Here is a 140768-nt window from a genome sequence, read left to right as displayed (position 1 = left end):
TAGTATGATTCTCTGCCCAACCCTCCAGTTGTGACGTCGAATTGATTATGTCTAATTTTTTAGCATGGTACCCAACAAAAAAAAGTTGATTAATTACTATTGTTATACTACCGTAGAAGGATCCTAGTATAGCGTCGCCGTCGAAGATTGATTGGGCTATTGAAATTAATTCTGCATCTATGTATGTTTTTAAGACAAAGTGTCTATGTTCCTATGATTTTATTTGGTAAAATTCAAATTTTCGTTTATTGGTAAGTGTCAACCAATGTTAAAAACTAATAACATTAGAAATTAAAAATCTCTATTAAAATAAAGTACTAAACTAACATTTATAATCACGACCTAAATTGATGAATCAAGAATTTTTTTTAAGAGTAATGATTTATAATTAATATATATAATACTGTGAATGGATTTTATTAATTTTATCAATAAAATAAATTTCAAAAAAAATTTCGGGGTTCTGGAAATTTTTTTTAATTTTTTAAATATTAAAAAAATGAAGGTTTTTAAAGAAAATTTATTCTCTAATTTTTTTTTATTTATTTCGAGAACACCATTTGCATTTGTCAATGACTAAACCAAATTTGAACTCATACTAATAATATATTCCTATCTGTCTACTTATTCTGGTTATTAATGGTAAGATTCCTTGAAATAATATTTTATTTATTTATTTTTGATAATAGGATTAAAAGTATTTCAAATTTTGGTTAGATCTAATTTTCTCTCCCAGAGATCTTAACTCTTTACTTTATCTGTTAACCTATTTTTATTAAATTCTAATTAAATTAAATAATTATTTTCACATGTTATTAATCTCAGATAAAAACAAAATCTTGCTGCCACCATCGTATCCCCGTCCTACGTTCTAAACGCAACGTTTTGCATGTTTCACCGTCCACTGCCTCGACCAAGATTTAAAACATCGCTTTCGCAGCCCTGATATTGACTTGCTGCAGCCGGTTGCCAGTTTCCAACTTTCTGTAATTTCTTCTGGGTATATCTTTATAAAATCCCCGATTGGTCAAAGCCTAGGTATATCTTTTGTTTATTTGAAGCAGTTGAATTTGTCAAAGGGATTAGGGGAAGGTGGGGGGCCATCGAATCCCACTCCTACGTTCTAAACGCAACGTTTTGCATGTTTCACCGTCCACTGCCTCGACCAAGATTTAAACCATCGCTTTCGCAGCCCTGATATTGACTTGCTGCAGCCTGTTGCCAGTTTCCAACTTTCTGTAATTTCTTCTGGGTATATCTTTATAAAATCCCCAATTGGTCAAAGCCTAGGTATATCTTTTGTTTATTTGAAGTACTTGAATTTGTCAAAGGGATTAGAGGAAGGTGGGGGGACCCTTTTGTCTGTGCTTGTTCTCTTTGGGCTTTGATGGTTGGGTTTGGTCCCTCACATGATCACACTTGCCAGCTGTGTCTTCCCGGTCAATGGAAAACAGTGATGTGAGTTCTTCTTGGCTCTTTATTCTTAAACCTCCCAACGGATAGGGCACCAGGTCGGCGCCGTATAAATGGTTGCTGTCCCCAGCAATGATAGTAAACTGTCATTAACTGTATATTCTTAACACTTCGCCATTCCTTAGCATAATTGCATTACACTGTAAGACAATTTATGAAGTTGAAAAGCTTCCCAAAATAATGAAATGCATGGATTCCTCTCCCCAACCTCCCAAAAAAAAAATTCATGAAGGTTGGAAAGTTTCATTTTGTGCCAGTTACCTTCAACATTGATATAAAAAAGACTATATTTACTAAAAAAAAAAAAAGTAAGAGAACAAAGCATTTTCAAAAATATTTAAGAATACATGATATATTCTAAAAAAATTTAATTAATTCAATGTTTCAAAAATGAATTTATTTATATGATCTAAACGTTAACCTGTAGGAAAATTTTAAAAAAAGTTACAAGTAGGCTTTTTGAGAAAGATTATATATTTTAAATTTAATGCAAATGATTCATTCATTTTTTAAGAGATAAATTCTCGTAAAATTAAAATTTAATGTTCTGTACTTACAAATTTTGTTAAACCTAGACATTTTTTGAAACAAATTGCATCTACTCATTCAACATTATTGATCATAAACTAGCTGATATGCTAGAATAAAAATCAAGTTTAAATGCATCAAAGTTTTTTTTTTTTTTTTTTTTTTTGCAGAAAAAATAAGATGATTGATGACATAATATACTAAAGGCTACTTTGGATTCGTGCTGAGAAGAATCAAATCATAAAATAATAGTGAGAGTTTTTTCTATCATGCATTTAAATGAAGTACAAATGATAAGTGTAAAAAATGTTAAAATATAGCCTAAAGTTTTTAAATTTAAAAAATAAATTTTTAACTTTTGTTGAATATTTTACCTCGTCAAAAAAAAAAAAAAAAGAAATAGGAAAGTGTAGAGAAATAAAGAGAAAATTAAAAAGGGAACTACGATGAAAGAAGTAACTGACAAATATAACTGACAAAGTTACTGCTCCTTTTGTTCAATGCTAGTGCTCTATATTTCTGATCTCTAAATTGACATTGCATGAAAGGCTCTTCTCTTGTTTATAATTATTCTTTAAGAAATGATGGCTGAATTTATTATTGTTAATTTCTTTAGTAGTTGAAATGCTTTGAAACTACTCTCCTATCTTTGGATGAAGGAATGTATCTGCGCTCGAAAGGAAACAAATTGTTTCCTGTCTTACTTTCCTTTTTTTTAAATTCAGATCAACAGTTTTCCTTGTTTGGGTTTTTTTTTTTTTTTTTTTTTTTTTCATATATGAAATCTGTGCATTTTATGTCTCCAAATTATCCTTTTTTTCCTTCATTTGAAATTAATTGCAGACAAGTTTGTAGAAAAGACGGTACTCATTCATGTGCACCATTTTGTAATGGTGAATGCATACTCATACTTGGATTAATGTATTTGAAAGCAAATTTGCATCGAATATCTGATTATTGTTGTTTTCGTTGTTGCTGTTCTTGTTTGTTTTTAGCGCCCTTGTCCTCCCGTCTGATTATACTAATCTTAACCTTTTGTCTTTCACTATCAGTAGATAAGCCTGAGTTAAACTCATACATATCATCTACAAACAAGTTTGTTCACTTTTTTTATTGTGCTTTGATTTGATCTTTTACTTTTCATTGGTGTTGGTTTAAATGTTTTTGTTCCTTCGAGTGAATGCATCAGTCCTGTCACGGAAGTATCTTGCTAGTCAACATATTGACGGAAAACAATTTCTCATGGGATATTTTTTCTACGTTCAAGAATAAATCTGCATTATCAATATTTTGTTGAAATTTACGTCGCTTCCTTTGATACATACCCCAATGTGTTTTGTCCTTTTCTCTTTAAATCCCTATTTCTTTAATTACTGGGTCCTGCATGTGGGAGGTTAGGGTTTGTTATCCCTGCTGACAACCTATTTTAAATCTAACTTCTTTCATTTTTTGGTTCAGGCTTCCCTTAAGCCTTTTCTACATGTGCCAATGTGGGTTCTACATCTATAGCATTGCCGCACTCCTTACTTTGGAGACTCGAAGGAAGGATTTTGCTGTGATGATGTCTCGTCATGTAATTGTTAGGATTTATCTTAAATCTAATAATCGCACGTAAAAAATTAATGATTTTTGAGTCTGTTTTTATCTTATATCGAGAGTTTAATAAAATTATAAGAGTTTCACTCTTATAAATAAGATATTTTGATTTTTAATTTGGTAGCTCCAGTTAGTTAAACACTAATAGAATAGTTAAGTGAGTAGACTATTAAAATGATGTAATTGAATTTTGAATTAAACTTTGAGTAAAGAGTTTTGTGAAGCTTTTTTCATTTTAAAAGTCTTACAATTGTAAATATTTATTTGTTAATGGATTGGATTTAGAGTAAGTCATTTTGAGTTGAGCCGAAACGAATATATTTGAATTCTTATTTTTTATTTAAGCTTGTTATTTTGTGTATAAGTACTGCATGTGTGTGTTGAATTTCTAACAAATGATATCAGAACTATGGTAATACCTAACAATAATTACTATTATCCTGATTGGATACTCATACATTTCAAGGTAACTTACCCATTTCTGTTGAAATGCACCAAAATCCCAGTCATTACCACATAAAAGAGGCAAATATTCTTTCGGTAATCTTTATTGCTTATCTCTTGGCAACTTCAGGAATCTCATCATTGGACCATCTATCTCCAGATTGCAACGGGATTTTAGTATTCCTTGTTTGTTTTTTTTTGTTTTCATTTTTGAAAATTTTATTATTATCTTTTAGTCGTACATATGGTCTAAAATTCGTTTGCTTTCTGTATGCATATATTTTAGATCTCTAGTTCAATGTGCTACATAATTTGTCTTTCTTTGAGTTTACTTTCAGCAAGCCGCCATAAGTAAATGCCACTATTATACTCTTATGGTTTAAAAATTGTGGTATATTGCTATCCTTTGGATCATTAGCAGTTTTTGACAAAAACTGCTCATGGCAGCTTTGCTATTTGATACTGTAAGAAGAAAGTTTATGCCATCTTTTAAAAATTATGTGATATGTTCATTTTTTCATCAACTCATGGTAAAAATGCAGGCATTTTTCACTCTGCCAGTATTATGTTCCTCATTGCTGTGATAACATTCATACCCTTAGCATCTGATTTTAGTAATGGAGTTGCCATTATCTAATTGTTGACTGAGATCAATGAAATCTATGGCTTGCAAGTTTTTGGAGTAGATGTTTACATCGGAATTGAGGAGCATTTAATAGAATTCTTGTGAGGGAAGAACATAGCTTTTCTTTGTAAAAGTTGGTTTGATAAATTAAATTAACTTGTAGATATCCAAGTGAGAAGAAGATTATAATTTGCTTGTTTACAGCTTTTTCCGCATTGGTTCAATTATACTTACCCCACATGATGCAAGTGATGTGTTTATGGAAGCGGCTAAAGTTTTCAAATATTCTGAAAGGGAGCTTGCTGCTAGTGTGTGCTTTGGATTATTTGCCTTCTCTTGGCTCTTGCTACGTCTAATATTCTTTCCATTTTGGGTCATCAAAAGTTCAAAGTTTGCCCTTATGGTTAATAATTTGGTTTCACTACATTACCTGCAAACTGAATGATCACTTGTCTACTCTTGTGGTTGGCCTCTAACAGCTATGATGTTCGGGAGTTCTTAAATCTTTCAGAATCATATCCCACATCCCTGTTCTATGTTTTCAATACCATGTTGCTGATGCTACTTGTGTTCCATGTCTACTGGTGGGTTCTCATTTGCTCAATGATCATGAGACAATTGAAAAATAGAGGAAAAGTTGGAGAAGACATTAGATCTGGTAAGCCTTTTTTCAAAATAAAAGCAGAAAAATCAACTTGCCTCTTGTTTTATGATATTTGGGGATGTCTGCACCTTTATCTTTTTATTCCTTGAAAATCGTAAAAGCTTCTCTTTGCTGTTGTCTTTTATTATCCAAAATTGTTCAAACTTCTCTCCTCTAAACATAAGTCATAGACGCAATGAGCAGGGCAGATGCATGACAGTGTTGGAATTTAAAAATTTTCAGTATCAAGTCAGTTTTTAGAGCACCTGACAGAAATATTGATTATTTGTTGCTCCATAAAATAGAATAACAACATTCGAAAGTACACCTGCTATACTAAATGCATGTGGTCACATCATTAAGTTTCAATGTAGAAGAAAGTAAAAATGATCAAACTACTAGTTCTCCTCTAATTTCGTGGTAGTGGCTACATGCAGTTTTTATCTTATTGCTTCTTTAATATGATAAAAGAATCATAAGGCATGCATACAATAGTTTGACACTAAATCAATAAGAAGGAAACATGGCACTTGATTTTGCATCCTTTGTTGTCAGCTTGTCCATACTCCCAATTGTCTCCGAAGACGCAGAGTTGATATCAAGGAAAACTTGTGATATTTGTGTAAAATGATGTAGGCTTGTAAAATAAGTAAATAATATAAAAACTCTTTGAATTATAAAATTAGAATTCTCAAATTCAGTTTGTCTAATTTGCAAATTCTTTATACATACACTCCCAATGCACAATTTTAAAATCTTCTCCTCTTTGTTACCTGAGAATCATTTTTATTTCTTCTGAATGTGTTGCTGACTTGATTCTCTTTGTTGAAATTCAGATTCTGAGGATGATGATTAGACAGAAGATTTCGTAAAATTTTTTTGTTCTTGGTGGCGCCCTGAGGAGATCACTTGTTGTAGGTTTGTCTCTGCACTCAATTGGTCATTAATTTGGGTAAGAATTCTCTGTTGGTTTCAATTATTGATTGATTCTTCTGGGGCTACAGATGAGGACGTAGGATTATCAAGCATACGTCTTGATTTCGTTTTTACTGTATAAATAATAGGCAAATTACTGTATAATTGTTTTCACTGGATAAACTCGTGTTTTGGCGTTAGTCATCATAAAGGGAAACAGGAACGACTTTTTTGTTTTCATTTTGGTCCAAAAAAACAGTAACAATCCTATACTCAATCACTTTCTACATTTTTCTTCTCTACTTTAATCTTAAAAAAGCAAAAAAAAAAAAAAAAAAACTTTTGATGAAATTTCTTCAACAATGTGGCATCTTTGGGAGGGAGCATTGCCTGTATTTGATGTTAGATTGGATACAGCCTTTTTTTTTATTGTGTGTGTTTGTGTAGATTCCTTCTCGACGAGGAATGACATTTTTAAATAGACTTATGCTTAAGTAAAATAAAGAATAAATTTAAAAAACTTTTTTTTTTCAAATTTAATTGCTTGAGTAAAGTAATACCTGCACTAACACTACATCAAAATATTTTTGACGTAAGTTTGGTTTTTGGCAAATCATACCCAAAACTGAATATAAACTTTTAACTACTTTTAGTGCACCAACAGGTAATTTCTAATGGACTGTTATGTCTTTTGGTTTATGCAATGCATCATAAAATTTTCAGCGTTGGATGGATATTATTTTCAGTAAACATAAATAATTTTATTGTGTATATATTGATGATATACTTATTTTTTCTTCTACATTATATGAGCACAGAAAACACATGAATATTATTGCTCAAGAATTTATTTTATATGATATTATTTTAAGTCCTAAAAAGGTTGAACTTGAAAAAACAAAAATTAAATTTTTTAGTCTTAATCTATCTGCTAATGGATTAACATTGTAGGATCATATCATCTTGAAGATCAATGAGTTTTCAGAAGAACTGGATAATATTAAACAACTTCCACAATTTTTAGGTATATTAAATTATGGTAGAAAATTTTTTTAAAATCTTTCTAAAAAAGAAAGTCTTCTTTTGCATAAATTACGCAAAGACAATGATTTTGTCTGGACAACAACAGACTCTAATATTATTAAACAAATCAAATCAGAGCTAACTTATATTCCTAAAGTTTATTTGCCTAAATAGGGAGATCTACTAATATTAGCGATAGATGCCAATGAAGAATATTGGAGATGTGTCCTCAAAGTAAAAAATCTTCATCAAAAGGATGAATTGATATGTGGATATAATTTCGATAAATTTAAACCAAACGAAATAAACTACATTATTTATGAAAAAGAATTGTTAGCCATAAAAAATTATGTACAGCGATTTCACATCTAGTTAGCCCCTAAGATATTTGTTATCAGAACAGATAACCCAGTAGTAAGAGATTTCCTTAAAATAGAAAGCTCTCTAAAAATTTCAAGCGAATTACATGGTATAATTTTCTTTGCCAATATAATTTTCAAGTGAAATTCATCAATGGAGACAAAAACCTCATTGCAGATTATCTAAGTAGACAACATGGATCGAGGAAAACAACCTGTCCATGACCCAGGAGAATGGAGAACCATAAAATAGAAAATAGGTAAAAAATCCTCTTTTTCTTCCTCTACTCATTTTTCTCCAAGATTCCATGTTTTCGTACAAATCCTAACCCAAGATTTGGTTTTTACAATGATCCTAATCAAAGATTATTTTTTCATCAACTCGAAAATTTTATACCACCATTTATGCCATCTCTTTTGAGGATTCAACCAGAACTCTCTCAATTTACTCAAGATCCAAATGTATGGACTCCTATGAGTTACTTTGAAATAGTTTTTTCAGCAAAACAACTGCTAGAAAAAATAAAACTCTTTAATCCAGAGATTAAAGATTTTTATAACCCTGGACTTGAACCATGAGTCTATAATTTGCTAAACAATATTTGGAAATCCCATCTCTCAAAAAATAAATCTAGCTTTCGAAAAGGGACGATCAAATTAGCTGAATTCTTAGTCAAACATGTTGATGAAATTTAGAAGTTTAAAGAAACAGCTTTCCAAAGCCTTCTTTCCACTAATATGCTAAAACAGTAAGATATTGATTTCTTTGCTTTGGAAGAAAATTAGTACAGTGTTCAAGAAATAAACAATTTCTTGAATTTATGTGAATATTTTGAAAATTATAATTCTCTTTAGCTAAACAAGCTCAAGAGAATTTTTTTGTTCGAAAAAGTTGCAGTCTTCCTAACCAAGAAACTGTTCCAATAAATAAATCTTTCAATTACTCAGACAACAAAAAAACTGTTGATAAAAAAAACTTTCTGAACATTATTACTCTTTATATATTCATATTACTACCACTGGGGATCGTATTTCAAAAATTAAATTTTGTCTAAATAATGAACCTTTTGATGTAACCAACATCGACCTTGAAATAGTTGGTCTAATCCTTGTACAAAACTTATATTTTAATTTAATTAAAGATTTTCCAACTTTTATAAAATATCATTTTCATAAAGCTGTAAACAACAGCCATTATTTCTTTTACATACATTTCACCATTACTAGTTTTCTTGGTTGTTACCAGCGAGAGAGATTTTTTCAACCTTATCAAATTTGAAAAATGAAAAAAGTCCTTTCTGGCTTTATGTTAAACCCAACAACAGAAGCCTTGGAAATTCTTGAAACACTAAACAAGATTGTTTCAAAATATTCTAATCCAGCATAATACCAATTCCAAACAAGAATCAAAATAATGAAAAAAAGCCTCATATCTCCTTCAACTGGCCACCAGAGATAATTTCCTAAAAGCTATCATACAAACGAATGGACGAAGGATTTTTACAATAATTTATTATGCTACCTTTCAAGCACCATTCCAAACTTAACCAGAGGCAATCCAACTTCTGGAAAGACTTTTTAAAATGAAATATATTGATCATCCTACAGAGATGCTATATCAGTATCAAGACGGATGAAAAATGTGGAATCAATTCAGATCCACTTTTCCACATTCACACCAAACCCTGGATGAAGATGGTGTTGAACTACAAAATTTGGATAATACAATGGAAGGATAATTCTAACCCAAAATATCCTGTAAAAATTTTAAGTAGGAATTAGCTGATCCATGCTGTCGACATAAAAAGATAAAAATGTTCAGAGCTAAAAACCAGCTACTATTATAATAGTTACTGTTCCCGACAAAAGTCCTGTAGCAGTCACTGTAACATATAACAGATAGAGATCTGCTACCAAAACTACTATAGAAAGTCACTGTAATAGTACTGTAGATAAAAATTTTACTGTATACTATAAAGGCAACTGTACATAGTTACTGTTCATGTTTTCGTCTATTAAGCCTTTATTGTAATTAGCTAGATGAGGCCTTTCTTTCAGTCATCTCTTTTTACTCCTTCCTTTTCTCTTATCTCTCCCATGCTTAACTATCCTCCATTTAATGTAAAATAACATAAATTATATTTTTTTTTCCTTTTGAAAACATTTATATAGAGATCATTTCTAATTAAGAAATCTTTTTTCGTTCCACTTATCATTGTAACCTGTGACAACAATAGACATAGATTATGCCCAATCATCTATGATTTTTTTCATAGTCTTTGACAGGAACACGGGTTAGATCTAAATAAGTGACACCTTGTGCAACTAAGGGTGTAAATGATACATTAGTACTCGCAAGTTACTCGGGTTCAATTAGAATAAAACTTGAATTCGATTCGATTATTATCGAGTTGAGCTCGAGCTCGAGTAGCTTGACTTATCGATCGAATCGAGTTCGAGTATTTTTATACTCGACTCGAGTAGCTCACGAGCTTAATCGAGCTTTTATATTTAATTTTTTTATTATTTTAATTAATAAAATATATCGAATTCGAGTTCGAGCACAAATAATCGAACTTTTATCGAATATAAAAATCAAACTTATTTTAACATATTAATCAAGCTTAATCGAGCGAGTTCGAATAGCTGAATTTCGATCACGAATCGAGCTCGAGCTAAAAAAATGAAACTCGATCGAGTTCGAACTGAATATCGAGCCTCGAGTTGGGAGTCGAGCTCGAGCTCGAGATTCTCATTGTATCGGCTCGACTTGGCTCGATTATACCTTTATGTGCAATTGTTCGTTTGTTTAATGAATCAATTATAGGGATTTTTGATTTAATCTGACTGGTTTGGCTAGATTTTGAAGTTTGTTTTATCTCATCCTTTTTTAGGTGAGATTTATGTTGAGCTAATTCTTCATGAGAATGTAAATAATCAGGAAAAGAAGAAATCGTCCATATCTAAGTTAGATATTTCTTATGCTTTTCTTTTACCTTTATCCTCTTGTTGAAAAATAAGGTTTTGAGATTTTGGATCTGATTGATCGTCAGAACTAGAAAAATCATCTGATGTGGTTTCATTGGATGAAACTGGCTCATTCTTTACTACTAGGTTAGTAGCAAGAATTTTAAAATTATCTTCTATCATATCATTATCTGCTTCCTACTAACACTAGTTGTGTCATAGTTAAGCATGTAATGATAACTATATTTTTGAAAAAATCATTTATATTCTTCATAAAGGGTTTCAATAGCTTGAAGATAATCTAAACCTTTATAAAGGTTTAGATTCAGTTTTGAACACTAAAATGGTATCAGAGCTCTAGGTTTGTAAAAATGTTTGTAATATTTCAGCTTATCGATCTATCTTGTACTCTATTTTATAAACAAAGTCTTTATATCTACTCTTGTTTTTTATTATTTATTCTTTGTTTTAAAGCTCATATCGTGAATCTGTGGTAATTTGCTGGTATTCATTGGCTTTGTATGCTTTTTGTTGACTGACTTTGAGTAACCTATACAAAATCACACTAGTCTTAAGCACCATAAACATTGAATCAACTTCAAAAATAATTGTATTTGTAGATATCAAATTTATAATCATAGTTTGCATATAGATCCTAAGTCTGAATCTAATAATATTTTTATAAGTAGAGCTGTAAATGGCTTGTTTGATCTTCTTTTTTTTTTTTTCACTAAATTGTTTGTAAAAATGAATAATATAGAAGATAAAATAGACTTACTTGTAGAAAAGATGGACCAAAAACATATTCTTTCATATACATCTACAAAATTTGGACCTTTTTACTATGATAATATTATGATGGTTGACGACAATCTTTCATCTTCCTCAGCAAAAACGAAACAAGAAAAACTTGATTTTAACTTTTATAAATATTTAATTGAAAATCTTTATACATAGATCCTTTTCTTTTTTGTCGGAAATAATAACTGCTACAATACAGTTGATCTTTGGCTCCGAACAGTAAAGGCAATTGTGACGTCGAATTTATTATGTCTAATTTTTAGCATGGTACCCAACAAAAAAAAAAGTTGATTAATTACTATTGTTAAACTACCGGAGAAGGATCCTAGTATAGAGTTACCGTCGAAGATTGATTGGACTATTGAAATTAATTCTGCATCTATGTATGTTTTTAAGACAAAGTATCTATGTTCCTATGATTTTATTCGTTAAAATTCAAAATTTCGTTTATTGGTAAGTAATCAAATGTCAACCAATGTTAAAAATTAATACCACCATTAATTAGAAACTACCATTAAAATAAATTACTAAACTAAAATTTATTATCATGAATTAAATCAGTTGCAAATTTAAATTGTTTTTTAAGAGTATCTATTTATAATATATAAAAAATATTATCGATGAATTTATCAATTTTATCAATAAAAAAATATCTAAATTATTTTTTAAGGTTTCCAAAAAAAAATTTTCTTTAAAATTTCTAGTATTTTAATTTTTTGAATGTTCAAAAAATAAAATTCTAAATTATTTAAAGAAAAATTTTCCTCTAATTATTTTTTATTTTTTAATTTTTGGAACAGGTTTGCATCTGCAAGTGATCTAAGCAAATGTGAGCTCACACTATTAATATATTCCCATCTGTATACTTATTCTGGTTGTTACTAGTAAGAATAATTAATAATTAAATTCCTTGAAATCATATTTTATCTTTTTGGCATATTAATCACATTTTTTTTATTTATTTTTGATAATAGGATTAAGAGTATTTGAAATTTTGGTTAGATCTAATTTTCTCTCCAAGAGATCTTAAGACTCTTTACTTTATCAGTTGAACTTATTTTTATTAATTTTTAATTAAATTAAATAATTATTTTCACATGTTATTAGTCTCGCATAAAAACAAAATCTTGCTGCTACCTTCTTATCCCCACCTACGTTCTAAACGCAGCGTTTTGCATGTTTCACCGTCCACGGCCTGGACCAAGATTTAAACCATCGGTTCCGCAGCCCACAGATTGTCTTGTTCTTTGATACAGAGACAACCTGTTTCAACTTTCCTTAATTTCTTATGGGATGTGGCGACTTGGGCAGCCAACTTTTCATCCATTTCTTTTTTTTTTTTGACTTGGGCAACTGACTTTTCTCCCTTTTTTTGTTTTTTTTTCTTTAAATCCAATTCCTTTTCTTTAATTGAAGTACTTGAATTTGTCAAAGAGATCGAAGGGAAAGGGGGAGGGGGGGCCCCTTTGTCTGTGTTTGGTCCTTTTGAGCTCTGACGGTTGGGTTTGGTCCCTCGCATTGCCAGCTGTGTCTCCCCTGTCAATGGAAAACAGTGATGTGCGTTCTTCTTTCTCTTCTGTTTTGGCTCTTTATTCTTAAACCTTCCAACGTATAGGGCACCTGGTCGGCGCCGTGTAAATGGTTGCTGTCCTCTGCGATGATCGTAAACTGTCATGAACTGTATACTCTTAACACTTTGCCATTTCTTAGCATAATTGCATTACACTGTAAGACAATTTATGAAGTTGAAAAGCTTCCCAAAATAATGAAATGCACGGATTCCTCCCCCACAAAATTCATGAAGGCTGGAAAGTTTCATTTTGTGCCAATTGCCTTCAACATTGATATAAACAAAGACTATCTTCACTAAAAAAAATTAAGAAAACAAAACATTCTCAAAATATTTAAGAACACATGATATATTCTAAAAAAATTAAGTCAATGTTTCAAAAATGAATATATTTATATGATCTTAACGGTGATCGGTAAGAAAATTTTCAATAAAGTTACAAGTAGACTTTTTGAGAAAGTTTTAATGTTTGAGATTTAATGTAAGTAGTTCATTCATTTTCTTTAAAAGTTAAATTCTCGCAAAATTAATATTTGATTTTTAAATGTTATGATATTTTTAAATGAATTATATAATATTTAAATGAATATTTTTCTTTTTCATATAAATACTAAAATAAAAACAAAGAGATGAAAAAAAAAATTTACTTTATGATTTTTAAATTTTAGAAAAGGAATATAATTATTTTATTGAAAGATATTGAAATACTTGTGAACTTTAATTTGAAAAAATATACTATAAAAGAAAATAAGTTACAGTAAAAAATAAAGAAAATTTAACTTCTAAAAATTATTTTATCAATTAATTTTATTTTTATTAGATTAAAAATAATAAAATAACAAAAAATAAGCTAAAAATTACAAAACACATTTTATATTAATATATTGACCATCTATTAAAATTTACAAAATTAATCAAAATCAACAAAATTAATTAATATTATATTATATCAAATATGATATAAAATTTTATTTTTAAATATATTACATTTTGATATAATTAAAACATATCCATCGATACGATGGCATTGAAATGAAATTGTCAACAATGGCAACGCCAACACTACATCAAAATATTATAGACGTGTATCTCTGTTGTTTTGATTAGCATGATTCTCTGCCCAGCCCTCCTCCTATTGATATGATTAATGGTGACGTCGAATTGATTACTTCTAATTTTTAGCATGGTACCAGACAACGATCCTAATACAAGCCTTGCTGTCCAAGATTGATTGGGCTATTGAAATTAATTCTGCATCTATGTATGTTTTTAAGACAAAGTATCTATGTTCCTATGATTTTATTTGTTAAAATTCAAAATTTCCTTTATTGGTAAGCTATCAAGTGTCGACCAATGTTAAAAACTAATAACATTAGAAATTAAAAATCTCCATTAAAATAAAGTACTAAACTAACATTTATAATCACGACCTAAATTGATGAATCAAGATTTTTTTTTTAAGAGTGATGATTTATAATTAATATATATAATACTGTGAATGGATTTTATTAATTTTATCAATAAAATAAATTTCAAAAAAAAAATTTGGGGTTCTGGAAATTTTTTTTATTTTTTAAATATTAAAAAAATGAAGGTATTTAAAGAAAATTTATTCTCTAATTTTTTTTTTTATTTATTTCGAGAACACCATTTGCATTTGTCAATGACTAAACCAAATTTGAACTCATACTAATAATATATTCCTATCTGTCTACTTATTCTGGTTATTAATGGTAAGAATAATTAATAATTAAATTCGTTGAAATCATATTTTATTTATTTATTTTTGATAATAGGATTAAAAGTATTTCAAATTTGGGATAGATCTAATTTTCTCTCCCAGAGATCTTAACTCTTTACTTTATCAGTTAACCTTTTTTTATTAAATTATAATTAAATTAAATAATTATTTTCACATGTTGTTAATCTCAGATAAAAACAAAATCTTGCTGCCACCATCGAATCCCCCTCCTACGTTCTAAACGCAGCGTTTTGCATGTTTCACCGTCCACTGCCTCTACCAAGATTTGAACCATCGCTTTCGCAGCCCTGATATTGACTTGCTACAGCCTGTTGCCAGTTTCCAACTTTCTGTAATTTCTTCTGGGTATATCTTTACAAAATTCCCGATTGGGTATAATTGCATTACACTGTAAGACAATTTATGAAGTTGAAAAGCTTCCCAAATTAATGAAATGCATGGATTCATCTCCCCTTCCCAAGAAAAAAGAAAGATTCGTGAAGGTTGGAAAGTTTCATTTTGTGCCAATTACCTTCAACATTGATATTAAAAAGTCTATCTTTACTAAAAAAAAAAGTAAGAGAACAAAGCATTTTCAAAAATATTTAAGAATACATGATATATTCTAAAAAAAATTAATTAATTTAATGTTTCAAAAATAAATTTATTTATATGATCTAAACGTTAACCTGTAAGAAAATTTTCAAAGAAGTTACAAGTTGACTTTTTGAGAAAGTTTGTATATTTTAAATTTAATGCAAATGATTCATTCATTTTTTAAGAAATAAATTCTCGTAAAATTAAAATTTAATGTTCTGTACTTACAAATTTTGTTAAACCTAGACATTTTTTGAAACAAATTGCATCTACTCATTCAACATTATTGATCATAAACTAGCTTATATGCCAGAATAAAAATCAAATTTAAATGCATCAAAGATTTTTTTTTTTTTTTTTTTGCAGAAAAAATAAGATGATTGATGACATAATATACTAAAGGCTACTTTGAATTCGTGCTGAGAAGAATGAAATCATAGAATAATAGTTAGAGTTTTTTCTATCATGTATTTAAATGAAGTACAAATAGATTAATGATAAGTGTAAAAAATGTTAAAATATAGCCTAAAATTTTTTAATTTAAAAAATAAATTTTTAATTTTGGTTGAATATTTTACCTAGTCAAAAAAAAAAAAAAAGAAATAGGAAAGAAATAAAGAGAAAATTAAAAAGGGCACTATGATGAAAGAAGAAACTGACAAGTATAACCGCCAAGGCCATGTCACTAGGCCTTTGTTTCACGCAGCGGTAATATTCACATTGTCCTTCACTTTTTCAATCCTTTAATGCTGAACGACGCTCTCTGTTTTTCCTTTAATTTTCCGTCCAAAATCCCCGCGTGTATATTCTTTGTAACTGTTATTAATAACGTCATCTGCCACGAACGTGTCTCACTAAAATCTTCTCACCCCGTGTATTAACGGTGTTCCCAGCTGGCATGCCACGTTCGCATCCTGGCAAGTCTTCGTATAAAATGCTTCTTTACTCTCTTTTCTGTCCCAAAACAAACGGAAACTCAAGCGAACCAAAGACAGAGCCAAAACAAACGGAAACTCAAGCGAACCAAAGACAGAGCCAAAAGTCAGAGACTTCAAAATTTCTCAAGATTCACAGCAAGTGCCTACCACGCTTATGCAGAGGTACCTGAAAAGGCAGGGACTTAGCCCTACTCCGCCGTCAATGTCTTCGCCGCCACCACCGCTTCGTCGTCTTTCTCCTGAACAAGAAATCTCCGTCATGGTCTCCGCACTCAAAAACGTCATCACCGGTTCCATCCCCTCCTCCTCCTCCTCCACCGCCGCGGCCTTTGATTTTCCTATCGATTTTGGTGCCCCTGGGGGTTCTTCTTCTACTGTTAATGCTGGGTTAGACGCTGATTGTGGGAACATGGTATTCCAAGCGAGTGAAGTTCTAGATAAGTGCCACGTGTGCAAATTTGACGGCTGTTTGGGGTGCAATCTTTTCCCGCCAAGTCAGCAAGAACAAAAAAGTGGCACTACTTCCAAAACTAAACGAGTAAAGAGAAACTACAGGGGAGTTAGGCAAAGGCCATGGGGCAAATGGGCCGCGGAGATTCGAGATCCGAACCGCGCCACAAGGGTCTGGCTTGGAACGTTCAACACGGCGGAGGAAGCAGCTCGCGCTTACGATAAAGCAGCTATCGAATTCCGTGGACCAAGGGCTAAACTTAACTTCCCATTTCCTGATAGCAATAGCAATGCCAATGTAACACCACCACCACCACCAGCTGCAGCCGCAGCAGCAGCAGCAGCAACAGGAACAGCTACACCAACACCAACAACTGCCATTGTGTTTAATCAAGAAATTAATAATAACTCGTTAAATTTGCAACAAGAGAGTGAGAGAAATCATGTGAGCATGGAAAGGGACACGGAAATGGGATTCGGGACTGAGTTTTGGGATGGAATAAGCGAAGATGAGATTCAACAGTGGATGATATGATGACAGATTTTGGAAGGGACAACAATTCGTCAGATTCTGCTACTACTACCGGGAATGCTAATAGTTCTTAATCAGTTTGATCGGCGCAGCTGTTACGAATCTGCTGTTGTTTTTATTTCTACCCCATGGCTTCCAGCATCTAACTGGAAAGTTGATTTTCTTTCTTTTCAGAGGGTGTCTATAATTAGAATTTCTTCCATAGGCTCTTTCTCATTTTATTAGTTGCAAGAAAGAGTTCAATGAAGGTGATCGATGAAATTTTTTATGATGATAATTGATTAGCGTAAGATTGTAACGTCTCTTCATTTGATAAAATTCATGATTAATCATTACAATATGATGTGAAACTCCTCCAGATTTTAGCTTTTTTTGGGTTCTAAATTATGCTGGTTTTGGCTTTTTCACACTCATGTCCATGGGAATAACGCTGCAAATTGTAAAAGAGTATTTGGTTCGTTTTGTTTGGCTGCTAGGAAAACTCAGTAGTACTGAATTGAAAGACGACTCGGAACCCACAATCCGTGATGTGATTGGATAGGAAACTTCAGTTTCATTTCACCTAACGAAAGCAGCACAAAGGGAGTTTCGCTTCTCCCAGGTGAGAGTTGGGACCCTCAAAAGGATCTAATTTGACATGTGCAACTTTTGTCCAAACTCCAATATAAGTAAAAAAAAAAAAAATTGATAAGATTTTAATCACACATTAGACATAGGCTCAATTCGTCACGTGCTGATAAAAAGTTACTAAAAAAAAATCGGTTGCCATTAGAGAAAGAGAGAATGATGATGGACGAGTTGGAGTGGAGATTATCTCAAATATGTTAATGAGTTAACCTTAAAACGTGATAGAGAGAGAAAGCGACAGAACCCCCGAAAATAACTTAAATAAAAGGTGCTAATGCAGTGTGAGGTCAAGTATATGTTGTTGATTTTTTTATTGATTTTAAAGGGCAACAAATTCGATTGCTTCACACGCTTGTTACTATTTTTTAAATTTCTAATTTAATCCTTCATCTCCTGACTGGGGAAGCGTAATGCTTCTCCCGACTTGCTCTAATCCTGATGTTATCATGAAAACTTGAATTTTCTTTCCAAATCAAGGTTTTTTCTGGAAAAAAAAAAGAATATTCTCTTAATTCCAAAATTTTTGTCATGTATTAATTTTCATAGAGTTTAAAAAAAATTTTGATTTTAATAAATTTAATATTAAATTTTAAATTTTTTTATAAAATTAAAGTTTTATGATTTTTAACATAAAAATAAAAAAAAATTAAGATATATAAAAAAGATATAATTTTGAGATAATTAAAAAAAAAAAGGGAGAGATTGAAATTTATGACATTTTAAAGGAAAATATATAAATTTCTTAAAAGAGTCACGTTATTTGTCTTATCAAATTTGTTCCAAATTTTTTTATTCCGTGACAGACAGTATTATTATTATTCGTCAAATTCAAATGCGAAATCTATTTAGTTCATGGATAAATCAATTAATTTATAAATGAAATAATACAATGATACTAATAATTATACTCTTTTTTTTTTTTCAATTTTTTTAAGATGTCCTAAAATTATGTCCTATTTCTTTTTTTTTTAATCTAAAACTATTTTTTTATAATTTAAAATTATAATTTATGATTTTTTATTTTTACATTAAAAATCATGAAATTTTAATTTTATTAAAAAATTTAAAATTTAATATTAAATATATTAAAATAAAAAGATTTTAAATTTCTTGAATATTAATAGATAACAAATATTTTGAAACGTAGGAAGTATGTAAATACAAAAATTTTAAAAAAAAGTAAATTTTCAAAAGTTACTATAACTTACCATGATTAAATTTTACAAAAGGACCTAATGTATATAGGGGAATATTATTGACTTTTATTTAGCAAAAATTGCTATTTCAAGACTGTTGAATTACCATAAGAGCCAATTTATTTGATAAAGGTTTTTTTTTTTTTCTTTCTTTCTATTTTGTGATTGTACATATCTAAAAAGAGTAGCATGGCCCAGGCATTGGCTAAGCCGAAGGAGGAGTTGGTGGTTTCCACTTGATCAACCTGTTGTTGTTTGGAACAAAATATATAGAAATAGAAAAAAAAAATATTGTCGACCCTAAGTAAGATGAATATCATAAATGAATTGAACTTGAAGATTGAAGACAGAGAGAAGGAATCTCAAACATCTTGGTATTGGGGAATTTGGGATTGATTTGTTTAATGATCTACTGTCTCCCTCGGAAATTAGGATTACAATTTGGATGAGACCAATTTCTTGATGGACGAACCCAACCGATTTTGACTGAGATTTGATTTGACATTACAAGTAAATCGCAAATCTATAATTACTTAAGTCAGGGTGAAAAAATTTGTCCGGTATAGGCTAAAATATTTCCATGAATTTTGCATTGAAACTGCCATTCAACTATCCATGCTTAATCATAAAGTCGGGGGTTTTAGGTTAGTTTCTCACTCACGTTGTCAAATATCAATCATTGCTTTTTGTTTGTGATGATCTGGTTCAGTTAATTCTTTCCATCTTTATTGTAATAATTTCCGATTAGGAAAATATTTTCTTTATTTTTTTTTATATAAAAAAGTCACAGCTTGTTTCAAGAACGGGTTTTTAAATCCAAATTTGAATGTTACCCGTTAGAAATAATTGTACAAAATAATTGAATTAAAATTTGATTTTTTGTAGATATTATATTTTTTTAACAATTAATTTTAATATATCCAAAGGATGTGATTAAATTAATTTTTTAATTTTTTACTCATCTTTCTTATTTTTTGGATTTATTAAAATTAATAATTAAAAAAATATGTCAAACATTTTTACTTTTATACTATTTAAATTGATTCATTCTCTCTCTATAAGAATTAAATTACACAATCAAACTTTTTTAGTTTTATATTTTTTTACTCATTTTGTCCCATTTTTTTTTATCTATCTTTTTATTTTGGGGTGTCTCAAAATTATGTCTTTTTTTCTTTTTTTCTTTTTTGAACATTCAAAACTCTTACTTTTATATTTTAAAATTATATTTATATATATTTTTTACTTTTTGACTTTAAAAATTATGAAATTTTAATTTTATAAAAAAAATTAATTTTAATATTAAATATATTTAAGTCAATTTGTTTCTTAAATTCTGTGAAAATTAATACATCCCAAACATTTCGGGATAGAAGAAATAACTATTAATTTTAATAAATCTAAGAAATGATATTAAACTATTTTTTTTTTTTTGATTATTTTGATTTATTAAAATCAAAATTAAAGGAATATGTGAAACTAAAATAGATGCCCTTTTATGTATTACTAATATTTTAGTAATTTTCCTTGGTTGAAAAATTAGGTCTCATGGTCCAAAAAAAGCTCAATTAGGTCAACTTTCTTAACCTGCCGAATCCAATCTGATTAAAATTCAGTGTGTTGGACCAACCCAAGTTATATATTAAGAAAAGGTATTGATCCAACCTAACCCAAAAGGTTTGAGTCAAATCTCAGATTACTGTGGACCCGAATTGCACCTCTGGCACAAATAATTTCGCGATGGATCATAATCCCTCCTGGCTATAGTGAATCAAGCAAAACAAATTTCACTCCAAAAGAAATTCATACAAGATTTACAAGAATCGCTCTGAAATGTGCAACTATCCCAGCTTTTTCACCAAATATAAAAGCTTGTAACTATTTGCAAGCGTGCAACCAGAAAACGGTAGTAACAGATGTGGGGGTAAAAAAAGAAGAAAAGATTGGACAAATTTAACTACAGAAACAAAGCATGACAATGCAGTAGAAGCAGTACAAACAGCTGGGAGTCCAAGCATCTAAAGAAAGGTGTTAACCAAGGTCATCTTCTGCCAGAGAGACTGATTGAGCTGACTTTCATGGGAGTTGCCACAACTAGTGGAGCTTCTGGTGAGTCACTGACAGCAAACTTGTCATGCATGAAACGACTCTCTACAATAGACTCATCCTTCAATACAATCTTGTAGCAATAACAGCTCTTGAGGCCCTGCTGATTCCGGTAGCATTCATGAGCACTGTTCTTTACTTGCTGGAAATCCCATATCACACTGAACTTGCCCACAGTTGCAACTAGGTGACGCTCTTGTTTACCATTCTCAGTGACCTAAAGAGAGTGTGATACACAAGTGAGTTTCAAAAGAAATTAATGTCATGTAGTATCAAAGTTACAAGATGTAACAGCACAAATGGTCATTTAAACCATCCAATGTCAATGAATCACAGGAGGATGGAGAAATTTTGTTTTATTTAATCAAATACACTATGATATTGTACAACTTAAAGCATGCATGATGGCCTAGACCAAGCAACAGAAATTCTAAAACACATGCAGAGGCTCTTCAGGTAAAACAAATATGCCAATGACAAATGCAACGAATATGATGCATTTAGAAGAGTCATAATGAAGAAAAACATCACGCCAAACATGAATGAAATTATAATGAGATGTTTTTAAGTTTATGACAAATTTCTCAGTGCTGACTTTATCTAAGAACTTTCAGGCCATAGAGAAACCTCAATGGAATATAAAAAAGAAAGCAGATAGACCTAAACATAATACATGAAACATCAAAGGATAAGCACATTATCAAATGAAGTTAAGTTAAACAAGAATCCAAACATAAAGAAACATGAAGTAAAGTTAAGCAGACCACCAAATAAAAGTGAAAAAAGGATAGCAGATAACAATTAATAAAGGAATGCATCAGGTATAAAAGGTATTTGATCTTACCCAAGAGAAATGACCACCATGAAATTTATTATTGTTCCCAGCTAGATGTGAATCTAGAGGAGTCAACTTCAATAATCTGGGTGCTGGGATTCTATTCCCCATTCTACCACTAAATCCAGTCTTTGTCTTCCCCTCTTTATCGGTAAACAGAGTGCAAATGAGGATCAGATAAGTATCAGTTGTGCCCAACACCCACTTCCCATCATAGGTAACATCTACATGAGTAATTGGCGAGCCAAGCCCTGGAAAAGCAGTCTTGGCCTGCCTCATTGATGTCTTTGAATACAACCTGATCTTCCCGTCAAGAGACCCAACGACAATTGATCCATCACCAGTACTAGCAAAGCACTGAAAATTAGTCCCTCTTGAGAACTGATGGCCTTGTGTCCAATGCAATACAGGCGAATCACTTGTGTCAATGTTCTGCACCATCCCTTTCCTATCTCTCATATCCCACTGGCACAATCTATTATCATCCAAGCCCAAGAAGGTAGATTCAGATGGATCCAATTGTGATCCTTTGGTATCGTTGGTAATATCTCTCATTGTTATATCAGTCCCATCCTTCTCAAACTTCCATTCTGTAACAATCTTCCCAGTCTCAATATCAACCTGCTTAAGCCCAGTAGCATTAGGCTTCCCTTCATTGGCCGGACTCATAAGCATCATATTTGTCTCAGCCCTCATTAGCAGTGCCTTTTTCGGGGTTGAATTTGACATATTTCCCCCACTCCTAAAGCTCCCACCATCAAACTTAACACAAACACCCTTCCCATGAATCCCACGGTTAAAGTTCCTATAAACCTGGACACCCAAATCATTTACCAAGAAACTATTATCCAACGCACCTAACGCCAAACTCTGAACACCCCCATTTGCTGCCTCCTCAAACTCCTCCATCAATTCTTCACTCCCTTTCACCGGAGTCGAATCCAAGCTATGATCATCTGCATCTTCCCACATAGAATCATCTGCTATCTCAGGTTTCACCCACCCAATAAACTCCTTCCCATAAACCTTAACCTTATTCCCCTCAGTAGCTTCCATGCCATAAACATTCTCAAACAAACAATTTTGAAACTGGGTCACAAAATTCCTACAATCTGCATCAGTTAAAAACTTCAAGGCCCAAACAGCTTTATCAACAAAATCAACTCTTTTTTGATCCCCAAGCATTTTCAATTGCATTTCAGTTGAAACCCTAGCCCTAACTTTGGAACCCACTTTCAAAACCCACCAAGATTCTCCTTTTCCTGCAGCACCTTCCGATTCATCACCATCCTCATCATCATCGCCGTTGATTTTAGATGTCTTGATGAAATCATAAGAAGTGAGTTTATCAGAAACTACCCATTTTGATTTGGGAGTGTTTCCTCCTATGTGAAGGAAAAGCTTTACTGGGTTTTTAAGATTGAGGTTTTCCTGTTGTTGAGGAGAATTATATTTCAGTTTTAGGGATTTGAGTTTAGCATCGATATCATCGAGGCTTTTGTGAGTACCTGAAGAGGAAGTAGAAGAAGAAGATTGCGTCTTTTGGAAGTTGCCAGAAGCGTCGTCGTATTGCTCCTCCTCCTCTTCCTCTTCTTCATATTCTCCTTCGGAATCTGAGTCGGTAATGCGATCTTCCCGGCTTTGAGAAGTGCCCATTTTCAGATTCTAATGATTTGCAGAAACGATTTGGTAGAGTAAAGAGCAAATATTCAAACTCTTTCGGGAGTTTGAGCTTATGATTAACGATTGCACAGATAAAGGTGGAGGTGGTTACTCCTTTATAAACTATACTTTGCCACTTCATTCACCGGCTATTGCCAGTTAACACTTTCTTGTTTTCTTTTTTCTTTTTTTTTTTAATATTCTCTTTCATTTCCTTTTACTTTTTCTGCTGCTATCATCTTTGCTATTTGTGATTTAGATTCCTCTCTCCTTTTTTTCTTAAAAATAAGTAATCGGTGAAAAAGAGAATTTGAATATTAATATGATTCTCTTAGGACAATATGTATTATGAATATAATGAAGTATTGGATCATCTAACTTGTCAATTAATCAAGCAAGCTCATTAATTCTAACTTTATTTGGCTTAAGTAAGACTGTTGGTAAGTATTTATTTATCTTTTGTAATATACAACAAATATTAAATTTATAAAATATTATTAGAGATTAATAGTAATACCTAAAGCATAGCAGAGCTATCATCAATTTCAAAATGGCAATTGTCAACATATATAAGTTTATTTTAATTTGTTTGAGACGACATTGAGTTAGAGGTTAGCACTTATATATATCATATAACTAAAATTCAAGGGTATTAATATTAGGAAAATTAATAAAATAAATATCACCTTGCTATCGCCAAAGCCACCGGATATTACCGGTTAGCGTCGATATAACGTGGCGGGGAAGCAAAAAGCCGCGTTGGATGATAGTACAAAAACCTCGTCGCGTTAGAAAACCGCAAACGTTTGTTCGTTGGTACGTGTATGGATGGCGTTTTAAGAAACCCCAAAACAAGGAGTTAAGAATTTGGATTTTCCTTCTTTTAGGGGAAAAGAAAAAAAACTTTGGGCAACAGCTTGCAAATTTTTATATATAGAGAAGCTGTAATATAGAATGATATAAAGAACAAAATACAATAGTTTGTCTGAAATTTATACATAGAATTACATAACCTCAAGTCCAGGTATTCACAACTGCCTCTCCCATATTCTTTCGCTCCATTGACCAAGAAACAATGCTGCTTGAATCTACCTTGTAATCACAGAACAGTAATCTCCATTAGTGAGACAAGGGAAGCATAGGAAGCGAGAAAAACAATGGAGTATAAAGATAAAGAAAACAACTCACCATTCTCATAAGCATCCCGAGCAGCAATTCGGCATGTTATGGCATCTGCAAGAGTGGATGCCCCAAGCTCCAGGCCAGATATTTTGTAGAGCTGAAGAAAAACAGAAGATGATTAGTTGATCGTCAGCTGCTAGAAGGATAAAGGTGATAAGAGAAACAAAGTTGGGAGATCAAGTTCACAAACCTTTTGTATCTGAGCTCAGTCTGCTCTTCCTTCCAACTCTAAATCAATCTCTTTTCCATTCCATAGCTGTCATCTACAAGAATTCTAATAAATCATTAACATGGAATAGGAAGGATATAGTCGAAAACAAAATCAGTGAGTAGCCCGAAGCAAAACATGCATATGACGTAGTATCATCTCATCAGGAGAAGCATAACATCGACCAGCGAGTGCATAGCTTGAATTACCAGAGATACCATATCTTTTCAAGGATTCAGTAATATAGAAACAATTGTTGTTTTTTGCAGTTGTTAAATGTGAAATATATAACTGAAGATTGGATAATAAACTACAGAGTCGTTAATGTTTGAAGAAGATTACAAGCTTAGAACATGAGTAATTGTAAACAAGCTCAGAATGGAATGTACCTGCAGTCAATGACTCCCATGACTTGGCATTAAGCGTCTTATGTGCCGCAGCTAGAATAGGGAAAACATCTGGAATCTGTCCTAATCATCAATTAATGTGATATAAGAGAAATTATACACAAAAAGAAAGAATCAGGACATCAAATAGGAGCAGATCAAAGTTGGCTAAAAATAAAAACTCAGGAATCGTACAAGTGATGTATCAAGGCATTCTGTATCCAATTGACAAGTTAATAACCCAATGTCATTGAATTAAAAAGGGTTTAGGATTTTCTAAGAAATTCCATAATAAAGAGCTTCATGGGGTGTGAAAAATCTCAAATTCCCCAAATCAAAAAGCCCTAAGAATTCATGGTTGCATGATGGAATTGTCAACAAAAAATTGGAGTTTTCCCAACATTTAGAATGATACAAAAATAATAACAATTAGAAACTACTGCATAAATCTTCATTAAACAAAGAGAAGGAAAGGGAGGAGCACTTGGAGTTGGTGACGTCGGTGAAGAGGGCAAGCGAGAGAGTGTTGCAATTGATTTCAAATACCTTCATCTCTGCTCCGCAAAGATAACAATCAGACCATTGCAAATGGAAGCTAGGGTTTTAGATTCATCATCCCACCCAGCATGCTCTAAAAGGACAAAAAATGTGAAAAACAAATTTTCATTTGTCTGCGCGTCAGGTAGGGGTCGAACCTACGACTTTCTGCTTAGGAAACAGACGCTCTATCCACTGAGCTACAGACGCTTTTGTTGTAAAAGGTACTAGTAAAACATCTATCATGTTTTTCTATAAGTTTATTCAAGCCATAAATCCGATGGTTTTTCAAAGAATAAAGGGCAGAAATTTCAAATGTATCAATCAAAGAAAAGGCGTTTAGCACAAAGTTATTTAAGGAGTGCAAGAATTGGAGAGGTGGATGACGATGGGGGTGACCTGGTCAAGCACGTCCACCATAGATTCTAAATTGCATTTCTATCCGGATGCATAGCCCTCGACGTGTCAACCTCTTCTGAATTTGGAAGCAGCCCGGATCACCCAAACCTTCCTTTCTCTCTCTTTCTCTTTCTCGCCAACAAAATAAACAGAACTTGCCAAAGTTTTGTTTTTTTCCCTGGAGGTTTCCTTCCTCCCCTGACAATATGTCTCTCTCCATCTTCTTCCTCATGTGGCTGGTTTGCATTCCCTTCTTGGTCCATTCTCTCCCTGATCAGCCTACGGGTATATACAACACATTTCGCTAATAATGCACTTGTATGTTCATGATAAGAAATACATAAAGAAATTGAAATGAAAATTGATGATCAAAGTGCGTGACATAATAATATGTTTTTTGTTCTTCAAAAGATTAAAGAAGGATTGATTTTTTGTGGGGAAAATTGGAAAAAAGTTTTGAAAGGATCATTTCATTACAGTATAATCTTTTCACTCTGTTTCTCTTATGGATGTATGGTGGCCTTGATGCAGGTCTGTTATTAACCTGTGGCTCGTCGGTTAAACAAACTATGCCCGACACTAAAATCACGTATATGCCAGATGATGGCTTCACATTCGTTGGAAACAAAACAGCTCTTAAGAACAAAAATTTGCTGCCCATATTAACAACATTGCGATACTTTCCCGATAAGTCGGCAAGAAAATATTGTTAAACATTCCAAGCAATTAAAGGAGGGAAATATCTAGTGAGAACTATCTATTATTATGGAGGATTTGATGGAGGCAAAGAGCCGCCAGTGTTTGATCAGATTATTGGATGGACTAAATGAAGCGTTGTTAATACCACAGAGGATTATGCAAATGGACAAAGTTCATATTATGAGATTATTCCGGTTGCCCCTGTCAAAACCCTTAGCGTTTGCCTTGCAAGAAATAAGCAAACTTCTTCCAGCCCTTTTATATCAGCTATTGAAGTGATTTCTCTTGATGATTCTATGTATAATTCCACTGATTTTGCTAAATATGCCCTGGTTACTGTGGAAAGAAGCACCTTTGGAAATGAAGACAGCATAAGGTAAGAAAACGAAACCATTTTTCTCCCCGCAGTTTGAAATTTTGAAAGTAGTGATCAGATGAATTCCCAAATTGGGTATCTGGATTTGGATAGGGTTTAATTTGGAAATGAAACAGGAGATAAACTTAAAAGGAAAAACGGAATGTAGAATTATAAGCTTGAAAGAATTCTGGTGGTAAATGTGCAACCTTTTGTACCTAGTTTTCCAGGTGATCCACATTACAGATTGTGGCAACCATTCAAGGAAAAGAACGCTATTGTTTCAAGCCAATCCAGTGTAAGCACTTCAGAATTTTGGAACAAGCCACCAGCCAAAGCATTTGTAACAGCAATCACAACAAGCTCAGGGAAGAAACTTTAAGTCCAGCGGCCACCTCTGTCACTTCCCAGTACCAAATACCACATTTCATTGTATTTTCAGGACAATCGAAAACCACAGACAAATAAATACCTGGAGAGTCTTTAGTGTTGCAGTAAATGGGAAAACTTTCTACAGTAATCTCAATGTCAGAACTGGTGGTGTGACTGTGTATGCACCACAGTGGCCTCTGTCTGGGCGGACACAAATCAACCTGACTCCTGATGTAAAAAGTTCTGACGGTCCCTTGATCAATGCCGGTGAAGTCTATCAGATTCTGCCTCTTGGTGGAAGGACTCTTACAAGAGACGGTAGCTTATTTTCTGACACTGGTTTCAGCATCCATCATAATAATCCTTTTTTTACTGGTTTTAATAATGTGTGCTCTTTGGATTTCTCAGTGGTGGAGAACTAGCAAGAAGCTTTGACAACCCACCACCTGATTGGACAGTTGATCCATGCTTGCCCTCGGAGAACTCGTGGACAGGTGTTACTTGTTCTAAAGATATTATGGCTAGAGTTGTCTCTCTGTAAGTTGTGCTAAATTTACTAGTATCACCTGAAGCAGCCCCTTGATTGCAGTTAGTATACTAAAATGAAGTGCCAACTATAATATAACACATATTGGGTTACTTATATAAGATATTGTGTCCTCTATCTCCTTTTTCTTCCTTTTTTTTCTTAATGGTATGAAGGGATCTTACAAACTTTGGGGTATCTGGCGTTATAGCTCCAACTGTTGACAATTTAACTGCACTCCACCATCTGTAAGTAAAGTTGCTTCTTCAGTTATGCTGCCAGACTCTCCTGTTCATTGCTTGCAAGATGCAATGATTGTTATTAGTTGGAATCATCTGCTTGCAGTTGGTTAGGAGGGAATCAAATCTTAGGTTCCATCCCAGAGATGAATTCATTGGGTCGGCTTGAAACTCTGTACTGACTGTGTTCCCTGCTAAATTTTCTTCTCTGCTTTATTCAATTTATTGCATTAACATTCATCTGGTGTTGCTCATTATCCCAGGTAAGGCATTTGGAGAACAACAATTTTTCAGGGCCAATCCCCAATTCATTAGGCAAACTTGAGAATCTTCGTGAGATGTAAGAGTATGGTTGTATGCCAAAACGAACAAAAACAGAAATCCCTATGAAAGTGTCTCCTTTTTCATCTAAAAATTAACCTGATGGTTTCTGCATGTCGACAGATTCCTTCAGAACAACAATCTTGACAGTTCAATTCCGAGAGCACTACAAGAGAAAATGGGCATAAATCTTCAGTAAGAACAATTCAACATCTCTCCTTTGAGAGAGGCAGAAATTCTAATATGAGTCTGATTTGCTTCCTATAAAGCTTACGGTAAGGCTTTATTTCACTATTTGAATTGAACCAATGATTATTCTTCTGTTTCAGGGTGTCTCCTGGAAATCATCTATCAGCATAATGGTAATGAAGAACGATATAAGACACAACAACAAATATAGGATGGCATGGGCAATTATTGACCGTATCTTCAAAGCAGACTGCTGGGGACGGTGGAGAGAGATCCATCGGCTGCTTGTAACCTCACCTTGTAATTAAGCAGTGCTAGAATTTCTTGATCCTGCTTGGTAAATCAAATTGAGCTCAGGAAATGTTATAACTACACAAATCCTTTGTAGAGTAAAAAAAAAAAAAAACCATATTACATTACATCAGATTATAATACTAAAACTACTTTGATAGTTAATGATGAAGAAGAAGAAGAGTGAGTTAAGTTATTAGCTAACAGCTTAACACTGATTTTTCTAGTAGTATTTCCTTTTTCTGAACAATTTTGATTTTGCACTGCCTGCCTTGAATATGACATTCAAACTTTTGTTTTTTAAATATTTTTTTTATACTCAGAGAATGTCAAATTAAATTTATCACTGAAATTAAAAAACACATTTTTATATTCACAAATCAAACCATTATACGTTATACATTATTATAGATTATTATGTCATGAAGCACGTACTTGCTTTCATTGATCAATGTCAGAAACATAACCTCCTTTCATTGCTCTCAAAGCCTTCAATTTCTCATCGTCCTTGTAGATTTCGAATTTCACTGATTCTGCTCTTTCCATCCAGCATGCTGTTTGCAGTACGCTTCTTAGGTGGTGGTGTGGGGATTTTGTTAGCAACAACCTTCGGTTGGTCAAGATCAATCATCAACTCCTCAGCATAATCTTCAAGATTAACATCTCCATGAGTTCGAGCATAATTCCTCAATGCCTCCCAAACTTCAGCAGTTGGCTCAAAAGGCAGTTTTTTCTCAATATACTCTTTAGCTTCATAAAGATGATCAGATTTTCCAAGAACACCTATAAGGCCCATATAATGCTTAACTCCTGGAGAATTCCATACTCATCTCCATCCATTGAAAATGTGTAACCCCTTCTTCTATAGCTTCAGCAATACCAGAACCTGACAGAAGTGTAAGGAAAGTCTGTTCATTGGGTTTCAACCCCAATTTCCTCATCTGCTCAAGCAACTGCAACCCATAATCACCTGAGGCATTGTCTGCATACCCATTTATCATCAAATGCCAAGAATCCATATTCCTGTCAGGCATGTGATCAAAAACCCTACGTGCATCAGTCATGTTAGCACATTCTGCATACATTTGAATCACCTTATTGTTCAATCTGAGGTCACTCCTACAAGTCGACTGCAAGAAGTAATCATGAACTTTCTTTGCATCCTCAAGTGACTTGGGATTGCCAATTAACTCAAACAAAGACAAAAAACAATTGGCATCAGCTTTAACTCATTTATCCATCAATTCAATAGCTTCTTTAACTTTCCCGCTCATGACACAACTGCATTAAATTTGCTAATGAAGGAACTGGCTCAGGCTGCGTGTGCTCCAACATTTGCCCTTGATTCTGGCTCTTCAGGCTCAATTGACTAGGGTTTTGACTCCGTAGATCCCTTTCATTAAATTTTATACCTTGAGGGTACCCTTGATTTTGGTTATTCCACTGATTTGGGCTTCTGGGCATTTGTGCATTCATCTGATTAGCATTTGCGTATTGAGGATAGCTCCGATTCTGCTGGGGGTTCCACTGATTACGGTTCTCTCGTTGAGAATAGACTTGTCCTTGATTAGGATAACCTTAGCTGGCGTTGGGCTGGTCCGCGACCTATTGCCATGAGAGACATTTTTTTCTTGGCTTCTTTTTCAAAGTGGAAAGGGAGAGGCGTGAATAAAACCCAGATTCATTTTGGTAAAATTAAAAATAATAATAAAATTTATTATAATTATGATTCAAAATATTTATTGTAATTGAGATTCCAAACAAATTTTAATAAAAAATTTATATTTAATTAATTTCATTAAAATTGATTGTCGTAACGTTTAGATCCGGGGATCTATCGCTAGACATTGACTTTCAGGGAGTCGCCACCAATCTTTTTTGTCTAGGTGCGATTGGCCACCTATGGAATCTGTCCTTTCAGGGAACACCTAAGCTTAAGGGTCCCTAAAAGAATAGGTTCAGGTCTACTAACCAGAACAGGGTTCGGGAGTTCGGTTACGTGTGAGGAAGGTTATAGCACCCTCACAACGCCCATCAAAAGATGGTACCAGCTTAAATTTGTGTTATCCAAAAGCCTTAAAATTTTACCAAGTAATTAATTATTGAAAATTTTTCTCAATTGACTCTAATACTTTTAGCAGAAAATTGAGAAAATTCCCTCACCTCAAGAGTATGCGAGAAAAACTACTGTTTCACTTACAGAGGCTCCGTCGTCGGATTATTTAAAAGAAAAAACAAAATCAAAATTAAGATAGAAATGAAGGAAAGAATGATTTTTTTTGTAGGGAAAATTGATACTTTCAACTTTTCCCCAAAAATATTTTTTGAAAATTTCGATTTTCAAGGAAAATTGATACTTTCAACTTTTCCTCAAAAACCCTTTTTTTTGAAAATTTATTTCTAAGGAAAATTGATACTTTCAACTTTTCCCTAAAAATATTTTTTTAGAAATTTATTCTTAAGGAAAATTGATACTTTCAACTTTTCCCTAAAAATATTTTTTTTTGAAATTTATTTCTGAGGAAAATCCCCAAAAATATTTTTTGGAAATTTATTTCTAAGAAAAATTACTACTTTCAACTTTTCCCTAAAAATATATTTTTTTGAAATTTTTTATTTTTATTTAAAGAAAATAAAATAATAAAAAATAAATAAAAAGTATATTACATAAACCTAATCTAATAAATAAAAAATAAAATAAACAAATAAACAAAAAAAAATTCAACAAAAAAAAAAAAAAAAAACCTGGAGCGGCTCGGATCGCGGCTCGGCTCGGCTCGGCTCAAGGAAGAGAAAACGGCTCGGGGGAGCGGCTTGGCGGCTCGGCTCGGCTCGGAGGGGGGCTGGCACGCGCGGGTCAGAAAGCGGGTCGACGCCCGGGTCGGGTTGGGTTCGGCAAAACGCGAGGATCCTCTGGGTTACTTAAGGCCAAAACGACGTCGTTTTGAGAGGGTATAAAAGGCACCTTCCTCCATTTTTCGGCAGAACGCTCCTCTCCCTCTCTCTCTCTTCTTCCTTTTTCTCTCCCTTCTCTCTAGAAACTGAAGAACACCGGTGCCGGATTCTGGAAATTTTCGCCGGAATCTGGAAATTTCGCCGGAAGTTGGCCGAAAGATCGCCGGTTTCTGGGATTCTTCGTCGAAAACTGGACTGGTCGCCGGAAACTTCAATGTTCACCGGAATTGTTGCCGGAAAATTCAAATTTCGTCAGAATTTTCGCCGGATTCTGGAAATTTCCAGAAAATATTTTCGCCAAAAAATCTCTAAAAATTTTTTCTTACTCCCAGAACACTCCTAAACTTTTCCTAGCTTCCTATACGCCTCCTTTTCTCTCAAATCAGTAGCTTTGCTTACTGTTTTCTGTGTGTCCTGCATTCTGTTCCAGAGTCTCTTTTATAGGGATTGATCAGGAGTTCCTGATCAATCCCAATTCCTCCTTGGACGGGAATTCAATCTTTGAATCCCACTGGACTCTTCTGATTGAATTCCCATTTCCAATGGGATTCTTCAGCCTTCAATCTCAGCCCTCCAAAATTAAAATCAAAATAAATAAAAAATACTAGATAATTAGAAAAGATAAATCAAAAGATATTATAAAAAAAATATCTGATAATCAGGAAAAATCAGAACAGATAAAAAAAATAATAATAAATATATAACTATATACATATAAATCTAATCTAATAAAAAATAAATAAATAAATAAATATATACATAATAATAAAATACATAAAATACATAAAATACAAAATAATACAGGATAAATTGAATTGGGCCCTACCCATTTGGGCCAGGCCCAATTGATCTGGGCCGGACCCAATTAGGTGTCTACAGCTGCCCCTCTTTGCACATTTTTTGTGAAACAAAAATTGCGCAAAGACGTAGACACCCAATCAAGACTCAACTCAACATTTTTTGTTTTTTTTTTTTGTTTTTTTGTTTTTGTTTTTGTTTGTTTGTTTTTTTTTTTTTTTTTTTTACCAAAGCTCCTCTAAACAGAGGCACCACGACTTTTGAAAAGTAAATTGCTCCTCTAAACAGAGGTACCACGACTTTGGAAAGTAAATTGCTCCTCTAAACAGAGACAACGAACTTGGAAAAATAAATTGCTCCTCTAAACAGAGGCAATGGAACTTTGAAAAATAAATTGCTCCTCTCAACAGAGGTACCACGACTTTGAAAAAATAAATTGCTCCTCTAAACAGAGGCACCGCGACTTTGGAAAAGTAAATTGCTCCTCTAAACAGAGGCACCACGACTTTGAAAAGTAAATTGCTCCTCTAAACAGAGGTACCACGACTTTGGAAAAGTAAATTGCTCCTCTAAACAGAGGCAACGAACTTTGAAAAAGTAAATTGCTCCTCTAAACAGAGGCAACGAACTTTGAAAAATAAATTGCTCCTCTAAACAGAGGCAACGGAACTTTGAAAAATAAATTGCTCCTCTCAACAGAGGTACCACGACTTTGAAAAAATAAATTGCTCCTCTAAACAGAGGCACCACGACTTTGGAAAAGTAAATTGCTCCTCTAAACAGAGGCACCACGACTTTGAAAAGTAAATTGCTCCTAGACAATCATGTCCGAAGGAGTTGAAAGTTGTGTTTGAAGAGATTTCAGGAGATTATGCCCAAAGGTCTTATAAATCAACCCCGATACCAAGAGACATCCTATTTCAAGGATTAGGAACTTACCTGACAAGTTTCTTCTCAAACTTGCAAAGTCTTTTCATATCTGTCTTTTTCATGTGGGATGTTGGAACACCCCTGCTTTTTGAATTTGTACACTATACTTTCCTGAAAGTAGTGTATGCTATGCAAATGCATATGAATTTCAATGCATGCCATGCAAATGTTGGCCAATTAATTCCTGTTCAATGTATGGTACTCAAGTTTCTCAAGCTCTTTTTTTTTTCTTGGGTGTCAAGCCCTTTGATTCCTCAAGGATCCAATTGCACTGCTCTTCTAAGATCGAACCAGTGTGACTCTTAATTATTTCTTCCATTCATATTCTTCCTGTAACAAAAAATCTCTTCCCAAATTCAATGTCCTAATCAGGAGCTGAACATCTCGATTCTACCTTTATCACTCTCGATTTATTCAGTGTAATGTAAAAATCTTTTTATGTTGTTATTCATTCATCAATCATTATTTTCAACTCAGAAAGGGAGAATGCATTTACACATTCCTTCCATGATGGGGTATTAAGAAGAAAGGGATATGAATGGTAGGGAAACAGTCATCAGAAAAAGGAACAAAGAATAAAATGTTTCTTTATTAGCAAATGTCGGTAAACTTTGGCCAAGAAAGAATTACAAGGATAGGTATGGGGACAAAGCCCAAAATGAACAATAAGATAATCATGATAACATATCTCAAAGTTTTTTTTGAAAACTCAACCTTCTGATGTATTTAACAACTTGAAACTCTTCTGAATTTGCTAACCTTCATATCAGCAGACTTTCAGATTCGATGCTGTATTCTCCTTATCTAAGCCGCCTTTTCAGGTTTTCAACTTAGACAAACCCCCTATGACTCAAACCGCCCTTTTGGGATTTTCGCCTTGAGTCCTCCTTGTTCACTTTTCCTTTTTTTTTTCCATTTTTTCTTTTTTCATTTTTTCATTTTTCATTTTTCCATTTTTTCATTTTTTTTCAAGCATAGTATTTCTTCACAGCATCAGAATTTACAGGATGGGGTAAATCATTTCCATCCATTTCAGTCAGTATCAACGCTCCACCCGAAAAGGCCCGTTTCACCACATACGGCCCTTCCCAATTCGGAGTCCATTTTCCTCTACTATCGTGCTGGATTGGGAGAATTCTTTTCAAAACCAACTCTCCTTCTCGAAAGCAACGAGGCCGAGTTTTCTTATCATGAGCCCTCATCATTCTTCTTTGGTATAGCTGACCATGGCATAGTGCAGTCAATCTCTTTTCTTCTATGAAATTTAACTGCTCATAACGTTCTCGAATCCATTCAGCCTCTTCCAATTCGACTTCTTTTAAGACTCTCAAAGAGGGGATCTCTACTTCCACTGGTAGTACAGCCTCCATCCCATAAACCAACGAAAATGGGGTTGCCCCAGTAGAGGTACGAACTGACGTTCGATATGCATGCAATGCGAATGGCAACTTCTCATGCCAATCTTTGTAAGTCTCGGTCATTTTTTCCAAAATCCTCTTTATGTTCTTATTGGCTGCCTCAACTGCCCCATTCATTTTTGGACGGTATGGTGCCGAGTTATGATGCTTGATCTTATACTGAGCACATATTTCTTGCATCATCTTGCTATTTAGATTCTTGGCATTGTCTGAAATGATTTTCTCCGAAAGTCCATATCTACAGATGATCTCTTTTTTTATGAACTTGCAAATCACAGAGTGTGTCACATTTGCATATGAAGCTGCTTCTACCCATTTTGTGAAGTAATCTATCATCACAAAAATGAATCTGTGCCTGTTAGAAGCCTTTGGGGTGATTGGACCAATGACATCCATGCCCCACATTGAAAATGGCCATGGTGGTGCCATAACATGTAAAGCAGACGGCGGAGCATGAATCTTATCAGCATATATCTGGCATTTATGGCATTTACGAGCATAGTCAATGCAATCATTCTCCATCGTCAACCAGTAATATCCCGCTCTCATAATCTGTCTTGCCATCATATGTCCACTAGTATGTGCCTCACATATTCCATCATGCACCTCTTCAATGATTTTTTTCGCTTCAGTCTCATTTACACACCTCAATAGTACTTGATCCTTGCTTCTTTTGTAAAGGATATCCCTGTCCGAGAAAAAGCTCATAGCCAATCTTCGGATGACCCTTTTATCATTTTTTGTTGCATGAACTGGATATTGCTGATCCTTGACATACTGTAAGATGTCATAATACCAGGGTTTTCCATCTTCTTGCCCCTCTACATTAGAACAATACACTGGTATATCCTTAACATCTAACTTTATGGGCTGAATGTCAATGTCCTCATTAATTCGAATCATTGCAGCCAGAGTAGCCAATGCATCAGCAATCACATTTTCTTCTCGAGGTAAGTGATCGAACTGGACATCTTCAAATTGTTTCATCAACTCTAGAATATACTTATGATATGGAGCGAGTTTTGAGTCTCTCGTCTCCCATTCTCCTTTCAACTGGTATATAACTAGAGCTGAGTCTCCAAACACTTTCAGTGCTTTCACTCTTCTTTCTATAGCAGCTTGCAGGCCCATAACACATGCTTCATACTCAGCGATGTTATTTGTGCAATTAAAATTTAACCTCGCTGTTACAGGGTAGTACTGTTCTTCTGGAGAAATCAAAATTGCCCCAATTCCATGCCCCAAGGCATTGACAGCACCATCAAAATACATTCTCCAACATTTTTCTCCATGCTCCCTTTCTTCCAGTTGAGAAATAGCCATCAAGTCTTCATCAGGAAATTCTAGCTTCATCGGCTCATACTCTTCAGTAGCACGATCTGCAAGAAATTCTGCTATAGCACCCCCTTTTATTGCTTTTTGGCTCACGTATATAATGTCGTATTCCGAGAGCATTACTTGCCATCTAGCGATTCTCCCAGACAAAGAAGGCTTCTCGAAGATGTACTTAATGGGATCCAATTTCGCTATGAGCCATGTAGTGTGATAGAGCATGTACTGTCTAAGTCTTTTGGTAGTCCACGCTAATGCACAACACATTTTCTCCAATGAAGAATACTTGGATTCGTATTCAGTGAACTTTTTACTCAGATAATAAATAGCTCTCTCCTTTCGGCTAGCCTCATCTTGCTGCCCCAGCACACATCCCATTGAATTTTCACATACAGTTAGGTACAAAATTAAAGGTTTTCCTGAAACAGGTGGCACCAATACTGGAGGGTTCGATAAATATTGCTTGATTTTATCGAACGCCTTTTGACATTCTTCATTCCACTTTCCAGGATTATCTTTACGGAGAAGCTTAAAGATGGGATCACATTTGTAGGTAAGCTGAGAGATGAACCGAGAAATGTAGTTCAATCTACCCAAAAAACCTCGAACTTCTTTTAGTGTGCTAGGAGGTGACAAATTTTGGATGGCTCGTATCTTGTCGGGATCGACTTCAATTCCTCTTTCATTGACTACGAAGCCTAGCAACTTCCCTGACTTTACCCCAAAGGTGCACTTGGTTGGGTTTAATTTTAGCTGAAATTTTTTCAACCTCTCAAATAATTTTCTGAGGCTGGTGACATGATCTTCATCCCCACAAAACTTTGCAATCATATCATCTACATACACTTCGATCTCTTTGTGCATCATGTCATGAAAGAGTGTTACCATGGCCCTTTGATATGTTGCCCCAGCATTCTTTAACCCAAAAGGCATGACTTTGTAGCAGAAAGTTCCCCACATGGTCACAAAAGTAGTCTTTTCCATATCATCTGCAGCCATCTTTATCTGATTATACCCCGAGAAACCATCCATAAAGGAGAAAATTGAATGCTTAGCCGTGTTATCTACTAGTGTGTCAATATGAGGCAAAGGAAAGTTATCCTTTGGGCTAGCCTTATTCAAGTCCCGATAGTCCACACACATTCGTACTTTTCCATCTTTTTTAGGAACTGGAACTATATTGGCTACCCATTCTGGGTACTTAGCCACTTGTAGAAAACCTGCATCAAATTGTTTCTTCACCTCCTCTTTAATCTTTAGTAGCATTTCGGGCTTCATTCGTCTCAGTTTCTGTTGAACTGGCTTACATTCTGGCCTTAGAGGCAATCTGTGCTCCACTATCTCTGTGCTTAGCCCTGGCATATCCTGATAAGACCAAGCGAATATATCTACAAATTCTTGGAGTAGGTCTGTCAGTCGTTGCCTATCTTCAGATGAAAGTGAAGTGCCCATTCTGACCTCTTTCCTATTTTTTACATCTCCCAGATTCACTAAGTCTACTAACTCTTGATGGGGCTCAATCGACTTATTTTCTTGTTCAATCATCCTCATTAGGTCCGGAGGCATAACATATTCTTCAGAATTCTCTTCATTATCAAATTCATCAGTGTTAATTGAATTCTCAAAGCTAACCTCTTGATTGTTATCATGATTATCCTCATGTTCATTTAAAGACCTGCAATTGAATGAAATGGGATATGTTGGCAAGATGTGTTTGGGAAGATGGAAATAATGAAAACACAAGAAGAAATGAATGAAAATGCATACTTCCTAACTTTATTAAAAATAATAAATGATGAATGGCCCGAACAAAAAGATCACCCCAATGCCTTGGGCAATAGCTATTGGGATGCTACAATTACATTGCATCTAAATCAAAAGTCGAAGGCATCTCGATAACACTCCAATTGTTCAGTTCATAATCTGGTGGACAGAGACGAACCCACACTTCTTGATTTACCCTCACCTCATCTTCAACAGCATTAATGGCTAACTGGGCAAAATCATCTTCCACACTTTTTCTAGCATCTGGGTTCATGAATCCTCCAGGTCTGAAGGTTTCATACAAGTGTAGGATGAACATCAGTCTTGGTGTCTTTCTTGATGGCCTCCTTTTGACTTCCCACTCTGCCATCTCATAGCCTAAGCCTGCCCTATCGCTATTGTCTGCTATTGTTGGAGGTTTTTTAATTCCCTGTAAATTTTTGCCTAGCCCTAGTCCTGGACACCAGCCTTTATTGATGACTTGGCTCACCACTATATTTGAAAAAGACTGATTTTGGAATCCTTCACCTACAGTATTGACCAATTCAAAAGATCGATAGGAGCATTCCAATGCTTCTTCAGCAGCCTCTACATATGGAGTGTTCAATGGTTGAGTCACCAGCATGTCTTCCTCCCCAACTACTACTACCAATTGACCTTCTACATTGAACTTGATCTTTTGATGTAAAGTAGAGGGCACAGCTTCTGCCATGTGAATCCATGGTCTTCCTAATAAACAGCTGTAGGAAGGAGAGATGTCCATCACTTGAAATTTTACATTGAAGGTGCATGGCCCAATTTTTAATGGCATTTCAATATCTCCCAGGACTTTTTTTTTGGTCCCATCAAAGGCTCTCACAATCATCTGACTATCTCGCATATGAGAATAGTCGATGGGTAGCCTTGCCAAAGTTGACATAGGTATGACATTGATGGCTGAACCATTATCGATAAGGACTTTAGCTATGATATGGCTCTGGCACTTTACTGTGATATGCAAGGCCTTAGCATTTCTCTTTCCCTCCAAAGAAATCTCATCATCACTGAATGAAATGTGATTTGGCATGACTAAGTTTTCGGCCAAGTGATTCACATATTCAATAGACACGTTATGTGCCACGTATGCCTGATTCAACACTTTCAGCAAGGCATTCCGATGTGGCTCTGAGTTCAGCAACAGTGATAACAATGAGATTCGAGCTGGCATTTTATTCAACTGTTCCACAACTGAATATTCGCTATGTTTTACCAGCTTCAAGAATTCATAAACCTCCCTTTCTGATACTGGCTTTGGCTGATCTTCTTCAGGCTCTATCTCTGGATTATTTCATCTTTCTCCTTCTTTAGCCTTCTCCCTTCTAGCCTTCTCTAGCATTTCTGGGGTGTAACATCTCCCACTTCGAGTAATGCCTCCTACACCAGTAATATTGGAAGTATCAACTTTGGAGACCTCTTCTTTTTGCCCCTGCACTACAGTGTCACATCCATATCTCCAGGGCACAGCTTTATCATCTTTGTATGGAAAAGGAGTCGGGACTTTAAAAGTTACCGACCTAGGTAGGAGCTTGTCTATGACTGATTTTGGTTTGTTTCCACACCGAATTGTCACTGGTTTGGGAAACAGCTTTTCAGGCCTATCAGTCATGCACACCTCAGCATTCTTCAAGCTTTCTTTTTCTTCGTAAACCTCCATCTGATGTGAATTCAAAAGTTTTTGTACCTCTCGGTGAAACTGTTTACAGGTCTCAATGGAGTGGCCTCTTGCCCCACTATGATACTTACAACTAGTACCAGCTATATATGCTCCATGATAGCTGTGTGGACTTACCAATTGTATCATGTCTGCTTTTCGTAAGACATCAAACAATTGATCGAGAGGTGTCTTAATATCTACCACTTCTTTCTTCACATGGCGCTCATGCTCTTCACCTATAACATTCACATTATGATTTGGCAAAGGATTGCCACTAACATTTGGTGCAGTCATCCCTCCAGTGTCAAAGCAGATCATCCCATCCTTGATCAACCGTTGCACTTTATATTTCAGAGTAGTGCAATTTTCGGTGGAGTGACCAGCAATCCCATAATGGTAGTCACAGTGGGCAGTGGGATCATACCACTTGGGGTAAGGTGGCTTGAGGGGTTCCAATTTACTTGGAGCAATCAAATGATTGTTGTAGAGCTCCTTGTATAATTTCGTATAGGTCATGAGAATAGGGTCAAAAATAGGTCTTTCGCGAGTGGTTCGTTGCTCCCGCGAGCCACCAGCAGGGTTAGTTGGGCGAATTTGTGGTTTTGGGGTAGGTTGAATGTTAGAACTGTACATGGTGTTTTGGGGTCTATGAGAGGTTTGATAGGTTTGGGGGTATGGTGGTTGGTATGGGTGAAAAGAAGTGTTATTTACAGTGGGGTGATAGGGCAGATATTCTGGTGGGGGGTAGGGCGAATAACCCCTAAGTTGCTGTCTATCAAAGCTCACAGCCTGAGCTTCAGTTTCTTTTTTCTTTGGGATTCTTTTGCTAGATGCTTCATTCCCTTCTAGCTTGCCATTCTTGATGGCACTCTCAATGATTTCTCCCGAAATTACCATATCGGCAAAATTTTTTGTTGCATTCCTTATCATCTTTTCATAATATGGAGGTTTTAAAGTGCTAACAAATAGCACTGTAGTTTCTTTCTCGGTCAGAGGAGGTTGTACCTGAGAAGCAATATCTCTCCACCTCTGGGCATACTCTTTAAAAGATTCGTTTGCCTTTTTCTCCAGATTCTGCAAAGACAAACGATCTGGGGCCAAATCGATGATATGTCGGTATTAACTGATAAAGTCATGTGCCATATCGCTCCACGAGCGAATGTGGGTTCTATCCAACTAAACATACCACCTGACAGCAGAACCAGTAAGACTATCCTGGAAGACATGCATCAAGAGTTTTTCATCATGTGCATGAGCTGCCATCTTTCTGCAATACATGGTGATGTGGGTTTTAGGGCACTTTGTACCGTCATATTTTTCAAATTTCGGTACTTTGAATTTATAGGGGATAACCACATCAGGAACTAGGCAGAGCCTAGCAGCATCAACTGACCCATAAAAACTAAATCCTTCTACAGCCCGTAGCCTCTGCTCTAACATGCTAATCTTGGAACTTTCCTCAGCCTCTACTCTCATCTTTTCCTTCTCCTTCTCTTTTAAATCATCTAGATCAGGAATTGGTTCTGCTGCCTTTTCAGTGAAGACAGGATTTATATAGCTGTTATACTGCCCTGGGTTGAAAGCTGATGGCATTCCAGGATAGGCGAAATGTTGTGGCGGGACCTCTTGGGCAGACTGGGCTTGAGGTGGGCCAAAACCTGGAGGATACAAAGGGTCAGCCACTTCTTGCTGGCTTGTACTTCTTTCAACTCCTTTTCCTTTATTCATATTATTGAGAGCCTCCAGAATTTTGCTAAGTTCATTTTCAATCTTCTCCTGAGCTTTTTCTAGCTTTTCAAATCTATGAGAACTTTCTTTCTCCATTTTCCTTGCTCTGGATCTTGTGTTGTATGGATGAGCAGGGTTTTTGCTAGATGGAGCTATTCTGGGACCTTGAGTACCATACTTATGATTAGAAATGTCATGCTGTGCCTTATGTATGATGCTTTGATACACAAATGAAATGTACATTTTTCTGAATGAAATCTAGTATGAAATGAATGCAAATGATTGTGTTAAAACATGGTCATGAAAGTAATGCGGATGCATACAATCAGACAAACAACATAGTTAGTTTCATGAATGAAATGAAAGTAATGCTGATGCATAACATTACAAAAAATAATACACAAAGTTAAGCAATCAAAATGATTAGATAAACACCTTTTTTGTGTCCTAATTTCAGGGTATATCTATCATTGGGTAGAAAGGGCTCTATCCTAGGGTTAGGCACTCTTAAGGTTCACTACATGTGGTTTTAAAGTCAGAGTCTAAAGGTCCTCAAATTGTTCCTTACATCTTTGTCCATCACAGACTAGTAAGGCACCCTAATCCTCACCCATTACAGGCTACAAGCGAAAAAGGTTCAATTTGAGTGGGAGTATTTCGCTAGCCACTACGGAGGCATTAGACCTCACGAAAGCAATAGGTACTTTACTCCCTCCTAGAGGGACGGAGCTCGGGTATAGAGCTCATGTTATGCACATGCACATGAATGACATAATTAACAAGATAAATAAACAGGAATGAATAATAACACATATATACAAAAATGGTTCAATTTTATCAGGCTTTTAGATAACACAAATTATTTGTTGGCCTGACTCTCAAAGTCCCCAGTGGAGTCGCCAAGCTGTCGTAACGTTTAGATCCGGGGATCTATCGCTAGACATTGACTTTCAGGGAGTCGCCACCAATCTTTTTTGTCTAGGTGCGATTGGCCACCTATGGAATCTGTCCTTTCAGGGAACACCTAAGCTTAAGGGTCCCTAAAAGAATAGGTTCAGGTCTACTAACCAGAACAGGGTTCGGGAGTTCGGTTACGTGTGAGGAAGGTTATAGCACCCTCACAACGCCCATCAAAAGATGGTACCAGCTTAAATTTGTGTTATCCAAAAGCCTTAAAATTTTACCAAGTAATTAATTATTAGAAATTTTTCTCAATTGACTCTAATACTTTTAGCAGAAAATTGAGAAAATTCCCTCACCTCAAGAGTATGCGAGAAAAACTACTGTTTCACTTACAGAGGCTCCGTCGTCGGATTATTTAAAAGAAAAAACAAAATCAAAATTAAGATAGAAAGGAAGGAAAGAATGATTTTTTTTTTAGGGAAAATTGATACTTTCAACTTTTCCCCAAAAATATTTTTTGAAAATTTCGATTTTCAAGAAAAATTGATACTTTCAACTTTTCCTCAAAAACCCCTTTTTTTGAAAATTTATTTCTAAGGAAAATTGATACTTTCAACTTTTCCCCGAAAATATTTTTTTTTGGAAATTTATTTCTGAGGAAAATTGATACTTTCAACTTTTCCTCGAAAATATTTTTTTGGAAATTTATTTCTAAGAAAAATTGATACTTTCAACTTTTTCCTAAAAATATTTTTTTGGAAATTTATTCTTAAGAAAAATTGATACTTTCAACTTTTCCCTAAAAATATTTTTTTTTTGAAATTTATTTCTGAGGAAAATCCCCAAAAATATTTTTTGGAAATTTATTTCTAAGGAAAATTACTACTTTCAACTTTTCCCTAAAAATATATTTTTTTAGAATTTTTTATTTTTATTTAAAGAAAATAAAATAATAAAAAATAAATAAAAAGTATATTACATAAACCTAATCTAATAAATAAAAAATAAAATAAACAAATAAACAAAGAAATAAAAAAATTCAACAAAAAAAAAAAACCTGGAGCGGCTCGGATCGCGGCTCGGCTCGGCTCGGCTCAAGGAAGAGAAAACGGCTCGGGGGAGCGGCTTGGCGGCTCGGCTCGGCTCGGCTCGGCTCGGAGGGGGGCTGGCACGCGCGGGTCAGAAAGCGGGTCGACGCCCGGGTCGGGTCGGGTTCGGCAAAACGCGCGGATCCTCTAGGTTACTTAAGGCCAAAACGACGTCGTTTTGGGAGGGTATAAAAGGCACCTTCCTCCGTTTTTCGGCAGAACGCTCCTCTCCCTCTCTCTCTCTTCTTCTTTTTTCTCTCCCTTCTCTCTAGAAACTGAAGAACACCGGTGCCGGATTCTGGAAATTTTCGTCGGAATCTGGAAATTTCGCCGGAAGTTGGCCGAAAGATTGCCGGTTTCTGGGATTCTTCGTCGGAAACTGGACTGGTCGCCGGAAACTTCAATGTTCACCGGAATTGTTGCCGGAAAATTCAAATTTCGCCGGATTCTGGAAATTTCCAGAAAATATTTTCGCCAAAAAATCTCTAAAAATTTTTTCTCACTCCCAGAACACTCCTAAACTTTTCCTAGCTTCCTATACGCCTCCTTTTCTCTCAAATCAGTAGCTTTGCTTACTGTTTTCTGTGTGTCCTGCATTCTGTTCCAGAGTCCCTTTTATAGGGATTGATCAGGAGTTCCTGATCAATCCCAATTCCTCCTTGGACGGGAATTCAATCTTTGAATCCCACTGGACTCTTCTGATTGAATTCCCATTTCCAATGGGATTCTTCAGCCTTCAATCTCAGCCCTCCAAAATTAAAATCAAAATAAATAAAAAATACTAGATAATTAGAAAAGATAAATCAAAAGATATTATAAAAAAAATATCTGATAATCAGGAAAAATCAGAACAGATAAAAAAAAAATAATAAATATATAACTATATACATATAAATCTAATCTAATAAAAAATAAATAAATAAATAAATATATACATAATAATAAAATACATAAAATACAAAATAATACAGGATAAATTGAATTGGGCCCTACCCATTTGGGCCAGGCCCAATTGATCTGGGCCGGACCCAATTAGGTGTCTACATTGATATTTAAATTATATTTAATATATAAAATTATAATAAAATAGAATAAGATAATATTATAAATAATATTAAATTAAATTATTTTATTTTATTTTATATTTTATATATAAAAATATTATGATAAAATAATTTATTTATTTATCAAATTTATCATTTTTCATAATTTATATAATTTAAATTATTAATATAATTTTTAAAATATAATTAAATATGTAAGTTTAATTTTATAAATAAAAAATAATTTTTTTATTTAAAAAAATTGAATAATTTTATAAAAAAAAATATTAATCGTTATTATAATCTTTATCTTTATCTTTAAATATAAATTAAATATGATATAAAATAATTAATATCATATCCCATTAATAATTTTATACCTAAAACATCATCTTAAATTCAATTAATAGTGATTAAAATTTAAATACATCTTTAATTAATTTAAATGTATTTCACCGGAGATGCAATTGCATCCAAACATATGCTAATAAGCCTAATAAACCCTCGATGAGAGGAGCAATGTGGTGAAGGGACCAGGTGGTTTGTGGCCTATTTTATTTTTTGGGTGGTTAATATGGTCCTGGGACAGTCTGGGTGTCGGATTCGACAGCTCACTATCCATTTGGCTCCATTTCCGTGCAAAAACTAACGCAACGATGGACCTTTAATTTAAGGCGTAAGGCATACATAACCAAGGATTATTATTTGTTGAACCCGTGATTATGAGCCCGTTGCTTGGGTGGTGGAGAGACTTACATCATGATGTGAGTCTTATTTTATGATTAAATTTTTAAAAGTTTAATCATAAAATATAAAAATAGTTTCGACAAAATATTTTTTTTCAGCATTTGATGAAAGTTATGTTATAGAATAAGCAAAAAAAAAAAGCTGGTTTTTTTAACTTGGAAAATTTTAAAACTTGTACTTCGACTTTACAATTTGTAACTTGTAAAAAACTATTGTTTTTTTTGGCCAAATGTAAGAAATTATAGTTTATTTATAAGCATCTTAGTGGGTTAAAGTCAAGTCAACAACCTGAGCTTGTTGTTTAGGCTTAATTAAGTGGGATAAAACTTACATAAAGTTTAATAAATAAAGTTTGTAAAGTTTTTTATTAGATATATATAAATAAAAATTTTAATAAAAACTTCGAACCGAATAAAGTTTAATGAAAAAATTAATAATATATAAAAGAAAATTTTAAAAATATTATTTATAATTCAAATTTGATTGTTATTTATTTAATAATAAAAATTTTATCGATATTTTTATTAAAAATATCTACTTAATAAATATATTAAAATTTGTTAAATTTTTTTTAAAATTTTACATGTTTTATCTATGTAATGAGATTTTTTAATTTTATTTATATTTACTTATTTATAATAAAAAACTTTACCAACTCTACCTATATAATTTTATATAACTTTTTCTCTAATTACAGTTCGAGCTTGGTTCCAATTTAAAAATCTTCATCCAAATACAATTGTAAGCAAGTCATGCTTACAGCTTAAATGTCACAATATTGACAAATAAATTAAAAGAAATTTGATAGAGCAAGTCATGATTTAGTTTTGCAAGACTTGGAGAAGCGTTTCAGAAAGTAATTTTGAGGTAACCATTTTGTATCAATGCGTATTTCTTTCTCTTTTTGATTTTTCTGCTGCAAATATCATTTGGATAATTTAAGAATACACAGCAAACATGAAGCAAATACCGGTAGCATATGCACAACAGCGCATGACATCACAAGCACAAGCACAAGCACACAGACAGAGGCAGAAGAAGCAGCAGAGTAGAACAGAGCCAGTGCCAGCGATCAGACTATGAAAGATATCATGTTGCCATTCCCGGGATCACTATCGGAGCCACAGTAACACCACGCTTTTGTCTGTCCATGTTAGCTTCCCAACCTTCATTTTCAAACAACCAAAAAAAAACATATTAAAAAAACTACCAAGTTTGAAGTCGACAACATGGGTGGTTTTCTGTTTCACTCTGGTCCAGACAAATCCAAATATAATTATTAACTAAGGTATATAATAATATGGGTTGATTTTATGATTAGATGATAAGACGTCGGAGAAGGATTTCTGCTCTAACTGGAATAAGGATTTATTTGATGCATCGGAAAATTTCAGTTTTGACAGCAAAGGGAGGGGAGACAACGCACTAGTCACTACCAATAAGCTAGAAAGAGAAATTGTTGTACACATGATCATGACTGAAAATATTGTTTACCTATCCCCATGTCAAATCCACGATTCTTGAGCTCTCTGTATTCTTGACAGAGAGCACATGCGGCGCAGCAGAAGTGAACCAAGCAGTCGGTACAAGGTTCCTCCGGTAAATCGTACTGGCCCCTTAGTTTTGAGCGATAGAAGCATGAATAAAAACATGCAAAACCAGTTAAAGACAGCAGGCCATACAGAAAACCCCTCGAAACACAAGCTGCAAAACACCCGATAGCCAACAAAAATATAATTTTAAACTAATTGAAAAGATATCATCAAGTTAAAAATCTTTCAATACGTAAACTAATTACATTTCGATCCTCTGTTCACGATCTCAGTAATCTGTCCAAAAGTGATGCAAGGACAGACGCAAGTAATCGCACCTGATAAATTTAAAAAAGACAAAACAATTCAAGGGTTCAGCTGAAATACATAATGATCAAGCAAGCTAATAAGTATTCATCTGCTTACAGTTTACAGGGTCATCGAAACAATGGCAAAGACCAGAAGTCCACTGTCCAGGTACAGGAGCAGTGGGTGCCCGATGAAAGCTGTTGGAAATATATGGATGGTGAACAGGATAAGGCTGTGTAGGGCTAGGGTTCGGAACTCCTGAAGCTGGGATAGGAACCATATGGCTGTCAGCTGAATAGCTCGGAGGATCTTGCACCGTAGGATACATGTTGTAGGATTCAATTTGGGTTTACCCTTAATGTCAGCTACAAGTTCTAATATATATAATACCGGCGGAAATTTGTCTTGTGTGGAAACAGTCAAGTGGTTAAAGATCAGATGAAGCTGGCTGCTGTGAATATCATGGTTCTGCAATGGCTTTTAAATTCTAGGAAGTAGGAAGTTGCATGGTATCTCTCTCCTTTCCACAACTCTTTACATTAAAATTAGGTGATGACTTGAGCATGTGTTTTTGTCCGCGTTCGATGCAACTTCGATGGAAGTTGGTTGGAAGAAGACCATCAACATTATTTAAAACTGACCAAGACTTGTGGAATTTAATATCGACTGGGGCTTTTCTTAATCGCAAACAAATGGCCAAGATGTAGCACTGAAAATGACAACTTTTCTCTTTCTTCTAAAGCCCATCTTGTTTCTTTGACTTTGTAATTGGTTGAAAAAACTATGATTCGAACGCGTGGTTGAAATTGACAAACAAAATCGCAAATTTGGGTTTTGGACAAAAGATAAAGAGCAAAAAATTTGTCAGAAAAAAAAAAGGATTTGGGTTTCGCAAGTCTAAGTCGTTAAAAAGAGTTTTTTATGCCTCGGTTCACTTAAATAGATTTTTAAAATAGTGAAAGATAGATACAGCCTAATAAATTTAAAGGATTTAAGTGTTAAAGTTTGTTTGGTTAGTAAGAAAATCTGGATTCATGAAAGAGCACGGAGTCATTGTGCTCTTATGCAACATTAAACAAAGTTTATCTGATAAATACAACAGCAAAGCAGTCCTAATCATCATTTATTTTGGGTCAATGCCTACTAACAATTTGCGTCAAAAAAAAAAAAAAAAAAAGAAAGCCAAATGGGAAATATACAGTTGTTGGATGATAAAAATATCAGACTTACTAGTTGTTATCAGAAGAAGGATTCAACTAAAACCCCAACTTGCAAATTTCAGCATTTTTAGTTTGGCTGGTTTTGCTTAACCCAAGTCAAATTAAAGTCAACAAAGAAACAGAAAATCCGGGGGTTGCACATTGTTATCTAGATTGATTTTTTACAAGTAGACTGAGTCTCTTGTCCACAATCACGTTTCACTCATGGCCCCCTTACCAACAACTAGATTATTGGATTATATATGAACTTATTTTAATCCTTTTAACTAATCTTTGTACCATTTTTATTTTTTTTTTGCAAAAAATAGGTTTAATTGATGATTTAAGATGAAGGCGATACTTATGAATTTTGATAGTATTATCATCCTCAACAAATCAAGGTTTTTAAGTGTTAATTTAACATTAATGCAATTATTTAGTCATTTGTAATTTTAAAATTATAATATTGTAATTAGAGCTTGACATAGTTACAGTGTGATTATCTTTTTAATTAGTGAGAATCTTCACTTGACATTTTAATAAACTTTTTCATTAAATTGATGAATGAAAAAAAATTACTTTTCTTCTATATATCAAAACCGAAATTCTGTTATATAATACATACTTTATACATTTTCAAAATTTTATTTTATTTTCTTTTATCAATTATCTTCTTTTATACTGATGTAAATTGTCGAAAAAATTACTAGTAACAAATCGATAATTTTAGTCAATTTTTTTTTATTTTTAATATATTTATTATTTTAACGTAAAAATAATAAAAAAATTTAATGCACATGAAATATATAAGATATTAATAATTTAAATATAATATTAATATGTTAGGATTATTGTTTTTATTATTAAATTTTGGTGCTATATTAAGAGTATTGTGATTTTTTAATTATTTGACCAATTGTATGATATTTTCAATTTATCTTATATTATATTTTTTTGGTGAAAATGAAGAAAAATAAGAATAATACAAAATTTTTAATTTTAATAAAATAATTATGATTTTTTATATTTTTATATTTCTATTTTTATATATAACTTTTATATTATATTTTTATATTTCTATTTATTATTAAATATTTTTATTATAATTCAAAACTAATATTTTGATCTTTTATTTCTTTAACAATCAATTGAACACTTTAATTGAAATTGTCACGAGAACAAATTTAATTATTATTATTATTATTATTATTGATGATAACTCAATCGTGATTATTTATTCTTGATTAATGATATTTTATATTTTATTTATTTTTATATATTTCCATTAAAATTATTTATTTACACAAAATTAAAGGAAAGTTAAAACGAGAAAATGAAAAAAATCTCAGTTATTTTTATTTTTTCTTTTTTTCTTTCTTTTTTTGTAATTTTTTATGAAAAATAATTTTAAAAAATTAAGAAAAATTAATAAGAAAAATAGAAAAATCAAGATTTTCATTAATTTTTTTTGTATTTTTTATTTTATTTTTAAAAAGTAAAAAAATCAAAATAAATAAATAAAAAGCCATCTGTGGCCGGTACTAGATCTCATCTTATATAAATCTTATATAAATACATAAAAGCCAAAAATTTTGGTAAAAAGGATAATTGTCATATGTGGGTAGTTTAAGTTTTTGACATGTGGATAGCCTTAAATAATTACCATGTATCCATTTCTTAATGTTTTCAATTTGATTTAATTTAATTTTGATTTTAACCAAATTAATTGTATTTATTTTTAATAACTTAAATTTCTCTCTAAATTAATTTTAACTATTAATTGATTTAATTTTTAAACTAATTAATTACATTTGAAAATAATAATACCCTTAAATTAAGGAAGATTTGTTTTTTTTTCTTAAAAAGATATTAGATTAACTAAGAATTCAGATTTTGTAATTTTGAGGAAAAACTGCATTAATTCAATATCTTTTATTACTTATTATATTATACATTTAATAATAATAAATTTTAATACATTTATGATAATGTTGTTTGATAGCAATATAACTACAAATGTTCTTTCAAAAAGAATATTAAACGAATCAAATTTGATTATTTTTCAACTTTGTTTTATTATAATTTTGTCTCATTATCTTATAAGAAATTTACTTTGTAGCCTTACTTGCTATTTTTTTTTTGTAAGTTTATTAAAGTTTTACTCATATTTTTTGTTTGTGCAATTGTTATGTTTTATTTTTAGAATAGTAATTTTATCAACTATATATTTTAGCATTTTTTATTTTCTAATTTATAATTTAAAAGTGAATCTTTGATATTTTTATATATATATGTTGAATGTAATATTACTAGAAAATTCTTTTCTTCAACGATGTATTAATTAATAGAGACTTAATGATTTTGTTTTATTTTTAGAGGTTATTCGATAAGATTATATTAATTTGTAAGGTTTTTTAATCAGATGTCAATGATGATTGATTAACCTGAATACTATCATGCTAGGCAGCTATGCATTGGTCGAGAGCTAAATTATAAGTATTCTCAAATATTGTATTGTAAACTAAGTCGACCTAAAATGATGTAGTTGATTATGATCTGACTAAATGTGTCTTGATTTCAATTGAAAATGGAAAAACTTATTTTCTAAGTTTATAGTGTATGAAGCTTTAGATGATAAAAGGGGTTTTAGTTTATAAGTTTTACTAATCTTATAAAAAATAACAAATTTCTCAAATTTGTGAAATTTATCACTTGTTTCATTTACAAGTCCTAAAATTTTGAAAAAACTAAAAAATATATATTATTAAAACTCTTATATCCAATTTGCTATAGTCTTTTTATTTTATTTTTTTAAATAAACATTCTTGATTCAATTTCTTTTTTAGATAGATAAACATTTTAAGATGTCATAAAAACACTCATAATGTGAAAATAAAAATGCTAATGGTTTGGTTTTAATGTAAGTTCAACTCCTTCAAAATATTATATATATATTAATATAAGTCATTCATCAATTCGAAGAAAATATATGTACAATTAAGTTTTAATTTTAATATATTAATATTACAAAAAAGTCTTACAATTAATATCAAATTTTATTTCCATATTGATTTTTTTAAACATGTAATTTTATTTAATTAATTACTTTTATGTCTTCTTAAAATTAGGTAAATATATATGATATTCAATTTAAAGTGACAATTATATTCTATATATTCAACATAGATTCATGACTTTGAAAGAAGTAAGGAGGTTTTAATTGTTATAAGCAAAATTGGAATTATTAATTTTGCCTATGCCTTCGGATAAGTAAAGTAACAAATTATATTGCTGATTCTTTAATAAAAATGGAAGTGCAAAAAATAAAATTATTTTATGTCTGATGACAATAGACTCCAAAGCGATTAGATTTTTTTTTTTTTGAGAAATTAAATTGTGTGTATTATTAGGTGTTGTTATAGTTTTTTTTTTTTTTTTTTAATTTATATATTGGAGTTTTCTTTGGTGAAATTCTTAAGTTCTGTAATATTCTGATTTATGAATGAAATTATTTTTTTAATCAAGAAAAAAATCTATATCACACTTTTTTGTTTTGCACTTTTATAGTTTTTTTTTTAATAATTAAATCAAAGTTATCTATTACATTGTAAATAAAATAATGATAAAAATTATTTAAGGTGACTTAAGCTTTTTATCAACCAGTGTCAATATATTTTATAATAATGAAAATAAAATTTAAATTGTTTTCTAAAATTGTATTTATATTAAAATTTGAAATAATATTATATTACAAAATAAAAATAAATTTTAAATTATTATAGATACATTTGCCCTATGCATAGTAGAAATATAAAAATTTAAATTTTTAAATAAGTAATATTTGACAATTAATTTTTTGAATTGAAAAAATAACAATTTTCTTGACCCTAATGTATTGAAATTACATAATATTTTAAAATATTTGATAGAAATCAAAATTTTGCTTCCATAATGTATTGAAAATTATATTATTTTGCTTCCATAGCATGAGTTTAAAACTAATAAATATATAAAAATCAAAGTCTTTGGCAAACAAGATAATTACCCTATGTGATAGTATAATTTTTTCATATGTAGATAGCCTTGAATAATTATCATGTATCCATTAAAATTTGAGATAATAAGATTTGATTCACCAAATTAATTGTATTAATATTTAATAGCTCACATTTCTTTATCAATTAATTTTAATTCTTAATTAATTTGATTCTAATGAAAGTAATTACATTTACTTTTAATAGATTAAACCTCTTAATTGATTTTAATTTTTAATTTAATTTAATTTTACTTAAATTAATCATATTTATTTTTAATAGCTTATATCTCTTTTAAATTTATTGTATTCACGACGTTTTGTTTGCTTTTTTAACATTAAATATTATTGAATACGGGTTTAATTAAAAAAAAAAAAAACTTAATAATGTTCGACTTGAAAAATTATCCACGTTGTTTCTCGCATATAAGTTGAGATTAGTTCTCCCAAATTCTCAATTTTAGAAAAAAAAAATCTCAAATAGTAAAATTATTCTAAAATTTAATCTTTTTTTTTTTTTTCATATTTTCTATACTTATGACATAATTTATGTTTTTAGGCCTATCCTTCTTTATATATATATTAATTTTTTTGTGCAACTTGACTATAAGGTATTAAATGTCAATTTGAATATTTTAATTTTAATTTCATTTTATATGTTAAAACACTTAAGGTTTATGTTATGTTTAAAGCAGATATTTTATTTTATTATATATTTACATTAAATAACTCTAAATATATAAATTTTAAGTTATTTTTATATATAAAATCTTATCTTATAATTTTAAAAAAATTATATTATATATAAACTTATTGATATAAAAAGATACTTCCGTGTATCACACCATCACCCAACTCGGCAGCTCGGGTTTATGAACCAGACCCAACCCTAATTAACCAAGACCCTAGTATCTCTTTTCGGAAAACCTCTCTTCTTTTCGGTCTTCCTTTTTCTTTCATCCACAGAAATCGGAAGAAAAACACAGTTGACAGTCCAACGGGAAGGAAGAATTGTATAAAAATTTTATTTACTTTTAGGCATGCCCATTTAGTTTTTAGCTTAGTTGATTGCTTTGACTTATGACCGTTGGAGGAAAGAGAATTGTATTGCTGATTCGATATTATCGGATATAGTTGGGCGAGCAAAAAAGCAGCCTGTAAATAAAATGCATTTCCTGTTGAGATTTTCAATCACATTGTCTCTCTCTTCAACTTTTTTTGTCTTCTTCTTCTTATTAATGAAAAGTTGTCTTATTATACATGATCTGGCATTTTGACTTGGATCAAGTACACTTCGTGTTTTATTATTGTATAATAATAAACAGAAGGAGTAATTACCGTAATCTGCTTAACATTCAAAGCACCTAAATAAGAAAGCGACACGCTGCCAATGAGACGAAGTTGGCAGTTGGTTGCACATTGTCTCTAGCTAATACGGCGTTTCTCACTCTCAAGTATCCCTCACTATCCAAATGAGAATTGAACATTTGTCGAATTTTTGTTTGGGGATTCAATGCAAAAATTCCATTTCGATGAAAATGAATGAAATGAACCATGTGAATGTCAATTGGGGGGAATTATTGATAGTCAAACAGAAGGCTAAATTAAAATACCGATCAAATGTGCCATTCATTTATGCATTTCCTTCCATTTCCAAGCATGAAAATTAAAACAAAAATCTTGGCAGGTAGATCAAGAAAACAGAGGGCACATTCATTGCATAATTAGCTTTTTATATTATCTGATTGTGATATCCTTTATTTTTAAAAAAATAAAAAGCCAAAACCCAAACTAATGAGAAACACACTACTACACTAGGGTCTATATATGAGCTTTTCCAGCTTATCCATTGCTTAATAAGCCTTTAAATAAATGAAAAGTTATTTTTAGGAGGAAAAAGAGTTTACCCACATTATTATTAATTGCTAGGTAACAATTCCAAGTAGCATGAGATGTCCAAAGAGCAAAATATATCTGCAGATGAGATCTTCTTTAAGGGAATTTTATTGCCTGTGAAAGGTAATAATTGGACTGAGCAAGGGAGAAAGCTGACTTTGCGAAATACACTGCTTGTAGATGATGACGACTTTGACTACTCACTCCCATGGTTGCAAAAGGGTTCAGGCTGGTGGAAAGAGCGGTTGGGGCTCGAAGAAGGGGACAGGATTGAACCATTTCTTGAGAAAGTAATTGAAAAGAGTCTTATGTTTATCCATGATGAAGATCTTATCAGCAAAAAAAATATAGGTGAGATTGCCGATTAGAATTCCTGTTCTTTTTATTTTCCCCAAGTGACAGCAGCAAAAAAATACATTTTCCCTTCTGTTTTAATTTGTACATGCCGTTGCACCAGGTAAAAGTCTCAAAGATGTGTTTTCTCTATTTTACTTAAACCAAAAATATAAAATAAAGCTTTAAGCCATCTTAACTTTATTTTGTACATAATGAATAATGAAATTTATTTTGAATAAAAAATTTAATTTAATTAATTCATGTAATCAAAATAATATTATGATAAAAAATTCATAACATCAAAAGAAAAAAATAATTAAATTTATTTTAAAATGAAATTTTGCCTTGAATTGTTTCATACTCCATGAAGGCAAACTTTTACGATATTAACAATGATACCTTCTTCTCGTCTCTCTATCTTGACGTGTTGCATCATTTCAACTTAATTGGATGGATGATATTGATATGCATAGTTATTAAGTTATTGAAATGAAAATGTTAAGATTTGGTTTGAATTTCATAATTTTATATTGAAAGTTAAGTGAAGTTATAAGAGTTTGAATTTATCTTGTATCCACATCAAGAGTTTAGTAAAATTATAATAGTTTCATCCTTATAAATAAAATATTTTGATTTTAGTTTGGTAATTCTAAATAATTATACACCAAAAAAATAGCTAAGTGAGTAGGTTATTAAAATGGTGCTATTGGGTTTTGGGTTAGTTTTGAGTAAAGAGTTTATAATGATTTTTTTCATTCCAAAAGTCTCACAATTGTAAAAATTTATTTGTTAGTGGATTGGGTTTGGAGTAGATTATTTTGAATTATACTAAAACAAATATATTTGTATATTTTTATTCTTAATTTGAGCTTATTAGTTTTTGTGTGAGTGCTGTGTGTGTGTTAATTTACCAACATTGTGCGTGTTGATTTTTCAATAAGTGATATCAGAACGAGGTTCGAAAAGAGTCAAAGCAGGCCCAAAAGATCCAAAGTATAATTCAAGATTTGTTAGTACAATAAGTGTTGGATCAGGTATTATAGAGTAATAAGCCTGAGAAAATATATGACAGTAATTGGAATAAACTTTAAAAGAAAACTGTTAGTACTATTAGGTTAGCACTAGCCCTAGAGGTAAAGTATAATGTATTGACTGATAGTACTTAAAAGAGTTTGTGGAATAAGTTTGATTGTATTTATGCATCGAAGTCATTAACTAATAGATTATGTTTGAAGATGGATTTGTATTCTCTGAAGATAAAAAAATGTATGAGTCTTTATAATAATATGAATAAGTTTAATAGATTGGTTTCTCAATTGCTGATGATTTCTATTAATAAGTTAGAAGATGAAGAGAATGCTTTAATTTTGTTATCATCTTTACACAAGTTCTATAGACCTTTAGTGTAGACTTTGTTAGTGAGTAGATCTACTTTGAATTTGAATGATGTAACCGCCTTGTTGTGTGAGAATAAAATGTTTATAGAAACACAGAACTCATCACCTGAAGGGAGTACACTAGCTGTAGATGGTTTTTATCAATAGAAGACTCAAAAAGGGGTTGATCGATAAAGAAAAAGATCTAAGTTAAAGACGGAGATTACAGTGATATAAAATGTTATTACTGTAGTGAAAACGAACATATCCAAATACGTTACAAGAAGCTAAGAAAGGATATAACTACTTTCAAAATGATAAATAATGAGAAAAAATCGGATGAAAAAAAGAGTGATACTGCTACTGTTGTGTCTAATGATAGTTATGTTGTTTTAAAGACCTTTGTGTATAGGATTCAGACTTTGAAAAAGTGATAAAAGTTGAGTTTTAGATTTAACTACTACAGTTCATATCTGTAATGATAGGAGTTACTTTATAGAGTTGAAAGAGAAAAAAAAGTATAGGGATATTGTGGTTGCCAACAATAAAAATGTGCATATTCAAGGCATTGGGAGTGTTTACCTTAAATCTCACGATGATGTTATTAGGACATTTCATCATGTAAGGTATGTACCAAGTTGTAGCTACAATTTGATTACTTTTGGTGAGTTAATTTCTTGAAAGTACACATATTATGGTAATAATGATTGGTTGAAAGTGTATAAAAATGGTAATGTGATTCTTCAAGAGAATATGATAAAAAATTACTTATACATGCTTGATGGATCCAAATGCTGAAATTTCTGTGATAAAAGAAAATAAAAAGGTAAGCATGTTAGCTTTGCAGATACCATTGAAGTGTTTGAAAATTCAAGTTAAAAGAAGATTTGTTGGGATTTGTTTTGAATCTCATAATCCTATATCAAAAGTTAAGTAAAGTTTTAAGAGTTTAAGTTTATATTGTATCATATATCAAGAATTTAGTAAAGTTATAATGGTTTCAACTTATAAATAAGATGTTTTAATTTTAATTTAATAATTCTATATGGTTAGACATTAAAAGAATAGCTAAATGAGTAGTTATTAAAATGGTGTTATTGGATTTTGGGTTAAGTTTTGAGTAAAGAGTTTTTTATGATTTTTTTCATTCTAAAAGTTTCACAATTGTAAAGATTTATTTGTTAATGGATTGGGTTTAGAGTAAGTCATTTTGAGTTAGATCGAAATAAATATATTTATGTGTTCTTATTCTTAATTTGAGCTTACTATTTTATGTGTAGGTGCTATGTGTGCATATTGATTTCTTAATAGAAAAGACCATCTATTCTTTTTATATTGGTAGAAATTTGAAAGTGTACTTTTTGCTACATCAAAGCTTGGATGGATATTCTACTCATTCTTTAAACAAAGACAACCATACAACGACGATAAAAAAACGTCCTTTAAAGATAAATATAGGCATCTTTTACTGTTTTTATGTTTTATTTCTAAAGAAAGGATTATTCCTTCAACGATAAAAGAGAGATCCCTTAAAATAAGATATTATACCGTGACACGACAACGACCAGCAATGAAGATATCAATATTAATCAATACAATTAATTTTGTAGAGAATATTAAGAAAAGTTGGAAATGTTCATGTGCCATCTTTTTTTGTGTTTTTTTTACTTTTTATTTATTTTATTTATTTTTATTAGATAAAATTTATAAAAAAATTTAATGGAAGTAATGATGAAACAATTTGTATTTAATTGTTTATAATTAGCATCGATCCAGCATAAGTATTTTTTTTTTTATAATTGAAATTAGATTAATGCATTTTTTAAATGGGGTTGGATTGAAAACGAATTTAATATGTTTTGTCCCGTTTTACGTGTGCACATGGGACTTTTTTTTTTCATTTTCTTTAGGTTAAATTATATAACAAATATATGTACTTTAGTTAAATTGTAAAATTTATCTCACTATCTTAATGTGTTCAAATTGAATTCATACACTTCATTTAATTGTCGAATTTAGTTAAATTGTTAACTGTTCAAACTTTTTTTGTTAAAATTGATGATGTTGTATTTTTTTTTACGTGGCATTTTTACTTACGTAGCCATTGACTTTATTAATGTATAAAGTTCACATGGTCAGAGATGATAATGTGGCAAAATTTTTTGAAATGTCATCATTTTTTCATGCAAACTTTTCTTGAATTGTGCAGCTCATCTTTATACTTTAGTTAAATGATAGAATTAGTTCTTCTACCTTAATATGTGTTCAAATTTAATCCATATTCATTAATTAATTATCAAATTTAAGATTTGACATTAAATAACATATAAAAATATAAATTATTAATTCGACTGTGACACTTTTTTATATTTGAATTATTAATTGGATTTAATTTAAAAAATTGAGTTTATCTCAAATTAGATTATAAGCCCAACACAAACTAAATTTTATTTATTTGTTTTTTTCATTTTTTGTTAATTTTTATTTTTAATATTTTTGAAATATAAAAAATAAAAAATAAAAAATAGATAAAAAAATTGTAAAATGATAGAAGCATAAAAGTTAGATAAAAAAAACCATATCAACAAACTGAGATATACAATCAACAATAAAAAACAATTGTGGACATTCTATTTTTTCCACAAAAAAAATTTCAATATTAAATGGGTTTTGTCTTTCATCTCAAATTGGGTTTTAAAATCGTTTTTGGATCAATTGGATTTAATTGTGAAATTGGATTAAGCTCAAATTTAAAACCCAAAAGTATTTTATTTATTTATTTATTTTTATTGTTTAGTTAATGATAGTTAAGAAGTTAAAGTAAAAAAAAGCAAAAAAAAATCAAAAATTGAAAAAAAAGTAAAATATAAAAATTTTTTAGAAAGATTGATTTAAAAAATTTTTGAGAATTCAATAGTAATGGACAAGATAACACAACAAAAAAAAAAAAAGGTAACTGACAAAAACAAATAGAAAATTTTTTTTTTTAAGGTTTCAGGTTTAGAATTTTTAAGGCATTATGCATAGTTTTACTTTAGATACTGATACAAAATGATGGTGTCGATGATCGATTTTTGGATCAATAGTAATGGACAAGATAACACAACAAAAAAAAAAAAAAAGGCAACTGACAAAAACAAATAGAAATTTTTTTTTTGAGGTTTCAGGTTTAGAATTTTTAAGGCATTATGCATAGTTTTACTTTAGATAATGATACAAAATGATGGTGTCGATGATCGATTTTTGGATAAATTTTTTCTACAATCATTGAATTTTTCAATCACTAGTTTCTAGAAATCTCATTAAAATATAAGTTTATTGAATAAAACTTATAAAAAGAAGTAAGAGAAAAACGAGGATGAGAGATGAGAAAAAAAAAAGAAAATTAAAAAAAAATGTATTTTTTTGTTTTTATAACAGGTTGAAATAACATCGTTTTATAAGACCGGTTTGTAGTAACTGTTGTGTTGACCTATACATTAACTCTGTTTACAACTCAGCCTATTTGTATTGAAAAGTTTTTTTTGTCTTTTATTTTAGTTTTATTTTACTTATTTTAGATCAAATTTTAAATTCGATAATTAATTGACATATAAGGATAAAAAATGAATACATATTAAGATAAAATGACTAATTCCACCATTTAACCAAAGTATAGGAAAAATTTGTATAATTTAAGAAAAAAATGGCGTGAAAAAAATAATGACATGTCAAAAAATTTTGCTACATCATCATCTTTGATCACATGAAATATAAACGTTAGCAAAGTCAACGATCACATAAGTAAAAATACCATGTTAGAAAAATTAAAATGTTATGTCATCAATTTTAATGAAAAAAGTTTGAACCGTTAACAATTTGATTAAATTCAATAATTAAATAAAGTATAGGTATCAAATTTAAATACATTAAAATAGAGGAACTAATTTCACAATTTAACTAAAGTACATATATATGTTACATAATTTGAACATTTCTTTACTTTTTAAAGCTTTTACTTTTTTTGTTTTCCTTTTTTTTTTTTGAACTTTTTACTTTTACTTTTTATTAGATAAATTTTGTAATAAAAAATTCAATTAAGATAAAGATGACAAAATAATTCATATTCGATGGATTTCGATTCATCTCAATACAATTAGTGTACTTTTTTTTAATTTAGGATAATTGGGTTGAATTTATTTTAAATTGAGCTTAGATCACAATAAAGTTTTGAACATTTTGCCTTGGTTTTTGTATATATGAAAATATATTTTTTATTATTTATTTATTTTTATATATATTATAAAAAATTATTTAATACATTAATTTCATAAATTTACATGCCATCCCATTTAGCTTTTTTTGTTTTTTTTATTTTATTTATTAGATAAAATTTATAAAGAAAAACAATCAATGGATGTAGAGATGACAAACAACTTATATCTGATGGATTTTCGTTTCGTCATGATCTTACCAATGTGATTTTTTTATATAAAGATTGGGTTATTTTTTATTTTTTTGAACAAATTGTGTCAAGTCAGGATTGGTTTTTAGGTGTTGTGCCTCGACTTTCCTTGAAATATATAAAATAATATATTTAATTATTTATTTAATTTATATTTATATATATGTATTATATTAATAAATATATTATTTGTACTTTAATTTAACAAAAATTGCATTTATATATAATTAAGGTATAATTTATATTAAAAAATACGTGCACTTATATTTGTATATACGTTGTCATCAATTAGAACTGGCATAAAAATTTTACTTATTTATATTTAAAACATAATTTTAAAAAATAAAAAATTATCCCCTAATAAAATGTGGGTCTAATTCTATTAAACTTAAATATAGTTGTTTAGCTCATGTTGTAAATTCTACATTCTAAATCTAATACTAATTTAAAATTTTCAATATTTAAACTCTAATAACTAAAATTAATAGTACAATATTTTAATAATAAATCTCATGATTGTTGGTTAAATTAATACTAACTCATGATTCCATATATTAAATTTATGTATTATTTTTTCTAATATTAAAGTATTTGAGTTGTCATGATTTACTTAAACAAAAACTGAATTAAAAAAATAAAAAATAATAACATAAAAAATAAGGGTATTAAGATTTTTATTTTTATATTAATATTTTTTAAAAATTTATCCATTTCCTTAAGAAAAACAATCCATATCTAACTTTTTTTCTCTTACAAAATATTTTTCCCATAATTTCTTTTTCTTCTACCCATAAAATGGATGTGTATATTTCTATATTATATACTGGTTAGCTACCCGTGCAATGCACGGATTATTTTTATTTTATTTAAATTTAAATAAAAATATAAATTAATATTATTGAATTATTTACATATTCAAAATATATGTAACATATAAATAATGTAATTAAAATATCAAACATAATAAAAATAAGGTTTTCATTTTAAAATTCTGTTGAAGGTTATAATGAATTTTTTGTTTCATAATTGTAGAGTTATAATAAGATTCATAAATGATTTTTTAAGAATCTTGATGAAATCTTTTATAATTCTGAGATTTTTTTAAGTTAAGATATAAATAAACTTGAAATTAATACTACTGTTGAGATTATCCTTAAATTATTTCTTTTCAATTTTATTTTTTTATGAAAAATAATCTCCTGATTTAAAATTATGTTATATGTTTCATAATTGGGATATGAGTTAAAAAATTATTCACTCTTTGAATGTGTAACTAGTATATAAATTTTTGTTTATGGCACATAACTCTATTATATTAATTAGTCATAGCATCATTTTTTTATACAAATGAAGAATATTGAATAAATAATCAATTAAAAGATAAAATATATTACCTGATTGAGTGAAGAATTCATGAAAAAATAAAAGATCTGTAGACCATACCGTTAAAAATATAAGACTATGTGTGTTTTTGTAGTTTATAAAAAAAATATTACAGTTGATTTGAAAAAAAAAATCTTACCTAATTGAGTAAATATTATGTTTAGTGAAATACTACCTCTTACCTGATGGAGTGAATATTATGTTTATTGAAACAATATCTATCATTAAAAAAAGCATGTTAATTCCTGTAGTAAGTATAGACTAATAAAAAGAGAAACTAAATTAATAGTAGGAAAAAATATGTTTAGTTTAGTGAGATATTGGGAAAGCTATATAACTAAGAACTACCAACAATGAGGGCTTTATTGAAGTTGTTCTGGTATTTTTATATATATATATATTTCACATTTTCTGTGTGAAATATATTTAAAATTTGAAGATAATATAATGATTATTTTATAAAAAATTAAAGATATTAAATAATCTTTTTAAAAGTTGTGATAAATTTAAATATTTATGTTAATTACAGATAAATTAAAAAAAATAAATTAATTTAAAATTGATTTTAAATTGAGATAGAGTGATATACAAGAGAAACTTGATATAGAAGAGAAACTTTTCTGAAGTTGATTTGGTATTTATATATATTTTTTCACATTTCCTTTGTGAATAACATTTAAAAGCTAAAGATAATATAATGATTATTTATAAAAATATTAAAGATATTAAATAATACTTTTAAAAGTTGTGATAAATTTAAGTATTTATGTTAATTGCAGATAAATTGAAAAAGATAAATTACTTTAAATTTAGTTTTAAATTAATATAAGGTGATGTATAAAAGAAACTTTCTTGAAGTTGTTTTGGTATTTTATTAAAATTTAAAATAATTGTTTATTAAATTTTAAAATTTTAGATAATTTAATAATTTTTAAAATATATATTTTTTATAAATAATCTTAAATTAATAAATATCTTATGTGTCATCATAATAAAAAATTCTAAGAATTATTTTACTTATTGAAAAAAAATTGTCCACATCGCATCAGGAGTTACTAGTAATTATGTATATTGTAATAAATATATATATATATATGATTTGACTCAATAATTAATTATTTACCTTGTTTAATGAGTTGAATTCGAAAATTTATGTCAAAAATAAAAAGTAAAACCATGTACTCAAATTCAGTTCGGATGCAAAGGGTGTTGATATTTAAGTATGAGTTTCATTAACTAATGTCATTAGAGTACTCTTTAAAATTTTGATATTCAAACACATATTCTAGCATAAAATTTTATTGGCTTTTTCATGTTAAAAATTTTTTTATTAGTTTTTCTTTTCTCAAAATTTGGGAAGATTATTCGAACTTCAAAGTTAAGCTCTATTTGTTTCATAAAAAATATTTTAAAATAAATAATAATATATTTTCTGTGTTTCTTTGATAACAATTTAATTGATCAACAAAAACAATTTTTTAAAAAATTTTCTTCCCTTTTCAAAAAGTTTTAAAAAATTATTAAAAACAAAATTACTTGCAAAGATCAACCCTTAAATATAAAATTTGATCAAATTCAAGTATGATAAAACTTGAATTTATTCAAATTTCAATGCCCTCCTTCCTACTAATGTAACGCTTCATTGGCATGATTTTGAATTTTCATATTAGCATTGATAATGGCATTTAGGATTTTGTAATTTTTTTTGTTTTTGATGGATTTATTTAGTAATTTTAAAATCATTTAAAACCATGATTGTTTTTAGAAGGTTTTCAAGGGTTAAGTAGCTAATCCAAAATACGTAATTTTGTTTTCATTATTTAAAAACTCGTAATGTTTGGTATATAAGATATAATAAGATAAGATAAAAAATATTATAAATAAGATTAAATTAATAATGTTATCATATTTTATGTTTAATATATATAAGGATTATGATGTGTTAATTTATTTATTTGTCCAAATTATATTTTTTTAAAATTTATATAATTTAAATTATTAATGTAATTTTTAAAAATATAATTAGATATATAAATTTAATCTTATTGATTAAAAATTATGATCTTTTCTTGAAAAGGATTAAATAATTTTATGTTAAAAAGATATTAATTATTTTTATAATTTTTATTTTTTCTTTAAATACAAATAAATATAATATAATATAATTATTATTTAATCTTATCAATAATTTTATACATTAAACATGACCAAAATCTAATACTTTATTTAGCATCATTATTATAAGATTAAAAAAAAGGAAATGTAAAATTTCACCAAAAAAATTGGGACAAAGTGTCGATCAATTAAGCCGGCTTGAGAATTGCCCAATTAAGAAAACGACAAACACGTGGGACAATATGATCTTTGTTATAAACGACAACAGTGAGACCAGGTAAAATAAATAGCACTATTCCCAAAGTATAGTCATAAACTTTGGGAATTTGTTTTCTATTTATTTAGAAAAACAGAGAAAAAGAAAAAAAAAAAGAAAAAGAAAAATGGAGCTCAAACCTGGCTTATCAGCTCTGATCACTGGCGGTGCTTCCGGGATTGGTAAAACTTTCCAAAGCTTTTCTTTCCTTTACTATTCAATTTATTTGGAGTTTTGATTTCGCATCTTCAATGGAAATAAAATTCCAAGAATCCTTAAACCGACCGATGTGATTTATTGTATTAATTTTGTGAGTTGCATAAAATTAAGAATGTGAAGCGGATGATGTAATTAATTCGAATTGTTGTTGAATTATGTGCAGGTAAAGCTTTGAGCTTAGCACTGGCAGGGAAAGGTATATTTGTGACAATTGTGGATTTCTCTGAAGAGAAAGGGAAGGAAGTTGCATCTCTGGTTGAGAAAGAGAATTCCAAATTCCATGAAAATTTAGGGTTTCCATCTGCTATTTTTGTGAAATGCGACGTTACTAATTCAAGTAAGTTCCATTTGATCTCTGTTTGTGAACTCTTCAGAGATGTGGTTGTTTTAGATAATTACAATACGTTTTTTTTTTTTTTTTAAATGAAAGACTCTTTCCTTCTTATTTGAATATAGGAGATATAACTTTAGCATTTGAGAAGCATGTGGCAACGTATGGAGGATTGGATATCTGTATTAACAGCGCCGGAATTGGTAGTCCAGTACCATTCCAGAGGGATCAAACTGATGGCACTAAGACATGGAGACATACTGTTAATGTCAATCTCGTTGCAGTTATTGATTGTAGTCGCCTTGCTGTAATGCTTCAACTTGGACTAGTTTCTGCAATTTTGCTTAATGACAGTCCCTAGGTGCAGCAATGAATAATTGTCTTGAGTTTTTGAACAGATTAAAACTATGCAAGCTCTGCAAAAGCCAGGGGTGATAATTAATATTGGATCCTCTGCAGGTCTTTACCCAATGTACATGGACCCTATCTACTCTGGCACAAAAGGTTTGCAGGTTTATTTTGGCTCAGTATGACTGCTTTAATGATCTTTTAAGTTTGCTTATAATCGTTCTTTTGGGTGAATATACTCACATCAATCATATCTTTTAAAGAATAGATAACTGGTTATGGATTTTCACCAATTCATATTTTCTCAGATTATTTATTAAGATTAGTGCCAGAAAAGGGCAAATGGATAAATTAAGAATGCATAGGTCTGAATAAAGATCTAAGAAGGGATCTATCTATATAATTCTTTCATGTAACACAAATATGTAATTTGACCATTTGCTTAAAATATTTGTTTTCCAGGTGGTGTTGTCATGTTTACTAGATCACTAGTCCCCTACAAACGGCAAGGAATACGTGTCAATGTTCTTTGCCCTGAGGTAAATCTCTGGTTTGAAGAATTTTGGATGTTCTGAAATCAGCATAGCCTCCTTGAAATGTCATCTCTGATTTGTTTTGGTAGTAATATTTAGTATTTACTGTGCTTTTTTGGTTGGGGGGTGGGAGATGGGGTGGTTTCTTTGGAATTGGAGGCTGTTTATTCTGTCTACAAACTATTTCTTTTATATAACTTGCCTTTAAATTTGAATGTAGTTTGTTCAAACAGAGATGGGAGAAAAAGTGGGCTCCAGATTTATTTCTCTGATGGGAGGCTTTGTGCCAATGGAAATGGTGGTGAAAGGTATATATCTTTTATGGAATAGTCTCTTTGCAGTGAAATCTTAGAGCAATGAGGGTAAGGCAATTCTTATATTGTCATCCAGATTGAGAATTCCTATGCTTGACAATTGTCCTAAGTCCTTTCTACTTCCTTACTGTCGTGCCATGATAAGTATAAAAGCACAATGCTTTAATTAATTGAACAAGAGAAACTTCATAATGCATTCCCTGTTGGGTTTATCAGTACATTTATTTGAGACCCAATTAAAGATGAGCTCTATCTGATGGAAAGAAAGACTATCGGTTAGGTCTCCACTAGCTTGTCATTTTCTTTTTCAGAGGTTTGTCAATTTTGTCATTGACAAACTTTCAGTTAGATAAACAATGAAATTAAAATTTAAGTTTTTGCGTGTCAGATTACTTCTTGTTCAGCCTCAAGTTTTTTTTTTTCTTCTTCTTCATCTTTTGAAAAACTTTCAATGCCTTTGTGCATTCTTAGGTGTTTTTGAGCTTATCATGGATGAGAGCAGAGCTGGTTCTTGCCTATGGATTACTAACCGCAGAGGCATGGAGTACTGGCCCAGTCCAATAGAAGAAGAAAAATACTTGTTGCGTTCTTCCTCAAGCTCCAGGAAAAAAATCTCATTCCAAGCTTCTTTAAGCTCCCAACTTCCTCAGAGATTTGAGAAAGTGTAAGTAAAATGTCAAAATATTGCTTCAGTTTTTAGAAATTTTAAGTACAACGATTGGGGGGGGGGGGGGGGGAGGGTACAATTCTTGGGTTGGCCAGCAAGCATTAACCTCTAGACCAGGTTCTTGAATGGTTGCAGAAAGCTACAATTTTGGGATAACTTATAAGAATCTAGAAGTTTTTATTCGGTAGACATTTTTTAAACTTGACTATTTTGTTGGCATGGGTTGAATATCTAGATCTGCTTCAATCAATACAGCTACCAACACCTTTCATTTTTAAGTAACCCTGTTGTTTTCAAAACTTGTAAACTCCTCATGGTCATTAATGAATAGGATGTTTATTCTGAAACTTTCCTATAAAGTTACTTTTCCTTCTGTAGCCCTCAAATGTCAACGGGAGGAAGAACTGCCTCCTGCGCATCCTTATATCTCATACGCCCTCATTCCTGAAGTATACACTAATCTAATAGCAAGGTCTAGAAAAAGAAAAAAAAAAGGATCAAAATCAGATTCAGGAAGAAAAGGATAGTTGGATGGGTGAAGTGTAATAAATCTTGAATAAAAATTGATGGGTAGGTGAAATGTAATAAATCTTGAAAGATAGGTCTGCGTAATTCAGAAAATGTAGATAGGGTGAACTGCTAAATTTGCCTTGGCAGCAGGGGTGGCACAAAGGCCACAGCCCCTCCCCCAAAATGTTTTACTTCTCTTGTTATACAATGATCAGTCCGACATAATTACTATTTTGGTCCCTTCGTTCCCTTTAAAATTATTGTTTGCCCCTAGTTTATTAATTTCCTGCCTTCGCCTTTGCTTGGCAGGCTGAATATTGAGGGGCACCTATGACTTAGGCTATGTACTTTAAATTGCTTTTGCAGCATTTATGGCCTTGACCTAATTAACTAATACAATACTTTTTTAGCTTCCTTTTTCTTATTTGTTTAAAATTTCCACATCTGCTCATTAATCTCAAACTCTCAACTCATAGAAGCTAGCATACATAAAAGTTTTCCTGTCCACTTTCTTTTGTATGTTTAATTGGTTTTTTATGGTTACTGACCAATGCCTTTTTGCTCTTCCTCTTCAGAGTTGTGCATACCTTGAGTCACCATTTTCGTGAAGCTACCCATATTGTACGCATACCATTGAAACTACCTATTCAATCAAACCACGTTCTTATGAAAATCATTTATGCTGGTGTAAATGCAAGTGATGTAAGTTTTTTACTATCCTTTTAAATGATTAATTTGATTTTGCCTTCCTTTTTTTTCCCTTTTTTAATTAAATATTTGTGTGCACTCAACTTTTTCACTTTTATGTGAAGATGTGTAAGACTCTTATATAATAAATGAAGCTATATATAAGAAGGTAGAGATGACATGCACAACAAAAGACGGGGACTGGGGAGTCGCCTTTAAGTGAGTGATTCAAGAGATGTAGAATGATTGAGGAGGCATCTTAACATGTTCTTGAGAGTATAGCATTGAATTGTGTGGAATAAAGAAAAGGGTTAATTGAGTTTAAGAATGGAGGATATATCTTGAAAGAGAGAACGATGGGCTGTAGATATTTGGAAAGAAAATGAAAGAGAATAGATGGATGAAAGAAAGGAAATCCTTCTTTAAGTTTTAATTTTAGGAATTTCAAGTCAAGGGCAGAAAAAGAGATCACTTGGAACTTGTGGCGCTGGGTTCTTTGCATTTGGAGGATGGCAAAGCTTGGGAAGTAAGAAGAGAAATGGTTTTGCAAACTGCCTATTTATCCTCGTTATTACTATGAGTTTATCTTTCTTTTCCCTAAACAGATAGTAAGTGTGCGGAGGAGGTTGGAAAGATTTCTTTTTTTTTTTTTGGTTAATCTTACCGTCCATTTGTTAGTTACTATTACTTTGCGTAATTTTCTGCCTTTTTTCAATGAGTTTTATGTCAGTAACTGCTTTTTAATGTATAATTATATACCATGTTCTTATGTGTATATTCTCCAATGAGATGTTACACGCAGGTGAACTTTAGCGCAGGTCGTTATTTCCAAGGAAACAAGAAAGACCTTAGTTCCATTCTTCCGTTTGATGCTGGATTTGAGGTGCGGGAAAAATATTAATTAAATGCCAACATGTGGTAATATAGTTCAATTATGCTAATATCCTATGGTTTATTTGTTGTAAAATTCTCACTGCATGTGGTATCTAGTTAACTTAATGTATTTTGCTGTTACAGGCAGTGGGAATAATTGCCGCCGTGGGAGATTCTGTAAGTAATTTGAAAGTTGGAACTCCTGCTGCAGTCATGACTTTTGGAGGTTATGCTGAATTCATAATGGTATAATATCCATAATTATTTATTATGTTTATAAAGATGTTGTTTCATCATCTATTTCAATATTTTTTTGCATGCCTTTTCCTACTTAGTCACATTTATTGTTAAGTGAATAAATAGTGAATATTGTACAAAATATAGGTCCCTTCAAAGCATATACTTCCCATTGGAAAACCTGATCCACAAGTAGTTGCTATGCTTACTTCAGGATTGACAGCATCAATCGCTTTGGAAAAGGTACCTCATTATTTCAGATTTTCTTATTTAGACATCAACTTTTCCATTCTACACAACCCCCTTGTCACTCACAAAATTTTTTCCCCCATCATATGTTGTTTTTGTCTAAGTTCTTCTCCCTGTAACTTTTATTGCCATATTCTCCTCGTTGTTCATGTTTTTCTAAGTTGTAGCCCTTCATTCAGATTGTTTTTTGTTTTCTCTGAAACATTTTCCATCTCCCCTTTTGACCTCATAGGCTGGTCAGATGGAATCTGGAAAAGTTGTCCTCGTAACTGCTGCTGCCGGAGGGACTGGACAATTTGCAGTCCAGGTTTGTGTTAAAATGAGATGATTTTTCTCCATTACTTGAATTTGTACAAGATATATTGCATAGTGGCCAACTTTAATCTTTGAGTAAACATTGTGAATACATGTTTTCACCTATCATTTGTTTAATAAAGTCTATTTTTTTTTAGTTTTATTATTTTTTAAGTGTACTTCTATTCCATGCTTATCATAGTTTTAAATGTATTGAAATATGGTATTTCATTATGTTTTTCCCTATCGTTTGCTTAATAAAGTCTATTTTTTTGAGTTTTATTATTATCTAAATGTACTTCTATTCCATGCTTATCTTAGTTTTAAATGTATTGAAATATTGTATTTAATTTTTTTACCATAGCATCTTCAAAGATATATTTTATATGATCATCATAATTCCATCCTCTAGGCAAGTAGTTCTATACCTTTTCAGTTTAGTGTTATTTATGATTGTTTTTGTTTCATGGCTTGAACATAATATTGCTTCTTGATATATCATATTTGTGTACTCCTATCTGCACCTTTTTTGAGCAGTAAACAAAAAATTTAATCATAAAGACTTGTGCAGCTTGCAAAAGTGGCAGGAAATAAAGTTGTTGCCACTTGCGGAGGAAAAGAAAAGGCAAGGCTCTTGAAAGAATTGGGGGTTGATCGAGTCATAGACTATAAAACTGAAGATATCAAAACTGTATGTATCTGAAATTCTTATTTTAAAAATTCTCTTTTCCACCATTCTACTTTTTTTTTTTCTTTTTTGGGGCGGGGTGTTTGGGTTAGGAAGATGAAATTGAATCCTTAATTTCTTTGGTTTGATGCAAAGAATTTTTAGTGAATTAAATTTGATTGAATGAGTTGCAGCTCTTTTAACTCAATCACTTTCGATTATATGATTCTTTAACAATAAATACTGCTGTGTCTCATTTCTCTATATCATATCCTGAAGTGATTTGGACTCTTAATTAAGAGGGATTGTAGTCTACATGGCTGGTTTTCCAACTGTTGCATCCTCTAATGATCATCCATGCTTTAACTTCTGAGATTGATCTCAACACAGTTTGCATGACTAAAATCTTGATTGTCATTGTAATAAAGGCCTTGTCATGCTACCACATGATAATTTCTATAATTGGTTGGTTTCACAGAAGGAACATCTATGACTTTTTAGTTTGCTAGGTTCTCAAAAAGGAGTTTCCTAAAGGAGTCGACATCATCTACGAATCCGTTGGTGGGAACATGTTTGATTTGTGCTTGAATGCTTTGGCTATCCAAGGACGACTCATTGTGATAGGAATGATCTCTCAGGTTGTTTTGTTTGAATGAGCTTAAAATTTTTTAAATGAACTTACTATCACTCTTGCTTTATTGATTTTGACACATAACTAACATCTTTTATATTGAGTTTTCATGTTTTCATGTTTTTAGCTCAAATTTGATTTTTTTGGGTAATTTTTAAGATAGATATATTTGTTAAAAAAAGTTTGTATGAATTTGGAGCATTGATTTATTTGCTATGCTCTCCATGCTATGGATATAGTAGTTTTAGGTTGTCAGAGAATTGATCAAACTATACCTTCTCCATCTTACATAATATTGTACTAATGAATTGTTAATTTACCTCAATTCAATCTATTCAATCTTCATATTTGCAACTTTTATAGCTTCTGATGTTTTATTTGGGGCCTTATATTCTACTTCTTTTTTATATATATAGTATCAAGGGAAGCATGGATGGAAGCCATCAAATTACCCTGGACTTGTTGAGAAGCTTTTGTCCAAAAGCCAAACTGTGGTATGTAGTTGGTAAATTACGAAATTTAAGCTTTAGAAGCTGTCCTTTGATTATGATTTCTTTAAGTACCCAAGAAAAACGGTTCTTGTACTAACTACTGACTAGCTTCTGAGAATGTAGAAAAGCCAACATGGTTGCCAAATACAAACAGATTTACTATAATTGGTTGAACGAATTCCTTTCGCAGTTTTCTGGTGATAGAAACAGCTAATTAGATGGTTTTCTTTCATCTTTGAACCTTATCCCTTTGGGGGGGGGGGGGGGGGGGGTTGGGGGCGAAGTGGGCTGGGGAGAAGCAACGGCACTGGAAATCTTGTGGCTTGATTGTTTTGAAAACACTTTTGTTTCCAGGCTGGCTTTTTCCTTTCACATTATGCCCATTTGTGGAAAGAACACCTGGATAATCTATTTCATCTTTACTCTTCGGGAAAGCTTAAGGTAATACATACTCTACCCTGTTTTTTGTTTGATATACTTTGACATAGAATTTAGTCCAAATTTCTATCTATTTAGGATGCATAAGATGTTTTAAATTAAATCGTTAGTTCTTTTTGTGCAAATATTTACTCATATTTCTTTTTCTTTGATAATATTTGAATCCATTACTGATGTAGTTTGAATTCCTAACATGCTATAATTCAATTGTAATAGGTTGCAATAGACCCAAAAAGATTTTTGGGCTTGCATTCTGTTGCGGATGCTGTTGAGTATCTCCATTCGGGTAAAAGTACTGGCAAGGTGAGCACAAATTTTCAATGAAGTATTTGCTTATTTGTTCAGTTGATCCTCGTTAAAATGGGCATCAAGCACACCAACAATGCCCCTAATGCGTTGATATTACTATAAAATCCTACAGGTGGTCGTCTGCATCGATCCAAACTTCGAACAGCAAATGGCTAAGTTATGATTTGAAGACGATGAAAAATCATCCTTCATTCCTTCTAGATAAGTTTCACTCAATCCTCAAATTGAGCAGTCCTACAAACTTTGCATCTCATACCAAAATTATACAAGTTCTACTGAGAAAGCAGAATTATGTTCCAATAAAATGGCAACCGCCTTTGTTTTTTTTTTTTTTTTTTTTTTTTATTGTATCTGACAACTTCTGCGGATAATTTATCTACTGATGCCATGTATGTATCATTTGAAACTATGATACTTTTATTTGCCGTATATTCTCAAAACATATCTAATATCACCGTTAAATATGTCAAAGCTCAGATATTTAAAAAAAATCTGTGAAATTGCAATAAGCAATCATTTAACCAATACACATTCTTTGCAATATTTAGTTAAATATTTTTTTGAGAGAAAAGTTATTTATGGGTTTCATTCAGTATGATCCCTTTATTATTATTTTTTTTTTTGGGGGGGGGGGGTTAATTTAAACAAGTTTATTTACGTCAAATTTAATAAGTTTATAAAAATTATTTTTTCATAATTTCTTAATCAATTCCAATTCGAGCTCGTAGGCGTATTCAGTTTGGAGATAGCTAAAAGAAAGAGCAAATTGTTTCATCACGTGAGTCAACTTATGCAAATGCATACCGGTGCATGGAATGAGAGTCACTTAAAAGAACCAAAAGAGTCAAGTATTTGATTAACAATCTTATCAAGTATTTGATCACTTAAAAGATCCAATGGAGTCAAGTAGCTAGCGAATATCATACAACAAGTCATCAGCTTTTAAACTGGAAAAAGAAAATATCAGTTCTGTCCCATCACTTGGCTAGAGAAGATCTACTACCCTGCAAAAACCAGTTAAAAAAATCAGGTTGCGAACATAGAAATATCAAAATGCATTATCAATATTTCCAACGTTTTGAACATGAGTACCAACAAAACATATTCCCAGCATTTTCTCTAACAATTTCCCAAAACGTATTCCTTGTCTTTAGAGGTTTCATTCAAGTTCAGGTCACACCTCCAAGTCGTTCAAAAAACAAAAAGAAAAATCTGGGAATCTAAAGATATTTTGCAATCAACCTCTTTAATTGAATTAGATTAATCAAAATTTTCTTTTCGGTGCTGAACAAAATGTTTAGAAGGCTGGAAAAAAAGTTACTTGCTCGGAACCGTTTTGCACTTCTGTTCAAAACTTGCACGTCTGGCTCAACATTTGGCTCCTTGTCATCTTCTTCTCCATCTTCACCACCTCCACTGTCTTCTGACTCGTATGCCCTGATGATATACACCTACGGAAAAAAGGGGTTCAGATAATTTACAGAAGATAAAGAGTAGACATCCATAAATTTAAAGACCAAGACCATATATTTCACGACATGTTCATCCAACCATGTAAATTAACAGCTGCTTCCTTGCGACCTTAAATTGAAATTACTGGTACAGGAGCTGCGGCATGAAAATTGAAAGTTGGCATTTTTGGTCACCTTAAATTCTGTGGGAGTTACTAACTGGAATACTAAAGCGTCCCCGTCAACTAGATTATGATCAATTGAAAACCCTCTCCATCCACCGCTGAGACCAGTTTTATCTGCAAGGTATTTGGTTGCAAATTCCTCTCCTTCCTCATCCACCAAAGTAATTGTTTCGTCATGATCAGGCAGGTGTTTCTTGCAAAATTGGACTGGAAGACCCTATTGAACATATCAAAAACTAAATACCATCACCAAGGCAAGCCAAATCATACCATTTCATTTTCTTGTTGAAACAAAACAATATAAATACATGTATTTTTCTTTTTTTATGGCAAGAGCTAGGAAGGAGAACAAAAGTCAAAAGAATAAAAATGAGAGTTGTAGTAATTTTCTTACCAGCCAAAATCCTCCGGTTACATGTGATTGGAGCATGGGCTTCACAAAGCTTGGATAATCAGATTCTAAAGTGGATACAAGATGTTCTGCTTTTTCAATTGCATAAGCTCTTTCTTCATCTGAAGCATACACTCGATTCAACAGATTTCTCCGCGAGTAAATCCTGCGAGTAGTAAATTGTGTAAGACAGAGATAACCCAAAACAAAAAAAAGAATATTGAAAACAAGTTAACCTTCTGGGTCTCTCCAAAGGTTCAAGAGGGACCTGCCAACCACCAAGAAATTGGATCATCAATCCAATATTTTACATTGTCATTGATAAATTAACAGAGTACTAAATAAGTGAACACTTCCAAGTTCAACCTTTCAAAGTTTTCAATCCTGTAGTTGCGGGACAGAGACAGAAAGCTTACGTCTTTGTAGTTTGGTTTAGGCTTGTCTGCAACGCGACTAGATCTTCTCACTTCTGTTAACTCCAGCCGTTGCCGAGGTGTTCGAGGCTTCGCCTGCTTCATTTGAGCTTATGTAAATTTAAAATACTTGGAGATAGAAACTACGCTACATCCAAAAACAAGAAGAAGATCGAGTTCCAATTTTATACTATGAACATCAAAGCAGTACTTCCGGCCATCAAAACAATGAATCTCCCGGCAGGTAGGGTTGGTTTCGCCTGAACGGAGTGCCTCATATATATATATATATATCCATCAAATAAAAAATTTGTGCATATACTCACCGGAGACGACTTGGGGCTATCTTTCTTCAATGCTTGAGAGAGGTTTTTGAGATTGAGTTCTTCCATCCTCTTCTTGTTCTCCTCCAATCTCTTTTTACGCATTTGTTCATAGGTTAACTTTGATTCAGCCATTTTGCAGTAAACGAAACAGGAATGGAGACTAAAGGGTCCTTATTATTATTCTTTTTTTGGTCCAAAGAAAGGGAATCCTCGATCTCTACACCAAATGCCAACACAAACAGGAGAAAATTCAGCTGCACAAAAAGAGAAGACTGGGGAATAAAAACAGAGAGAAATGGAAGTAAGAAGGATGTAATAATAAACAGAGAGAAAAGTGGGAGAGAGGAGCTGGACAATACGAGAGAGAGGAAAGGGGAAAGGGCTGCACTCCGTATGTTAGCCGTTAGGTCAGAGTTTTGAAATTCAAATTTATCAATTTTATTAGTACTTGGAATTAGGAATTTAAGAAAAATGGGAAATTTTATGCAATGTTTTCCTAAAATATTTTACTTACAATTATACGTTTATAAATAATTAAACCTTCATAATTTTTATTTAATTAAATATTACAAAATTTAAAATAAAATAAAAAATTATAAATAAAATATTTTCAAATAACTTTGTCCTATCAATTACCTTATCACAATTTAATTTATGAAATCGCTCATCTTAAATTGTATGATTGTATTTTTTTTTTATTTATTATTTATTATTTTTTGCTAATCACAAAGTAACCTTAATATTCAAATACAGTTAAGATTTTTGCTGGATTATACAAAGTATATAGACCCGGCTTTTGGTTTTAATTTTTTGATTTGAGAAAAAAATTTGAACATGCTCTGAACTAAGGGATCAGGCACCAAGAAACTGAATCAAATGTTTGAGCGACATTTTTATTTTTTTTAATTTCTGTTTTTGGTTTATACAAACATTTTTTTATACAGACTACTAAAATTTAAATCATGATTATTTAAATTAAAATTTAAATATTTGATCAACATATTACATGATTATTGATAATGATAGGGGCATTTGTCCCACTATCACAAATAAAAAAGACAAAACGAGTTAATGTTGTTCATTAAAGTAAAGAAATGGAGAGCAAACGAGAATGATTACATCAACACACTAAAGAACTGCTTCCTGATTATCAGTTCTATAATTTATAAACAATAGAGACTCGTACGTAAGTAATTTTCATGAAAATATGTCATTAATAATTTTTTTACTATAATACTATAATTGTCTAATTATATTAAAATTTTGTATAAGATTAATCATTTATAAATGTGAGTTCTACGTAAAATTTTGATAAATTCTATATGATTTTAAATTATGATTAACTAATTATACTATAATAATTATTCGTAAAATACTTGAAATTTCCATATACATGTTAGTATCACCTTTATAATTGCCTTCCTGCATGGCAATTCCAAAGCCTACAAAAGGAACTCTGAAGACGATATTATACAATTCCTCCTTCACAAAAGTACTAGCAGTATATCTATTAATGATGTATACTATCTTCTTCGCAAAATACTATCTGCTGTTGTGTGTGGTATCCACAAAAAGATTCTCCTCACCATGGAACATTGAACTTCTTCCAAAGCAAAAGCTCATGTTCCAGCACAAAAGCCATAACCCACCAACGCAAAGTGCTCACTATCACCAAGGGGCATTGGACACTTCTTGAAATAGAATGTCAAGCCTATCAGCATTCTCCTTCTCCGATGACCCTATCTCTTTATCAAGCCTATTCAGTGCCTTTCCTCTTCTCCTCCTTTTCATGAATTTGCTCAAGTCTAACTGCTTGGTGCGTCCTTGACTTCAGAGAGAGGTTCATCAACTTATCCAACTGAATACGTAAAAAGCCAACTTTCATCCCCAACCCCTCTAAAGATTTCGAAGTTTGGTCCCAAGTTAGAAAACTGTGGTGGGAGGTTGGAAGCTTGGCAGCTCTAATGGCATCAGCAATGATCCAGCAACCAATTTACAGTTAAGTTCCTCAAGAAGATTCTCATGAAGGAATGACTTTTGACTACAACAAAGCTCATAGTACTTCATCTGCAGGTATTTGGAAAGCTCGGAATCTATGATTAAACCAAACCATTAAAAAGAATGTTCAAATCCTCAAAATTTTTCACTTCTAAAAAATCAACAATGGTTTCAGAAAGCCTGATTCTAAGATCCACAAATCTCGCTTGCATGTTCAGATTGATATGCAGTAGGTCCAAGATTAGAACTGGAGAGTGTGGGGTCATTCTTTTGAATACTTTTTTCAGAAATGTCCAGTGGAAGGACGTCCTTCAAAGTTCTATCAGTTGATTCTTCACTACTGTTTTCCTTCTCCCCAGAGATCATCAGATGGATGCCTTTTTGAGAAATGTCCTGTGGAAGGACATCCTCCAAATATTTACCTGAAATCCTATTTTCCTCCATCCCATAATTTTCCAAAGGCTTATCTCTTGTTTTTTCACAAATCTTGAGTTCCTACCCTGCAAACATTGAGAAACCGTAACAAGGTAACATTCCAGCAAGTTACAACTTACAATTGATGGAAGGAGAAAAAATTGCTATCAGGGATAAAAATGACTTGCCAAGGTCAATTGGTTGGAAACCTCTAATTTTAGAAGGCCAAGAGCAACACTCACTTCATCTGAACCTTTTTTTCTTACAATGTACACCTAAATAATGCAGGTAATTAATCAAGCACATGGTTAAAGGTTTAAACTTGTGGTAGTTTCATCCGCTGTAGTATGTAAAAACACTGGAAACAGAAAATGGATATTAGAGCATAAAGCCTAAGTTGGCCTCTGCTACTTCTCCAAAAAGAACAATCTAAAAATTTAAGCAAATAATCAAGAAGTCTCCCCAGCAAGATTAGCAATATGTACTAATGCAAAATTGTGATCAGAGAAAGTAAACATAAAGCTTTTTGGTGTGTTGACTTTTTCCTTCCATTCCATCAAATTTATTCATAAAAGCAATCCAAAACAGACAGCCATAGGAGAATAAAATAAAACGTCAAATATGTGATGAACAAGATAGCTCAATCCATTACCTTAAATTTGGAGGGTTTGACTAAATGAAAGAGACAGGCATCTCCTACCAGTAATTTATGAACAATTGAGAACCCTCTCCATCCCCCACTGAGACCAATCTTTTCCGCTCAATACTTTGTTTGAAACTCTATTCCTTCTTCATCTTCTAAAACAATCATTCTGTCCTCCTTAGGCATATTCTTCTAGCAAATGTGCAGCAAATGTGCCCGGGAAGACCCTGCCATTTGCACATTTGCAAAGTTAACATCTTTATATCAACATAGTAATGCAGAACGAGTCTAAATTCCAAACGTAATGACAAAAGGGAGTTATACCAGCCAAAATCCTTCAGTAACATGTGATGGAAGCTTGTACTTAATCAGACTAGGGCGTTCAGATGATAGATTAGATTGAACCTCCAGTGCTTGTTCCATTACAGCAGACTTGACTCTAGCATTTTCGTACAAGTCATCAAATATAGCTCTCTTCCGTTTATGACTAAGAGGAAATAATAGAGGCAATATCATCACGATACAATGCACTAATTTCAGAATGTTCAAAGACATAAAAACACATTTCTAAATAACTTAGCCTACCATTGAGCCTTCTCCTTGTCAAGAGAAACTGTCAAAAGATTCATACAATTTCTCCATCAGTATATTGTACACATTGCCGAGAGTCTGCCTTAGTTTAAAGACAGCCTTCAGGAAGTTTAATTGCAAAAGTAGTAGTATATTAGAACAACGAGGAACAACATGATTGAAGCTGTATCATTCTTGTAGGAAGTTGAAGAGTTGGTTTAAGTAAAAATCAAGCATATGGTTACTTAAAACTTTCTAAAGATTCATTGAAAGACCATTTTGATTCTCCATCAAAAGTACGCAATCATTTTCACATGCTCTCTTTTCAAAAACAGAAAACAGCCAACAGAAAGAATATTCAGATAGCACTGTTTTCTGCGGTTCATTGTCAAACTCAGTTAAAAAGTTAGTGGTAGTACTTTTTCTCATTCAAAACCAACAACAGAGAAATTAACATACAGCTTCATAGTTCACAAAATCAAGGGAAAAGAAAAATGCAAAAAAAGAAGAAGGGTAAATTAGAGTTTGAGGCTCACTTGAATGACAGCCATTTTTTGAAGCCCTGAAAGCTTTTTCCCAAACAACTTGGACTTAGGTGGTCTCCCTCGCTTAACCTGAAATACCCAGAAAAATAAAAGCTACATACTTGATACTCCTAGAGATACGTTTCCATCGGCATACTGACATGTAAATATACATAGATAAAACATGTGGATGATGGTTATGTATGTATGTGTGTACGTGCAATGGATGAGTATAAGAGAAAGAAACCTTGACAGGGCTATTCTCTGTTTTGGAGAAACAGCCATGGTCTGGTTAAGGGGGGGTGCTGCTACAGTCACTAAAAAGCTGTATTTGGATGTCCGAATTCTTAAGAATTACTAGTATTTGAGAGTCTGAATTTAACCAAAGAGATTTTTCTTATAAAAATTTCATTTTAATTTAAAAAGGGTGGTTTTTTTTTGGAAAGAAGGAAGAAAACGAGAGATAATAGTAAGTAGCAATATAGGAGGAAAGATGATTGAAAGGACCGTCCGTTTGATTTGAAATTTGTAATTTAATTATCAGATTGGGGCCTTAACTCCATCTTCTTTTCAAATTCCTCCCTTGCTTATGCTCCACAAATTATAATATAAAAAAGTTTTTGTGAACATGTGGACAAATTTACTTTTGAAATGGTTGTGTATAGTAATATTTTTATTTAATATATTAAAATATGAATAAGCTTATTAATTATTACATATTATTATAAATAATATATTAATTGCTTTTAAAAATGTCTTTAAACATTCATTAGTAAAATCCAATATTAAAAAATAAATCAATTTTTTACTTAGCTTCTAATTTTCTTTTAAAAAAGTTCTTTAAATATTTTACATTGCAGTAAAACAAGAGTTAAAAGTATAAAAATTTTAATTCTGATAATTAAGATTTATTTTTTAATATATGTAAAAAAATTAATATTTAATGAACTAAGGATATATAACACTTATACACTATTAATTAATTATACAATGATACTTCATTAATAAATAAAACAAAAAATAAATTAAGTTTTTAAAAATAAATATGAGTGAGAGTATCATGCAATTTATTAATATTTATTTTTAAATACTTGATTATTTTGTATTTTATTCATTAATGAGATACCACTTATAATTAATTGATAATGTATAAATATTTTACATTATCAATGTATTAAATGTTAACTCATAACAAAGTATAAATAACTTTAACGTTGGGTCAATTTATTAATTTTTTTTCTTTTTACAAAAAAAAGGATTAAATTATGAAAAGACAAATAAATAAAGTGAGACTTTTTAAAAACATGCAAACTCAACTAAAAATGTAAAAAAAATAAATAAATAGCAATCAAATCAACATAAAAGTTTCTTTAGCAATGAATGTCAAACATTCTGCAGTTCCAGCTGTTTCGAGAAAATTGATTACTCAACTAATTTGAGAATGTAGAAAAATTCATTACAATTGTAATTTAAATGCAAATTTATAGACTGTAGAAAAATGGAATATATATTGATGAAAAACTTCCAAACTTTTCAACACTATTAAAGCCTTGTCATATAGGCAAATAGAAACTTAAAATATTTCTACATCTCCCCCATAGAATCTTACATGAAATGGTGATAACTTTTGGATGATGCAAACATGTCATGGATGGCAAATATATGTATATTACATCAAAGGGGTTTAAGCTTTAGAACAATGAGACAGCCAATGATCACCATGCAGCATTAACCTCCTCCTGGAATTTAAGCTGATGCTTCTCAGCATTTTCCTTCAGGGTTTCTATCTCAGCATCAAGCCTATGCATTGCCTCTTTGAGTTTCACAAGCTTCAATTCGAGAGATTTTTTCTCTTCTTTCATCTGATCTTTCTCAAGACTAGCTTTATACCTCTCCGACTCCACAGCCTCCTGTAATTCCAAGGCTAGGGTCATTAACCGATTCAATCGAGCTCGAAGAAATCCAACATTCATGCCTAATAGCTCAAAGCCTTTCAAAGTCTTGTCCCAGAGCATATAATCTGCTTGAGAGGTGGAAAGCTTGCAAGCCTTAATGGCCTCTGCAATGCTAATAGTCTGTGTAATTATTTCAGCTGCCAATTTACTGCTAATACTCTTGAGAAGATGATCATGGAGAAATGAGTTCTGACTGCAGCAGAGCTCGTAGTACTTGGTTCTATGGTACTCAGAAAGCTCAGAGTCTATTCTTGAACCATTCACTATAATGATGAAACTTTCAATGCTTTTCATCTCTTCAAAATCAATAATGGATGCCAGAGATCGGATGCCATCAGACAAGCCAAAGCTAGGATCCTTGTTGTCGTTATCATACTGATCTACTAAATGCTCATTATTGGTATCTAATACCATCAGGCTGTTATTTTCAACATTATCATGTGGAAGAAGCTCCAAGCACTTGGCCCTCTTAGAGATTCTCTTTCTTCTCTTCGTGCGAACTTTGATTGTTATTTCAAGTTTGACATTCCGGGGAAAAAGGTGGACACGAGGATCAACAATTGTAAAGAACTTACCACTTATTAAAAGGAAAAAAAGGGGAAAAAGAAAGAAGTTTAAAGAGAAGAACATACTTGACCTAATTGGTTTTGCATGAAGATTCACATTTAGCAAGCCAAAACCTCCATCTACTTTGTTTGATTTGAATGCTCTGACTATGTAAACCTGCAAGAATGGAATGGAAGGCAAAAAGGAATAAGTCAATTATCCACAGAGGGTATACAGACCTCTTAATGCACAAGAAATTTTGAACTCAAAAATAAATAAATAGTGCAAAAGGAGGGAGGGGAAGCTTTGCTTCCACAAAAACCCTGAAGGAGTAGTTTGCTTTATTAATTTCCAAATTAGTCAATTCAGTTCCATTGCAGAGTTTAGGACATTATGGAAAGAAAATATTTCTGAAGAATTGCACCTCACCTAAATAAATAGTGCAAAAGGAGGGAGGGGAAGCTTTGCTTCCACGAAAACCCTGAAGGAGTAGTTTGCTTTATTAATTTCCAAATTAGTCAATTCAGTTCCATTGCAGAGTTTAGGACATTATGGAAAGAAAAAATTTCTGAAGAATTGCACGTCACCTAATCTAAGTAAATTGTTTCAGACAGCAGAACGGAAAATTCTTAAATGCCACAAGATGTTTCACTGTTATTCTTCTAAAGTAAGGCTATAAAACAAATGCTAAACGATTTGAAAGAACATTATATGACATACAAATACAAGAGAAAAGATTCAAGCAGTACCTTAAATTTTGAAGAACTGACCAAATGGAAAACCAGAACATCCCCCTCGACTAATTTATGACCTGCTGAGAATGCTTTCCATCCAGCACTCAATGCGGTCCTTTCTGCAATATAAGTTGTTTTGTATTCTTCCCCACTTTCATCTTCCAAAATTACTGTTGTATCATGCTTGGGCATATGCAATTTGCAGAATGGCATAGGAAGATGCTATCACCATAAGAGTTAGAACTTAGAACATGTAAAGCTTTCCGGGATGATGCATATCATCCCATATTTGACTTGTGAACATATTTCAGGCTTACCAGCCAAAATCCATGTCTAACATTTGAGCGAACCATGGTCTTCGTACAGCTAGGGAAGCTGGCAGCTAGATTTGCTTGAACTTCCTCCACTTGCTCCATAACAGAAGGCTTGACATGATCACACATTATCAATCAGAGATTTCTTTTTATTTATAGCTTCATTTCATTAGGAATAAACACTAGGCAAATCCTGCTTTGACTTAGTAAAACCAAAAAATTAAGATCATATCACTAACCTATCTGCTCCTAATTGCACAAAATATTGTTACCGTAACTTTAGCATTTAAACAAATGGTGCAGACAGCAGAACACCAATCAAAATGCTTAAAAAGAAACTGGGAATGAGGCCATTTATGTTTGTAGCTTACCAATCATAAAAAATCAGCTCAACTTTAAACTTGTCATTTATGGTTCTGTATCCATTACAAATTACTGGACAATTATTGTCTAGTATCCATATGAAGTGTAGAAAATACCCTAGTGTTGGAAAAGAAACAGAAAATTTTGACAAAGGCTTACCTAGATAAATAAAACTTCCATTCATTGAAGAAAACATAATTTCAATCTTTTACTGTCTTTTCCTAATCATGATAGACTTACAGGGTTTGTTTAGTGCATTTCATTAATTAGTACATCCATGGACATTTTACTCCTCCCCCACCCACCCCTCCGTTTTGGGGGAAGGGGTGGGGTTGGGTTGGGAGGAAAGGTGGGTTGGAGGAGTAGTTGGTTACAGGCTCAAGCTGCAGGTACAGGACCAACGTTCAATCCTGAGGTTCCAGGTGAGGCTCACTTTTGAGTTTGGAGAAATTCTGAATAATTCCTTGGCACAAAAATAGTGCGACACAATTAGAATGATATCAGAAACGAAAAAGGGAGACCTATTACGAGAGTGAAACTTGTATTGAGCAGCAAGTCTGGCAACCAGAATGCTACTCGAGTTGTCATTGATGTGAACAGACATAAGCCATCTTAGCCGTTAAAAGAGCTTTGACGTCCAAGGAAAGATCTTCGATCCCGTCTTGTTTCTACAACAACAACCTCGGGATGGAAGAGATCCAGTTACTGCATGCTTAAATCGAAAGCTAAGTCGAGGAAGAGTTGCTCCTGACATCGGACAGATGACCTAGAACCAGCTGCATGTTCGGGTTTTTGGGCACATTATTGTGAATATTCCTATCTATTTAAAACAAACGGAATCAACAAACTCTGTAATCCCAGAGCAAAAACAAGAAGCTGAAACAAGGACAGAACACAAAGTGATGCAAAACCCAGGAATAATTCTTTCATAACCTAAACAGAAAAATAACATTTGACACTAATCTCACATCAAGAGGAGAAATAGCATGGCAGAAAGAACTTCTTACTTGTGGGTTAGTATTATCAGGATCCGAAGACATTTCAGAAATCCGGGACTCCTCTAACTTGGTTCCCATTGGCTTCATTTGGCAGAATCTTGCTAGAACAAACAGATTGCAGTAATCAGTAACCTGAATCACGGATTTAAGAGAAAAGAGAAACAGGAAAGCCTGGTGAGTGGTGAAATCTGCAAACCTGGCACTGTTTTGAAGTTGTGGAGTTTGTTCAGGTTCTTGGTCTTTCAGGAGTCAGGACTACCGTTTCTGTTTTTTTTTTTTCTCGTTCTTCATTATTTTCCTGACATAAGTGAACAAGTGGCCCTGCTGATCCAATGGGTCAATCTAAAGTTAACACCCTTTTAAGATTTCAATTCAGAGCTGATCTTTGGCTTTAACTTTTAAGACATGTTTCGGATCTTCAGGAATGCTATGGATTTACTAAATTTTAGTTCAGATATTATTTAGTGGGTTTTTTATACAGATTGATCAAATAGATTTAGATATATTTGAAAATTACCAGTATAATCTGTTTGAAATTTTGAAAAAAAATACAGGTGGTGAATTTGACCAATATTCTTTATACATATACTTTCAATCCAAAATTTTAATTTTAAATGCAAGGTAAGATGTAATTATTGTTTAAAAGAAACAAAATCTTGTCTTATTGATGAGAATAAAACTCAAACTTAAAATATTTATTTGGGAAACCAGGTATGAGACACGAGAAAGATTACCATTAAAATAGTTTTTGTAGTCAAATCTGAATTTTACATTCATTATATATTAATTGTGCATTTTAGTTTAATTGTTCATATAATCACTTTAAGATAATCACTTTAAGAAGTAATATTCAATAGATTTTATATTTAAATTTTAACATTTACAATTTTTGTCTTATTTCTTTAATTTATAAAAAAGAAAATTTACATTTTAAAAATCTCATATAAATATATATATATATATATAATTATGTTATATTAGTTATTTTCATTGCAGATAAGCGCTAGAGATATGGAATAGGTAGACCATTCAAGCAATCAAGATGCCAAAGTCAAAAAACCAAAATTTTCTAATCATGTGTAATTGACTCTTTAAAGTAAATTGTCAAATTATAAAACGAATTTGAGACCAATTTCATAGAACTCAGCTGAACAAAATTTCAGAAGTTCATATTCTTGAAATATGAAAAGTAGATTCCAAATAGGTGGTTGAGGTTCCACTCAGCCCAGGAAAAATAATCATAATTTTCTTTTGATTCTCGGTGAGGGTTATGTTTTCCAGGCTCAATCAGTTTACCATTTGTGCTGCTTAGATTTGGATTTTCAACCTTTGAGCTAACAATCTCAAGACATTTAGTCAAGAACATCAAAGAGAGAATTTCAATTAAAATCTTCCAAAATGCCCATAAATCAATTCCAAAGTATATTCAAAAAATTAGAGCACTAGAGTCTAGACTATGATTATGATCTATCTTCAAGAATTATCAATTTTCCCAGCACTTAGAAGTTTGTCTTGTGTAATACCCATGCTAAAAAAAGAAGAAAAGTACTACCATTTACCATTTCCTTATGGCCAATACAATGATGATTAGTTAATCTGTTGTTGGGACTAGGGATGTCTGTGCTATGCATTAATACTATGCAATATATACCGAGTAAAATGTTTGTCATCACCATGGAGCATTAGCAGCTGCCTCAAACATAAGTTTATGCCTCTTAGCATTCACTTTCAGAGCCTCTACTTCGGCATCCAGCCTGTGCATTTCCTTCTTTTTTACCAAAAGCTCTAATTCAAGTGACCTTGCTTCGCGTTCTGCATAAGCTTTCTCAAGCTTGGCTTCCTTGTACTTCCTCTCTTCCGTTTTTGATTCAAAAGCAAGGGTCAGAAGCCGCTGCACCCTGTTGCGTAAAAAACCAACATCCATACCCATAAACTCAAAGCCACTCAAAGTGTTCTCCCAAGCCACAAAATCAGCTTGTGAGGTGGAACTCATGGAAGCTCTAATGGCATCTGCAATTTTAACAGTCTCAATAATTATATCAGCTGCCAGTGTACAGTTTATGTTCTTGTGAAGATTTTCATGCAGAAATGATTTCTGGGAACAGCAGAGCTCATAATATTTTTTCCTAAGCCTTTCAGAAAGCGTAGAATCTAGGGCCAAACCATTTACAAGAATAGTGAATTTCTCAGTACCTCTCAATTGTTTGAATTCAGCATTTAGTTCTGGTGATGACCTAATGCCTTCCACTTCATTGGAGCCAATATCCAAACTGCCATTCTCTGACTGATTTTCTTCAGCCCTAAGATAAGAAAGGCTATTACTGTGGACTTCGTATTGATCAATATCTTGGGGAAAAGGCTTTGAACTATTCTTTCCTGCATGATCTTTTTTCAGTTCACAGTCAATGAATGGTAATAGTTAAAAAATCACACTGAATCAACTTTGTGGGGCTACTTATGAATATTGAATAGTAACAAAGCAAAGTTGAAAAGTAAATGACTTACTAATGCCTGTCTGCTTTGCACTATTCTCTAATCTAAGTAGGTCAAGTGCTGCGTCCACTTCAGCTAAGCCATTCACCCTCACAATATACACCTGTAAATTTGACAATGATAAACATAGTGGAAATTTAGAACAAGCTAACACTTTAATCACACATTTGAAGGAGGGAGGATTAGGCTCTACTCCAGCCAATATGTTGAGTTGGCTTTCTCATAGAATGGGTTTTTTTAGGCAAAACAAAGTTTCCAATTTGAAAATTTATTTTGACATTAGTCCATGAATAGAAGTTCATCTTTCTTCTTCAACACAACCCTAAAAAGAATAAAAAATGCATGCGCTATGCACTTTTACTCAATAATACAGGCAGCTGAATTGCATGATGACTTGGTTTTAAAAATCAATCTCAAAAGTTCTACAGGATTTGAATGCCTTTTATCCATTAATTACTATATACAACAATGGGAAAAAGAAATGAGACAATACCTTAAATTTGGAAGGCCTGATCAAATGGAAAACTAAAGCATCCCCAACAAGTAAACTATGTTCTGTGGAAAACTTCTTCCATCCACCACTTAGCGCCCTCCTTTGAACGAGAAAATTTATCCTGTATTCTTTCCCACTTTCATCAACCAAGGTTACTGTCGTGTCATGACTTGGCAAATTAAATTGGCAGAATTCTTTAGGTAATGACTAGCAGCAAAGAAAAAGAAAATCAGTGCACAAAAATTTGTCCATGAATCCATAAGCTTGGTAAATAAACTTTAGGCTTGAGGAATCAATTTCATACTTACCATCCAAAAGCCACGACAAACTATTGATGGGATCATTATCTTAAAAAAACTAGGGAACTCAGCTGATAGATTTGCTTGAACCTCTTCTGCTCTCTCTATTACAGAGGATTTTGCCCAAGCCTCTTCTGCTTTCCTTTTGACAGCTGGTAAAGCCCTGACAACATGATCGTTGCAATGCTTGTCCGTCGGCATCTTCCTTTTGCATCTGCAAAGACGAACCAGATCAACAGTGCTTAAAGACAACATATTAAAAAGTTACTGATGAATTTACCAACCTTGCGGCCTTCTGGGGATAATCATGAATTTCCTGCTCAAAAAAACAATTGCCCATTATTCCATGGTTTGAGTTAAACAATCAATTTAGGTTTGGGATCCTGCAAAGGAAAAAACAAAGCGCTAGACAGCACCAACAAGATTCATGCATGAATCCATCTTGCAAGACAAGGCAGAAGCCAACTCAAATCTGGTTTTCTGGTTTTGGGTATTAATTTCCAAATGCATTCAAGTAATTTTATGGCCAAAATTTTGCATAACCTATATGGCTCCTAAAGCAAACACTAGACAAGCAAAAGTATAAGATGAAGAACGTCACACCAGGTTTAGAACATAAAACATTTTGGGGCTTCTTAATCTATCCAAGATTTACAGAGATGGTTTGCTTGGCATGATCCTCCAATAAGAAACATGAAAAACATTCAGAAGAAAACAGAAGAGAAAGAGCTCCATAGTTGAAAGGAAAATGGGGAAAGAAACATGAAAAGAAAAACAGAGCAGATAAGTTGCTGGAAAAGCAGCAAAATATGAGGAACAAATAGTCTGTTGGGCGTAAAACACCACCATTAGTCATTAGCTACGTACAAAAATCATGTATACATGCACATTTCAGGGCATCTGTTATGTACCATAACACGTTTTATGTATGCTTATAATGGTACTGGTGTATTGAGAGAGGAGGGGGTAAGGATTCATATGTATACCATGGGCGTCGAAGAAGAATGAAGAGGTCGGCGATGGCGTTGTTGAAGGAGCTGGAAAAGTTGAGAGATTGGGAGATGGTCATTTTCTTCTTCATCAACTGAAGACTCTCCTTGCATTTGCTTGTGCTCTCTCTCCTCCTCTTTCACTTTGATTTTCATGTTCATGTTCATGTTCATCATCATTAATCAATATGCCACAATTAATGCCTCTATTTCTATTCCAACCTAGATCCAAAAGCGGGTTGGCAAAATGATGCTACTGAATACCCAAAATTTCTGTCTACGAATATTGTCACTCACTATCAGCCTATCATCTATCGCATTTGCATACATGCATGTATAAGGTATATTATATATTATACGTGTATATAGGAAAAAAAAAATAGAGTGCTGCTATTTATACCCTTACTTTTTTCTCAATACATCCAAAAATTTTTATTTTTAATGAAATTACTTTTTTCTCCATACATTAAAAAATTTTAATTTTTAATGAAATTATTTAAATATTTATTAGTAAATTATCTTTTTGTTTTTCACATCTCATTTTGAAAATCTATTTTCGAAAGTTATTAAAGGTTTTTGAAAATAAATGTCTGAAAACCTTTATCAAAAGTTTTTAAAAATTTTCAGAGATTTATTTCTAGAGATTTTTAAGAAATTTCATAAATTTATTTTTGAAAGTTTTAAATAGTACTCAAATATTTTAATAAAAAATCTTATGAAACTAAATACGAAATCAAATGAAAAAATAGGGAGAACAAACAATTTACCTTTGTTTTTATATTTTTTAACTTTAAATTGGTAAAAAAAAAATTTTGAATTTGATTTGATTAGAACTTAAAATCTTTTAGGTTTTCAATTAAAAAGAAAGAAGAGATAAGGTGCGAAGATATAGGGTTTTTGAATTTATGGTAAATTTATGTTTTAGGTATGTTGAGTAAAAAATTAAGTGTTAATAATAGTGGTGTATAAAAAGAAGTTGGGATGTAAATAGTAGCACTTAAAAATTAAGATTAAAAGGTTAAAAATATCCATGAATTATAATTAAAAATCGCTTTAAGTTTTTAATATTTTATGACAAGCAATTGAGTTTTTAATTTTTGATTTCAATTAAATTAAACCTTTAATTAAATAAAATTTAATCATATGTCAAAATTAAATTAATCAATCTTTAAATTACAGTCAATTAAACTTTTTAAAAAATTTTAAAAAAAGTCAAAGAAAAAAAAAAGAAAATATTATTTTATTTAATTTTAATATATATTAATTGTGTTACGTGAAAAACTTTCATTTATTTTATTAATATCATATAAATTTTCTTAATTGACAAAAAAATTAACAATATTAATTTTTTCATGTAAATAAGGATCTAATTGAATATAAATAAATATTAAAAAGATTGATCGATCATAATTAGAAAAAAAAAGGAGATCAAATAATTCTTTAATTATAATTAAGTGACCTTTTATACACTGCAATCGAATATTAAGAATGGATCATGTTTCATGAATATCAAAATTAAAGGCTAAGACGGTTTAAAGTATGATACAAGTTTACAAGGGCCGCTTAGGCGTGGCCTGGCAGGCCGCTTCAATAACAGATGACATATTATGTGATAACAGAGCCAGAGGAATCAAGGTTCCCCCACTAATCAATCATGTTTGTAGTAATGGATCCAACATATATTGAAAGACCACATATTGTTGGCATTGGTATTATGGTTTTTCATTTTAACGAAGCCATACGGGAAAAAATTTTTAAAAAAAAGTATAGTTACTCCATATTCCGAAAATAGAAAGGAGTAATGAATGGTTTGACATTCAAAATAACTCCAAACAATACGTTCTGCAACATAAGAAAAGATTTCGGAAACAAGACAGAAACATATGCGGTCTCTCTCTGCAGTGCTTTTACACGTTTAAAATTCAACACTTTCGAGGGAACGATGGGGTAAAATGTAAAGGCTTCAGATAATTTGCAAAGAACATCCCTTCAATGTAATAGAATGGAAAGCAAAATCAATCAAAATTGCTACATGCATTTAAATGTTCAGATCAAACTGAAGCTGCTCAATTGACTGAAGAAGAAAAATGAAGAAAAGAATCATATCTTTACCATGAGCCTCATTGGTAGCATATACGTGTGGATTATTTCGTGTTTGCTCTCATCAGGGCTTCACATCTTAAATTCCCCCAAATCTAAGCCCGGTTGATGACCTTTTTCATTCTTCCAGGGATATCCATTTGATGATCATCATGACTGCTTCACAGCCACAGATAAACAGTCAACCTATCACCTGTACAATTTCATAAACATGATATACATTCAAACAGTCCTATAAATATATTCTCATACAATAAATATGTTCATACTCCTGTACTACCTGTACACTTCTTGCCAGAGGATTAGATCACAAAGAAAAGAACAGGTAACCAACACAACTTTCCACAAAAACGTCCAGAGACCTCACTTTCAATACTTGCGTGGAGAAACTATGCTTCATTCACCATCTGACTAGGATTGTTTTGCTTGCAATATGTCTTGACAGCATCCAAACAAATATTCTGCGCTAATGAGATTCCCCTCAAATTCAATTCACAAGAGACATTACAATCTTGAGCGACGATTACACTTGATACCAAGGAAAGGTGAATGCTGCCTATGAGTAGACGCAAAAGGCTGTACCTTTACTGAACCTGAAAATCTAATATCCCAATCTTCAATATTCTTGGGAACACAAGAATCAAAGAGAATTTGACCAAGGACACTATGAGCATTTATGCTTGGGGGAACAGGTAAAGAGATTGGTCTTTCTCTTTGTTCATCTTGTAGAGACACAGACTCTCTACTATGGTGATATTCAGCTGAACTTGGCAAGAAAAAGTGGTCACTAGGCCCAAGGGCAACTCTCCTAAGGCTTTGGTTTGAGTTGACTGCTGCTTTCTGCAGGTCACAGATTAACTCATAGATCTCATCATGCATACCATTTCTTTCTCCAAGCTTTTGGATCTTATGAGTATAGACCGAAGTCACCTTCTCAAGAAAACTGGCCACAGCAGCCCTGTACTGGATAGGATAATGCTTGCAGTGTGCTGAAATAGAAAAGAACGACATTACTTCAGTTTTCATGTGTCACAAACACAGAAGTAACTGACCATTTTACAAGTACAAATTATAGAATATGCTTGCTTGCAATTTAGTGCAAGGAAACCCAGGCTTTCCATTAATCTAGAAGAAAATATCATAAAATGAGCTATTATTCAACAAATAAGCTGATGATGCCTTCACTTTCTTATTGTTCAAGAAAATAAGATATTAAGTCTTGAATTCACTTTATCAATGCCCTTGATATGGTGTTGATATGCATAGAAGTGCTGTTTAGTTATCAGCCATTCAGCTGAATTGACTAGATAAGTATAACGAGCCCCAATGGCAAATTGTAATTTAGACGGGAAAGAAATACTCAAAACTTGATCTTAAACATAATTGCCAAACATGGCTGTTCCACTTTTGGGGTCTGCTCAACCAGTAGCATTTTCATTATCAGCTGATGGCAAAAACCGTAATATATTATTTGCAAAATACTCCTGATATTTACAAATGGTAAATGATAATAATTTATGGCAGCTATAATACTTGGTATTGATAACAAACCAAACATGACATGAGACAGACCTAAGTTACGAGAGCCATTCCATTTTACAACATTAATATCTGCCCCAAGATCTTGTAAGTATCGAGCAAAGTTGCTGATAACTGGATATGATGCAGGGTCGTCATTCTGTGAGTACAGAATGAGATATGGAGCATCTAAGTCCTACAAAAGTTGAGGGGAGAAAATTAACTGATGGAAGCATACCAAAAACAAATTAACAAGCTACACAGATTAATATACTCACAAATGAGGAGTAGGGGGTCTGCCAATACTCTGCACGTTGAGACTCAAACCCAGTTAGATAGAGACCATCCAGACAAGAAGCAACGCCTTTAGCAATCCAAGAAACAAGTTTTGATGGTCCAGGCATTTTAAGTACAGAGGGATTTAAAGCAAATTGGGCATTCAGATCGCTTGCAAAATCTACTGGACTAGAATCATAGATTTGTCCAGAAACACAATTTCTAATCACCTTGCTTCCATCCTTTGCAAAATGAAAAACATTAAGAACAAAACTTATAAAAAGTAGATATTTTAGAAAAAGATTATACATGACTCATAAATCACTACAAGAAATTAAGAGAGAAAGAAACAATACCAGATTAAGCAGACCTTCACCCGTTCCATGAATAAGCTACATCAAAATAACTAAATAATAGCAACGACAACAATTTAAGTTAAAGCAAAAAAGTGTCCGGCTCATTGAAATTGGAATAAGAACTAAAGTTTCAATGATTGTACCTGTAAAACCTTGTACATACAAGCCTTAGGACTGCCAGAGAACGCAACAAAGACTACAGGACATGTTCTAATCTTTAGCTCCTGCAAACCCAAAACCAACAGATATTTTATGTTTAAGATTTTCTTGATACGCCAAGTGAAACATGTTAACATATAGCAGATCTTAATGAAACTGACCTCAAAAAGCTCACTTAGAAGAACAAATGCCAAGGCCTTTTGCCCTCTCAGGATAATATCTGCAAAGGGATACAACATCAAAGTTTTAAATACATGAAAAGAGAACAAGGAAAGCATCTTGTTAAAAGTGCAGCAAAGAAAGGCCAAGCTCGAGATCTTAAAATCTGACAAATATTATCTACAGATGTCAAATCTGTAATCTGTACAAACCAACATATAACTTATACAGTCCACAACTCCGACCCTTCCCACAAGGCCTATCCTCTATGTCTTGTATATAAGCCAGAAACTCATTCTTCATACCAGTAGTGAAGCCATCCTCTTACTAAAAGCTCCGATCCAAACCAAACAACTTCTTGACGATGTCCTTACTTTCCCATATCTTCTATCTTCCCATCCTCAATTACTAAAGAAAAAAACATCTTCCTTTTTCACAACAATTAGTTTTGATTGCCAAAATTTTATCCTAAAACAAACCCATTCAAACACCCCAATAATCCCATTATCACAACCATTAGCAGGAAAAAAAAAAAGAATAAAAACAACCTCTAATTGAACTTTAAACATAAAAAATAGAAGCACAAGCTCACCTACAAATACCATTTTATGAGAATCCAGGACCAGAGAACCACCAATAAAAAATCAATCACAAAAAAAAAAATAAAAAATCTAAAATTTTCTCATCAATTCGATAAGATTTAGATGATTAAAACAGTTAAATTAAGCTTATTCGACTCTAATTTACTTACTATGTAACCAAACAGAACTAGAAGTATCCATGAAAATTTAAAGAAACTTACGCGTTGATAAAATCGCCACGAAAAACGAGGGAATTCCAACCCAGAGAGGAATTCAAATCCACGTAATTTTGAAGGTGTTTCTCGTGAATCGAAATCCAACCAAACATCACCACTATTCCTTTCACTTCTTTACTCTCTTCTTTCCTTACCCAATACACACTTCCACCGCCCATCATATCTTCAACACGTTCCCCAATTCAATTGTTAGGGTTTCCTTTTTATTGCAACGATTTTCCGAATCCAACTTTCAGGAATACTAAACACATATTTAAGTTGGTGAATTTTCGTGGGTTTTTCTTTTTAGTGGAAAAATTTGTGTGCGAACATTGGTGGTTTAGGAGGAGTTGCTGTATTACGCACCCCAGCGCATTTTAGGATATGCCTTTTTTTATCGTGCACCGAATTTAGGTTATATAAACCGACGCCGGTTGAAGATTTGATTTTTAATAAAATTATTATTTAATATTTTAATTTAAGAGATTAGTTTAATAAAAATATTATATTTATATAATTAAAATATAATATATATTAAAAATTAATATTTTATAAATATAATATAAAATTAAATTATTAATTAATTTAAAATTAAATCGAACCCAAATTATACATATATATATTAAGTAAAAATCATATATCAAAAATAATATCTTAATATCATATTAAAATAATCCTGAAAAAAATTATTAAAAAATAAGTAATTTTTAAATGTTTATCTAAAGTCAATTAATTAACAAGAAGAAATATCGTTTTTTTTTTAAGATAAAAACATGAGAGTGTGAGTTTTAATATATACTTAGAAATTAATAATTATCCATTTTCATTTGTTTTGGATAAGGTATTTTTGGTCATAAAAGAAGAGGGGTAATTTTGTACATTGAAAATACGTACAGATTTCTTATTTGTATGAAAAAATTCAGACAACGTACGCTATTGGAGTTGGTTATGATATGACACGTTGTTTGCTTCACATTATTGAAGTAAAATAGTACTACTCCAATTTTTTGTTGCTGGAAAATCCAAGCTTAAACAATGTTTTTCTTTCATAAAAAATAAAAAAAATTATTTTTTATATTTTTAATTTTAATGATTAAATTTTTTTTAAATATGTAAAACAAAAATTCAAATCTATATTAATAATTTTATCAGATTTAATTATTTTATCAAAACTTGAGTGACTGTAATAAGTTATAACTTGAAGTCAAACATTGAAAATAATATTCAATTAAATTTGAATAAAACTTTAAATATCAAAATTTTGAAATAAGTTAAAGTCAAACGTAATAATTTATAGATTTGAATCGATTGTATTACATTTCGTACCTTCATCCATGTTTTATGTGGGATCTATCATATAGTAGCATTTAATTTGGTTTTGGTACGCCTGAGGAAATGGACCATAGAGGACAGAGTCCATCGTCATGGTTTACGGACGTGGGGAATGAGGCCCAAGAGTCTGACAGAAACATGGCCTGGGTAGCCTTATTTTCACCTGGACCCAAAATGATATGATTTGTACACAATTAAATGAATGCATGTACCACCCTATTAATGTAAAAAAAAAAAATTAAAATTCTCTCATCCTTACATTTTATTTATTTTTCTTTAAACAAACTCAGTGGTGATCATTATTTTTTAAAAATATATATAAATATTCAATTTAAAAATAAAAAAATTATTTTTTAATTTTAAACTTTTGAAAATATACTTTTTAAAATTTTAAATTTTTTGATATTTTAAAATAATTATTAAAATTGAATTCATTTGATAAAATAATCCATCAAAAATAAAGTGGGTTGAACAGATTTATATAAAAAAATAAAAGATCTTGTCACGGATCTGCATTTAATCCAATGGTACTTTTTGTTTTGCTTTTATTCACAAAACAAACAGTGGCACCTTTTTCCTTTTTAGTAGCTTTCTTGTCTTCGTTTTTTTAATAAAACATGCATTAGGTGGATAACATTATTGCTATTTATATTTGGTTTTACATATATTATTTTTATTTTTACGTAAAAATTAAAAAATAAAGGCATTCATCAAATGCAATCTGTACCAATAATAATATTGAAAATTTTAAAATTTTGAATAATATAAATTATAAATAATAACAGTTTGGATTAAATTAAATTTAATTTGTTTATTATAATTCTTAGTATTATAAATTTTGAAAATTTAAATCGATTTTTTTAAATTGATCAAATTTAAATTGAATTGTATCGATTCGTTTTAGTTTATTAATTTTTAAAATTTAGATTTTTTATTTTTTATATATTATTTTAATATATTTAAATAAATTTCTATATAAATAATTATTTTTATTTTATAAAAATTTAAAAATATAAAAAAAACTAATAAAAATATATAATTTAGTTCAACTTGAATTTATTTTTTTTAAATTTTTTACATCTCAATTCAAAATTCGATCCAAATTTAATATTTAAATTTAATCTGAATTAAATAAAAAATCAATCATATTCTAATCGAAATGAATATTATTATTTCGAATATTTTTAAATTTTTTTCATCCCTAATGCAAACACTAAAAGAAAGTGATACGGTTCGTTTTCAAGGTTTACCAAGAAATCAATAAATTAATAAAAAAGGATCAGATTTTGCGGACTCTATCACTCCTCCTCAGCAATAACATTGAAGTCTAAACTTAAGAGAGATGATGAAACAAATTAATTAAATAAATAAAAGATTGAAAATTTAACACTGAAATCAACAACCTTGGGGAGATTAAAAATCACACTATAATTCCTTAAAGCATCGTAATGGGAAATTTCGTAGTAAGAAACATCAAAGTCTAAGCAATACCCTTTTTCATTAATAAGCAACATTCTTTCTATCCCCATGCAGGCCACCACTACCGTCACCCTCAATCTCACTGCATCCGATCCAAAGCAAACCACAAAAACTCCACCATTGCACGTGCAAACTTCCCCTTTTCTCTTCTATTCTTCTTGGTTTTCACCCCATTCCCCGGCCCCCTCTCAACAACAAAAAAGAAAATTTAAGGATTTCTAGTTATATAAGTATTTTAGTCAGTTACTACTTCAAAAGTTTATAACCTTTGGGTACTGAAAGGGTAGCCTTAAATGTGCATGGTACATGTTACTTTTGTTTCCGACACTTACCCTCCTCTGCCACCCTTTTGTTTTTTTTCAATCATCTGCTGGCTGGCTGGCTGCCTGCCTGCCTGGGTGCTGCTGACAACACACTTTCTGCTCGGTCATCTCTCTCCCCATGTCGAATATTTTCTGTGCACCACACAAAGGTGTGGTTTGTTCACTTTTTAACGGTTATCAGTAGCATTACTTTCCTGTCAAAAAGCTGCCTTCTTCCTCAATACACAGCGTGACTGAAGAAGAAAAAAAAAATCGGTTGCCATACACCAAAAGGGAATATTTCTCAACGGAAGATGCAAATGCAATGATGAAACGAACCAATTACACACTTTCTCATCATCTTCCTCCCTCCGTTATCCTTATCCCAATAAAAAAGAATAAAGTACTTTTGTGCTTTCTAATGCATAATTTGCCCCATTTGATGTCATGAACAGCACAATCAGGGCAAAAAGTTTCACTTTCGTAGAAAAAAAAAGAAAAAGGACCCAAAAGATTCAGATTAACCTACTAAAATAATGAAAGTTTTCATGCTTTCTTTGTGATTTGCATTATTGCATACTGAAAGTTGCAATAATTGACATGTGTTTAGGCATTTTGTATAAAAGTTAATCTCAAAAAAGAATTTTTTTCTGCTTACAGATGCTTTTCTTTCTTAATGGTCCCCGGCAGGCATGACCATGTGAAGGAATCATGTACTGATATTTCAAACAAATACGTAATTTGGAAAGTAAAGCGGCCTGAAAGAAAAAAGCTCGACACATGAAACTTACAAAGATAAAAAAAAAAAAAAAAAAGTAGTGGCTCAAATGATAAAAGAATTTGTTCTATTTTTTTTTTTAATTATCTCAAGTTCGTTGGAAGATTACAAAAAACTAATTTCTCATTAATTTATTAAATTATTGTAAATAAATCTGTTTGATCTAAAATAATAAATCCTGAAAAATTCCTTTATAGTTCAATAAAAAATAAGAATAATAAGTATATAATTATATATAACAAACCTGCAGAAAGGGGAAGGCTGAAAAAAGAATTAGAGGCCAATTCAAAAACAGCCGAAGGAAGCTCAAACAAAAAAAAACCTGTCAAATAAATAACCAAATCTCCATCGATGCTCGACATTTCTAACCGAATCCCCTTCAAGGGGAAAAAATAAAATTACTAGCAGTTACTGCCAGGCAACAATATAAGAAAAAACAGATATTTACTCAAATAGAGATAAAAATTAGTAAATTTTTATTTCTAAATTGGTCTAACTTCCAAAAGGATTCTTAGAAGATTGTTCTACCACAAAAAAAAAAAAAAAAAAGGGCTAGCCTACTTCTTCTCACATCAGATAATGGCAAAAAAAAAAAAGGAAGGCTGTACAAATAAGTGAATAACAAACTACCAGCCATTCCCCTTTTTTTGTTTTATTTATGTCAAATGCAATCTCCGTGCTACCTCGTGTAATTGTAACCTTTCTTTCTCTTCGGTCTTCAGGTTCAGAGCTTCAACCGAACCCACTGGTATCGACCGTCGAGAGGCACATCCTTGACAATATCATAATTGTACCTGCAAAATATCGTCCAAAAATACACAAAACAAAAAGTTTGTTAGTTAGTTAGAGATTGGGATTTCCTGATTCTACAAATGCTAAAATGCTCCATTTTGGTGACATTCCTTATCCTATGCACAGAAAAGGAAAGAACACTTACTTCTCTTCAAATCTTTTTTGCTCGTACTTTTCAGCGACAGAGAAGAACTCGTCGATCACCGTCTGTGATGGCATATTCGGCGGCTTTGCCGGTGACGGTGGTGGCTTTTTCTCGGGCGATTCCATTTCCGAGTCTCCACAGAGCTCGCTTAATGGACTTGTTTCTCTACTGATAAAAAAAGGTGAAAATAGAGATTATAAAAACGGAGAGAACGGAAACGATTCGATCTTCTTTTTTTTTTTTTTTTGACGGATAGAAATAGAAATAAATAAAAAAGTTAGTAGTAATTATTGATGGAATTAGTGAAAATTAACTTGAATTTGTTGATGTTGATGCACGTTGAGATTTCAGTTTCAAAACTCTTGGCCTGCACAAGCACATTCATGAACCATGATTAGTTAATCAATTAATATATCTAACGGTAATCTTTTGACGAATAGAGAGGCTTTCGCTTTCTTCATTTCCTTTCTATTTACTTCGTTTGTTTTTCCTCAGCAACCAAACGGGAGAACAAAAAAGTAGAATAAATTCGCAAAGGAAATTCGAAATTCACCCCTAGATCTACGAATCTCAAGCTATCCTTGACAATATCCCATGACTCATTGCTAGAACAACGAGAAGCCGAAGGCTCGCCGGAGCAGAGGCTGGAACACATGTCACCGGCGATCACTCCACCGGGATTCGAGGAAGTGGCAACGGTAATAGGCTTTTCCTGCGTATTTGAAAGGAAGCTAGGGTTTTCGAGCTCAATGTCTGGTGAAGTTAACTCCAATTCTTGCAATTCTCGAGAATCAACGGCTTTTGTTCTCTTTGATAATGAGAAGCTTGTGCTTGAAGCTTCCATCTCTGCTGTTTCTGCACTTCGTTTACAGCTCCTCATACAATCAGCCATTTTTTTTCCTTTCTTTGTGTGTTTTTTTTTTTTAAATAACTTCGTTTTCCATTTTGGTTTTGCTATATTTGGGGTCTGGACGGAGGAGAGAGCGTTAAAAGGGCGATCGAGTGAGGAGATGATGCAACATCAACCGTTCATTTTTCCGACGGTGGAGATTTGTTCTTTTTCTTTGCCTTATTTGGTACTGTGTAATATATGTGGTCCCCACTCCGTTCTTTGTGACACGATCTTACGCTTTTACGTTTTTTAATTTTTAACTATAAAATTAAAGCTTCATTTAAATGAATAATCTTGATTTTAATGAGATTAAAAATTATTATTATTATTATTATTAAAAAATTATTTTAGTTATTATTAAAAAAATTTATATTAAAAATTTTACTAAAATTAATATTTAAATATAATTTAATTATATCATATTAAAAAATACGATAAAATCCAAATCTTCACTAAATCCCATAGCTTTGATTTGCCATGTCATCACCTTGGCTACAGCCAAACCTGATTCAACATTTTCGAAATTGATGGTATATTAATATATATAAAATAAATTTGGTTTAAAGTTTTTTTTAAATGTCTAAATGATTCTTAATTAAATCGTTTGGTCGGTGATTTAGTGCTTTTATTTTTTATTATTTAGTTTATTAAAAATAAAAATACTAATCAAATAGAGCTTAAAATTCTAGGATTATTGAGCTTAGAATTACTATTGAATCAAGAACATGGTTGTGCGTCTCAAACGAAGCTATACATAACTTAGCATTGGAACCAAAAGTTGAAAAAACCAAGCTAAGGTTGAGAGTTGAGACCACATGATATGTTATTATATAATTTGATCATTGATATTTTTTACAACATAATCCAAAGAATTTAATGTATTAGCAACACCATATATATGGTAAATTGGTAATAATTAGAATGAATGATGTAAGTTACAACTTTGTAAATGATAATATGATTTACCCAATAATTTGATTTTAACTATAATTCAATCGGTTTATATTGTTATTTTTTCGAGGTTGTATTTGATAAATTTGATATTTGAATCTCATCATTTATAATTTTTTTCTTATATTCAACATTAGTCTCTTGTGTAAAAAAAAAAAAAAAATCAGGTAAAGAAGATTTTTTGTTTATTGTATCTTCGGCATTTATTTTCTTACATTTAAATTTTTAACTTAATGATTAATATATATATATATATATATATTAAGGGTGTAAAATAAGTAATTTATGAACAATTTCGATTTATATTTATTTATTAAAATTCATTAATTTGTATATATATATGTATTTCATGCTCAAAAGATAAAGTTTAAATTTTCTTTACTCAAGTAAAAAAAAAAAAACCTTTAATTTGCTAAGTTTATGCGGGGTAAGAATTAATATATGTAAGATGATAAAATGATTGAGAAAGACATGATTGGTGGTGGATGAAATATTGACACAAACAATAACTGTAAATTTAATAACTTTATCTAAATATTTATACTATACTCTATACTATGTATGAATTGTACGTACGTAATGATGATCAAGTGGGATTTTTATACGGTTAAAAGAGTGCCCTATTTATTAGAGTTGTTACGTGCATGATCAGATGTTATTAAGAATTGTAACAGATGCTGGATTAATACAGGAATAATAAACGCATGGAAAATATAATATAGAAAAAAAAAATCTTGAATATCGACTTTAGCACAAAGAAAAAAATTAGATATTGAGTTCAAGGTTGGTTGTTGTAGTGGGGGGGGGGGGGGTTATCAAACAGCCAAGACTATGATGGAATATGGATGGTTGGCACTTAAAAATGAAGAAGGTGATGAGCTTATTGGAGTGAGGACCATAGGGGCTGCATGGTACCCACCTCTGAAAACAAATTTTGAAAGAGGCATTGGAACTGGCTATTAGCTATAGAGAGTAATTCACAATCACAAGGCATCAGAAACTTAGCATAATAGCGTAAAGCTTGCTTGCTGCATGCATGGGCTTTTTATTGCAGGAGATAGGAATCATGATTGTCTTCAATCGTAGGTATTGGCTCTTTCTAGCTTGTACATGCAAAGATCATGCAAGTGGGTAATAACTTTGGTTCTATGGTAAAAATTAAGTTAAAAATTTATCCAATTCTATATATTAAAAAGTGTATGTATTTTCTGGATAATGTGAACTTTGTAAATCATATGGCATATTAGTACTGCAGAAGGGGACAGAAGCTTGGCCATATCGTATAGATATATTTAGGGCGGACGTGTGGGGTGAGAGGCAGGCACAAGGTGGATTATAGAGAAAGCTAAGTGAGGGTTTGGATTTGACCGTACTATTTGTGTGGTATAGATGAGTTATCATATCATTAGTTGAATCCAAATGTTAACTTAGTAAGATTCATTTAATATAAATTTTTTTATGAATTTTTTTTCAATCGTAATTATAATAATTTTCATTAATATTTTTAATTTTATCGAAATCAATCTTACCATCCATCCAAATTGACCTAAGACAATTAAAAGGTTATTAATGACAGCTCAAGGCCTAACCGGCAATGGCGATGTGCTTAAAAGTCTAAGAGAGAAGCAGATAAGAGCTCCGGCGAAAAAAAATCATGAGACAAAATTAAGGTCCTTTCAATTTCAAAATGTATATATAAATATATATATATATAGGTAAATCCTAAGCCAAGTTTAGGATTTTCCATAAACCATGTTCAAACTTCTTCCTTTTTTTTAAAATTATTTATCAATTTTAAATAAATTAACTAGACTTAAATTAAGATAGAGATTTGATTTCGTGAGTTATCTCATTTCTTTAAAAAAACTTGAGATGTCATTATTTATTGGTTCCTAAAAACCTCAGTTTTTCTTGTTAGGATGGTAAGTTATTGTCATAAAATAAAAATATTATTATCAAAATCTTAATGTTGGAAAATGTAGGACAGCAGGTGGGTGGTGGGGATGGCCAATGATCAATGCTAAGATTATTAGGAGGAAAAATTTACTACCACCAAAGTATTTATGGCAAACCCATTTAGAGGCATTGCTTGATCAGTTTAGCATATATAGTAGATTGATTCTTTTTTTGATGAAAAAAAATTCTCAAGGCAAACAGAATCTTTTGAATTAATAACAACCTTAGATAACAACCTTATATTTAATGAAAAGTTTTAATACTTGAGGATGCATTTCTTTTTCTGGTTTTGATTTAGATCAGTATATATTATTTTTTGCCTGAAAAAATTTAATACTTGAACTATACACCAAAACAACCAAAAAAAAAATTGTAGGTATACTATTTATTATATTATTATTGTCTTCAAATGTCAACAATTGGGTAAATTATTAGTAATATATTAAACTTTTAATTTTAATGATTAAAATTTAAATTTTGATAAATTTAAGTGAAAAAAAAAATACTCTCTACCAACAAATCTTTATCTTTTCGGGATTCCATTTCCTGTGGCTAGCTTCTTTTGGTGTGTAGAATGGATATATACCTAGCATGCACCTGGAATCCACAGATGCTCAAATTTTAATCTATAATTGTTGCAAAATAAATAAGTATTTTGATAGAGGAAAAATCCTAATGCGAGGATAATGAAAAAAAACTGCAGCCTTACATGTTATGAAATTTAGCTACTTATATTGAATATCATTTTTTAAAGAAGCCGAATAAATAATTAAGTCGTGGGTTAATAATTTTTTATTTCCTAAAACTAATTTGTTTAATTTTGATGCATTACAACTTCACAGATGTACGTAGAGGACATTATGAAATTAGGCAGAAAATAAATCGTACTCGTAAATGATATATTAGGTTTACGGAAATTTAGATAATTAGTTATATAAGGTGGAGCTTTGGAAAGCATCTCTAGCTACATTAAGATAAGGGTGAATTCCATCCGAATTCAATGTTGAATTTCAAAGAAAAGATAAGAACTGACAGATCAACTACTGTATAGCTAGGCAGCTACCTTTGTACCTTCGGATTTACTACTATGTTTCTGTTTTAATCTGCCAATCCATACATAGTTTGAAAAGATTTCCTTTTTTTTTTCTTTTTTTGTCGCCCTGAAACAGGAAGCCAGGCTCGTTCCAGGCCCCAGGGGAAGGAAGGACATACAGTGACTTCTAAGCCTCTTCCTGAATCTCTTTTTTTGTTTAAAGCTGCAGTTATCTGATTTACTTTATCAGGCATGAGATTGTATAAAAGGGAATGGATTGTTGTGATTTTTCCAGTTTGGGAATTCTACAGCGGTGCCAGAGGTGGAAAAGATGGAAAAAATATTGATGCGTATTGAATATCCAAAACACATGCACTATCAGCACTGGTCCCAATCTCTATGAGTTTAAGAATAAAACTGTTACTGGACAGGTAAATCAGGTAAGGTTTTGAATTCGATCTTTGAAGGCGGTACACATGTTTCTCCATAGGTAGACTTGCTATGGATACATTTATGATCTAACTGCATCAAGCAGCTAACTCAAATCAAACTAGTTCTTCATAGGCATATCTACTTATCTACTTATATTTCAAACATAAGTTGGAGTATTTTTTTGGGATCCAGGGAGGAGAAATTTTCCAAAAGGAGGAAAGGGGGAAGGGGGTAATTCCCAGTACTTTTTCATAGAAAGCTGGGTGAAAAGTACATGGTTTGTAAATCACAACTTGCAAAAGCTGCTAATCATCAGCAGCCATATCAACATGTCAGGAAGGATAAATTCCCCAGTTTTAGGCCCTTTAGGGCATACATATATATGTCGTTTCCCCTCCATCCATCCTAAAAGATTAATGGCACTTTTGTTCTTTTCAAAAAGCAGGTGTTTGAAACTAGCTAGGTATCTTTTCTCTGGTTTTCAGATATCTAGGTCAGGCCATACAAATCTCTTGTTGCCTGTATAAAAGGCAACAGGGCAATGTGAGAAACAAATTAATCTCTTGTTAAAACGATTTCATAGGCTCTGTAAATTTTATTTTCCGTCTGAAATCTGAAACCTGCTACGTACATCACCAATAATTCCAATAAAACATAGGCATGCTACAACTGGACCATCTGTTTCCCAAAGGGTCCTCTCAGTTTCAGATTAACCATCCCTATTCCCTGATAGATATATATATATATATATATATATATTCCAAATTACACCAAAAGTTAAAAATACATAAAAAGTTGAGGTTGAATGTACTTTCGAAGAAAAAATGGTTTCTTTGGAAATGTTGGGGGCGGTAGATATGATAAGTCCCAGTGGCTGCTGCTTTTTTTTTTTTTCTGTAATATTATTTATTATATTTTACTATTATTTCGTTTCTTTACTGTTGTGTTCATTATGTTCCTTTAAAAATGATAAGTTTGTTTAATTTGTTTTAATATCATCTATTTATTATTTACGAATAAATTTTTAATTATTTGTTAACATACTCAATTATATATGTATAAATACATTCATTTAATGTTTACAAACATATTTATTAAATTTAAACAAATACATGCAGATCATGAATATTATATAAAAAACTATTTAACAATACGAACCAATCACGAATGATTTAATAATAAACGAATGATCATGTACAGAATCAAACTAATTCAATATTGAATCGTTTATAACCTAATTTTTACCTTTGTACCTAATGGTTTATAAATTATAATCCTATAGTCAGTGGTAATAAAAAATCCTGTTATATACTTTTATGAAAACTTTATTGTTATAATATTTCAAATTTTCCTTCTATAGAAACAACAAGATTTCAGTGTTAATTGTACTATAGTACCAAATGTAAGTGTTATTTAAGTATGGTTGATCGAAATCATTTTTTTTTTTATGTTTTTGGAAATCATATTTGATGTATATAATATATATATAGAGAGAGAGAGAGGGGGGTTATAATGTTTTGTAAGACCTAGCTAAAAGTTACGATCATGCATTTACGTGCTAAAATCTCCTATTGTTGCCGCTGAATAAACGAATTATACCAACCTCTTTCCCCTCCCCATCAACTCTTCCTCTACAACTATAATCTTCTCACCTCCCAGAAACCAAATAAAAAACTCGTGGTCCACCTCAACCCCCAAAAAGAGGTTAGAAACTAGGATTACTATTACCTTAAAGTGTGCAAACGTTCCATTTAAATGAAGCGGTATAAAATTTAAGATTTAATTGAATTGATTCATGTAATCGTAATAAAATTTAATAAATTTAAAATTTAAATTTAATACCAGTAAACTCTTTTTGTATAAACATTGCATGGAGTATATGTGTAATTAGAACTGTAATCCATTTCTTTTGGATTACATTTAGATTTAACTGTCTGTCGGTTCATAGTCACCTCCATGTTTGCAAATTATTAACCAGAAGTATAGGAAATCAAAGACAGGCCATTTCGGCTGGCAGGCAGATGAGGTAGCCATTAGCCAAGGTAGGGACCTGTACTTGAATTACAAGCAGTGGTGATCAAAGCTCCAAGCTGGAAGGATCGATCGAATCAGCTTACGATGTTATTATATATACGGTAAGGGTATATACATCTTTAGACAGGAAGGCTTCAGTCACCAAAAAAAAAAAAAGGGGGTTATTATTAGGTTATGAATCCTGTGATCATTGACTCTAGAGAGGTACGGAGTCAAAACTGTACAACCAATTGATTTACTTGGGAAAACCTCACTTTTTGGATTGATTCATTTGACAGTGAGATTATTGAATTTATATAGCTACCTTAACTCCTATGTGCACTGATATCTATATTTGCTCATTTTGATTTGTGTTACGGTGCCAATTGTTAGAAAATTTAAGAAAACATAAATAATAAAAAATATATAATTTTAAGACGTAAAAAATATTATTTTAAAGGTAATTATGTTTATAGGATATAATAAGATTTTAAAAAAACTCTTTAAATTAAAAGTAATAAAATTGATTAGACAGAAAAATTTATTTATAATAAATGAACAGTCACCAATCAACTCAATTTAAAAAGTCATTATATTTTATATAGACATATTTTTTTATTTAAATAAACTTTATTTAAGCAGTCATATTTTTTTGTTCAAATATATTTATTCAGACTATCATATTTTTTTCTATTCAAATATGTTTATTTAGAATAAAAATAAATTTTAATAATATTACAAAATAAAAAATAAAAGATATAAAAAAATTTTCTCTATTCAAACATATTTAGTCAGAATAAAAATAAATTTTAATAATATTTTGAAATAAAAAATAAAAGATATAAAAATTAAATCTATTTACTAAATAAGTTTAAGTGCCCAAATGCTCAAATTTCTATTTTTTATTTTTAAAATTATTTAACCCACTAGAAAATTTTTTAACAAACCCAAATGATTTGATCCGTTTTAATATTTAACTTAATTATTTAAATAATATAAATTATTTCTTTTAAATTATATATAAATTATTATTTTTATTTAATGTGAAATATATTACATTCTAAATTATCAGTATAAATTATCAGTAGTAATGATAAGCATTAACCTTTGAGAGAATTTGAAGATCCTGATTGTTACCACTTACCAGCCCTGCAAACAGACAGCAGCAGGCAGCAGGACATATATAGTAACTAGCCATTGCGATTCAACACCATTAATGTTGTTACAGTTTCTCTGGTAAGGATGAAAATAGTTAGGAGAGATATTAAAGACCTTAACATTGGTTATTGACCCATCTTTTCAGCAGCCGTATGAATGATAATAATGAGAGTAGATGGAACACATAGATGCTTAAGCATTTCAATTTTCAACCCAAGAACTTAATGCCTTACATCAAAGTAACCGGACAGGTAGAGAAGTTGGAAAAGATGGATCGATAATAACAGAATTAGTGTTGTGTGGGGATCTGACTCTTAAAAGATCCAAAATTCAACCCTGTCTGTCTGGAATAGAAATCAATTAAATCCCGCATCAGTTCCTGTCAAAACTAAAGTTTGAAGTATACGTACGTATGTAGCCTTGTAACAATCAAAGAATTCAAGAAATAACCATTCAAGATTCTAATGGGTACTCTGGCGAACGGCCAACTCCTGCTGGTTGTCATAAATACCGATGCACGTGTAATTGAATGACGGCTAGCACTGGGAGTGGCAGGAAACTGGCAGTAAAAGCTTCAACAATACTTCATGATTACTTTATTATTATATACCCCTGGCAGTAAAGGCTTCAACAATACTACTGTGATCATTTTATATTATTATATTCCCCACCAAATCACCTGACCAACATGGATGGAAATAAAGCTGGCAAAAGTTTCTTTTTTTTCTCTTCATATATTGACTTGAAAATTAATTATTTCAACCCAAAGAAAATTTCATTGTTTTTATTTTTCTCCCTACTATGCACATTATGTTAGTCTCTGATCTTGTTTCGTAAACGGAGATGGGACTTACAAAACAAAAATTACTGACATGAAAATAATCAGAATGTAAGTAGTTCAAAACCTTAATATGATCAGCCCAAATTTCGGCCCGTCTAATTTTCACCTATAGATAAACTCCAGGTCGATCATGTTGAGATGGAATCAAATGTCTTAATCAGCCCTAAACTAAATATATGACTAATATATCCAAGATTGAAATAATGAAGTTGAAATAACGTGACAAAATAATTTTTTTTCACTATTTATTCCATCCATTCATTGCGTGACAAAATTGAAAAAATGCTTTTTGAATATCTCACACCCTACGTGAGAAATGGTGCGAGATTTGCGTATTAGAGGGCTTTCTTTTCTTGAAAAAAGTTAGAGCGCTCCTTGTTTGCAGTTTCAACATCATCGGGTGATGCCACCGCAACAGTAACTCCTTTATCTTTAACGGCATCAATGGCATCAGCAAATTCCTTGAAGTCCTTCAAACTGTTGGGGAAATATGCAACAAAACTAGGAGTGAAAAAATGGTCTAAATATCAAAACCATATTCATACAAAGAACTAAACTTATTTTGGACAAACATAACTTTTGAGATTTGACTTCGATAAAAAAAAAATACTAATAATATTGACAATATTATTCATTTCCTTCTACTTCCCTTAATCAGCAAAATAAAAAGGAAAAGGTTAATTCATCAGATAAGAATCAAAACCACCTGTAATCTACATCAAATTGAAAGTTCAAGCAGGAGATAGTTTTTTGTCAATTCACAAATCGGATGACCATTATCAGCAATGCAAGTTTTTTATATTACCAGCATTTATTATCATACTTTCGGACATCACAGAGTGCCATAGTCCATTATAAGCTCAATCCCAATAGTAAATATTTTCTATTAGTCAAAATCATCACTTTTTTCACCTTGTTGATAATATCTCTTCTCGTCTCCTCTACCTTTCTTCCTCAGTAATCCCCAATAAATATCGTACCAAACTAGCAGAAAAGAGTTTTGTCTATATGAGGCATGCTAATGCTTCGAGAGCAGACAGAAAAACAGCAGCAGCAAAAATAACTTCATTGTCTGGTTCCAGGACTTTGAGGCAGAAGAGGAACTAAAATATCAGTCCTCCAACACTTATTACTTTCACAAAAGAAAATGCAGAAATCATGGGTAAACATCTTTCAATTGTATAAGAAAATGCACAAAAGACCATCTATAAGTTATAGAACAAAAGCCTACTGTTTAACATGAGGTGCTGCAAAATACTTTAACATGATGAATGATGAACAACCTGAGAAAACGACTGAAACAAATTTCAGTTTCTCATTCAGAATGTCTCCTATGATTTGACTTCACAGAAACATCAGAGGTTCGACCAAGTCAACAAAAAAATAAGGCAAAAAAAAAGGAGGTTGCCTCCATACCTACTATAACCTTTAGCATCTGGCAGCTGGTATGCATCAACATCACCAATGGTCCCAATAATTGCTTTGATAAGTGTATCATCATCCATTTCGAATTCATGGAGAAAGTCACCAGTTCCATCATATACATCAAGTGTCTTTAATAAGTTGGCATCACGATAGGATAAGAAGGTGAATATACCTACATGAGAAAATCTTAAGGTAAGATTCTAAAAGGGGGATAAAAATGTTGGCCAAGCAAATACAGCACTTAGTGTACCTGAATGAGTATCAAAGTTACAGAAACCCCCTTAATCTCCACCACTAACACACACACGATCCCAAAACCATGTATTACTAATGTGTTTTTGAAATAACATAAGCACTCCCATTAAGCTGGTAACCGCTATCATATAAGTTAACTGCCTTCCCAACTTAATTTACCTGTAACAGGTGAAGGCTTGTAATTAATTATTCAGAAAAATAAACAAAAGACAAATTTCCACAAGAAGAGACACTTTATTCACCTGAGTAGGTCTCACAATGGCTTCCTTGTTTGAAGGAAGTCAAGCACTCCAACTTGCGCTTTCAATAAGAGAGTTGCTAGGAAGCAAATCGAGGAATTTCCTGACAAACTTTTCTCTGTTTGGGAGATTTTTCCCATCAAGCAACCTTCCTTGGAAATTAAGGATTTGTGGATGTCCTCGAGAGATGATGAAATTCCTGCCCAATCATTATCCACTTTCTCTTCCAGCACATGTAGGAATTTCAGATAACTGGGGAAAAAAGAGTAAAATCAAGTTACAAAATCTCACTCATTATAACATGGCTTCAGAAAGAAAGCCAAACATTTAATTAAAGAATTGTAAGCAAAATTATATTTCATTGTAAAGTTGTCACCTGTAACAAATGATAAGCAACTACTGCACATTGTTGAAATTTAAACTTCCAACTGATAAAGTATTGCTTGGCCTGGTAAAATGTAAGATTAGCTCGAGGAAGAAAACACTTAAAGGAATCCAAAATTTCTACCTGACTCCACCCATTTGCTCAGATACCCACCCAGCAATATTTAACTTTGCATCCATCCTAGCTGCTGCAATTCCATGACCACTGCCTCTCAGTTGGTTCTAAAAATGAGTATAAACCATTAGATTAAATTAGGATTCTGTCCTTGTATTTCCTCATATAACCCTCTAAAAAATCCAAAATGTATACCTCCATTCTTGCTTCGCTTTGGGACACAAACTGCTTGAACCATTGTTGGTATGTAAATTGTACTTCTTGAAGGATGCAATTAATCTACAATTGAAAAATATGAAAAAATACTTTCGACATTCAATCTTTTGAAGGGAACAGATTTTCCAAAAGACAAACTATAATCAGCAGAACAAATTAATCTACAAAACTGTAATGTTGCACCAAATATAGGATATCTGTCACAAAATAGAAAAGAAATATATACCAAATTAAATAGGTCACCAGCACACCCAGCCATTGATTTGCCTCGAACAATTATATGGCTATAGGGATCTTGCTTCCCTCATACAGATCATGTGAATGGATAAACTGAAATTCCTCCAGTTTTCCTTCCAATTAACTGATTAAGTTGCACAAAGGCCATGTCTTTTAGACCCATCTCCGGCAATGACTGACTGCCAAATATCATGCATGGAGTAGAAATGTGAGATTACGTAGAAGCAATTGGAATGAAAAGTATGGTGATTTGCAGAAAAAGAGTATTGAAGTAGGAGCCTACTATCTAGAATGATGCCCCAAAGTATAGAATTGCCTCTATGTCTGGAACAAAGGAAAGATTTACATTAAACATCAAAAAGCTGATGCATACTGATCACAAGCTCCAGCATCTTGTGGTAAGAGACGTTCTCAGGAATTCAAATAATAATCTAAAATTAGCAACACTATGTGACAGATAAAAAGGAAAAACACCGCCATTGTTTATGTTTAGCAAGTGAATTTAAACTTTCACACCTAGTGTCAATCTCATAAACAACTTATTACATTTGAAGCAGAAACAAATATGAGAGAAGAGCATTCATAACAAGAAATAGACAACCAACTTTCAAGGCAAGGTCCATCTCACCAAAACAGTGGTACTAGAGGAAGAAGTTCTTGCTTCGGTAAACTCATATAAAAAAATACTTCAGTGTAAGGGACATCATTTGTGAAAAGATCATGCTGCAAGACCTTTACACCACTGATATCTCCAACCTACAGTCAGATGTATAGAAACTTAGAACAAATAAAGCTGAAAGAGAACATTTAGAAGAGATGGACATTGAGCTTTATGTTAACCTCTGTGGGAACACAGATTGGTTCCTTGGGAATATCATGTAAAGATAGGCTTGGAACACTTCTTAAGGCTTCTGAAGTGTCAGGAGTTTCTTGTTTAAGTTTCAGCTCCTTAGTAGCACGTGCTAGCTCTGCTAGATCTTCCTCTGTCAAACTAGCTTTAACTTTCTCCAAATTTTCTTTTTCAGCTGCTTCATCACTAGAAACATTCTCTGGATCAGGCTGACGGAAAAGAAGTTCACTCGTATGTAATTTAATTACAATGAAGAATTAAATAAACATAGAAAGGGAAGTTTTAGGTTCGAGCAATTCCTGCATTTCTATGGTAACACAATGGGGATTGTTCAAGATTAATTTCTCTATTAAAGGAAAGAAAACAGCCTTGGAGCCTTTCTCAACAATTCTGGCTTTCAGGACCATTAAAGGTTTCTCATATCTCAACGGCTCGAAAGGATCCATATCTTATATCCACTTACCCCGTAAAATATAAGCAAAATAAAAACATATATTTACAAATTAAAAGAGAGAGAGAGAGAGAGAGAGAGAGAGATAAAGGTTGGATAATAATTTAAATTTTAAATTAAGTTACGAATGAAAAAACTTACAATGGTGCGAAGCATTAGAGACAAGCCACGAGGAAATGATCCAATATTGTTCTCTCTGAGTGAAAACTCAATTGTATTCATAGATGCCTCCACAGAATCCTTGTCAAAACCTTCTTCAGCTAACTTTCTAAGAGAACTCATGATTAATTCTTCTACTTTTGGAATATCATCTTCAGAAACTCCCTTCAACCCAATGCTAAACTGAGGCTGAAGAAGTTCATCTTCCACCCCACCACCAATAATGGCGTCTCCAAGACCACTTTCAAGCAACACTTTCCTCAAGGGAGAAGCAGGAGTTTTCTAGTCCAATGACTTATCAGGAAGCAGCCAATTAAGGCATGCCATGTGCTTCTTCTTCAGATCACCACCTTCACCAGCTGGATATTTCTCAACAATCCTCACTGGTTCTGAGAAAAGCTTCTGAGGTTCAACTTTTGATTTGCCTGAAGCTGTGCTTGCATCAAACATTTCTAGATATTCTGAGAGAGAGAGAGAGAGTAAATGCTACAGTTTAAAATTGTTTAAAAAAAAAACAACATTACAATAGGTAAGACAACAAGAATAAACAATTGACATAAATATATGGTGAATGACCGAGAAGTGCTGCCCTAACAATTATTCTATATCTATAAATTGGAGAAGAGAAAATAGTGTAATACATTCATCTTACTGTCTGATTCGTAAGGGCAGAGTAAACAAAAATAAAAAAAATCTTTGCCCACGGGATTTCAGTCTAAGAACTTAAATATAGTACATAGCAATACCCAAACAATTAAAAAGGTTATTGTACTTTTTGGTGCCAAAAATGAAGCAATAAAACACTTATTTCATCACCAATTTATCTTATGGGGACTTCATTTTGTCATTTAAATGGCCAAGCTGGCATGGTTTTGAAAGACATTCTTTATTTTGAGGTTTCCAGTCTCTATAATATCCTTATCTATAACTCTTCGCTGCATCACTTCCCTTTTGAACAGAGTCATCCACATATTTTAAGGGAGATAAGAGGATTTATATTAAGCAAAAGTTCAGACATCCATTCATGAATAACAACCGCGATTCTATTTATTACCACTTAGGATATGCAAGCGTTCATTTGGATCATCATCTCCAAAAAACCATATCCTGGCATTTTTGGGATGGTGTTTGTGGTGAAATTCCTGTAATTTCAATTCAGCAAAACGAGAGAAACCATATTTACCAACAGCAACACTAATAACCATAAAAGTAACAAACAAACACATTTGTTCGTTCCCTACATGCACAAGTAGACATATGCGGAATACAGATGAGCCAGGATAAAGTATAAACCAAAACACAAACCATACTTAGTGAAAAAGACCAAGAGTCGGGGCCTTCTAACCAACAGAAGTTGAAACAGAAAACTAAATACAAGAGACACAGCATCCAGGTATACATCAACAAGTTTATAGAAATACTGTTCAGAAAATATAAACCACGTTAAAAACAGAAGTTTAAGAATATTGAAATTTTCATTTTCACAACTCTACAACAGATTTTTTTTCTTTTATATTTGTGTTTGCAGTTTGAACATGTTGAATGGGTTTTGGGAGGTGCAGGGAAGGAGATCCCATTGGGTCTTCAGTTATAATTGCCGAGACCCCTCCCCTCCCCCCTCTCCCCCCACCCCCCCCAAAAAAAAAAAACACATATATTATTACTATTGGTGCTATCTTAAGTACTACTGTGCATTAATTTGCCCCCCAGTTTTGCCATTTCTCAATATTATCAGAAGCAAAAGCTTTACCTTTGTATTGGTGGAAGCAACTGGATAGCAAGTCCTATCAGGATAGGTGACTGCATTAAGAAAAGTGTGCAAGCTCCCTTTTAACAATTCAACAAATGGTTCCTTCAACGGATACTTACCAGAGCCACATAATACACTGTGTTCCAAGATGTGAGGGATCCCGGTGGAATCCTTTCTGCATTTACACATTACACGTAGGATATTATAAGAACTCATGCAACTATTCATTCAAATCATCACATAACAGTTTTCTAAACGCCAAACATCATTATTCAGACTACCCAATCAAAACAACTAAACATGAAATAAGTCATATTCTCGAAACATCAAATATAGAAAATAGTTAACGTAGTATGTGGAATACTAAGCTCAAGCTTTACTAAATTCTCAATTCAAAAATTAAAAAGGGAATTTGTAAAGAAACGAAGAACTTAATTTGGAGTTCGAAACACAATTCCGAAAACCTTCTCGTCATCGTTTGAAACGGACATTACCTCCGCACCAGTTTTTTATGCTTGAAAAGAACAGCTTTTGATTTACACTCTCTGATGAACTCTTCCGATATTTACTCGAATCCAAGCTTCTCCGCAAGTCCATCTTCAACTCCAGCAATATCTGGACAAGAAGAGAAAAACCAAATAAAGAAACTAGTTTCAATTCATTCAAATTAGTTTAGAAAAATAATAGAAATAAAATACTAACTGGAGAAGGCTGAGAAGGAGGACAAGCGACGGCGCGTGGGGATAAAGAACTGAAACGCTTGCTGTTAAAACTGAAGCAAAGAGAGTGAGAAGAAGCTGCAGGGAGTGACCTCCAGTTGTTGCGGAGAAGAAGGGAACGGTTGGGAATGAGACGGCGTTGATCACGGGCGGTGTAAGAGACGAATGATGATTTGGATAGAAAAGAACGAGAGTTTTTGGGAGCGGAGAAGAGGAATTTGTTGCATGGGAGAGAGGAACAGTAGAGAGAGCGGAGAAGTGCTGTCCTCTTCATTAATTAATTTTTTATTCTTCAAAAACCCTGGCCTACCACTAGAGTTTATATTGCGAGGGAAATTTAAAAAAAAAAAAATTCAGAAGGTTGCTCAAACGCTCGGAAGAATGAACCGTTGGTTAATTATTACCCAGATTTTTTTTAAATAAAATTAATTCTATTTTTTTAAAAATAGATATTATTATATTCCCTCCTGTTTCCTTTTCTTGGGAAAAAATCAGCCAAGCCGTCAGGCAAAATTTTCCGTTTCTCTTTTAAACTAAAAGTAAGAAATTAAAAAGAAAAAAGAATTGGACTTTGGGAAGGGGCCCAAACATACAAAGTCTAGGGCTCCCCAGTCCACACCATTTCCTTTCAACACCAGAGCCACTTAAAATGGGCCAAATTGGGCTTGAACAGTAAGCCCCTTTGCTACTGGCCTGTGGAGCAGTATGGTTTGTTAATTGTCGGTGATAAGGCTATTTGCTGAAGATTCTTTTGCATACGGAAATCGAGACTTTCCGGCCGCCACTGACAAAAGAATAATAAAAAAAAAACCCCAAAAAATCATTCTCAAGCCTTTAAAAAAATTACTTATTACCAATACTTCGACTCACTATTGCGAGTAAACAAAAAAGGAGTGTATAATTCATTCACTTTAGTGTGTTTCACATTGAAATCCACCTTTTTCTTTACCAGCACTTGCCATGAGATGTTGATTAGGACTGTAAAACAGTCTATTCTCATGGCTTTTAAATCCAACCGCCAATTTTTAAAATAACACATCATAAAACTATACAAAAAAAAATTATATATAAATTTAGTGTAATTATATTTCGTGTCTTAATTATATTGATATAGTTAAGACATAATATTATTTGTATTGTGTTCGTTCAAATAATAATAATTCGTTTAAGAGATTGTACTATTTATAATTTTAAAAAATTTAAAATTTATTTTAATTAATTAAAAAAATAAATTAATAATTATATTTATTTGATATTTAAATAGATTATAAATATTTAATTTTTAAATAATTTTTTATTTAAATAATAATTTAAATGATATTTTTATTTAAATAAATAAATTAATCGTATTTAATCATGTTATTCGTATATAATCATATCATATTATTTAAGTAATTAATTGTGTCTAATTATATTATTCACATATAATCATGTTAATTATATCATGTTATATAAGTTAAATATAAATTAATTTTAAATATATTAATTTTATTATATCACATATAACATATATAATAAATATATCGAATTCATATTTTAATTATTAATATTATGCATATATTTATATCTTGTGTTCATTTTAAAATTATTTATATTATGTTTAAAATTATATTTGAAACGAAAGACGACGTGATCAGATGAATTGCCAAGTTTAAATCCACATTTTTCTTTACCAGCGCTTGCCATGTGATGTTAATTAGGACTGTAAAACAGTCTAATCTCCGGAAAATTAAATATTAACTTAGATTTGTGTGTAACTAAGTACAAAAATTTCAACTTTTCGCAGAATATATCACGTTGTTGATCTCTACTATTGCGACCCTTTCTGTGCTTAAGCGATTGAAGTTTGTTTAGCGGACAATCTGACATGCTAGATAAAATTTTGTTTTTCCGATCAAAGAAACAGAATTAGATAATACATGAATTTAAAAGGATGAAAATGGCAAATCCCAATCAGTAAAATCGGAGGAATCAGAGACGAAAAAAGTATTCAAAAATTTGGAAAATGCTGGTCACTACCTACCAAGTTTTTTTTGGCGTCTATGACCCATGGGGTCGACATGTGAAACGTGACTCCAACAACCGAGAGTCGTCGACTAACAGTTACTCTCTTATCAGCCACTCGATGTCAGGCAAACATGGAATCAACCACCAAAAACATCACTAACAACAGTGCCATTGCGAGCATTATAGCCACAAGATATTCATCCTCCTACATCATCATCATCGTTACTAACTTAACACACACAAAATGAGTTCAGGAGAAAGTGAAATAGCCCATGAATTCCACCCATATTTTCGAGCATATAAGGATGGTCGTGTGGAAAGGTTCTTTGGCACCGATATAATTCCTGCATCAATCGATTCTCAAGATGGTGTATCCTCCAAAGATGTCACGATTGCTCCAGAAACAGGCGTGTCAGCGCGTATTTTTATCCCGAGTTCTGTTAAATCAAACCAAAAGCTCCCCCTGATAGTCTATTTCCATGGTGGAGGCTTCTTCATGGGTTCACCGTTCTGTTCCGAATATCACAATTATGTTACTTCTCTTGCTTCCAAGGCCAATGCTGTAGTCGTTTCTATTGACTATAGATTAGCCCCAGAGCATCTTGTACCTATAGCTTATGAAGATTCATGGGCTGCACTCAAATGGGTGGCTTCTCATTCCCATGGTGAAGGTCCTGAGGCTTGGCTGAAGGATTACGCTGATTTTCAACGAGTTTATTTAGTTGGGGATAGTGCTGGAGGCAATATCGTGCATAACATGGCGGTTGAAGCAGCAACTGAGGATTTGTCTGGAGTGAAGTTGTTAGGAATTTGCTTGATTCAACCATTTTTTGGGAGGACAGATGGTCATGTGGACAAGTATTGGCTGTTTGTCTGTCCAACAAGCAGGTTCGATGATCCTAGGATACACCCTGCTGTCGATTCAAGGTTGTCCAAGCTAGGGTGTAGCAGGGTGATAATTTTTCTTGCAGAGAAAGATAATTTGAGAGAGAGGGGACTGCTCTATTATGAAACATTGAAGAGCAGCGGGTGGAGTGGAGAGTTGGTGATTGCGGAGACTGAAGCAGAGGATCATGCTTTTCAATTGTTCAATCCAAATTCGGAGAAGGCTTTAGCCCTTATGAATAGGCTTGTTTCTTTCATTAATGATGATAAGGTAAGTAATATTTTCATTCTATAGATTTTGAAATGTTCATGTACCATTAAAAATTGGAAAAGAAAACTAAAAACAACATATGCATTAGAACACAGAACCATGTACTCAAAAATATGATAAAGGATAAATAATAGTAAGATTTCATCCGATTTCATGTTTGTTTCGATTTAATTATTGTTTTCCTGAGTATTATTTATGTCATAACGAAAAGATCAAGAAGCCATAAGACGATCACAAAGTGCTAGAACTGAATACTAACCCAAGTATACTAGTTCAAAGCCTTATCCTGATTCATGAAAGCAGCAACCTTTTTCAGCTTAGCCACAGAACTCTCGCAAGTGGGTTTGAACAGATGGAACACATGGTCCTCTCCTTGGGCCTCCATCATCTCCACTTCTCCTCCCCACTCACTCTTCTTCAACTTCTCGCAGTAGTACCAGCCCCGATGTCTCAGTATATCGTTTTCAGCAACGCAAACAAGCACCCTGGTGCAACCCAGGCTCGCAAAGCTTTGATTATCAATAGGATTCATCCATGGATCATCTGATCCACTCGTTGTAGGAGATACCAAACGCCACAGCCCTTCTATTTTTGCCCTTACAACTGGATCCTTAATCTCATCACCAACCGGTTCTTTGCCCCAAAAATATGGATGTGCTAAAATAATACCCTCAAGTTTAACACCATCCAGTTTTTCGTTGCCAATTTTAACGGCAATGTGGTGCGCTATGTTAGCACCAGCGCTATCCCCTGATAAATAAACCTTGTCAAAATCAACATAGCAATTCAACCACTCTTCAGGACCATTCCCACCGTAATGGGAAGCAACCCATTTAAGGGCAACCCATGAATCATCGTAAGCAGCAGGGATAGGGTGCTCGGGGGCTCTTCTGTAATCAACCGAGACAACAACGATGTTAGCTTCAGCAACTAAGGGGTTTAGGTAATTGTGGTACGTAGGAGAAAAGGCAGTTTCTACGCAAAAGCCTCCACCATGAAAATACACTAGAAGAGGAAGTTTCTGGGCAGAGCTAACGTTTTTTGGAATGTAAAGCCTGCTGGATTGGCCAGTTTCTTGTGAATAGACGACGTCTTTGGATTCAACGTTTGTTTTGGGGTCAAGGCCTGGAGGGACGATCTGAGTGCCTAAAAGCCTTTCAACGCGACCATCCTTGTAAACGAGAAGCAGAGGAGAGCCATCGATGGCTATATCTGACGTGGCGGACTCCATGGCAGTGAAAAAAAAAAGGATGAAAGAGAGCCAAACACGCAGATGGCAGGACCTTATTTCTTAGAAGAGGAAGGGCGAGAGCAGATAGAATTACTGGAAGACAAGATTTTTTTTGTATATAATAGATTTTGGCAGATCGTTTGCCAAAAAAATAATTTAACAGTGTCCACAATCATTAGATAAGAATTATTTATTAAAAATAATTCTTTTTTTTTTTTTAAGATTCAGATATCTATACCATCCATTAAAAATTATTTAATTATCATTTTAGAAAAGTTTTTTATTTAATATACTTCTTCTATTAAATTTAAAAAAATTAATGCATTAATTAAAAATTTTCCATAAATACTACCTTAGCACTAGTTAATATTTTCTTTTATTAAATTAAAAAAAAAATAATGTACCATAATTATATTTTTTTTAAAATATCACTTTAACCATCGCATTGGTAACAGTTTTCAACTTTATTTTGTTATTGTAAGTCTAATTTCATTTTTATGTAATTTTTTTAATTAAATTAGTATCATTCTGGATATCAAAGTCAATCAAATATATTATAAATAACTAGCACATAGCATGTACTCCTACTATTTAAGTGAAAAATAAAAAATTTATCTAAACAAAAAAAAAAGATTATTGTCAAAAAAATAAAAAATGATAGAAAGTACCGTATATTTATTTTGAAAGAAAGAAAAAGAGACACAATAATTAGTTTTAAACTATGTAAATTTATTTTTAAAAAAATAAATTTAAATCAAATTCTTTAACAAAATATTCTTGAATGTCCTTAAACGTAAATTTTTATTTTATTTTTTATGCTTGAATTTTTTTTTTTACCAAATTGATGTCACTTGACTTGCAATACTAATTGGATCAAATCTTTTGTGGAATAATATATTCATACATATATATATATATATATATTTACTATATAACATAAGAATTCTTATGTGGAAGGAAAAACTTAGAGAAATAAATTTAATAAGGTTCCTTAGAAGTTAGATCAAATTTGTAAAGTTTTTATTGTTAAAATTGATTAAATTAAAAATTAAATTGATAAAATTTAATAAAAAAGGATCAATAATTTGTAAAATAAAAAAAATTAAAGAAGCAGTCCCACACAAATTCCTATCAATGTTTATTGAACATTAAAAAGTTTGTCAAAATTTTAAATAACATATCAAAATATTTTCATATTATTTAAAATTTTATATTATATTTAATCTTATATTAACAAGGTCTTTTAATCCATCCATTAATCTTTGAAAACTTAATTTTTGTTTCATTTTGAGGGACCGGTGAAGAACGGAAAAAATAAGATGTCAACAACACGTAGTTGATTTTTGGGAGAGTGGAAATTAAACTTCACCAACTCTGCACGAAAGTCAAGAAACACAACTAAGCCAAGCAATAAAGATTATTATTAATAGAAAACGACAGAATAACAACCCCTTCATCCTCGCTAAGAGGGTCGACTCACTGAAGTAACATAAACCATGCAACTTTGGAGTCAAATTCACTCCATTGGTCCATAAATTAAGTAGTAAAATTATAACAATACATATGTATAGCTCAATCTTTCTTTATAAAATCAACCATTTTCTTATTCAAGATCTCGGCGTCATCATTGTCACGGAAAATATGGAAGACATGATCCTCTCCTTTCGACTCGAAAAATTCCACATTTCCTCCCCACCGACTCTTGACCAAAGTTTCATAGTAAGCCTCTCCTCTACGTCTAAGCCCATCCTTCTCTGCTACGCATACAATTACCCTTTCGCATGCCATTTCCTTCAAGTTCGGATCCACTGCCGGGTTGAACTTCGGGTCATGGTCGAAACCGGTACTGGTTGGACAAATATACTTGTACAGTTCATATTCCTTTTCCTCTTTAGCGCCGAAATACGGATGCACAATAAGCATACCAATGATTTTTAAACCAACTAATTTGGCAGCACCAGCTTGGACTGCCACATAGTGGGCAATGTTGGCTCCAGCACTTTCACCCGCCAAGAAAACCCGCCCGAAATCCGCATTCTCATTGAGCCATGGGTCGGGCCCTTGTTCATTTGCATGAGTGGCAACCCACTGTAGCCCAGCCCATGAATCATCATGTGCAATTGGTAGATGGTGCTCTGGGGCTAACCTGTAATCGATCGAAATGACAATGACATTGGCTTGTTTTACCAGCTGGGTAACCAATTTTTGGGTCACGGTGTCAAAGGCTGATCCTACGGAAAAGCCACCGCCATGGTAGTGGACAAGCAGAGGAAGCTTCTGACCAGGGCTTGTGGTTTGTGGCATGAAAATCCTGGCCATGACGACAGGTGAAACCACAACATCTTTAGACTGGACCCGGTCTTTGGGTCTAGTCCCGCCGGAGCAGGCTGTGTGACCATTTACCTCTCCACTCGGCCATCTTTGTAGACTTTAAAGAACGGTGGCCAATCATGGATTATCTCAGTGCTGCTTGAAGCCATTGGCAAAATTTAAGAACAATTTATAGAAAAAAAAATTGCTTGATTTCTATTCTTCAGAATGGTTTTGATTCTCTAAAGACTTTTAGAAAGGTGTGGTTAAATATAGGGCTGAGAGTCATGGTTGGAAACCCTATCGTTAGATGAAAACGTCGGCGGAATTTAGTTTGCATTCTTGGTCAACATCGTTTTACAACTTTGGAAAAGTATCTAATTAATGTGCTTTCTCATAAGCTTGATTCTTCTTTAGAATTATGAAAAGTCCAAGGCAGCGAAGATTTCAATATTAGTAAAAAATAAAAAACTTATGAACAAATTTCTTGTGGAAGTATACAATGTGAATTGACATATTTAATGGAAACAAATCTTCCTTAGCCACATTAATTTGCTTCTACAAATTTATATTGAATTGCAAGCTTTTATCTTTGTTTAGAATTTAAAGATTAAGATAGGAAGCAACAAAAAATTTCTCTCAAGGGAAAAATGTGTGACCATATCTTGATATTTAAATTTGAGGCTGAAATTTTAAAAAGTTAAAATATTAAATTTTTTTTAATTTATTAAATAAGCTTTTATCATTTTTTTTACCCAATTGAGTTTTTAAAAATGTTTTTTCTATTTAATTAAGTCCTTATTTTTTATGAAAATCATTATAATCTATTAGAAAATAGGGATTTAATTAAAAAAAATACTTTATGAATTTAATTAAAAATAAAATTTTAATGGTTTAATTAAATAAAACGTCTACATATTTAGTCATTTATCTATCTGTTGTGATAAAAATTCATTGATTTAAATTGAAACATTATATTTATGAATAATTTTACTTACCATAAATTAATAGAGCTCATATTAATAATTTTACTTACCATAAACTTTTTTTACCACTTATTAAATAAATTTTTGTTACATCAAGATGGACAAAATTATAAAATCAAATAGCACTACTCCTTAATGAAGTAATTATATTTAAGATGAGTGAGTTAATTTTGTACCGTTAAATTGGTTGATACTTATACGGCAGCAAAGCGAGAGGGATTGGACAAGAAAGAAGAAGACAAGGCAGCAATTGTAGTGCCAGGCCAGAACGGCTGAATTAATAATTTGTAGCGATTGATGTGGCAGGCTTTAAAAGCCTTAGGATCTCGGCCTCTAACAAATTTCCATGACCAATATACCTTAATTGTTTTTGAATACCCAAAATTGTTTAAAAAATATTAAATAGCAGCAGTTGAATTTTTTTTTTCTTATTGGCTTTCTATCACCCCTTTTTCCCTTAATTTTGAGTTTGGTCACATAAAAATACTTTTTTTTTTTTTACAAATTAATAAAATACAATGACAAAGTAATAAGCTCACGGATCTTCAAAATGGTAAAATATTATCATTGATGCAATGTACTACTTATGATTCTGGTTTTACAATTTCATACCATAATTGTCTTTGTTAATAATTGTGCGATCTGTTAGTGAAATAAACGTTGAAGGAATGAGTCAATTTGACGATTTTATAATTAAAGGTTTTAAATAATACAATCCAAAAAGTTGAAGGGTATAAAAATATTTTAAATATTTTTTTAAAATTAAAGTATTTAAAAAAGAAATCGAACCTACAATTTAATGATTAATAATAATATATTCTAATCAACTAAATTATTTTTTTATATTTTATCTCTTAAATCTTATAAGTAATAAAAAAAATATTTAAGACATTTTTAATAAAAAAATACCTTAAATAATATAGTAAAAAAATAAAAGGTATTATTTAAGACTTTTTTTTTTATCAAAAACATCTTAAATAATTTAATTTAAAAATTATTAGAGATTATTTAATACATTTGTTTATAAAAAACGCTTTAAATAATCTCTTTTTAAAAAAATATTAAAGATTGTTTAATATATTTTTAGTTAAAAAGGTCTTAAATAATACCTTTCAAATTTTTAAAAGGTATTATTTAAGGTGTTTTAATTTTTTAAAAAAATATTAGATATTATTTAAGGTATTTTTTGTCAAAAATTCATTAAATAATATTTTTTCAAAAAATTGAAGAGCATTATTTATGATATTTTTTTTATCAAAAATACCTTAAATAATCTCATTTAAAATAAAATTAAAGATTATTTAATGTATTTTTAGATAAAAAACATCTTAAATAATCTTCTTATATTTTTTAAATGACATTAATTTAAGACATTTTTTTTATAAAAATGTCTTAAATAATCTCAACATTTTTTATTAATAATATTTTATAAAAAAAATAGCAATCAAATAAAATGTTTGTCTTTTTTTGCTGTTAAAAGCATTATTTGTCATTTAGATGTTTATTATTAATAAAAATTGATAAAAAGTCATCATCGTATATGTTAAGAATATTATTTTAATTATTTAAAAATTAATATATATGAATTTTTTTAATCAAACGAGTAAATCTAAATACGATATGCCTTAAAAATATAAAAAAAATCTTAGATATCGCATTTTTTAAAATATTACACTTTTTTCTAGTATTTAAAATTTTTCAAACTAAACGCTCCTTATCAATTTTTTTATTCACATTCTAAAAAAATAAGATTGATTGAGTTAGTATAAATAAAATTATTTATTTGTAAAGTTTAGATTCAATTTTTACTTTCAATAATTTTTTTAATAAATAATTTATAAATTTTCATATAAATTTATGACGTACTTTGACCTTAAAATGAGATAAATTCTTTTTATTTAATATTTTTATATAAAAAATATTTTTACTTATAAATATTTTGTAAATTAAATACGAATCTTCATAAATATCTCCTAATCTATGGTTTTAAGCCAAAATGAAAATATCGAAGGCTTATACACCAATTACTAAAACTTAAAAAATTATGAAGATACCATAGTAATGTAAATACAAAGAAGCAAGAACAAAATAATTATTATATATCATTGTTTATAGTAAAAATATTGGAGAGAAACACAATAACAAGGTGTTTAATAGTGAATGAAAGGACTCCTGATTAACAACTTTGTGTAATTGTTTATGTAATCTTCTCAACAGGATAAGTTCCTTTTGTATTGTACATCTTGAAATGGAATCTCCTAATTTGCAATTACAGAACATTAAAAAAAAAAAAAAAAAGGGAAAAGAAAACAGATGTCCTAATGTTGCTTATTTGAAAAGCAAGCCTACAATAATGCTGATGGCTATGGTTGCTGCTGTGGAATATCAATCATGAATCCTCTTTCCCTTCAAAGTGGATTATAAAGTTGTTTTTACAAGCAAATTTTTGTTAGTATTATTTTTTAAAATAAAATATGCACATGCTATTTTTGAAAATATAGATTTTAGTAAATGAATTTAAATTTGGTTTTTATATATATATATAAATGATGAATGAAATGCACACACTGTACACAAACTAGCCAACAAATTTATGAATTTAAAAATATTCATTAATGTTATATTTTTTTAAAATTAAACTTAAAACATTATAAAACCACAATATTAACACTTTTAAAATCTTTTTATGTGATTTATCACATAATTTTATATTCTTCGTGAATTAATTTTAAAAAAATAACATAAATAAAAAAAGTGTTAATATTGTGTAAGTAAATTAATATGATACAACTAACTTCAATAAATTGCAAGATAATAATTATTTTTACCATATATTATGGCATTGAAGTTAATTAATATGATTATTATAGCCATTTATTGTTTTTTTGGAACAACTCACGTTTTGAATAAATCATTCTCAAAGAGAAAACAAATGGAAAAAAAAAATAAAAAGAGAGAGAGAGAAAGAGGGGAAGGGAAAGTTGTGGGGACCCTTTGATAAAAAAGTAAAAAGGATTAGATTAAAGCAACATTATTAAAAACAATTATTTCCATAAAGTAAGATTATTAAAAAGGAGGTAAGCAAAAGCATACGTCCGTTAACATATTTAAAAAGAATTAAATAATAAAATCAAAAGTCATAATCCCCACAATAACATGAACATCCCGAATAACCAAGGAATTTGTCCATGAAACGACATCGTCTAATGGTATTCCACACTTGATACCGTACAATCACGCCACCGCGTAATTCTTTGGAGTTTAGTAAACATATGAAGAAGCAAACGCGAGAGTTTTGAGCGACTGAGCGTTGCTTCATCGATGGTCTTTAGGAACAAACAGCCTTATCATTGAGTTCCTCACGAGATTTAACCTCTTTCTTTTTTCTCTCTCTATTGATTTTCTTTCATTTTAAAAAAATTGGAATTTAATTTGAAAGAAATGAGAGATAAAACTAAAAAAGCTTCTTTTTTTTCTCTGTGAGTGAAAAAAAAAAAAAGAGAAACCCATAGACAAAGGAGTTGCCAATGCCTTTTGATTGCCTTACTTTTTAAGCTTTCAAAGCCATGGCCGACGATCTCTGTTTCTTCACGAAGGTCAGTTTTTTTTTCTTTGGGTATGTTTAGTAGGTTTCATTAACGTTATCTAGAGTGAGATTGAAGATTCTGTCATTAAATTTTTAATATTTACGAGTGTCATGCGAATGTACTGATCTGGTTTTCCGTAAAAAAAAAAAAAAAAAGATCTTCGTTTTATAGACCCATGTTTTTAGGGGGTCTGTTTTCTTTAGTCACTTCATTGAGATAGAAGCAACACCCAGATTTCATTTTCATGAAAGATGTGTTTGTGCATGTCGGTTTATTTTTATCCGTTAAACGTGATTAATCAATTAATTAATGCTAAATGCATATTAAATTAGAGAGTAATGTCTTATTCAACACACACCTGAGTTTTTCTAGCTAAATCAGATCAGAGTTCAGTGCTATAGAAATGCCCATATCATATCTTTCACAGAGCTTCATTTCATGAATTATCAAAAACGAAGTGATCTTTTTTTTTTTTGGTTTAATTTGTTTTTATTATCTGGGCAATTCATTAAATTTCAGGATTCTTTTGTCCTAAAGTTGCCAAAGAAGTCTCCATTGGTGTTGAGGATGGTTGTATTGTTGTTTGTAATGGTTTGTGGTGTGTATATATGCTCAATTTGTTTGAGGCAAATAAGCACCAGCAGCACCACTGAGTTTTTGAATATTGGAGTTGTCCAAAGGCCATGTCCGGAACCTAATATCGAGCCATGGGAAATTCCTTACGTACACTATCCGAACCCCAAAACTTATAGCAGGTAAGAAAATGATTTTATTGTTCATGAGTTTGGTTTTAGATTTAAGATATAATATGTGATTTCTTGTGCATGGTTAGGGCTGAATGTGCGTGCAATCCTGTCCGGTATTTTGCCATTATGTCAATGCAGAGATCTGGGAGTGGATGGTTTGAGACGTTATTGAACAATCATACTAACATAAGCTCAAATGGGGAGATATTCTCCGTGAAAGTTAGGAGGAGTAATGTGTCAACAATTTTTGAGACTTTGGACAAAATTTATAACTTAGACTGGTTGAGTAGTGCCTCAAAAAATGAATGCACGGCTGCAGTTGGCTTGAAGTGGATGCTTAATCAGGTGAGCATCTCGTGGATGAAGTGTAATTTCTAAAGTTTAACCACTATTTGCTAATATTGTTATAGCAGAAATCTTCGGTCTTATTGGAAATCTCTTATGCTATTCCCCTCTTGAGTCTGTAACCTGGGATTGATTACTAAACGGTTCACTCTATCTGCTATGCAAAGCTGTAGTTATACCAGTTAGATTCATATTAGGAATGGCTAATTTAGTGAGCTGAAGTGAACTCTACAACCTTGTGATCAACGATAAAGCAGAAGAAACCCAAAATGTCCTTTATATTTATGAATACACTTGTGCTTTTAGTATTTTTAATGGTCTTTCAGTGAATGCAACTTTTAAGTTCCTTGGTTCCTGTAGCATAGTCTCATGATCTCTTTGTGTGTTTCATTTCCTTTTTCTTTTTCTAAACTACCCACTATTTATGTTTCTAGATCCAGTTTTATGTAATTCTCTTAGCAACCAGATTCTTTTGCCCTGTAATTAGAAACCAATCCCCTATTGCTCAAACAGAATTATATGACTATCCTAGCATGCTTACCCCACAAAAAAACCCTACATCCTGTTCATTTTGTTATTATTCCAAAATACCACCAACCTTATATTCTTAACCCAGCCAATGATTTCTGTATAACTGCCACTAATTCAAGCCTTATTTGCATCTAGGCACCTCTTTAACTTGGACAGCAGGTTCTGGTTCTTCTTCTTTTTGCATGCATGTTTGCATAAAGTTCGGTATGATTAGTAGATATCCTAGTGCTCCACGATTCCGAGAATAATCTTAAGTTCGTCACTAAAGAGAGGAAAGCTGTTGCATAAGTTCTTGGGAGTTTTCTTTTTCTTCACATGTTTCTTCTAGTTCATGAGTTAAGGTAAAGTTGGGCAAACATGACGTCTATTTGATTACCTTGAGGATCATGTCAAGCTTTCTAGACGTTCTCTTTCCCAGCATGATAATAGAAAAGGGGGGCATTGAAAGTTAGACCAGATGTGACCTTTGTTTCATGAAATGGTTGGGTGTACATTTACGGACAAGGGAATTCAAAACCATGTCTCTTTATAGGCAGGAGAGATTGGAAGTCAATAAATAATATTTACTGTTGATAAAAATTTAATTGTTAGATGTATATATATTAAGGTTCAATTCGTTTTATAATGAGAAGCACAATTTTTGGTAAATATTTACCATTACATTGATGGAATAGATATCAATTTTACGTAACTTTGAATGAATGTAATAGGAGACTTAACCAAAATTATGCAAAGGAAACAGGAAGTTTCTGGTAACAAATAAAAACAGGGGAAAGAAGAGATGGCAGTTTATGCAATTGTGAGGGATTAAGGTAGTTGAAATCTGTGTTTGGAAGTGGAGAAATGTATATCAAATCTTCTCCTTATTTGTTGAAGACTCAAGAGAACATTTGTTTGATGTTCTTAATGAGGTTATATTTCTTTAGATCATGCCTATAGATATGCCTTTGAGATGAACTTCTTCTTCATGATTTGAGAACAATGGCTGTGACAAAATATTCATTAATGAACACAGCTTTCTTTCTATTCGAAAATTTTATAAAGATGGTATTTTGTCAACAAACATAGCTCTAAGTGTGGAATTTTTAATATGAATTTGATTATGCTTGTCTCACTATGATTGTTTCATTATGCTTGTCTTTGTTGTATTCATGATCATAATCCTTTACTGCAGGGATTGATGCAGCATCATAAAGAAATAGTGGAATACTTTAATACACGGGGTGTTTCAGCTATTTTTCTCTTTAGAAGGAATCTTTTGCGCAGGATGATTTCAATACTAGCAAATTCCTATGATCGGAATGCTAAACTACTAAATGGAACCCACAAGTCTCATGTTCATTCACCCCACGAGGTTACAATCTCCTTCCTCTCTCTCTCTCACACACACACACATGCACACATACATATCTAAAAGTTTTAACTCTTATGTAATGATTTCAGGCTGAGATACTTGCTAGTTATAAGCCTGTAATCAATGCAATGTTGCTTATTCCAAATCTAAGGCAGGTCGAAGAGACAACTAAGAAAGCTTTGGAGTACTTCAAAAGCACCCGGCACATCATTCTTTACTATGAGGATGTAGTAAAGAACCACACTGTAAGAAAGAAAAATGTTTGAAAAAGCTGATTTTTACTCTGCTTATGAATCTTTTATATAAGCATGGGTTCTTAAGAGAGTAATTTCTGTTTGTGTGCAGAAATTAGTCGAGGTTCAAGAGTTCCTAAAGGTTCCAAGAAGGGAGTTGAGGAGTCGTCAAGTAAAGATACACAAGGGATCATTATTCAATCACATTCAGAATTGGGTTGATGTGAAAAGGGCACTCAATGGAACACAGTATGAAAGTTACCTATATGGAGATTACAGGAAGTAAAGCAGTGGCATGACGTACATTCTACTTTTGACCATTTTTCTTCCTTTTGTTCCTATGTCCAAATGGCAGTAACCAACTGGGAATCTACCAAGCGGCACTCTGTTGGAATTTCGGCTACAACATGCTCATTTTTCTTTCAACTTCCCGGAAACATTATTATTATTTTTTTTAGTTTTTAACCTCACACCTACATATTCTATTCATTCTTTTGCTGTTTTGCCCCCATGTTATTCTATTGATTCCCCTTAACATAGAAACTCTGCTGTATTTATGCCCAACCAAAGGAGAAAATTGCCTTTCTGCAATGTATACGTTTGTGTCCATTATTTCTATAGAGTAGTCCTAATATCAGTGATTACTTCTCCCATTTTTCTTTTCCATTTCCTGCAGTTGCAGTTGCAGATCATATTACGATGAATGTCTAAGAAACTATATCTATTATTCCTGTCATCTTCTTTTTATATAAGGTTTTTTTTTAGGACCACTATATATGGTAGACAATATCATTAAGACAGATGAGATCCATGTGAAAAGGCAGAAAAAATTAAGTTTGAGAAATTTGATGTTTAATGCAGTTGTTGTTATTGGCAAATGGGGCAAGTGGAGTGGCAGGTGGTGTTTTCAGCCAACTAAAATGCATTTGGTCCTACCTTTTGCTTCAATGATTGTTGCTTTGTCCTTGTCATCTATTCTGGCCATCTCGGTAATACTATATACAAAAATATGGAATTAAGAGATAAACACTTTATTAACGGATGTGCCTGGCGTTGAACCGAGCAAAGAAAAAGTTTGTCAAAGTTCAAACACGTAACGCGCTTCTCACATTCAAAGTTCCAGTTCCAGGGTTCCCCACTTCCAGCCTCGAGAGCCCTGGCGAACCTGGCCAGGGCCCTCCGCATAAGCATTGACCGACAGCAACCTCTATTGAGCCCACCACGCCCCTTCCGTTTGACCCACCAAGTCGTCAATTTTTATGCCCCAATATGAACAAAGACGCTGCTTTGTCTTACTCATTTCCTCTTCTGCCTAACTTGGACCATAGATTGTTAAATCATACTCACATCAGCGGTGGATAATAAATGATGATAGAATCCACTCGGTTTGGCTTACTAATGGGGTTTAAAGCTTAAACTTTCAACACTATAAAAGATCAAGTTGGGGTTAATAAACTTGGGGTTGTTGGTTTGAGTCAAAGACTCACAAATTGAACATCCAAATCAATGGTTCCTGAAATTTTCAGGATTTTTTTTTCTTTTTGGTTTTCAAATAAACCCTTAAATGGAATATACCTTTCCATGAATACTTGAAATTCAGGTTCTTTAAGAAAAGGAAAAATAATTACTACATCAAGAATTCAAGATAATGAAAAAGAGTAAGCAGATTTGATATTCACCATTGTCAATGCCAATCCTCAAAATTTACTTCTTTTAAAGAAGGAACCTGCCCTTTAGATAAAAGGTCATAGTCAAAGCTTACATTTTTTTATAATTAGAATTACCAAAAATTAAATATATATTAAAATTAAAATTTTAATATTCTATCGAAAACCATTCCACCATTGAATTATCAAAGCCTTATTATTAAAATTGCATAGAAACAAAAAATCTTACTTCCTAAAAGGTTAAAAATATGGCAACATATTTTCCAAATCCAAGAGGTGGAAACCTACCCAAATTCTATTACTACAACCAACTAAATTAATCATCATTATTATTTATAATTAGAATCATATACTAATACTTGTTGTAGTAATAGACTACTAGTATTAAGCAAAAGCAAACATATGTCTGATTGGACCACCGGTTGGATCTACACCGTCCTGGTCAGCATGATATCCCCTCACGACCATCAGTGGGTCCCTGTCTAAAACTCACGGGACGGCGACTAAACACGGAAACAAAACAATCACTAACGTTGTAATCGAGGCTTCACTCGCCATTTTTAACCCATAACTTACATCCATCGCCTCCCTTAATAACCTTAAAATTTCCTTAAACCATAGTTTTCTCTCTCGTTTGCCTATTAACGGGGAGAGAGAAAGAAAGAAAGGAATAACGCTCAGAGCATCAGATCAGGTTGTTAACTATATATCAAGATGCAGTCAGCCAACGGCCCTGATCTGAACTCAAAACAACAACAACAGCCGCCACAGCAACAAAGCAGCCAGCAGCTGGAGCAGCAACAACCACAGCCACAGTGGGTCCCAAACCAGTGGATGGGAGCCATGCAATACCCGGCGGCTGCTATGGTAATGATGCAGCAGCAGATGATGATATACCCTCATCATTATATGCCTTACAATAATCATCATTTCCAATATCAACAATATCAACAGCAGCAGCATCAACAAAAACACCAACAGCAGCAAAGCTACTTACAGAAACAGCAACAAGGATCTAATTCGGATGAGGTTAAAACGATATGGATTGGTGACCTTGTTCATTGGATGGATGAAACTTATCTTCACGGTTGCTTCTCTTATACTGGAGAGGTATAAACAATAGTGTTAATATCATGAAATGATAGATGTCTGTCTTGTTATGAATCTTACGTTAGATCTTTTTGGTGGTTTAACGAATCTTTTGGTTTTAGTACTTTGTTTTCAATTTTTCGTTTGTGGGTTTTATATGTTTTATGGGGTTTAAGGATAAGTTAAGGTTTGAGGTCTATGCTTGATTATTATTGAAGAGAATTTATGAAATGGGTTGCAGTTAAAAGTGTGTTTCTTCCTACAATTAACTTGGTCTTATCAGTGTTGGGATAGAGGAAAATGCGCCATAATTAATCATTAAACTGTATATGTTGAAGATAATTTGCATTTGTGTCCTAAACTTTTTATCCAGAACATTAAAGTTGGTTAATTTAAAGACAAAGATTGTTTTTAATTTAAGCTGAACAGATCAACAGATTATTGTTAATTGCCATAATTAAATGAAACTAAATAAATACGAAAAGTCCATTTATGCTTTTGTGTAGACTGTCTAGATGATTAGGTTTTGGTTAAAGTTAGTTCACATCTCATTTCACAAACATGAACTGGAAGTGATTTAATTATAAAAAAAAAAAAAAATCCACAGCTCATATCCTAAGCTGTGCTGCTGAGCCAGTAGCAGCGTCTCAGGTTGTTCTAAAACTAGATGTGTAATAAGTTTTTATGTTGGGTGTTAATTAGGGGGATTGGCTAGATTGCAAAATCAATTTTGCTTAAAATGCAACATGGACTCCTCTAAGCCTTTGAGAGTTTAGACTTTTTTGTTCAATTTAAGATTTTTAATGTAGATAACTCATTGATGAACACATGAAATAGAATCCTTTTGATTTGGATTCAATGTTACTGAGATGGTCATGTGGTAAAGTTGTGGACACCATTTTGAAGAAAGTGCTCTGCTCATGTTGGCATTTATTTCTGAGAAAGTTCTCATGTACTCATGATCTTGTTGAAAGCTTTCTAAACTTTTATTTGCTTGTGTTACTTGAAAAAATTATTAACAGAAAAGAAGCAGGGAGAAGGGGCTAAAAAGACTTTGTATCTTTTACTATTTTTTGGAACCTTGAAATCTTGCCAAGGATTTTATTAGTTTTAGTTTCTTGGAAGATTAGCTACTCATATTGCATCATACTCTTGATGTGTAATACCAATACCTTTTTGAACATTTTACTTGATTACCCAGATGGCAGATTCTCGTAGTAAATATGTTCTTGCTTGTCATCATCATTATACCCTTGCTTACTGACATTTGGTATTTCAAAGTCCAGGTTTCTTCTGTAAAGATTATACGCAATAAGCAAACTGGTCAGTCTGAAGGATATGGATTTGTGGAATTTTACTCACGGGCAACAGCTGAAAAGGTTTTGCAACGCTATAATGGCTTTCTAATGCCAAATACAGAGCAGCCTTTTCGTCTGAATTGGGCTTCATTCAGTGTGAATGAAAGGCGATCCGATACTGGTTCTGACCTATCTATATTTGTAGGAGATTTGGCCGCAGATGTAACTGATACAATATTGCATGAAACCTTTTCTAGTAGATTTCAATCTGTCAAAGGAGCAAAAGTTGTTTTTGATTCAAATACTGGTCGTTCAAAAGGTTACGGTTTTGTTAGGTTTGGTGATGAAAATGAAAGGTCAAGGGCCATGACTGAAATGAATGGTGTGCATTGCACAAGTAGACCTATGATAATTAGGGTTGCTACTCCCAGGAAAGCATCTGGATATCAGCAACACTATTCTTCACAAGGTACCTTAATATTTTATCCTTACCAAATTAGTCCAGCTGCTTTCCTTTAAATAGAATTGTGAGGGATAAAAATGTAGGGCCCCTTTCTGGGTCCTTTATGATTTCCACCATAAGGTTGATGGTGAGGTGATGGATACTTGGGTGGCCTTGCATGGAACTCTCTACCATCTGAGTGGAGCATCCTTATCTATTTATTCATCTGTTAACACTGGCATTTAAGTGGAGTCATATTGTGATTTTTTATCCTTTTTATTTCTTTCTAAGATTAAAGTCTTAATCACTGGCTAGTTTTAATATGGTGAACTATGCTATTTCCTATGGTTCATCATCTGGGCTTTTTTTTTTTTGTTCGTTGCTGGAGCATTGAGGTCTCAGAAATTTCCTTATTCCTTGGAGAATCCTGTTTTTGTCATAATGTTCTCTTGTCACTTGAATAAATTACTGCTGAGCTAGTTATTTCTTAAAAAATAAAATTGTCTTTTGAATGTATTATATCTTGTATCTTAAAGCTTGGCATGAATTTTAATTGAATTATCATATTTATATTCTCCTTTGTGTTAGCTTTGGTATTGGCTGGTGGACATGCATCAAATGGTATTGTAGCCCAAGGTTCACAATCTGATAATGACTCAAATAATGCTACTGTGAGTACTGAGTCCTTCTCCTTCTTTTGTGCGTTTTTCACCCTTGTGTTTGCCATTGATCACTAAGTTACGTTTTTTACAGATATTTGTTGGAGGACTTGACTCAGATGTTAGTGATGATGATCTCAGACAACCTTTTTCACAGTTTGGTGAGATCATCTCTGTGAAAATACCACCTGGAAAAGGATGTGGGTTTGTGCTATTTGCAAACAGGTACCCCCCTATATGTACTTCACCACTTTGTACTCAACTCTACCTTATATTGAAGTTTGGTTACTATTAGTAAGGATTCTTATTTACAGCTCCATCAGTGATAATACCTTCACAATATTGATGGACATTTTAAAATTAAGTGATGCAGAGTGATAGGTTTCTGGCAGTTGGTATTTTGTGGTTATATTATTATTTAATCATGATGCCTGTAGTAATGTAATGTGTTCTCTTCTTAGGAAGAATGCTGAGGAAGCAATCCAGAGTTTGAACGGGACAACCATAGGCAAGCAGACTGTCCGTCTTTCTTGGGGTCGCAGTATAGGAAACAAACAGGTAAATTCATGCTAAAGCGGATATTCTTAGTTAGGAGTCTTATGGCCTAATGCTGCTTTGCTCTTTGCTAAATGTGTGGAAAAACTAAAAAATAAATCAATGTGAAGACTGAATGTATATTGAAAAACTGCTCATTTATAATTATACAAGAACCTTAGGTTTATATACAACTAACTAGGAGTTAAACTAGGAAATTAAATCTTCCTAAAAAACTAATCCTATAATCGAAGGATTGTCTATCCTAATTTTTTGTCCTTAATTCTAGGGATACAAATACTTAATTCTAGAGATGCAAATATAAATATACAGATTACAAGATTACAACCAGCTGTAAATAAGTGTTTTCCCACACTCCCCCTCAAGCTGGTGAATAAGTGTTTTCCATTCCCAGCTTGGAAATAATTTCTTGAAATGTTGCACTGTTGAGACCTTTAGTCAACACATCTGTAAGTTGACCCTTGGTTGATACATAAGGTGTACAAATCAACCCACTATTTAGTTTCTCCTTTATGAAATGTCGGTCTTCAATGTATTTTGTTTTGTCATGTTGCACAGGATTGTGTGCAATGCTTATTGCAGACTTGTTATCACAGTAGAGTCTTATTGGTCCATCCTACTTGATTTTCAAATCTTTTAAGATAATCTTTAACCATAGTAGTTCACAAATTCCTTGAGCCATTGCTCTGAACTCTGCTTCAGCACTTGATCTTGCCACTACATTCTGTTTTTTACTCCTCCAAGTCACAAGATTACCACCTAAGAAAGTGCAGTAGCCTGAGGTGGATCTTCTATCAGTTACTGAACTTGCATAATCAGCATCTGTATAGGCTTCTAGAACTAGCTCCGAATTTCTTTTGAATAAGATACTTCTCTCAGGATTGGCCTTCAAATAGTGCAATATACGGTAGACAGCCTGTAAGTGCACTTCTTTAGGACTATGCATAAATTGACTTACTGCACTCACAGCATATGCTATATCAGGTCTAGTATGTGAGAGATAAATGAGTCTTTCAACTAATCTTTGGTACATCTCTCTATTTACAGCAGCATCTTCATTAGCTTCTCCAATTTTATGATTAGAATCTATAGGGGTATTTGCAGATTTACATGCGCGTTTTCCAGTTTCCTTCAGAAGATCCATCACATATTTTTGTTGTGAGATGAAGATATCATGTCGTAAGTGAGCTACTTCAATTCCTAGGAAGTACTTCAATCTCCCTAGCTTTTTTATCTCAAATTCTCTAGCCATACGCTGTTTTAGAGATTCTCTTTTTTTCATCATCTCCAGTTACAATTATATCATTAACATACATTAATAGAACTGTGACTCTCTCTGAATTAGAGTGCTTGATAAATAATGTGTGATCTCCTTGACTCTGTTTATATCTCATTGCTAGCATCACTTTGGCAAATCTCCCGAACCAAGCCCTATGAGACTGTTTAAAGCCATATAAAACCTTTTTCAACCTGCATACTTTGTTTGCTTCTAGATGACCTCAAAATCCCAATGGAACCTTTATATATATTTCTTCTTCCAAATCGTCAAGTAGAAAAGCATTCTTTACATCAAATTGTTAAAGTTGCCAATTGTAATTTGCAGCTAATGATAACAAAATCCTAACTGTATTCATCTTGGCAACTGGAGCAAAAGTTTCCTGATAATCCACTCCATAGGTTTGAGTGTAGCCCTTAGCCACTAACTTGGCTTTATGCCTTTCAACAGTACCATTTGTCTTGTATTTTATAATGAAAATCCATTTACACCCAATTGAATTTTTTTCTTTAGGTAACTCTACCAGTTCCCATGTCTGATTTTTCTCTAAAGCTTTCATTTTTATTTTCATGGCTTACCTCCATTTCTCAGTGGATAATGCCTCGGATAATGTAGTTGGAACAGAAATAGTATTTAGATTCACAAAAAATTTTTTGTAGGATGGTGAGAATTTTTCAAATGACACAAAATTAGAGATTGAATATAGTGGATGCTTGGTTCCTTTCCTAATGGCAATAGGCAGATCATAATCACTAGTTATAGTTTTAGGAATTCATGCTCATTTTGAGAAACAGAGTTAAAAACTGTAGTTACCTCATTTCCAGAATTAGGATCAGGCTCTTGGACTGACACTGGTTCAGGATCTGAAACTTTTCTTCTTGAGTACACCTGTAATTTTTTCATAGAATCAAGAATAATATTATCCTTTGTCACATCTTCTGAATTTGGAATGGGTTCAGACTCAAATTTAGTGTTAGACTTGGGCTCAGTAGAAATAAGTTTCGACTCAAAAGAATTAATGGGTGTAAATGTTGAAGAAGGGGACAAATCAAGCAAAAAGAAGTCTTTATCCTTATCCTCGATGAATGAAGTCTCCCCCTGAAGATAAGGTTGAGTAAAAAATAGTTTACTTTTTTCAAAAGTGACATCTGCAAACACAGAATTTTTTGGTAGGAGGATGATAGCACTTATATCCTTTTTGAGTTGAGGAATACTCCACAAAAATACACTTAATTGCTCTTGGATCCAACTTTTTCTTGTTATGACTGTGAACATGAACAAATGATGTACAACCAAATATCCTAGGTGTAAGATTGTTTGTGGTATTAAGGTTAGGATAAAATTGTGAAAGTAGTTCCAGATGAGTTTTAAATCTTAAAACCCTTGAAGGTAACTTATTTATAATGTGTGTGGCAGTGAGAACAGCTTTCTCTCAATAAGATTTAGGTACATTTGCTTGAAAAAGAAAGGCTCGGGTTGTGGCTAGTAAATGACTGTTTTTCCTCTCTATCACTCCATTCTGCTGTAGAGTAGATGACTCATGGATAATCTCCTTGTTTTGAAAATAGGTGGATAGACTTTTGTTGAAGTAGTCTCTTGCATTATCAGACCTAAAAATCTTGATTCTCACTCTAAATTGATTTTGGATCATGTTTTGAAAGCTTAAAAATATACTATTCACATCTAATTTGGATTTAAGTAAAAAAATCAAAGAGACCTTGGTACAATTATCTATGAATGAAATAAAATATCTTGCACCAGAAATATTAAGAATTGTAGAAGGACCCCAAATGTCACTATGAATCAAGTAAAAGGGAATAGAACTTCTTTTGTTACTAATTGAAAAAGACACGTTTATGCTTTGCAAGTTCGTAAACATTACAATGAAAATCTTCGACATTTAATCTTTAGAACAAAGAAGGAAACATGTTTCTCAAGGTTTCAAAAAAAGGATGTCCAAGACGAAAATGATAAAGCCAGATTTTGTCTTTATTAGAAAATTTTTCAGAAAAAAATGACAAAGGTAAACTATTCTTGATATTACTTGTGTTATTTGATGTCTCAAGATAGTATAGTCCATTCTTCTCCTTAACAAGTCCAATCATCTTCTCCGAACTCTGGTTCTGAAATTCACAATAAGTGGGATATAAAGTCACTTTGCAGTTCATATCTTTGATAAGTTTTTGTATAGATATCAGATTAGTAGACAATCCAAGAACATGAAAAACATTTTTGAGAACAAACTAGGGATTAACTTGAACATCTTCTAATCCTGTCACTGTAGTAAGTGAACCATCTGCAACAATAATTTTCTTATTATTAAGATACAAGGTATATATATATTAAACTTCTGTGAGGAATGTGTCATATGATCTGTGACTCCAAAGTCAATAACTCAAAAACTCGTAATAGGTTTAATCGAGATATTTAATCCGTGAGAACCAGAGGTTTTACCTGAACTAGAGACCTTACCCAAGAAACATATCAAAGTAGGCTTTTCAAGGATTTTCAATAAGTTTCTCAGCTTTTCAATCTCTTCTCTGTCGAACTCTCATTGTTTTCGAGACATCTGTAGTGCTCCAGTGATTTTTTCAGTTGACATTTCCTCAAATTGAGTGGTAGTGATATCTTTCTTTGAAAGGGTTCGACAGTGAAGGCCTAAAATAGAAGTCAGCAATGAAGGCTAAAAATTTTGCTTCCCAAGAAGAGCCTAAAGCTCTGATACCATGTGAAAAAACTAAGAAATAAATCAGTGTGGAAACTGAATGTATATTGAAAAATTGCTCATTTATAATTATACAAGAACTTTAGGTTTATATACAACTAACTAGGGGTTAAACTAGGAAACTAAATCTTCCTAAAAAACTAATCTTATAATTGAGAGATTGTCTATCCTAATTTTTTGTCCTTAATTCTAGGGATACAAATACTTAATTTTAGAGATACAAATATAAATATACAGATTATAAGATTACAACCAGCTGTAAATAAGTGTTTTCCCACAAAATGCTTGGAGCATTTGCAATTCCTAGGTCTAAGCCCGGGCATCTGAGGCACATAGGAAACAAAAGGAATAGAAGAATGTTCTTTGTTTTTTTGACGAGATTACTTGTACAAGGAATTTACAATCATATTCGAGTATTACATATAAGAAATCAATGAATTGCATCAATTAGACAAACCAACCAATGAACAAATTAGCATATAACTGAATAAATCCAACATAAAGTTGGACCAAACCTACATATGGTTGGACTTTAACCTGGGACCTTAAGATTCCAGGACCTCCTTTTTGCAACTGAGCTAAGGCCTCTTTGGCCCGAAGAAAGTTACTCTATATTTTGCACATCCTTTGGAATGAAAAGAAAAAAAAAAATGAAGGTCAAGCTGATTCCTAATTAATTTGCGCTTGGTTGCATAATTTTATAGCATATTTATACTACAGTCTTTTGAAGTTGGAAATGCACACCCTCTTTTATTCCCCCTCCCTTCTGCTATTGTTTTTCTTTGCTTTGTTTCCCTAAATAACTCAGCTCAGTTTCTTATCTAAGTTATTTATTTATACATTATAGTTTACTTCTTAAAACTGGTTTTGACAGTGGAGAGCTGATTCTGGTAACCAGTGGAATGGAGGATATTATCGAGGGCAGGGCTATGGTGGTTATGGCTACAGCTATGCTACACCACCAAATTAGGATCCAAGCATGTATGCTGCGGCTGCTGTCCCCGGTGTTTCTTGAGAGGGGTGGTATGACAATTACCAATGGCTTGTAATCTGATCTGGAGGGAAAAGTTAAGTTTATTCATCAGATTCATTATTTAAGTAGGATGGGTTTTGCTTGCGGCTTTAGCTGGATCTTCAGGTTACAGAATTTTGTAGCTGAATTTCACTTTTAAATCTCAGAGTTGTTTTAGAACTGAATTAATGTCATTTACAATTTTAATTTTGCGCTTGAGAGGTGTTTTTTGATGTGTCGGGAAGCTTATCTTTTTTCTTTTAATTGTTTAGAGTTGAATTTACTGACAATGAAAATGGATCATGGCCTTATAATCACCGATTTCTACATGTTGGAGTTTGTATTGTTACGGTGTTTGCAAGTTACAGTCTTTTACGGTATGTTTGGATTCAAGACAAGCGAAGAAAAGGAAAGGAAAATTAAGGAAAGTAATGGAAAAAAAAAATTGTTTTGATAAATTTTTAATTTAAAAAAAAAAGAAACATTTGAAAACTCAATAACCTTTTGTAAAGTTAAAAAAAAAATATTTTTATAAAAAATTATTATATTTATCTTTTTATTAATATTAAAGTCTAGCAAAAAAAAACCTAACCCTTCTTGTAAGTTTTTTAATTTTTTTTAAAGTAATTTCACATGTCTCTTTTAATATAAATTTTTTTATAATTTTTAGTTATTTAATTTTGATAAATTATTGAATATTAATAGATATATTTTTTAAGTTTATGAGATATTGAATTAGCTCAAAATTTTTTTATTTTTATATGTAGTATATTATAATTTGAGA

The 140768-nt window shown here is 32.0% G+C and overlaps 11 protein-coding genes, 1 long non-coding RNA gene, 1 other non-coding gene and 9 pseudogenes across 27 annotated transcripts; 7 read left to right on the top strand and 15 right to left on the bottom strand.

The window, feature by feature from the left end:
* Positions 1 to 3418: 3418 nt before the first annotated feature.
* Positions 3419 to 6470, top strand: LOC111308039 (ceramide synthase LOH2-like; the record flags this gene model as incomplete). The annotated part of the gene is made up of 5 exons (XM_089751499.1): positions 3419 to 3575; positions 4024 to 4063; positions 4871 to 5056; positions 5146 to 5324; positions 6146 to 6470. Coding segments are annotated over 5 exons (582 nt in total), but the record flags the coding sequence as incomplete, so codon positions are not given.
* Positions 6471 to 16228: 9758 nt separating this feature from the next.
* Positions 16229 to 17542, top strand: LOC111308283 (uncharacterized; annotated as a pseudogene).
* A 3245-nt stretch (positions 17543 to 20787) lies between these two features.
* LOC111308932 (protein CYPRO4-like) lies at positions 20788 to 23718 on the bottom strand. The gene is made up of 2 exons (XM_022907627.2): positions 21976 to 23718; positions 20788 to 21348 (listed from the first exon to the last, which is right to left on the bottom strand). The coding sequence occupies exons 1-2, from the start codon at positions 23620 to 23622 to the stop codon at positions 21067 to 21069; spliced, it is 1929 nt and encodes a 642-aa protein (XP_022763362.2). The 5' UTR covers positions 23623 to 23718; the 3' UTR covers positions 20788 to 21066.
* A 744-nt stretch (positions 23719 to 24462) lies between these two features.
* LOC149519903 (uncharacterized) lies at positions 24463 to 26083 on the bottom strand. Of its 3 annotated transcripts, none has more exons than XR_016329392.1 (5): positions 25951 to 26083; positions 25408 to 25483; positions 25001 to 25073; positions 24817 to 24907; positions 24463 to 24716 (listed from the first exon to the last, which is right to left on the bottom strand). It is a non-coding gene; the product is annotated as an uncharacterized LOC149519903 (long non-coding RNA). The 3 variants fall into 3 exon arrangements; XR_016329391.1 differs by having other exon boundaries at positions 25889 to 26059; XR_016329390.1 differs by lacking the exon at positions 25951 to 26083 and having other exon boundaries at positions 25408 to 25700.
* On the bottom strand, positions 26079 to 26151 carry TRNAR-CCU (transfer RNA arginine (anticodon CCU)). The gene has a single exon. It is a non-coding gene; the product is annotated as a tRNA-Arg (tRNA).
* Positions 26152 to 26258: 107 nt separating this feature from the next.
* On the top strand, positions 26259 to 29528 carry LOC111308931 (putative LRR receptor-like serine/threonine-protein kinase At1g67720; annotated as a pseudogene). The gene is made up of 9 exons (XR_016329387.1): positions 26259 to 26625; positions 26872 to 27415; positions 27617 to 28105; positions 28189 to 28303; positions 28469 to 28540; positions 28638 to 28706; positions 28800 to 28871; positions 28976 to 29047; positions 29182 to 29528. The product of XR_016329387.1 is annotated as a putative LRR receptor-like serine/threonine-protein kinase At1g67720 (transcript).
* Positions 29529 to 29773: 245 nt separating this feature from the next.
* Positions 29774 to 31017, bottom strand: LOC111308038 (pentatricopeptide repeat-containing protein At2g15690, mitochondrial pseudogene; annotated as a pseudogene).
* A 15422-nt stretch (positions 31018 to 46439) lies between these two features.
* Positions 46440 to 48091, bottom strand: LOC111308282 (protein PLANT CADMIUM RESISTANCE 2-like). Its single transcript, XM_022906602.2, has 4 exons — positions 47690 to 48091; positions 47530 to 47601; positions 47226 to 47435; positions 46440 to 46897 (listed from the first exon to the last, which is right to left on the bottom strand). The coding sequence occupies exons 1-4, from the start codon at positions 47898 to 47900 to the stop codon at positions 46821 to 46823; spliced, it is 570 nt and encodes a 189-aa protein (XP_022762337.1). The 5' UTR covers positions 47901 to 48091; the 3' UTR covers positions 46440 to 46820.
* Positions 48092 to 64642: 16551 nt separating this feature from the next.
* On the top strand, positions 64643 to 72848 carry LOC111308929 (uncharacterized). Of its 2 annotated transcripts, XM_022907623.2 has the most exons (18): positions 64643 to 64792; positions 64993 to 65166; positions 65286 to 65467; positions 65559 to 65664; positions 65971 to 66047; positions 66262 to 66349; positions 66827 to 67019; positions 68108 to 68234; positions 69022 to 69102; positions 69237 to 69338; positions 69477 to 69572; positions 69811 to 69885; positions 70444 to 70563; positions 71049 to 71177; positions 71587 to 71664; positions 72016 to 72102; positions 72316 to 72402; positions 72521 to 72848. In XM_022907623.2, the coding sequence occupies exons 1-18, from the start codon at positions 64738 to 64740 to the stop codon at positions 72569 to 72571; spliced, it is 1908 nt and encodes a 635-aa protein (XP_022763358.2). In that variant the 5' UTR covers positions 64643 to 64737; the 3' UTR covers positions 72572 to 72848. The 2 variants fall into 2 exon arrangements, with proteins under 2 accessions (XP_022763358.2, XP_022763360.2); XM_022907625.2 differs by lacking the exon at positions 71049 to 71177.
* Positions 72849 to 73174: 326 nt separating this feature from the next.
* Positions 73175 to 75553, bottom strand: LOC111308281 (B3 domain-containing protein At3g19184-like). 3 transcript variants are annotated; one of them, XM_089742504.1, is made up of 8 exons: positions 75534 to 75553; positions 75175 to 75428; positions 74852 to 74947; positions 74672 to 74703; positions 74439 to 74601; positions 74055 to 74261; positions 73730 to 73859; positions 73175 to 73412 (listed from the first exon to the last, which is right to left on the bottom strand). In XM_089742504.1, the coding sequence occupies exons 2-8, from the start codon at positions 75304 to 75306 to the stop codon at positions 73408 to 73410; spliced, it is 765 nt and encodes a 254-aa protein (XP_089598630.1). In that variant the 5' UTR covers positions 75307 to 75428; positions 75534 to 75553; the 3' UTR covers positions 73175 to 73407. The 3 variants fall into 3 exon arrangements, with proteins under 3 accessions (XP_089598630.1, XP_022762335.2, XP_089598634.1); XM_022906600.2 differs by lacking the exon at positions 75534 to 75553 and having other exon boundaries at positions 73177 to 73412; positions 74852 to 74944; positions 75175 to 75508; XM_089742508.1 differs by lacking the exons at positions 73175 to 73412; positions 75534 to 75553 and having other exon boundaries at positions 73735 to 73859; positions 73960 to 74261; positions 75175 to 75520.
* Positions 75554 to 76549: 996 nt separating this feature from the next.
* On the bottom strand, positions 76550 to 79787 carry LOC149519902 (B3 domain-containing protein Os01g0234100-like; annotated as a pseudogene). The gene is made up of 5 exons (XR_016326913.1): positions 78554 to 79787; positions 78239 to 78456; positions 77771 to 77861; positions 77636 to 77672; positions 76550 to 77449 (listed from the first exon to the last, which is right to left on the bottom strand). The product of XR_016326913.1 is annotated as a B3 domain-containing protein Os01g0234100-like (transcript).
* A 1027-nt stretch (positions 79788 to 80814) lies between these two features.
* LOC111308280 (B3 domain-containing protein Os01g0234100-like) lies at positions 80815 to 84670 on the bottom strand. Of its 2 annotated transcripts, none has more exons than XM_022906598.2 (6): positions 84430 to 84670; positions 84243 to 84330; positions 82876 to 82983; positions 82574 to 82780; positions 81911 to 82001; positions 80815 to 81778 (listed from the first exon to the last, which is right to left on the bottom strand). In XM_022906598.2, exons 2-6 carry the CDS (start codon positions 84318 to 84320, stop codon positions 81039 to 81041), a joined length of 1224 nt encoding a protein of 407 aa, XP_022762333.2. In that variant the 5' UTR covers positions 84321 to 84330; positions 84430 to 84670; the 3' UTR covers positions 80815 to 81038. The 2 variants fall into 2 exon arrangements, with proteins under 2 accessions (XP_022762333.2, XP_022762332.2); XM_022906597.2 differs by having other exon boundaries at positions 84243 to 84334; positions 84430 to 84602.
* Positions 84671 to 85762: 1092 nt separating this feature from the next.
* On the bottom strand, positions 85763 to 88834 carry LOC111308279 (B3 domain-containing protein Os01g0234100-like). 3 transcript variants are annotated; one of them, XM_089746672.1, is made up of 7 exons: positions 88505 to 88829; positions 87803 to 87834; positions 87528 to 87732; positions 87220 to 87426; positions 86739 to 86829; positions 86427 to 86618; positions 85763 to 86243 (listed from the first exon to the last, which is right to left on the bottom strand). In XM_089746672.1, exons 1-7 carry the CDS (start codon positions 88685 to 88687, stop codon positions 85903 to 85905), a joined length of 1251 nt encoding a protein of 416 aa, XP_089602798.1. In that variant the 5' UTR covers positions 88688 to 88829; the 3' UTR covers positions 85763 to 85902. The 3 variants fall into 3 exon arrangements, with proteins under 3 accessions (XP_089602798.1, XP_022762331.2, XP_089602792.1); XM_022906596.2 differs by having other exon boundaries at positions 85763 to 86609; positions 88505 to 88834; XM_089746666.1 differs by having other exon boundaries at positions 85763 to 86618; positions 88505 to 88833.
* A 1416-nt stretch (positions 88835 to 90250) lies between these two features.
* Positions 90251 to 94264, bottom strand: LOC111308928 (uncharacterized; annotated as a pseudogene). Its single transcript, XR_016329351.1, has 7 exons — positions 93878 to 94264; positions 93078 to 93136; positions 92901 to 92981; positions 92758 to 92793; positions 92404 to 92643; positions 92180 to 92321; positions 90251 to 91596 (listed from the first exon to the last, which is right to left on the bottom strand). The product of XR_016329351.1 is annotated as an uncharacterized LOC111308928 (transcript).
* Positions 94265 to 98215: 3951 nt separating this feature from the next.
* LOC111308278 (cyclin-dependent kinase inhibitor 6-like) lies at positions 98216 to 99792 on the bottom strand (annotated as a pseudogene). Its single transcript, XR_016326911.1, has 4 exons — positions 99253 to 99792; positions 99014 to 99066; positions 98700 to 98867; positions 98216 to 98556 (listed from the first exon to the last, which is right to left on the bottom strand). The product of XR_016326911.1 is annotated as a cyclin-dependent kinase inhibitor 6-like (transcript).
* Positions 99793 to 108076: 8284 nt separating this feature from the next.
* On the bottom strand, positions 108077 to 114245 carry LOC111308037 (presequence protease 2, chloroplastic/mitochondrial-like; annotated as a pseudogene). The gene is made up of 14 exons (XR_016331910.1): positions 114057 to 114245; positions 113361 to 113448; positions 112290 to 112767; positions 111999 to 112161; positions 111687 to 111908; positions 111475 to 111602; positions 110836 to 111025; positions 110589 to 110672; positions 110403 to 110500; positions 109898 to 110146; positions 109651 to 109814; positions 109392 to 109572; positions 108888 to 108959; positions 108077 to 108452 (listed from the first exon to the last, which is right to left on the bottom strand). The product of XR_016331910.1 is annotated as a presequence protease 2, chloroplastic/mitochondrial-like (transcript).
* A 17-nt stretch (positions 114246 to 114262) lies between these two features.
* LOC149519901 (uncharacterized) lies at positions 114263 to 115171 on the bottom strand. Its single transcript, XM_089746658.1, has 2 exons — positions 114759 to 115171; positions 114263 to 114671 (listed from the first exon to the last, which is right to left on the bottom strand). The coding sequence occupies exons 1-2, from the start codon at positions 115047 to 115049 to the stop codon at positions 114528 to 114530; spliced, it is 435 nt and encodes a 144-aa protein (XP_089602784.1). The 5' UTR covers positions 115050 to 115171; the 3' UTR covers positions 114263 to 114527.
* Positions 115172 to 117026: 1855 nt separating this feature from the next.
* Positions 117027 to 118084, top strand: LOC111308927 (putative carboxylesterase 5). The gene has a single exon (XM_022907622.2). It carries the CDS (start codon positions 117027 to 117029, stop codon positions 117960 to 117962), a length of 936 nt encoding a protein of 311 aa, XP_022763357.2. The 3' UTR covers positions 117963 to 118084.
* Positions 118019 to 119169, bottom strand: LOC111308926 (putative carboxylesterase 12 pseudogene; annotated as a pseudogene). The gene has a single exon (XR_016329340.1). The product of XR_016329340.1 is annotated as a putative carboxylesterase 12 pseudogene (transcript).
* Positions 119170 to 120568: 1399 nt separating this feature from the next.
* Positions 120569 to 121870, bottom strand: LOC111308277 (putative carboxylesterase 2 pseudogene; annotated as a pseudogene).
* Positions 121871 to 125744: 3874 nt separating this feature from the next.
* LOC111308925 (uncharacterized) lies at positions 125745 to 129914 on the top strand. The gene is made up of 6 exons (XM_022907620.2): positions 125745 to 126061; positions 126572 to 126807; positions 126885 to 127143; positions 128849 to 129028; positions 129118 to 129273; positions 129374 to 129914. The coding sequence occupies exons 1-6, from the start codon at positions 126032 to 126034 to the stop codon at positions 129545 to 129547; spliced, it is 1035 nt and encodes a 344-aa protein (XP_022763355.1). The 5' UTR covers positions 125745 to 126031; the 3' UTR covers positions 129548 to 129914.
* A 1563-nt stretch (positions 129915 to 131477) lies between these two features.
* LOC111308924 (polyadenylate-binding protein RBP47-like) lies at positions 131478 to 140313 on the top strand. The gene is made up of 6 exons (XM_022907619.2): positions 131478 to 132038; positions 133304 to 133784; positions 134346 to 134428; positions 134511 to 134641; positions 134878 to 134974; positions 139847 to 140313. The coding sequence occupies exons 1-6, from the start codon at positions 131643 to 131645 to the stop codon at positions 139940 to 139942; spliced, it is 1284 nt and encodes a 427-aa protein (XP_022763354.2). The 5' UTR covers positions 131478 to 131642; the 3' UTR covers positions 139943 to 140313.
* The last annotated feature ends 455 nt before the right edge of the window (positions 140314 to 140768 follow it).

This window comes from Durio zibethinus, chromosome 2 (assembly GCF_047325235.1).
Source record: "Durio zibethinus cultivar Kanyao isolate XHJ-2024 chromosome 2, ASM4732523v1, whole genome shotgun sequence".
NCBI lineage: Eukaryota > Viridiplantae > Streptophyta > Magnoliopsida > Malvales > Malvaceae > Durio > Durio zibethinus.
The sequence above is the reverse complement of the archived record's forward strand: the minus strand, read 5'-3'. Positions and strand labels throughout refer to the sequence as shown.

Bases quoted from the DNA above. Each gene is read 5' to 3' on its own strand.
- LOC111308932 (XM_022907627.2), bottom strand. From the start codon at position 23,622: ATGGGCACTTCTCAAAGCCGGGAAGATCGCATTACCGACTCAGATTCC. The intron at 21,349-21,975 runs GTAAGATCAAAT...CACTCTCTTTAG, and splicing joins ATGGTGGTCATTTCTCTTGG to GTCACTGAGAATGGTAAACA.
- LOC111308281 (XM_089742504.1), bottom strand. From the start codon at position 75,306: ATGGCTGAATCAAAGTTAACCTATGAACAAATGCGTAAAAAGAGATTG. The intron at 74,948-75,174 runs GTGAGTATATGC...GCTCAAATGAAG, and splicing joins ATAGCCCCAAGTCGTCTCCG to CAGGCGAAGCCTCGAACACC. The intron at 74,602-74,671 runs GTTAACTTGTTT...TACTACTCGCAG, and splicing joins CCTTTGGAGAGACCCAGAAG to GATTTACTCGCGGAGAAATC.
- LOC111308925 (XM_022907620.2), top strand. From the start codon at position 126,032: ATGGCCGACGATCTCTGTTTCTTCACGAAG. The intron at 126,808-126,884 runs GTAAGAAAATGA...GTGCATGGTTAG, and splicing joins AACCCCAAAACTTATAGCAG to GGCTGAATGTGCGTGCAATC. The intron at 129,274-129,373 runs GTAAGAAAGAAA...GTTTGTGTGCAG, and splicing joins ATGTAGTAAAGAACCACACT to AAATTAGTCGAGGTTCAAGA.
- LOC111308924 (XM_022907619.2), top strand. From the start codon at position 131,643: ATGCAGTCAGCCAACGGCCCTGATCTGAACTCAAAACAACAACAACAG. The intron at 133,785-134,345 runs GTACCTTAATAT...CCTTTGTGTTAG, and splicing joins GCAACACTATTCTTCACAAG to CTTTGGTATTGGCTGGTGGA. The intron at 134,642-134,877 runs GTACCCCCCTAT...TTCTCTTCTTAG, and splicing joins TTTGTGCTATTTGCAAACAG to GAAGAATGCTGAGGAAGCAA.
- LOC111308279 (XM_089746666.1), bottom strand. From the start codon at position 88,687: ATGATGATGAACATGAACATGAACATGAAAATCAAAGTGAAAGAGGAG. The intron at 87,835-88,504 runs GTATACATATGA...TTTTTTGAGCAG, and splicing joins ATTCTTCTTCGACGCCCATG to GAAATTCATGATTATCCCCA. The intron at 87,427-87,527 runs GTAAGTATGAAA...CTTTGCTGCTAG, and splicing joins TTTGTCGTGGCTTTTGGATG to TCATTACCTAAAGAATTCTG.
- LOC111308282 (XM_022906602.2), bottom strand. From the start codon at position 47,900: ATGTATCCTACGGTGCAAGATCCTCCGAGCTATTCAGCTGACAGCCAT. The intron at 47,436-47,529 runs GTAATTAGTTTA...GGTGTTTTGCAG, and splicing joins CGTGAACAGAGGATCGAAAT to CTTGTGTTTCGAGGGGTTTT. The intron at 46,898-47,225 runs GTAAACAATATT...TTGAAAATGAAG, and splicing joins TGGATTTGACATGGGGATAG to GTTGGGAAGCTAACATGGAC.
- LOC111308929 (XM_022907623.2), top strand. From the start codon at position 64,738: ATGGAGCTCAAACCTGGCTTATCAGCTCTGATCACTGGCGGTGCTTCC. The intron at 64,793-64,992 runs GTAAAACTTTCC...AATTATGTGCAG, and splicing joins TGGCGGTGCTTCCGGGATTG to GTAAAGCTTTGAGCTTAGCA. The intron at 66,350-66,826 runs GTATATATCTTT...GTGCATTCTTAG, and splicing joins AATGGAAATGGTGGTGAAAG to GTGTTTTTGAGCTTATCATG.
- LOC111308927 (XM_022907622.2), top strand. From the start codon at position 117,027: ATGAGTTCAGGAGAAAGTGAAATAGCCCATGAATTCCACCCATATTTT.
- LOC149519901 (XM_089746658.1), bottom strand. From the start codon at position 115,049: ATGAAGAGGACAGCACTTCTCCGCTCTCTCTACTGTTCCTCTCTCCCA. The intron at 114,672-114,758 runs GTTAGTATTTTA...CTTCTTGTCCAG, and splicing joins CTCCTTCTCAGCCTTCTCCA to ATATTGCTGGAGTTGAAGAT.
- LOC111308280 (XM_022906598.2), bottom strand. From the start codon at position 84,320: ATGAAGCCAATGGGAACCAAGTTAGAGGAGTCCCGGATTTCTGAAATG. The intron at 82,984-84,242 runs GTAAGAAGTTCT...GATCATGTCAAG, and splicing joins CTGATAATACTAACCCACAA to CCTTCTGTTATGGAGCAAGT. The intron at 81,779-81,910 runs GTATGTTCTTCT...TAACAATCAAAG, and splicing joins TGCAAAACCAATTAGGTCAA to TTCGCACGAAGAGAAGAAAG.